This window comes from Pelodiscus sinensis, chromosome 9, assembly GCF_049634645.1.
Source record: "Pelodiscus sinensis isolate JC-2024 chromosome 9, ASM4963464v1, whole genome shotgun sequence".
Taxonomy (NCBI): Eukaryota; Metazoa; Chordata; order Testudines; family Trionychidae; genus Pelodiscus; species Pelodiscus sinensis.
The window spans coordinates 46759167-46899302 of NC_134719.1; the positions used below are offsets into that span (position 1 = coordinate 46759167).

Here is a 140136-nt window from a genome sequence, read left to right on the forward strand (position 1 = left end):
TAATGCACAAGGAAGTGGGGAGGGGGCTTGGGTTAAGACCCGCGGCACTGGCTGCTCAATCTCTTTCAGAATGCAGAGTGGCAGCACGGGGGAGGCCGGAAAGGTTGTCCTGAGCTCCTGCGGGGGACCAGAGAGTGAGCCAGCATCCTCTTTAAGAGCAAAGAGCAGCAGCCGGGAGTTGTGCTGAGTCCCAGCATGAGCTGGAAGCGAGTGCTTCAACTGCCTTTCCTCAATGATACTTGATTAGCAAATTAATCGGTACTTAATATCCCTATGCCTCAAGTGCCTTGGAGAACCCCATCTGTCCGAGTCGTACAAGATCTGCAGGGGCTTCAAGCCGTGTGCCAAATGGAAAAGGGAGTCCCATTTGAAGATCATCCTCAGGGAAGTGGCTCTTTGTCTGGCACCAGCGTCGGATCTGATTTTATTTTATTTTTTTTTTGGTGGGGCGGTGACCCCCGACCCAAAAAGAGTTCCCCTGCCATAAATAAAGAAAACATTGAAACCTTTTGTGTTGGACATAATATTTTACTTTATTTAAAATGAAATTTAATAACAGAACATGAGAGAGTTAAAATGCTTAATCTGTTTCATAATATAAATCAAATCGTTCTCGCTAGCTGCGGCTGGTTCAGAAAATAAGGTCAACATACCCAGCAGGGTAGTTTTCAATCCAACCCTTGCTGCCCAACGCCCTGCTCCTTCTCGGTCAGCCTGTGACCATTTCAAAATTATTGCCCACCCATGCTTTATATGCATGTCATTTTAGTAAGACCGGTAGGAAAAAACGACACTGACAGAAACCTGTGGAATCTGGCAACCCTGCGCATGGTCAACAGCAAACAAAACAACTCGTGGGCCACACATGGAACCCTGATGGGCGACAGGTTTTTCCAGCACTGTTGTCAGAGAATGTGCAGTAAGTTGGAATATGAATATGCCTTCAGCTGGAACTTGTAAGACCAAAGATGGGTTTGTCCTATCCGTTATTGTGGGGGAATTCATAAAACAGTCTGAATCCAGCAAAGATTTTTAGTGGGTACTTTTGTATAGCAGACAATGACAAGGGCAGTTTTCTCTTTGGACTTAGCAACTTGCAGTACAAATAAATGCAGCCAGTTACAGATGGAAACAGAAGAGAAAACCAGACAAGATTTCAATCAAAGTCAATAAAGCAATGACAACAAAATGGCCTTTAAACCACATGGCCTGAAAGTTCCTAGAATTTAAGACCATTAGTTTCTGGTTAATCTATTTTACAATTTGCCAACATTCATTATTTTATAGTGAAGGCATCTGCCATTGTTAGTATTTTTTTTCATTATGCCTCTCTATTAAGGAGCTTCTTAATTGAAATAGAGCTATTTGGGTATAGTGTTTTCCATTTAAAGATTAAAAATCAGTAAGTGAAATACGCGTGTGTTACAAAGCACGTTCCAAATACCTTTTGTAAATAATTAACTGATTTTTCAAAAGTGATATTGAGTTAACCACTAGTGTTCACAGAATGGTGAAATCTACTGTTAGGGACAGCACTAAATATGGGATTTAAAAGCTGGATTTTTCTCATGATGTTGGTTGATTCAGGAGAAACTTTTACAGAAGGTAAAAGTACTAAGGCATTCTTCTATTTATAAAAGAATATGATATTCTAGATCATATCATTTATACATCGCTCTCAGAAAAATGCTGCATGCAGTGACTTTAATTTGATAGTTTGATTCTTAATGGAGATACATTTTTGCTTGTGGTATTTGTATTTCTAATATTCTTGACTGAACACTTGTTATTGAAGAATTAACTGTTGCTATGTTGAACCTTGAAAAGGACACAGGTATAACAACCCTGGACAATGGTTCAGATACTGACAGATGATCATCCCATTTTGTTATTTCTGGAACCATGTCCTAGACAGGCTTTAGTTCCATTTTATTTGTAGACAAATCATGTGAATTGCATTGCTGAAGGTACACTGACTTAAGGTAAAATGGAAGTAGGGAATAAAATGCTAGTCTACAACTAATAACCTAAGATACAGCTCTGGGCCTCTTGTTTCTGGTCTACAGAATGGGATACTGCTCCCTTAATCCCTGTTCTCTAGAAACCAAGATTTTTTTAGAACTATTACCATCACTAGATACCATAGCAACTCACTGCTATCCTGTCTTTTACCTTTTTACTATTATTATATTTTATTTTTTATCATGTATTTATTTCAGGCTGGGTCACTTCTAACTAAATCCATCTGCTCTGTCTATATCTTTAGCTTTTCTGCTATGAAGAAATTACTGGCTATCGGTCTATAAATTCCTGCCATGTAGCTTCCAGAGTGCAGACCAGATTACAGACTGCTCTCTAGGTAGGACAGTCTTGAACTAAGATGCCTCCTTTCTCTTTTTACACTTGTTCAAAGGATCAGGAATGCAGGGATTTCAAGTTAGTTTAATAGAGCAATATGTTAATCCAGTAAGCCATGGATCACGCCTGATGATGTCAATAATGGTTACTAGGAAGAAGCAGCTACTTTCCTTTCTTCTAACAAAAAAAAAATGCAGGGGTGCCAATTCCCTTGAGGCAGAGAACCACATCCCATGTTAAGCCATAGCCCATGAGCAAAGATATAACTTACGACTGAGTTCTCCAGTCCCCAGCCATTTCCTGCTGATGTCACAGTTGGGTTTGCAACCAGAGCCTCGGCAGTATCTGGCCTAAAGAATAGTATCTAAATACTTAAGATTTATTTAAGGTTTTTTTTTCACTACCATGTGACATTCAACACTGTTCAGTGGGAAAACATGCTCTCTTTTACAGCCACAGCTGTTCCAGCCCTCTCTTTTCACTTTTTTCCCCCAGCCTCATTTTTCTCTTCCATTCTTCTCTGTGCATTCCTTCCCAGCCTTCCTTTCCCACATTGCTGTGGCCTCATTGCTCTATCTTCTGCATTTCATCTGCTAAAATGATCAGCAATCAAATAGCTAATGTTGACACCGAAATATGGAAATATTGTTCGATTTTAGCGCTAACACTTCAGGGGTCATTTTCCCAGTCATTTTTCAGGCTGACTGCAGATTTGAGGAGATGTCACTGGCTACATATAGACTACAAGCCTCTTTCGAACGAGAGCATCTAGACTGCAACCACTTCTTTTGAAAAAGCAAGCCGCTTTTTCGAAAGAGAGCACCCAGGCAGTCTGGGTGCTCTCTTTCGAAAAAGCTCTGTTTGCATTCAAGGGCACTTTCGAAAAAAGGCGTCATTCTTCATAAAATAAGGTTTACTGCGGTTGAAAAAACTGCTGCGTTCTTTCAATTTACTTTCGAAAGAACGCGGCAGCAGTCTAGACGCAGGGGAAGTTTTTTCAAAAAAACCCTGTAGTCTAGACACACCCACTGTATCAGTTATGCTCAGTGCATGTTTAGAAGCTTTTCTTTACACCCAAGAGGCCTAGAAACTCTTTTAGGGGAAAAAAGTTCTAGACCGTCTGAATATGTCTAGCAGGCAATTAACAGATCAAGTGGCCTGAAGCCATCCCTTAGGATGTAAGTTTGACATCACTTTTGTAAATATATTACCATTTAGTTTTACTGCATATGCCCATATCCTTGTAGTATGGGACAGTGGAAAAAAGTCTTGGTTTTTAGAACAGGTTGGAGCTCTCTGGTCCAACACCTGATACCTCCAGAATGAGGGAATTTGCTGGATCAGTGGAGGTCCCCTGCCACCGGCATCCCAGCTCGCTGCCCCTTCTTTGTGGCTGGCTCTGCTCCAGCCCCACTGCCACTGGGCGGCAGCTCCATTACTTCCTGGCTTCGTCTCAGGAACTGCGGTCTGGCTGGTGCTTCCCTAGAGCTCCCTAGCCGTCATGGCCCCGCTTCTGCCCCGCCCAGCCAGGGCACCCTGGGATGTGTCTCACCAATTGTCTATGGCCCCACTGTTGCTGCGCCCCACCCCCCCAAGGCTCCCCAAGGATGTGGCTTGTCAGCTCTGCTATTGCTCCACCTGGCCGGGGCTTTTCAGGGATGGGGCTTACCAGCTGCTGGCCCCCCCCTTGGGTACGAGGTCTCTGGCCCCCGCCACCAGACTCCCAGCTGACTCACATTTGAATATCGGGCTTTCTGGTCCAGAAACATCCGTGATCCTTCAGATGAGTCCTGGATTTATGAGGTTTAACCTGTGTAATTGCTAACTACTTGGTAAGTGAAGTATAAGTTCAAAGGGTAAGTGATTGCAGAATGGGGCCTTGTGTCTGAACCCTAGATATCTGTACAGAATTCAGCCAAGCCAGTTAGGTTTAAATTCATCCAGAAAGCAGTTACATGCATGGGGAAATTTATAATGAACAAAACATAATTTAAATCTTTTTTAGATAAGCCTTGTGATTTGCCACTCATAGAAAATGGGAAGATAGCCCAGTATTATTATAGTTTTAAAAGTTACTATTTTCCAATGAGTAAAGAAAAAAAGCTTTACTACAGCTGCCTGGCGGGCTATACAACTGAATCTGGAAGTCAAGATGGAAGAATAACATGCACAGAAGGAGGATGGTCACCAGCACCCAACTGTTACAGTAAGTCAATTTCAGTGGCATTTTTTATTTCTTGTGGAAATTTTAATTGATTTCACCCATAAATCAATGGGTGTAGTAATGAGTAGTAATGAGGGAGTAGTAATGAGACCATAAATTAGGGAAAAATTAGGAAGCAGAAGTGAAAATCAACACTTTTCATCTGTCTCTGAAAATCAGTACCAAAGGCTGTAATGTCATTTTGTAAAGTCAGATAAATAAAGGGAGGTTGGGTTCTTTGTGAACTGTTAGCCATGATGGGCAGAGATGTTGTTTACCAGAAGCTGGGAATGGGGAACAGGGTGGATCATTTGATGATTCCCTGTTCTGAATACCTTCTGAAGCACCTGGCATTAGCCATTGTTGGAAGTCAGAATACTGAGCTGGCTGAACCTTTGGTCTGACCTCACTGTACTTGTTCTTCTGATCAGAACATCTCTAATTATTTTATATTTTCAGCTTTTGTGTTTTCCTTACTGGTTTTATTCAGGTGGGACTAGACTGCCTTACCATCCTCCATAATGAGTAAATGACTAGTTTCAGACAGATTTTTACTTCCCCTTGCTTCTTCTCATCTCAAATAACTTTTCCTCTTGGAGCTGGAAGCGCCCCCCCCCCCCCCCATTCAGAATTGTTCTGGCTCATCAGCAAAGATTAAACAAAGTAAAAGCTACACTTTGGCAGGAGTTGCCAGCAGGTGACTGGTGGGCTGCTCCCTCAGACAGCGATAGCAGCCCAAATATTTTTTAGAGAATTAGCCAGGGTTTTTAAAACTCAGAGCTGTGGTAACAACTGTTTCCCTTCAGGTGGTGCCAGGAATAAATCAAGGGGGACAAAGTTCCTCTGTCTGAGAGTGATCAGTACAAACATGAGTGCTTTTACTTGAAGTTACATTTTCTTATTAGGTCTCAAGTGCGCGCGCACACACACAGTAGTACTAGATTCAGAGCTTATTAGCCATTTATATTTACCCAAAGTCTGAGAGAGTTTGGTAATCAACAACTAGACTACCAGAAACACTTGTTCCATTCAGCTGTTGGGGAGTTTAGGTGCCATCTCCTTGCCCAGAGAAAAGCTTCTTTGGAGTGTTCCAGATTGCATCCTCTTGCCTGATCTCTTATAGCTAACTTAAAAAAAAGCACATGACTTGTAGTGACTTGCGGGTCTCACCATGCTCCTAGTTATCAAACCATTCCTAATATCGCTAGTTATAACAACAATATTGTTTATATGCCAGGGTGCTTAAAACTAAAGTTAACTGTCCTTTGATTCTGATGGTATATTAACTTTCTGTCCTATCCTTCCATTTTGATTAGCAGAAACTGCAAAAAAATGCAGCTGTTTGGCCTTGCCCCTAAGATGATTTCTGGTATGTGGTATTTGGTTTTCAGAGGCCAGGCACATGCAATAGCTGACTGCAGTAACATCAGGTTCCAGCAATACATGCAGTAACATCAAGTTCTGGAGTTACAGGGGAATGAGGAGAACATCTGTGCCTCTTAAAATAAAATTAAAAAGAAATAGAGGGCACATTTGGCCAGGAGACAGTGAAGCCACCAAACTCCCTATTAATTCTGCTGCTTATGACCTGCTCATGGCCATCCGTTCTCTTGCCTGTGATCTTTAATTGTTGTGTGGGGAGAACTTTCACAGTGTATTTGCCAGTCCTCCTATTCTACCCACTGAGGGAGAGTCGTGCAGCCTGAAAGTTAGGTAATTTCTCCAGTGCTCAAGACTGGCTCCATCACTCCAGAACTCGTGGTGTGAACTGCAGCTTCAATAGTGATGTGGAAGGGAATAAGGCAAGTAGTTAAGTCTGGCAAGAACCCCACCACTGTCCATAGTGACCAAACTAGGTGACTTTCAATATCTTCCTGTTGTCAACAGTTAAAATACCTATTTGAGTTTGGGTTGTTATTACTATGTCAGGAAGGTAAGCAAATGGACCGATTTCTGAGTTTTTCAGCCCCTCACTGTAGGCAAAGGGATACAGGGACCAGGAAGCAGACAATACCCATGTAATATAAAGTTATAGAGAGAAGCATGATACTCTGTGGCCTCCTTCTAATCAAGCTACTTATTTCCATGTAGAAAAATGCAGCAAACCCCTGTTGGAAAATGGCATCTTCTTAGATACAAAAGTGTCCTACAAAATACAGGAACAATTGCAATACAGATGTGCTTCTGGTTATCAAACTCCAGGAGGTAATACTGAAGAATTAGTGTACTGCCTTCCAGAAGGATGGTCTTCTCATCCAAGCTGCGCTAAAAAGTTTGGTATGAATTTACATTCCTCTTTAACTGACTTTCTTTGTATTTTTGCTGCTTTGATACCCTTAGAGCTAGTTTCTGTCTGTCAGGGCAGCTTTAAACTCTCAGGGGCAAAATGTCAGCTGGCTGGAAGTGAATGGAGTTATGTCAATTTACACCCATTGGAGCTGCTCACTTCACATGCATAAAGTTAAGCCTGCATGTAAAGGTCATGAATATAGACTCATGGGCCAGTCAGGTAGATCATTGCTTAAATGACTGAAACCTTACAGGATAAATACTGTTTTACGTTGAATGCTGCTGTGTCATTCCACTGTTGGGATATTAACGTCAGAAAGGGAGCTATTGTACAAATACCATAGCACTGAATGACAATAAGTGATGAGGTCACATTGCCACACGTTTACATTATAAGTTAGGTGCCAGCTCCTTGCTTTCTTCCTAATGGTGAATTTGTGAGGTATATCTATGGAGTGGTATTTATAGTTCAGAATATTTTTTCTGGTCCATGGCTGGCTGCCCTCCGCTATAGTAACAGAAGATGTGCCTGAAGAGAACTCTTTGGGCCTTGATTCTCTCTGATACAGGGAAGGTCCCACTTCTATTGCTATTTCCATTTTGAACAGTGCAACATTTTTATGACTACCCCTCTAGTGTAATCTAAATCTTGTTGTCACACATAATACACTTACTGCTGCATGTGAATGTTGGTATTATAGATCAAAGAACTTGAATAACTGGAGTTTATTGCTATTTACAAATTAATTGCAAAGCTTTGTGCCAAATTTGAATAGTCTACTAAAACAAAGAGAAAAGTCCTACAATGTCATGTAACTTTAAGTGAAACAAACTCCAAAATGTATGTACTTTTTTTTTTTTTTTTTTTTTTAAGAGAGCTGTTTAGTACCAGACTTGCATCATGGCCGCTACTCAACTACCCAGCGAATCCTCAAACTGAATGAAACACTGATATACGAATGTGACGAGGGATACCACACCACAGGAGGAAATACTTCTGAAGAGGCAGTCTGTCGGACATTTGGATGGTCCCTCACCCCGAACTGCAGTAGTATGTAGTCTTTAAATTGATTCAGCCCGCATCTTCAAAAGTCTGGTATTCTTTTAGTGCTTGCTCGTATCATTTCAAATTAGGTGTGTACGCACTGTGTGCACAGCCGTTAGAACATTGTACCCTAGTGACTACTTGTTAGGTCAGCTGTGGAGCCCCCTGGAATGGCATAGATGCAGCACTCTATCTGTGACCTTACTGGCCTAACTAGCCCTCAGTTCCTTCTTACCACCGATGACGGTTGTTGGAATTGTGGCTCTCTTGTCTTCCCGGTAATCCATGTGTCTCTCTAGCTTGTTGACTTCTTTCTGTTTTTCTTAGCTAGTTAGCTAATTAGTCTATTGTTTGTTGTAGTGGTTGTGGAGGGGATTCCCCTTCCTGCCCGTGTCCTTTCATGGACCTGAGGTCATGCCCACGTCACAAGGCTTCAAGCCCTGCAGTTTCTGTGTGAAGCCTATGCCTACGAGCATCCCCCATGTCTTGGGATTTCACTGACTGGGAGAGGCCTACCAGGTGGACTGGTGTAGATTTTGCAAGGCCTTCAAACAAGAAAGGAGCGGGACTTTCACCTAAAGCAGCTCCTCATGGAGTTCACCCGCAAAGGCATGGCACTGAGTGCGTTGGTGTGTAGCGCACTGCTGTCGGTCACGGAGATGGTGCAGAAGGCTGACTCAGCATGTCAACTCTGGCACTGTTGTTCATTAAAGCCATTGGCATCCCAGCGTTGGTCCCATTCCCCGGTGAAGCCTTCTAGGGTGAAATGAATAATGGCACTGATGCCCTTTTCAGCTCCAACTGCACCACCTGGCCCTCCAATGCTATGTACATCTTGGAAGCTGAGCCCCAACCTGCTGGAAAAACTGAGACTAGAGTCAGTGGAGATCAGACTCCTTCATGGTGGACACCTTTGAGCTGGCATGGGGCCTAATAGAAAGCACAACACCAAAGTCCCCTGTCATCCAGGACAGGCCACTGACCGTTCCCTATCAGCCATCTAAGGGGAAGCAGGCCATGATGGGTCTGCCTGCATCAGATGCTGGGCCCTGCTGCTCAGAGTCCCAGCATGCAGTGCCAGTCTGATTCATGGTGACGGTTCCGTGGTTGGCCTTATTGGAGCCGCTCCCATTCAAGGGTTTCTCCAGACAGCTGCTCCTGGGCAGGATCTGGATTCTCTGCAAGATCCCAGACCCCCGGCACCAATACCCACGTGGCACTGTGAGCCTCTGCACCATTTGGCGCTTCCAGTGCGGTGTAGGTTCCATGTCTGCTTCCATCCCTCGGGTGCTTGAATACTCATCTTCCTTTAAACAGCAAGGCCTAGTAACCTTGTCACTTAAGCTACATATGGTGGCCATATCGGTGTTCTATCCAGGCGACGCAGGTCGCTCAGTTTTCATGAGCTCCCTGATTCCTCAAGGTTATTAGACAGACTCCACTCACTGGCTAAGCATCCTGTCCAACTTAGGATTTCAACCTAGCCCTCTCCACACTTATGGAACCCCCTTTCAAGCTGTTAGCCACATGCTCCCTCCTGTACCTCTCATAAAAAGTGGCTTTTCTGGTAACCATCACTTCAGCCCGGCAAGTCTCTAAGCTTTGGGCTCTTAATGTCTGGTCTTCCATACACTGTTTTTTCTGACAGTGATCCCGGCCTTTCTTACCAGTCATGGTATTTTCCTGCCAGTTTTTAACTGAAGCTACACAAAGACTCAAGGGCACAAAGGCTATGTTCTCTTGATGTCAGAAGGGCCCTCGCCTTCTACACTGACCTTTCCAAACCCTGACCATAGGTCGCCATGACTGTTCGTGGTAGTGGCAGATCACATGACGGGGATGCCTGTATCAGTGCAGCGTATCTCTTCCTGGATCATGGCATGTATTTGGACTTATGACTTGGCCAAGATTCCCTCGCTACCTTTCATGGTGCACTCCCTGTGGGAGCAGGCATCTTTGGCTGCTTTCCTGGTTCATGTTCCTTTCCAGGAGATCTACACAGCTGTGACTTGGCCTTTTGTCCATACCTTCATGTCGTGCTACACCATTGTGCATCAATCCAGACAGGATGTGGAGTTTGGCACAGTGGTGCTTCAGCCGGCAACTTGTTGACTGTGCCCCCTCCTCCTGGGTAAGGCTTGTGAACCACCTAATTGGAGTACGTATGAACAAGTATTCAAAGAACAAAACAGTTACTCACCTTTTGTGAATGTTGTTCTTTAAGATGTGTTGCTCATATTTACCCACTCTCCTTCCCCGCTCTCAGAGTAGGCGGCAAGAAGGAACCGAGGGGTGGTCAGGTTGGCAAAGTCATATTTAAAGTGCTACACTGGCACCATTCCAAGAGGCTCCCTAGGGTAGTTGCTAGGATAAAACTTTCTGACAGTTGTGCATGTGGTGTGCACACAACTAATTGGAATAGATATGAACACCACATCTTGAAGAACAGCAGTTACAAAAGGTGAGTACAAATCTGTTTTACACCATGTGTGTGTTCTTTCTAGAAGTAACATGCTCCTTGTTAAGCAAGATAGAACATGGGAATTTCTATCCCATGAAGAAAAGCTATGAAGAAGGAGACGTGGTTCAGTTTTTGTGTCAGAAAAATTACTCTGTGAAAGGATCTGATTTAATTCAGTGTTATGACTTTGGATGGTATCCAGAGCCTCCAATATGTGAAGGTAACTCTCTCCATGTACCTCTTTTTACCCTGCACCACTCTTCTTATTACATTTTTTTAAATATGCATTAAAATAATATTAAGGAAAGTCAAATCCTCAATAGTTAGGAAATGTCAGACTTAACCCTACCTGTGCTGACTTAATTCAACCCCCTTGTGCATATGCATTGGTAGTCTTTAATTACATTACCACTTACTATTCTACCTTTGCCTCCCAGCCCCATCTCTGTATGTGCCTCCTTACCTTTGCCCCTTAGCTCCCCATCCTTGTTCTTTATCCCTCTGCATTTAAGTCAGACTACTTTTCTGCTTTCTTCACACTGCCTGGGTGCCAGGAGAAGGAGCCTGGACAGCTCAGAAAGACTCTCTTCCTCCTCTTAGTTTTTGAAAGCCTAAGTGTCATGCAGCAGCTGGGTGCAACAATTTCAAGGAAAGTCCTGCTCTGCCCCTCAATCCCAAGATGGTGCATGCTTAGTTCCTGTGTGGGAAAGTAACATGCATAAGATAACCGAGAAGATGGAGCCTGCTCAGTGCAGATATAATCTTCAGAAAATTTAGCTGCCTAATTCTAACTAACTTCTACTTACCGTGTATTAGGTGCAGGTTTCAGAGACTATGACACATATTCAGGGAGATGGCAGAAATTCCATTGCAGGTTGAACCTCTCTAACCTGGCACCCTCAGATATTGCCGAACCATGGGGCAGGAGGGTCAATATTGTCTAGCAGCACTACCAACACTTCCATTGCTTCCTGAGCTCTTAGAAGACATTTGTGGGTAAATTAGAGTTAAATAACAGAAAAATACACTGAGATACAGGACTGATGACTGTACACAAACTTTATGGGACTGTAGGAGACTTGGTCATACCTATAAGTAGACAGGTGGCTAACTAAAATCATGCCGGACCACAGGTGTTACCAGACCAGAAAATACAAGACTAGAGAGGTTCAACCTATACTTTACCTCCTTGTTTCCATAGCCAAATATTCAGTTCTTTTTCCAAAAAGTGGAGGCTCTGGAGCTTATTTATGCAAGAGTTATAAAAAATAAAATTTGATAATGGTCAAAACAACATATTTTCCCCTGGTCTTGTTTGGAAAGCATCTGCACTATTTACCTGAATCATTTAACAGCCACAACAAGAAAAGTTAGTCTCAGGTAGACAGCCGAAATGGGAAATTTCACCCTCAACAGTTAAAATTTGGCCATTTTTTTTGGCAATTAAAAACAGTGTGTTCCAACAGAAATTGTTAGGCAATCTTTATTATAAGAATTGTTACCTGTACCATCTGTAGTACAAATGTGAGAATTAATGTGTCAGTGCTTGGCCAATAGATAATAGTAGCAATGTGAACATAAGAACAGTGATATTGGGTCAGACCAAAGGTCCATCTAGCCCAATAACCTGTCTTCCAACAGAGCCCAATGCCAGATGCCCCAGAGGGAGTGAAGAGAACAGGTACTCATCCAGTGATCCCTCTACTGTCACCCATGCCCAGCCTCCGAGGCTAGGGACTTGTTCCTACCCATCTTGGCTAATAGCCATTCATGGACCTAACCTCCATGAATGTATCTAGTTCTTTCTTGAATCCCGTTAAAGTCCTGGTCTCCGTAGTCTCCTCTGGCAAGGAGTTCCACAGGTCAACCATGCACTGTGTAAAGAAAAAATTCCTTTTGTTTGTTTTAAATCTGTACCTATTAATTTCATTTGGTGACCCCTAGTTACTGGTTTCTTCACATTTGTTTCTCTGGCATGGGTGTGCCTGCATGTGTGAACCTGATGATCTAAAAAAGCCTCCACTACATGTCCAAATATGTGTTTTCTTTCTAGATAGAAGAAATAAATGCCCTCCTCCACCTCAGCCTCCCAATGTTAATATACTCACAGATTTAAGAACATACTATAGTGGAGACAAAGTACATTTGGCTTGTCAGCTTAATTTTGCAATGAGAGGATCAGACGAAATCCGGTGTGAGAATGGAAAATGGACTTCACCCCCAAGTTGCATTGGTTAGTAGTTACTCTACACATGCTTGGAGCTGAAGTAAAACTCCAGTTCAAAAAATGTCTTAATCTTTATGCCTGTGTTTCAGTTTACCCATCTTTAAAACTGGGGTGATGTTTACCTCCTTTGATACCTATGCATGCAAAGTGTTATGTAAGAAAGGTATTGTTCATTTTGGGACAGGGTGAGGAAGAACCAGGATCTGAAGATAGATATAAATCTGAATCCAAATTTTATGATCCCTACTGGTCCCAGCCGGTCCACAGATCCCTGATTTATTAGCCACTTGGGAACTCTATAAGGCCAATCCTTTTTTTCTTGGGCATTTGGATGTGACGTCAACTGGGGACGAAAGAGTTTGTAAATATGAGTATTATGAGAGTGGTGTTTCCAATTTCTTTTGCTGTGGTTTTAGAAGCCAAAGAAAAAAGACCATGTGATCAGCCACCTCCTATTGAAAAGGGTACAGCAATAACTGAGGACAAGGTATATTACACAGGAGACACTGTTAGATACAGATGTAATCATGGCTACAGTACAAATGGATCAAACGAAATAACTTGTATAATGGGAAAATGGACATCACTTCCTAAATGTATTGGTAAGTATTCTGTTTTCAGTGTTATAACTCCTCCTAGGGAACTGCTCCCATACTAGAGATTGTTGATGCTAGAACAACCTGACTGGCTAGATTAAGTCATTATTACTTATCATTAGTCACTATACTACTGCATTTGCAGTTATATTGCACTTAATTATCTGCGTTGGCACAGGAGATTGTATTCAAACATTTTATAACTGCTTTCTTGTCTTTGATGCTCCAACTCTGAGGCTTCATTAGTTGTTTTTGGGGGGGGTGTCTTTGTTTTGTTGCTGAATGGTTTATGATTTCATAAACTCATAGAAATGTAGGACTGGTAGGGACGTCAGTAGATCATCTAGTCCCATCCCCTGCACTAAGTGATATCTAAACCTCAAGTGCTGATGGAGATTCAACAATTTCAGTGGGAAATTTGTTCTATTGCTTGACTTCCCTTACAATTGGGAAGTTGTTTTTCCTAATGTCTAACCTAAATACCTTACTGCAATTTAAGACCGTTAGTACCTGAACTGTCCACAGTAGTTAAGGAGAACAGTTCATCATCCTCATCTTTATAACAATGTTTTACACACTTGAAGACTGTTATCAGGTGCCCGCTCAGTCTTCTCTTCTCTAAACATATGATGCAGATATGTTTTCCACAACGCTCCCTCCAGCCCCCCTCCATCGGCGTCTGTATCTCTGATCTTCAGCGCAAAGGAATTGAAGGGATCAGGCTCAGTTTCCTCTAATTTGTTCCATCCGTGTGCAGAATCCATTCTGTTATGCATACAGAAGCTTGTATGGACGTGCACCACCAGTAGAAACACCTGCTACTTGCCGTGGGCGCTCTGCTAATCAGCTGGATGGTATATGAATCTCTCCTGGGTGGCTGCCCAAGCACTCAACTTAAAGGGAACACTGATCAGGCTGGAGCTGCACGGGACAGAGCTAGGGCTGCCGGGCATGAACTCTGCCCCAGTGGGTGCTACTAGGAAAACATTTTTTGGCTCCAGTGTGCTGGGGGTGCATGTACCGAATTGAAAATATGGCTGTGCCACATCTTGAAAAATAACACTTGCAGCTGGGTATCTGTGTTTTATCTTTCCCTTTTGGACTATGGGCCTGCCTTATCCTTGGTCTTCCTCTTCGTTCTTACGTATTTGTGAATTGCTTTTTACTCTTTTGCTATTTGAATCTCACTTTGTGTCTTCACCTTTTTAATTTTGTCCCTACATCCTTGTCAGTTTTTTTTGTATCTATACTTCATAGATTGACCATAGTTTCCACTTCTTATGTTTCTTTTGAGTTTTAAGTCATTGGTTATCTCCTAGTTAAGCCAGGTTGGTTTCTTAGCATACTTCCTGCCTTTCTTTTGCTCTCGTGCCCTTAATAATGTCTATTAAAAACTGCCAGCTCTTCTGGACTGTTTTCCCTTATATTTGCTTCCCACATGATTTCATCTGCCAATTTTCTGGCTGCTAAAGTTTTGTCTTTATTTTGCTGTTTTCCCTGCTTATGCTTCTTAGCCTCATGTTTTCTCAAGCTGCCAGAAATATGCTAAGCACCTCAGAAAAAAAAAGACACCCCCATCCCAGGTAAACATACAAATCTACAGTCAGCATCCCCCAAGAAGAAAGAGTGATGGATAAAGGGATTTGGATGGGGCATGGATAGTACAGGAAGGATAAGTATGGTAATGAGTTTGCAGGGTGACTCAGTAAGGCATAGACCTGTCTTGGTACTTTCCTTCCTTTTTGTAACCTTTTGCTTTTTAAAAAGAGTCACTAAATTGTTGGAAGAGATTGCAATTTTGTTTAACACGATTTATATATAGTGTGTAGTTTTAACTTCCTTCTCAGAAAACTGCTTATGCTGATTCCCATCCTATCATTTGAGAGATTACAGATTTGTTTCCTTTCTTAGAAATAAGGGAAACATGCCCCTCTCCACCTGCAATTAAAAACGGTGCTACTTTTGGACCGTTATTGACAAGCTACCCAACAGGTTCCTCAGTGAAATACAAATGCCAACGGTACCACATATTGGAAGGTCCTGAAACCGTTCATTGTGTACAAGGAAAATGGACAACTCAGCCAACTTGTTTAGGTAAGTCTTGTAGCAAAACTAGATAGTCTCGCTCTCTCTCTCTCTATATATATATAAAGAAAACTTTTCCTATGGGACGTACAGAGTGATGTAATCATGTCACTCTGCGTCCCACAGCTCCTCCCCCCTCAGTCACCCTGCCTCCTTCCCCCTTCTAACCCGGCAGGGTAGGCAACTTATGGCTCACGAATGGCATCAGCACTAAAGGTAAGCTGCTGCTGGTGCCTTGAGGGGGGGTGGAAGGAAAAGTGTTCTGGTGTAGGGAGGGTTAGGGGCTGGTGGATAGGCCTGCTGCAAGGGGGGTGAAAAAGCTCCATTGGCGAGGTCCATGGCAGGAGGAGGGAAGGGGGAGCCATTGGAGAGGCCCACTGCAGGAGGGAGCCGGGACTGGGGGACACTTCCACCAGCATGGGCCTCGCCACCGGCCCAGTGGCAACGCAATTTAAAACTCCAGCAGTCATCCACCACGTGACAGGTTGTCGTCTTAAACCCTTATACTCCGAGTGGAGGTCATCTACAAGTGTCCTTCACTTCACTCTGTCTCGAGACAAAATTTCTAGCTGACTCCAGGAGTACCCCAGTTGTTGTCCTTCAATCTCAGTAGATCTTCTCCTCTTTGTCCGGAGTCTTCCTCTTCTGTGTTTTCCTTGCGGGTTCCATGTGAGAGTTTGATGGACTATGCTGGAGGATGGTTTTCTGAGAGTGTGGTCCAGCCATCCCCACTTTCTTCTCTTGATTTGAACATCAAGTGGTTCTTGTCCTGCTCTGTTCCAAAGCTCCTCATTTGTGACAAAGTCTTGCCATTTGACGTGAAGGATGTACCTCAGGCATCTGTTTATGAACCTCTGTAGCTTGTGATTGTGACGTGGCGGGTGGCTGCCAGAATTTTAAATTGTAGTCTTCTGTCCTGGGCCCTGCCCCTCTCCCTCTCAGCAGCGGGTGGGGCCCTGGGCCTGGGGAAGGTGGGGACCTGGGCCTGGGGAGAGCTCACCAGGGGGGGAAGAGTGCAGAGTTTGGTGTGGTTGGGAAGGAGAGGAGGGGCCGTGAGCCACAATGTCTCCCCCTTTGCGCGGGGGGGGGGGGGAGGCGGGGCACAGGGTGGAGCTACATGCTGCACACATACACCCTGTGCATCCTGAAGGAAAGGGCTGGGTCGGCCACACGCCCTCCCCCCTCGTGGCCAGAGGGAGAGAGCCGGCCCCACCACAGCCTTGGCCCCACCCAACCCCCTGTTGGCTGGAGGGAGAGAACAGCAGCTGCAGCACACCTCAGCTTGGCTTTCCCCGGCAGCCAGGGGGACAGCTAATGCTGCCTACCCCCAGAGAGGGGGGTTTGGCGAGAATAACAAACAGGGGGTGCAGCCCCCTGGTATTATGTTATTCATGATTTGTAAAACAACAACAACAACAACAACAAAAAGAACCAAACCAAACATATATTCACACACACACACACACACACACACAAACACACACACACACACACACACACACACACACACATATAGCTCTGGGAAATGCTGTGAGCTCAGTTACATACAATGTGGACAATGTCTCACACAAAGGGTATGTCTACACTACAGCGCTAATTTGAACTAACTTAGTTCGAATTAGTTAATTCGAACTAAGCTAATTTGAATTAGCGCATCTAGACTTAAAAACTAGTTCGAATTAGCATTTTGCTAATTCGAACTAGCGCATCCACACTGATTGGATGCTGGGGAGCACTTAAGGGCGGCTGAAACCGGTTCTGGCAGGGCATCAGGTCAGTGGTTGCTTTGTGTGGCTGCTGTCTGAGGCTATCTGAGGCTCGTGCTTAAAGGGACCCCCCTGGACAGCCTGTTCTCAGCTTTATCGCTTGCTTGCCAACCTCGCCGAGGGACAGCAAAGCGTTTTTGTCTGCACCCGTCTGTGTCGGTGCTTCTCTTCGGGGACGCCGCCGCAGGTGGCAACATGGAGCCAGAGCTCGCCCTGCACCTTCTGGACTTGCTGCTGCAAGCCTGCCAGCAATGGCTGGAGGCTGCCTGGCACCACCTGGTGCACGTCAGCCCCCTGCCTCTCCGCCTGGCCACCCTGGGGGCCATGGAGCAGCTGCGGCGGCGCCCGGGCACCGGCGTGCCCTGCCGCATCTAGCGTCTGGACACCAGCAGCAACTGGTGGGACTGCATTGTCCTGGAGCGCTGGGGAGACCAACAGTGAACCCAGAACTTCAGGATGAAGAGGGACACCTTCCTGGAGCTCTGCGAGTGGCTCGCCCCTGCTCTGCGCAGAGGGGACACTCGCATGAGGCCCACAATCCCCCTCCAGAAGCGTGTGGCCATCGCCCTCTGGAAGCTCTCCACGCCGGACAGCTACCGATCCGTCGGGAACCAGTTCGGCGTGGGGAGATCCACCGTCGGAGCGGTGCTCATGCAGGTACGGCACTTGCCGGCCACTGGGCTGGGGGTGAGGAGGGCTGCAAGGAGGGGATGGGCTGCCCCAGGGAAAATGGGAGGATGGGGGGGAGGAGGCGAAAGTGCCCCGCACCGGAGGAGCCGGTTTCTCCTGGCTGTACTACAGCCGCCCAGGGGGGTTTGCTTCTGGGAGTGGGCCATTGGGCAGTGCCAGGGCACGAACACTCCCAGCCACCCGGGCGCCCCACTGATTCGCACTTTGCTGTGTCTCTCCGCAGGTGGTCAAGGCCATCAACCGGGTGCTGCTCCGCAGGGTGGTCCACCTCGCCGTCCCGGACGCCGTCATCCGGGGGTTCGGCGCCCTCGGCTACCCCAACTTTGGGGGGCCATCGACAGGATGCACATCCCCATCCATGCCCCGGAACACCAGGCCTCCCAGTATGTGAACCACAAGGGGTACTTCTCCGTCCTCCTGCAGGCCGCGTGTGACCACCGGGGCCAGTTCACGGACATTAATGTGGGCTGGTCCGGCAAGGCACAAGACGCATGGGTGTACCGGAACTCCTCCGTGTGCCAGAGTCTGCAGGCCGGGACCTTCTTCCCTGACCACCACATCAGGGACGGGGACGTGGACATGCCCGTGTGCCTGGTGGGGGGATGTGGCCTACCCCCTACAGCCCTGGCTCATGAAGCCCTACACGGGGCACCTCAACCCCTCCCGCCAGGCCTTCAATGCGAGGCTGACCAGAGCCTGCATCATCATCGGTCAGTTCTCCCTGGGGACAAGGTGGGTGAAACCCAGCCCCCCTCTGCAAGGCCAAGGCCCCTGCATGACACCCAGCTGCTGCTCCATGGTGGGCAAGACTCAGGCGCACGGTCCCTGGGCTCCCTCTCTCCCCACCCCCCCTTACACATAAGGGGAGCATGATGGTAGTCACATGTGGAGCCCTCCCCGGCCTCGGACAACACAGGCGATGTGCTCTGTGGGGTTCCTTGTGGGTCCTGGGCAGGCTCCTGGCTCTCGGCATCCTCCGGCTCCTCCTCCTCGGTGTCCGGGACGGGTCCCTCTGCCCCAGGGTCGATGACCACCCGGGGGGCATGGATGGCGTGAGCCCCCAGGATGTGGTCCAGGGCCTGAAAGTGGGGGCAGGCCTCCGGGTCAGCCCCTGGCAGGCAGGCCCGGGAGTAGGACTGCCGCAGGTCCTTGATTTTACAGCGGACCTGCTCCCGGGTCCGCTGGTAGCCTCTGGCGGTCAGGCTGTCAGCCATGCGGCCGTACACGGCCGCGTTCCTGTGGCTAGTGCGGAGATCGTGGACGTTGGAGGCTTCCCCCCAAACCTCGATGAGGTCCACGATCTCCGCACCTGACCAAGCGGGCGCCCGTCTCTTGCGGCCCTGGGCAGGCTCCTGGGAGCCGCCAGGCTGGTCCCGGGAAGAGGGGGGGGGGCTGGGTGGCATCGGGTGACTGGCTCATGTTGTGCCAGGTGCATGGTCTGCTGGCTGGGTGCTGACAGGCTTGCAACTGGCACAAACTGTGTAGCCAGCCCGTGGCCCTTTAAGGGCTCTGGGGCCGGGAGGGGGGCAGACAAGTTTCCCTGGTGTTGGCCATAGTGGCCACCAGGGCAAGCTGGGAAGGGCTAGCCTCTTACTAGTTCGAATTAAGTGGCTACACAGCCCTTAATTCGAACTAGCTAATTCGAACTAGGTGTTAGTCCTCATAGAATGAGGTTTACCTAGTTCGAATTAAGTTCGAACTAACGGAGCGCTAGTGTAGCACCTATCAAAGTTAATTCGAACTAACGTCTGTTAGTTCGAATTAACTTTGTAGTGTAGACATACCCAAAGTGCTAACGCTATGACATCTTTCTTGGTAGACTTGCTGAGTCAAGTACTTGATGGATGAAAGAATTAATCGTTCTCTTGAATGAGTTTTGAGGCATAGTTTGCAGGATCATTTCCCAGGCAGTACGGCTACGTCTAGACTGGCATGATATTCTGGAAATGCTTTTAATGGAAAAGTTTTCCGTTAAAAGCATTTTTGGAACAGAGCGTCCGTGCCAATCTAGATGAGCTTTTCCGCAAAAAAGCCCCAATCGCCATTTTTGCGATCAGGGCTTTTTTGCGGAAAACAAATCTCAGCTGTCTACACTGGCCCTTTTGCACAAAACTTTTGCATAAAAGGGACTTTTGCCCGAACTGGAGCAGCATAGTATTTCCGCAAAAAGCACTGATTTCTTACAGTAGGAAGTCAGTGCTTTTGCAGAAATTCAAGCGGCCAGTGTAGACAGCTGGCGAGTTTTTCCGGAAAAGTGGCTGATTTTCTGGAAAAACTGGCCAGTCTAGACACAGCCTACCTGTTCTCTAGATAAGAGACACCTTCTTTTCCTGTGCTGTTGCTCAACACCCTTCATAAGAACTGTCATAAAAATAATATACATACTGAAAGGGTAATAATGGTAGAGCAGAACCTTACTAGTAACTAGTTTTTCTTTAAAATGTCAAATCTTACAGTAAAGCCCAAACAGACAGGGATGCTGCAACAATTTTTATGGAGGGCATGCTCTGAACTGTAAATCTTGTATATAATGGAAATCTCTTCAAGTCGCACCCCGAGTTCCTGGTTTCAATACCTATGCAAACGGAAGACCAATGTCATTATCTTTACTAGTTATTTGAATGTTATAAAATGGGCATATCTATGAATTGAAAAACAGCCAAAACAAAACAGACCTAAAGAAACAACAATTCAAAAGAAAACCAATAAAAAGCAAACACTTCAAACAATTAAAGAAGTACCACTCCCTTAAATCACTTCTTCAGTCAGGCATCTAAGTAACAAGTTAAACTTGCGATTTGTTGTCTAGCCTTGTCCTGGAATGGCTGACAAAATCTATCATCTGCAGTACTGCTGTCAGTTTGAGAGGTGATTCTTTTCTTCTTAAATATTTCCCCAGTCATGGTAACTAAGGAGAATCATTGTTCTTATCTCTGTCATCAGTAGAAGTGAGTTACTTACCATCCATAAACATAGCCTCAGATACTACATACACCAATGGTAGGAATTAGCCTGATTTCCTTTAAGCTTGTGTCAAAAGGAGTGTGTGCCCTGTGATGGGGGGCGTTTATCTTCCCCAGCTTACCTTTAATTTTACCTTTTTATAATTGTGATTTATGGTAAGTAAAGATCTAAAGGAGTTGTAGCATTTCATATACTGTTGAAATCTGTTTGTAGGATCATTGAGTCATAAGCCTCTTTTGGCTAAGAACTTTTAAAGTTTGAGAATTTGTATAAATGTAGATGTTTGTCTTTCAGAACCGTGCACTCTCAGTGTGGATGACATGAGCCATAACAACATAGAGATGAAATGGAGATTGGAAGGAGAGGTATTTTTCCTTCATGGTGACACCATAGATTTTGTATGTAAACAAGGATACTATTTGTCACCCTTCAGCATGCAGTCTCAGCTAACAGTACAGTGTACCCAGGGAAAACTGAGATATCCAACATGCATTATGAAAGGTAAAACAGTGGTTATTTTTGCAATCCTATTATAACTCATCCAATTCAGGCACGCTGCGATTGCTTTGCTTGAACATTAGAGATTTACGCTCTGCTATTAATAGCAATAGAAATCTAGGGTCAAATTGTCCTTTCCATAGCAAAGATATATGTTAAAATGATGTGAACACAGCAGAGCAATACATATTCTGGGGGTGACTGCAGAAGGAGGGTGAGACTTGTCCTTCTAAAAACTTGGAGACCAAGGATCTGCTTAGAATCCCAGCTCAAATATTTAAGTGAGAAGTTTATGTAGCAACATTAAAATGGGTGCCGGATTCTGCTCTTAGATTCATTGTATGTCTTTGTTGCAGTTTTTGACCTTATTTATTTAATGTAGATCCCAAAGAAAAATGTGGCTCCCCACCTGTTATTGAGAATGGAGATGTTGTTGACCCACGGCAGACCGAATATGAGAGTGATTCTTCAGTTGAATATAGTTGTTTTGAGCATTATTTCTTACAAGGAGCCAATCGAATCTATTGTTCCAAGGGACAATGGACTACCCCACCAGACTGCATAGGTAGGTGAAATGTGCTGTTGTTAAATGACAAGCTCAATAGAAGTTGATTGAACTTTGTTTAAGGTTTTTAATATTAATGTCCAGGTTTCAAATTAAATTCTCATTTTGAGCAATTTTGGAAGCCTCTCTGGGCAAACCTGCAGTTGTTTGGTTTGTTTTCCTGAGCCTATATGAAATAGAGTATGCATGCATCACCCTAAAGTACTGTCATTGAAGTCTAATACAGCAGAAGAGAGGAAGGTGTTTGTCTAATTTTAATATATTAGCTATTGCCAAATAATGCAGTCTCATAAATCAATATTAACCTGTTTAATAAGTATAAAGGAGATTAACTATGCATCTTTCTGTGTTTAAGAGCCATGCACTTTATCGAAGGATGTAATGGACAAAAATAACTTAATATTGAGATGGAGTTTTGATGATAAGTCTTATTTTTTCCACGGGGACTACATTGAATTTCTATGTAAAGAGAATAATTATGGAGCACCATCAAGTTCAGTGCTGGATTTCAGAGTACAGTGTAGCAGAGGACAGCTGACCTATCCAAGATGTGTTGAGAGAGGAAGGTAAGGCGAAGGCGGTATTTAATTTGAAATGTATATATGCATATGTATATATACATATCCTGTTTATGGGATACCACTCCCAAGATGACTAAGCAGCACTAACATTGACTCTCAACTAAATTGTGGCTCTGATGTATTTGCATGTAACCAATATATTTATGTGCATTTCACATATGGCTTCTAGGAATCACGTAGTTTTGTGGTTGGTCCTTTTTGCGGGGGGGTTGGAGAGGGATCAAAAGAAATAATTATTATAGAATTGCTGAAAAAAATTAAATGTCTTAATGTGTGAAGTGAGTTGAAACTGGTCAAGAGAGAACCAAAGTGACAGGAACCAAAAAAACATGTCTGTAGTTTTCTGATGGCTGATTCAAAAGTATTATATGATAGGAGTTCACATATTAGGGCCTGAAACCTCTAGAAAAGTTATATTAGTCTGGCTTGAAAGTTGTGGTGAGACTATAAGATGATAGTCACCATTGGGACCCACAGTGAGCAAACAGAGGAGAAAGTCTCTTTCTTTCCCCTCTACTTGCCTATGGCTTGGTTTGTTCCAAGAAACCTCTGCTTAAATATAGTTGGGAGACAGTTGCCTTGTTCCCAATTGCACGTAAGCAAGCAACAAGCTAATGATGCCTTTCTATAGCAGTAGGGAGGAATAGATTGATCCAATCCGAATTCAGTGGTTCCTGCTACCACATTCCGCAACCTAACACCTACTCCTGCTGCCAAAATCAGTTTCAGTTTCTTACCATGACTCAAAGGATTGTCCTATGTGGAGAAAAATTGAGAATGTCTGATCTTTAAGGAAGGGATACCGTCAAATGACTGTGGGTTTGCTAGTCTATTTTACAATATCTTGCTGATTCTGATCCCTAGTAAGCTGCTGACTGAGTCAGGCACATCACTTGGTGGTTGTCTTTGGGCATCAAAATGCTTACTTCCTCAAAGTCGCTGTGTTATGGAGACCTTCTGTCCAGCAAGAACAACAACAGATGCTGTCATCCTCTTTTCTCTAGGTGTGAGCATATCCAGGAGCAAAGTGAAGTATCTTTGGAGACCACTAAATTTTCAGTTTTTAGGACTGAATACAACTTTGGCAGCAATGCCAGCTTGAGCAATGATACTCCCAGTCTAGGGCTCATTTGTTGCAATATGTTGTGACACTAGACAATTGGGGAGGTCAAGAAGAACCTTTATGAAAACTGCATGTGGCATCTGATCTGAGCTATTCTGCTGGTTATAGATATTACATGCTATTAGGATAATTTCAGTGATGGGACTCCAATTACTGCTTCACTCCCTGCAACATTTTCCGTGCACTATGTAGCATTGTCTATAACTCCCTCAATTAGAATGGGGAAATAAAAAAATCACATAAGATTTGTGGTAAAGCCATTCCTAATAGAATACTAAAGTAATAAATAAAACCATGCATGATGTAGCATCAGTTTTATTTAAAATTAGATGCATAAGAACTGACATTCATGTTAGATGTCATTTTGATGGATCTTTGCCATTGTTGATACAATTCTCTCCACCTTGTACAAAACTGTGTTGGAAGATGTACAAACTGTGTATTGTAAAGACTAACAGCAATTGTGTTTGCTTTTGTAGGTAAGCAGTCTACAACATAAATGATGCTTCAAGGAATGTGAAGGAGGTCACATTTTCTTTAGACATCCATAAATGTTACTAAAGTTACAAGTTAGTTAAAGACAAAGTGTTTGACATTTGATCCCACTTAAAATTTATGAAATGTGTATTTGCATTGGATATTTTCTTGGTTTGTGAACCTTACATTAAAAAAGTCACAAAAAAGCTTTATTTTGTCTTTCAATCTTGTATTGGTAATTCAGCCCATTTTCAATTCCCTAAAATTGTCCATAGTCCATGTACTTTCTATGCACAACTTGTAACACATGAGCATTGGATTGTCCCCTGAACTTGTAGCCAGACAAGAACCGCCCCTGTAACATCCATTTTTGCTTGCCTGAAGCATGCAGGGCACACAGAGCAGAAAGCCTTGAACAGGAGGCTCAGTATATGGCAGGCTGTGTCACCGTGAATGGCTGTAAACAGAGATACGCCAATTGCTGACCAAGAGGCTGCCGAGGAGTGCCCTTGACTAAAACCCATATTGATATGAACACACAGCCATCCACGGGGGGAGGACTCTCTCGTCCAGTAAAAAAAAATGTACTCACAATTTAGCTATCTCTTGCAAGTGTAAAATAAGTTGAAACTTGCTTGTAAGAACTGGCGCCACAAAACGGACCAGTACAATTTGGCATCTTAGATAAGAAAGAGGATAAGGGTCCCTATGGGTATAAAGATGGGTCCAGCAGCACATTTACTCTGTGTCAATCTACCATCTATCTGCTGGTCGGGTTAGGTGTTTGACCTCCCGAGGTTCCACGGGGACGCCCACCTCGTATTCATCTTCCCTAGGAATTGAGGGACCAGCCCTGGCTTGACCTGCTGGAGTCGAGAGGCACAGAAGGGGGTAAAAATTGTACCTGGATATGGTCTTTTGTTTTAAGTGTACACATAGACTTAGAGCTCTTTAAAGATTAAGCTGTCACTTGGTACCATTATTTCTATTTTCTATCTTTATGTTCTTTGTAACCTTTTTTTTAAGATCTATATTTGCTAGCAGTTAAGAAATAGAGCAATAGCCATTGTAACCATATGATTTATAAGCTTGTTTAATAAACCTGTAACTGTTTAAGTTTTAACCTGACTCCTTCAGTTGCTGTAACAGAACCAAGCACAATTTAAAAGAACTTCAGCCGGTCATAAGGGACAGGTATAGGAAGAACTTGGGCGTTTTGTATCGTGTCACTCCCAGGTGACAGGTCCGTTGGGGCATCTCTCAGTCTTCCCTAGACTGCCCGCTGTGAAGGGATCCTGTATCCTAGCAGCTAAAATCTGAGATGTAATAAGTTCTCCCTATAAACTTCTGGGGCGTCTGTCAGCCTGTTGGCTGCCCTCTGCGACAGGACCCTGGTCCTAGCGGTAAAGGCACGGACGTTAAACCTTTTCTCAGTCTCTTTCTCTCTCTCTCTCTCTCTCTCTCTGGCTACGTCTACACTGGCCCCTTTTCCGGAAGGGGCATGTAAATTTCACCTATCGTCGTAGGGAAATCCGCGGGGGATTTAAATATCCCCCGCGGCATTTAAATAAAAATGTCCGCCGCTTTTTTCCGGCTTTTAAAAAAGCCGGAAAAGAGCGTCTACACTGGCCCCGATCCTCCGGAAGAAGTGCCCTTTTCCGGAGGGTCTTATTCCTACTTCAAAGTAGGCCAGTGTAGACGTAGCCTCTCTCTCTCTCTCTCTCTCCCCACACTCACACTCTCACACACACACACACACACACACACACACACACACACACACACACACACACACTGCCCTGACCGTTGGCTCACAGAACTGTGCATGGGCCCCATGTAGCTCAGGGGTGGGTAACCTTTTTTCTATAGGGGCCACTGTCCCCAGAAATAAAATCAGTCATGGACTACACACAGCCCTTTGGAGAGGGGGCACAGAGGCTTTGGGCCTCCTCTAGGCTCCTGTGTGGGACCAAATGAGGAGTTCAGGATGCAGGGAGGGACTCTAGGCTGGGACAGAGACTTGCACCATGGGAGGGGGTGTAGGCTACCAATGGGGAAGTGGGCTCTGGGGTGGGGCTGATAAGCGGTTTGGGTTATAGGAAGTGGCTCTGGGCTGGTGCCAAGGATTTTGGAGTGTAGGAGTGGACTTAGGGCAGGGACTTGGGATGGGGTGTGGTGCTCATTCTGGGAAGGAGTTAGGGTGCTGAAGTGGGCTGAAGGCTAGGGCAGAAGGTGTGGGGTCTGGGGGGAGCTCAGGGAGGAGGCAGAAGATTGGGGCATGGGAGCAGGTTTGGGCTCTGGGGTGTGGCTGGAGGTGAAGGATTTGAGGTGTGTGAAGTGACTGGGCTGGGAGTGCAGGCACTGGGAGGGAATTAGGGTGTGGGAAAGGGCTGGGGCAGGGGCTTGGGGTGTGGGATGCTTACCTCAGTCAGAGACACAGCAACAGTACATACTTTCCCTGGTTGCCCCTTCCAAGACAGACTATCTTGTTGCCACTGTGCCTGGTCTGGAATCACCTCAGACTTCTGAGTCCTCCGGAAAATGGGGAGGGGTTACTCGATTCCCTTCCTTGCCCTCCCACTCCCTCTGCTTGTTCCTCTTCAGGGACACTTCTCACAAGCAACTACTGATGCAGGAGGTACAGATGCTCCTCACCCTAAGGGAGGTAGAGGAGGTTCCTCAGGAATTCAGAGGCAGGAGTTTTTACTCCCGTTATTTCTTTGTTCCCAAGTCAAACAGGGGACTTCGGTCCCTCCTGGACCTGAGAGAGCTCAACACATTTTTGGCCAGACACAAGTTCCAGATGGTGTCCCTGAGCTATATCATTCCCACCTTGGATCTGGAAGATTGGTACACTGACCATCAGCACTGTCAGCCACCTTCAGCCAAAAATATTCAGTTTTCTAAAGAAAAACCCATTTTGGGGTAAGTAAATATTTTCTATGAATAAATTAATGTTAAAAAGTGGATAGAAAGTTTACATCCAGCCCTATTTTAGTAGATTTTTTTAGATGGGATGGAGCCATTGTTTTGTAACGTGAGAAATATTAATGAAAGAAATACAAGAGAGAGAATAATTTCACTTGCACATTTTATGAATGACACCAAGCTGGGAGGAGTTGTAAGTGCTTTAGAGGATAGGATTATAATTCAAAATGATTTAGACAAACTGGAGAATGGTCAGAGGTAAATAAAATGAAATTCAATAACTGCAAAAGCAGGGTATTCTACTTTAGAAGGGACAATCAGTTGTACACACATACAATGGAAAATGACTGCCTAGGAAGGAGTACTGTGGAATCTAGGGGCCATAGTGAACCACAAGCTAAATACAAGTCAATAGTGGCAGTAAGGGCAGGTTTTCTATACTTCTGGTGAAATGAGAATCTACCTCAAACAGAAGTGGGTAATGTTTGATAAAACTGGTGTGTAGGTCCATTTCAGAATGGCCATCACTATGCCTGAGAAACATGGAAGTTCATTGTTGGAAGCTAAGCAGGGTTGAGAAGGTACCAGTGAATGTATAAGAGGGCAGAGAGCATGTGCTTTAAAAATGACTCTTATGCACCCTTTTGTTCCTTTATATAGTAGCAAGAAGTCCTGAAAGGACTCTTTGTTACAAAGTTTTTTAATTGCTTTTTTTCTACCTTAGAAATATCAACTATATGGTCTTACCCAGTTTTGCCAGAGGATCATTGTGAGGAATCAGAGCATGTTTAGAGTATACTCTAACACATTTAATTGTAGAGGCTTCAGAAGCCCTTTATTCAAAATCTTGGTAATTGAAATATTAAACAATTAACAAAAACAAAACACAAAGTTTTAGAGTCTGACCAAAAATCCCATCCCATCTCATTTGTTAATTTTCACACAGTTCTAGTGATGTCACAGTTGCACTAATTCACCAGTTATCTTGGTCTTCCAGTCTAAACTAGGCCTCAATTTCTTGTGCAATATGCAGATAGGAAAAAAAACTCTCCCCCTTTTTAGGTTGCCGTTAGACATCATAAACAAGCAAGAAAAAGCACAAACCCCAGCTGTGTTTTCTTTGCAGATCATTTCAAAGGGCATTTGGAGTTTTACATTCTTTTGTTTGATCTATTTGAGGATTGCTTATGCTGGCTACCATCTTGTTTGTGTTTATTTATGGAGACATTGCTCCTAAAAAGCTGCACATCCAAAACGTCACTGTAGCATTAGTTAAAATGAATTAGTTGTTATACCATTCCTGAAGCAATCCATGTCTGGAGGTAATTTTTGTTGTCAGAGAGACCACTAATAAGCATAATAATAAAGTGTACTTTCAAGTCTCCTACATTGACCCATCTCTAAGTGCATTGGGGATAAGATATTTGACCAAAATTGCACTGCACTCTATAAATATTTGAAGAGTTTGGAGAGAAACTGGATCTACACTTAAACTCTACAAACTCTCCATGTGGTACGTAGAGTTTCTGATGTGAAGCCCACTTGAAATCTATGTTGTATGGTCTCAGAGCTTCTTGTGTGACAGTACACGGTGCTGCAACAACAACAGAAATATCATTAAAATGTTATATCAATCTAAATAGAAAAATTCTACAATGAAATTGAAGGAGGTCCCAGACTAAAAAAATCAAAGGCTGTTTTGTCCTGTGTGATTCCAGTATGGAACTTAGCACTAGGAGAAAGCAAATAGGTTGGGTTTTTTTCACTTTCTGAAAGTTACCACAGATGATTATCTGAAATTAATGGTTAATGTCACTGGTTTTAGACTATTTGTAAGAAGAGTGTAGCCATTGTAGTATTTCTTTTAGAGATGAAGCAGTAAGAAAATAAAAGCATGAAACTAAGGGAATATTTTCTATCTACAATTAATTTAGTACTTAGCATAAAATAGAAATTAGGAACAATTTCTTATAAAATGTATTTGAAGAAAGTATTAACTTCTCTAAACCAAGCTCTGAGGTAGGTAGGGTTTATTCAGAGGATGGTTGGTCTCCTGTGAGATGTCAAGCCCCTTAAACTGGGTTGTGGGAAGGCAGCTGCAAGTGCTGATCCCAGGTATTGGGTGATGCTGTGATGCCTAATTTGAGATCATTTCAGTGGCCTCTGTTGGACAGAGCCATGTGGAATTCCCATGGAGGCAGAGGTGGTAGTGACGGCAGTTAGGGAGGGGTAGAGGAGCAACAGTTTTGGGAAAGGGCAAAATGAGGGAAGCTACCAGTTTTACAAAAATGTAGGTAATTGCAATTTTTCTCTTGTTTCCTTCTGTGTATGGTGGTCTTGAGAAGGCAAGAGAAATGATCAAGGAATGACACTGTTCCCAGGTGAAGGGCTTGCTCTATTCCAGATGTTCCGCTATACCTGCAGCCACTCCTTTTCTGTCTCTTCCCCCAGCTCACACTGGTCTGCTTTTGCCCTCCCGCTATGCTGAGCTTGACTTCCCACCCCATCTCCACCACAAATCCCTCTTTTGAGCTCCCTTCCACAGTGTCCCCTCCCATATCCCATGCTGGCCCTTGACTCTCACCAATGCTCTTGTCTCTATTGGCTCTGATAGCATGCCCAGGCACCCCCATGCTCTCCTACTACTCAGCTTTGTGCCGAGTAAGTTCTTTCTTCCCCTATTCCTGATCCCATTGTGGGGGAAATCAACATTTTTTTTCTCACGAGTGAGAAGTGTCAAACATGGAGCTGCTGAAAACTTTGTATCTGTAGTTTATTCCATCTGGAGCACAGTGACTATACTATTGACACTGGATATAGAGGCAGCATGCAAACAGTAATAGCTCATTCCTTTATAATAGTCTGACCCTGCTAGTATCAATGTGGCCTCTTATAGGAACCTTTCCCCCAACATACTGGTCTGAAGGGTTGGTCTTATAATTTTAGCATAGGCACACGGTTGTAGCCCATTATGTAATTGGCTGCTTCTTGATACATCTTCCTTCCTTCCTTGCCCTTGGTAAATGTCCTTAACTCCTTCTATGTGTCCCACCCTTACTCACAAGGCTATGGCACATTCTTGCAAGTGTATTTTAACAATAAATGTTTACTTTCTTAAACTAGGTTCATTGTGCTGCTAGAACCATGACATTGACCACCAGAATCAAATTTATAGTCAGCTGTGACTGTTAAGATAGTTAGAGGCAGCCTGCCCCCTTGATGCTTGATACTTGACTACAGGGTATCTCCTGTAAGTTGCCACGGTATATATCATTGACACTTGTAGGGACTGATGCATTACTAGACCTCCCATTCCCTGCTCTTAAGTTGCACAACCCCACTCCCCCCCCCCCAAAAAAAAATCCCAAATTACAATTTGTGCAAATGGAAGTCATCCATGGGGAAAAAAATCTCCACTTTAAGTTGTTTCACTATAAGTCCAAGTTTTTTGGAATGTATCTTGGACTTATAGCGAGGATGGCCTGTACAGAATGTTTTGGCTCTTTGCAGTAGGGAAGAGCAAATATAGTCAATCTAGTTAGCATCACTCTATCCTTTCCTGTTTAGCTAGTTTGTTAGTCATAGTGCTGGTTTGAAAATTACCATCAAACATGTTAAATGAAAAATGGGGAGAGAAATTTGTAAACATTTTCACGGAAATATTTCCCCAAACTTTGATCAGCCCCCGTTAATTTTGTCACTAAATCTACATCAGTCACTTATAGTAAAACAAATTCAACGCAGGGACAACTTTGAAAATAAATCTCCTCTCCATTAAAAAGAAATGACAAATAGAGTAGCAAGAGACAATGGTTTATAAAATTAATTTAGATATAAACTAGCTGGAGTTACCCGGCGATGCTCAGGAAACCGTAGGAACAAAATGTAGAAAAACAGTAGTCCATTATCTTTTTTTGAATTGTAGAAAAGTTGCACTGATTTCTATAGTGATTAAAATATAGGTCCGCGTCATCCCCAGAGGGGGAGGAGGGTGCAACCTTGGGTGGAGGGAAGGTTACATGTGGGAGGCATGCCCCAGCTCTCACCTGGGACTGCAGGTGCCGCGGGGGGCAGGGAGAGTGCCTGAGATGTTGTGCGCATGGGGTCGGAGCACTATGTGCCAGCACGGGGACGGGAGGAAAGAGGGTCACTTATGTAACCTCGTGGGCTGGAGGGAGCGAGTCCTGGATGGTGCTGGGGCCCGCAGGCGGCGGGCATGGGACCTAGTGTGGGCAGGGCGTCCCCTGCAGTGCAGCGCTGTGGGTTACTTTTTGATTTTTACAGCTTGAGCTTGGACCGTATCAGGTCCAAAAGTACCTTAAAACCTTCTCCTTGGTGAAAGGTTATCCTATGCAAAGTTTGGTTGCGGTAGCTCTTATAGTGTCCAAATTATTAGCACACAAACTTACAAACATTCTCCTTTATATATTAGATTGAAAACTTTTTTTACAAGTGAATATTTTTCTTACCTAAACAAACTGGTGCTTTAGTCCAGTTTCCATTATGACAATATGAGTTTCGTTCTCCTTCTATTATATAATAATGCTGGCATCTGTATTCTACCGAAGAACCAAATGCGTACTCATTTAGGGATAAACTAGTTATGTCTCCGTTCTCAATTTTAGGTGGATGGCCACACTTTCCCTTTGTTCCTAAATGGAAATATTGGTAGTTAGGATTTTTTACAGATATAAATGTGTTTGGCTTTGCTATTTTTGTTTGTAGCATGGTGATGGCTCTAGTATTCACCTCTGAAAATTTTTGGTTCTGAAATTTATGGTTTTTCAGGCCTAATCCAGTTCTCATTGAAATCAATAGTTTAGCTGTGAGGCACGCTTGACACCAGTATACACTCAAGTAAGATTTTAAATGCTACGCTAACACACATTTATACACTGTATATGGTCAACATAAGGTCCTTCATTTTGGAAATCATGGAATACGCTGCATTGAATTTGTCAATAAACCTAATCTGCATGTTTCATCCTTTAATTGTTGTGTACATGATCTACATCAGTGGTGCACAACCTTTTTTCAACCACGATCTCCATATTTTATTGTACTCATGTAGCAACCCCCAAGGTAATTTGAGCAGCGCGGTGTTTAGATCTGGGTGGCCGGGACTTATGCCCACAGCTATGGTGACCCCCCAGGAAGACATCCACGGGTTGTGCACCACTGATCTACACAATCCAGGATGATAACAGACAATTTCGTCCTGCCTTGCAGTTTCTTCAACTGGCAATTTTACAAAAATGCATGTAATCACAAACAGTTTTTCTTCTTTCTCCTGTATATGATGACCTTGAGCAGGCAGGAGAAGTGGTTAAGGAATTTCACTGTTCCAAGGCACAGGGATTGCTATATTCAATCCTACACAAGTAGTTCACTGATCATTTAGGCTGAGCTTGCGGTATAATCCTATCTGAGCGCCTGTAGGGTGAATCACATCTTTGGAAACTCTGGGCAAAAAGATCAGGCTCTCATGGGAGGACAAGTATAGCATCTAAGCTAAAATTTTCATAGTAAATAATGTATGTTACAAATCATATTGCAGATGAGCCTAACCTCTGTCAGATAGGCTAAGATCTTCAGGTTCTTGGACACTAAATGTCTGGCTGCTTCAAAATCTGACAAGCCTCCATCACTCTTCAAATAAAAAGATTGCCAGGAAAGTCCAGATTGAAACTCTCCTTTACGCAGATTCCCCCGGTAGAAAAACTGGATCATTTTCTATGAGCTTTGGGCCAGGATTCTTTAATGAGTGTTGAAATGCCTTCACAACCTTTCAGAACCATCGCCCACCTTTACCACTTCTGTTGATTAGATAGACTATTTTCTCATTGTAAAAAGAAACATGAACGTTTTTAAAAGAAGTGGGCTCGCTGTCCAAATTTACCTTTTTTGATTTTTCTCTCTGCTAGCTTGGCTTGTGCTTGGATTTTTAAATTTATCTGATTGATTAAATAGAAAAATGAGGAGGGTAATTGTCTCAAAGTCCCGAATTACCGAGTCCTAAACTGATCTGAAAGGAAGACAAACTCTGGCAAGAACCAATTTTAACCTATTACATATATATATACACTCCACCCTTTTTCCTCAAATGTATGTGAGGAAAGAACTGATATAGAACTAAGTATGTTTACCAGATACACAAGTTGGTAAATCCACGTGCCCGTCAACACATTTGATGTGATTGGGAATTTTAAGGTCAGAATCATTACAAAAAAGTTGTATTGCTTGGTCACTTTGGATCAAGACTGTACGTCTTCGGCTGTTGGACAGAAGCAATTTCTTTGTTTCCAGTTGTTGCCTTGTAATAATACACGGTGCTTTAAATAAAAAAGAGCAACACACAGAAAATAGTTTAAAAGTTTAAATATCTTCCACATTGATACAGTACAATAGATTCAATACTTCTAGAGTCCATTTCCCTTTGTGTTTACTATATAGAGAATGAATGATGCATAACAAATAAAAATGGACCACTTTCAGATGTGATGTGGATTAGTTGTTAGATCAGGGATCTGAAAATCAGAACACCTCTCTTCTATTCCCACCTTTACCATTAACTTGCTGTATGGCCTTGGCAATTTTCTTAGTTTTGTTGCTTCAGTTTTTCCATTCGTGTAATGGGGGCAGTAATTTCCCATTGCTAAAGAATGTATGAAAGGTATTATAAAGTACAGTTAAGCATAACCAATAGGATATTGATTCTATCTACATTGTCCTTACCAGATAATTTGCCGTTTACTATCTATCAAGTAGACACTTTTGATGGCTATTTAGTTCTCCCTAAAATTAGACAATGTGTTAAGGTATGTCTACACTAGCCCCCTAGTTCAAACTAGGGAGGCTAATGAAGGCATTCGAAGTTGCAAATGAATCCCGGCATTTAAATATCCCGGGCTTTATTTGCATCTTCCCGTCCAGTCGCCATTTTGAAATTTCACTAGTCCGGACTAACTGCCTGCGGCTACACATTGCAGGGAGCCGATAGTTCGAATTAAAGCCCTAATTCGAACTACCTGTTATTCCTCCTGCAAGGAGGTTTAATGGTAGTTTGAATTAAGGACTTTAATTCAAACTACTGGCTCCCTGCCGCAGGTAGCCACAGGCAGTTAGACCGGACTAGTGAAATTTCAAAATGGTGACTGGACGGGAAGATGCAAATAAAGCCCAGGATATTTAAATCCCAGGCTTCATTTGCAACTTCAAATGCCTTCATTAGCCTCTTAGTTTGAACTAGGGGGCTAGTGTAGACATACCCTTATGCTCCAGCAAGGCTAATTTTGGACTTGATACCAGTGAAGTCAATGGGAATTTTGCCATTGTATTGTATGTGAGCCAGCTCATAAGCTCTGAGTGTGCTGGAAACATTAAATAGCAACCCATAAAATAGCAGCCATAATTAAATAATACTATGAGATGAGAAAAGAATGTTCTATCCCATCTATTTTAGTCCAGTGAGTGAAGAACTAAAACATTATCCTACCCAAGCACTTTGGTGGAGGTGTCCATTTTTCTTCACTGCATGTTATACTTTCAGGTCCTGCCAGAGTGTATCCAGGGTAGCACCTGTACCGTACAGCATCACCCTCCCAATATTCTGCTTTCTCCTTGCTGACAATTTCTGCCAAATCGATGTCAGGTGGATGTGGACACCCTTGAACTGCAACACACATGTGTGTTAATCTATAACTGGTGATAGTTAAAGGAGAGCACAATTGAAGAAGCAAGAGTGTTAATTTGTCGGTGTTAAGTTCTTTAAAGTAAAATCTGTCTTTTATATTGTGTTAGATTTCATAGAAACACAATGAGGTCCCAGTCTTGAGTGAGGTCTTCGGAGCTATAAACAAACCAAATAATTGGGGGATATTTCCATTATCAAAAATGATTACAATAAAGGTGGGACATGTGAAAGCGTCACAAATGTTTGATGGGACTCAAGGAAACAATGCTTCTCTCATTACCTGTTAGTGTATGAACATTATTTTAATAAACAGACATCATAAGAAGAAGCTTCAGTGAACTAACATTTTAAAAAAGTAATATTGTTTGTGGTTATTGTCTGGACCTTAAAGTTGATACAACATAGATGGATGAGAATAGATCTAAGGAGAACTAAATACCAGTATAAGCTAGGGGGGTGTGGTGATCTAATTTGCATTACTTTATACCACTATCTTGGAATATGGGTCATATTCCTTATAAACTTTTCCCATCATCACACTTCCTTATATTTTAGACATAATGCCAGTGAGTGAGAGCTTTGCACTGACTTCAGTGAGTATAAGATCAAGTGCTAAATGAATAGCAGTTATATTTTGAAGTAGGAAACGCACCTTTCTGCTTTTTATGTTTGGATAACTTCTCAGAGGGGTAAGTACCCCTCAGCAGAGCCTACAGCCACCATGGGATAGGGCAAAGCATGGACCTGACTCTGTGCCCCCTGGAAGGGGTGGAGCCTTGAGAAGGAGCAGGGCCCAGGGCAGACAGCTCTCAGTGTTGTCCAAACTGTGGCATGCCCACCTCCCCCAGTCCTCAGAGCTGCATGGAGTGCCTGGCTTGGCTTCAGAACTCTGTCAGTGATTCAAAGGGGCCCCTTAAATCACCAAGGTCTGAGACAACTGGCTCCTTTGTTCCACCTGTTGTCAGGCCTGGTCCTCCTGAGCACTAATGTTGATCCAGAACACCATTTTAGATCCTCCTCTTGGGGGAAGGTGGAGTGGAATAATATTTCAGTACTGCTGGTCATTGTAAAGTAAACCCATGATTATTCAGGCTAAAATATACTCTTCATGAGAGTGCTTTTTCACAAATGTGTATCACTTTCTTGCTAATTCCAGCTTCTTCCCATTCTAAGTTGATCAAAAAAAAATTATAAACCCATTAGTCCACTTGATAAGTATGTACTTGCCAATAAAAATGTGTCAAAGTATGTGATGGCATGACTTATCCATCTGTGAAGGAGTGGCCTGCAAAGCATTGATCAGCAGATGCTGCAATGTCACAGGAAAGGATAGCTGCAGAGGCAGCAAACTGATATAGTCATTTTTAGGTAGACAATCAAGAACATGGTGTGTATATATAGCATCTTTTAGGTGTGTAAAGAAAAGTGCATTACTATTATAATCTATTTTGCCTATTGACATGTTTAGGATTCAAGCTCTGGTCCGCCTTCATTTTAGGTACTGTGAGAAATTTTACCTCGGTTTGTATTAAAGTAGAGAGTTTGGTATCTGTTCTAGAATTGGTTGATTATTAAATCACGTAGTGGTTTTTTAAATAAACAGTGTGTTGGAGGGAGGAGAGAAAATTACCAGAAGTTAATCCGAAATATAAGCTTTCTTACCAATACATTTAGGTACTGGAGACCAGCCTTCAGAAGTACAGGTAGTTTCATTAATTCCACTTTCAGATTTATATCCATGATTGCATTGAAAGGTTGTTTTTTGTTCAACTTGATCCACTATTTTCCCATTTGCTATCCTTCCGCATTGTATTGCTGAAGAAAAACAGAACAACATAACCAAAAAAATATGACTGCAGATAATATACAGGAATCCATGGTGTTTATTTTGTGCTACCATAATAGGTAGCATCATTAGAAGGGATGGTAAATTTAGAAAAAAATAATTTTCTTGTTTTCTCAAAAAACATGGAAAATCTTCTGTGGGAAAAAAAAACCTTGCAATTTTATAAGAAGTTTATTTGACTTTTTGAAAATAATGCAATGTTTGCATCTAAAAATTCAATCTTTTTGACAACTTTAATCATTTTTTGACTGGGGTATTTTTTTAAAGCACTGAGGCTTTCTAAAGTGATGTAGGCACTAGAAGCCAGAGTCCCTTTGGTTTTCAGTGGTAATTAGGATCTGGAGTGTCAAAGTCAACTTGAAATTAGGACTTATGCTTTTACTCATGTAGAGTAAATGACAAGTAATGTTATCATGTTTTGATAACATTACCCGAGATATTCTGGATCTAATTAAGCCACTCACTGAATATCCAAGTTAATTATAGCTCACATAACTGTACTGGAAGCCTAAGCTGAATAAAACTTTGTTGACTCTTAAAATACACCTATTGCCAGGGTCTTTGATTAAAACGTGGTTGTCCCCTACAGTGAGTACAAAAAACTATTGCAATTTAGAGCATAAACTGGACATTATCTGTGTTTCATAACTTTGGCTTGACTAAGTGAAACCACTGTGAAAACTGTCATTTATGAGCAAATTCCCCTTCAAGACAGGAAGGGCATCCAAATATAACTGCCAGGCACATTTGATTATTAGAGCTAATGCTACGTTCCTGAAGACTATCTTTGTGTATGTATGTACAATGCCCAGCATATCATAGCCCAGATTGTTAATGGGACTGTTCAAATGCAAAGAATAAGCAGTAATATGGATAAGGAGCCCTCTGCTCTAAAATTGTTGCTTGAGTTAATCAAGATTTTTGACCAATTAGGATTGAATCTCTTAAAAATGCTAGATGAGGTATTACATTACATTACCTGAAGTATGTAAAGTTGAATACAATCACAACAGTGTTCTAATGTATTTTGTTGGGGGTTTTTTCCACTTAAAATCTATGGTTGAGATTTTTTTCAAGTCTAGACAGGGGTCTTAGCTACATAACTTGCCAAAAATTAATGGGAATAATGTGGCTAAATCCCCTAGCTGGCTTTGAAAATTTCAATTCATATTTTTTATTTTGTTTAATCCATTCTACAATATCTTGCTGCCAACCTAATCACTAAAATGTAGATGCCATATTAGTTTCATTTTTATCATAGCACTGTTGGGTCTAATTTTGTACATGTTTTTGACTAATTTTTATGTAGTATTAATTTTTCCTTTTAGGTTTTGTTTGTGATATTAGGGTATACATTCATTGCATTATCCCTAAAGCACCACAAAATCCGATATGAGACCTGTATGACACAAATATTCAAATACAAAATTCTACAAAAGGACCATGGTATTCAAACTCACAGATGTACCAAGTATAACTTTCTGCTATCATTACTGTTTCAGTTTTGGTGCTCTGTGTAGTAAGTATTGTGACAATTTGGAGAAGCAGGCTAGAAAATTTGAGTTCTGGTGGATTATGAAACTGTTGTATCAAGGAGGTGGATATAGAATTGACCATGTGGATGTGGAATCCATCATTTGCTGACAAGACTATAATCAGTCCTCTGTCATTGGGGGTATGTCTACACTACTCTCCAAGTTCGAACTAGGAGGGTAATGTAGGCATACCGCACTTGCAAATGAAGCCCGGGATTTGAATTTCCCAGGCTTCATTTGCATAAGCGGGGAGCCGCCATTTTTATGCAAATGAAGCCCGGGAAATTCAAATCCCGGGCTTCATTTGCAAGTGCGGTATGCCTACATTACCCCGCTAGTTCGAACTATGGGGGTAGTGTAGACATACCCTGGGGAAAGCAGATTGACTGGATCCTTCCAGGTGAAGTTGGCAGGTAATACATCCTTTTGGCAAAAGACATCAAATGGTTCCAGCAAACATAGTCTTACATGTTATTGCTTTTAGCCAGCCAGCAATGTGCAGTCTTTGCACTGGTGTTTTCCTGAGAGGTCTGAAAAAGGGAGCTGTTCTATGCCTCTTGATTGCTCTCTTCCAAGACTTGCGCATACAATGTAAATAAATAAGCAGAATACAGCCCATAGACAGTACACATTTCAGTGCATCTTAAGTACTATAAAAACTGCAATGTGTGTGTCTTTTTGAAGGATAGTAAAGAGGAAATTACCCTTATTTAAACTCACTTACGAATGCATCTGGGAACAGGAGACCATCCTGAAGCAGTACACTCAATTCTGTTGTTGTCATTTTCTGCTATATACCCAGTATTACATTCAAATGTTCTTTTTCTTCTCTGGAAGAAGGAGAATGGCTTTACCCACCCGTTTTCAATCTTACCACATGAAATAGCTGAAAGCAAAGTAAATACATAAATGGTGACATGATATATATGTAACCACAGATCTCTGGCTGTATATTTTGCTGCTCTTATATAGCACAGTATAATACATTTTAAAGAGAATGAAAAAAGATTAGAATTTAGAGTCATTTTGAAAAGTGGAGGAACATCTGGTTGGAATGAAATGAAAACTCTCATAGGCAATGCCATTGTAACTACTATTGGGGTTACTAAAAAGAGTTAATTAAAATGTAAAAATAGTCAAAGCAGTTTATATAACATGAAGTTTTTTTTAATGAGCTGTCACCATTGCTAATGAAATCCTGCTTACTGCCCTGATTTTCCCCAAATGCACTAATGCAAAGAAGCCTAGGCAGTATGGAATATATAGCTATCATAGCAAAAAAGTTCCTGTATGAACACTAAAGTTAGAGCAAATAATGGATTTTTTAATATTGCTAACACACAAAAATGGTGAAAAAATGTTCTGGATGGAGCCAAAATTTGTTTGGCTTTTTGTTTGTATTTTTCTTTGCTGCAAAGTTTGAAGAAAACATAGTTTGGGTTGAACAAAATGTTTCATTTTTATTTTCAGTATTTTGTAACACTTAATTTTTAAACTCTAAGAATTTTAAAATGAGATTTTCTTTTTTTAGAATTAAAAATTGTTAAAAAGGCAAAAGGAAATGTTTTGCTTGGGGAGGTGGGATTTTAAAAGTTTTTTTTTCTGAAATAATCTGGCAAAATCAACACATTTGTAGAGTGTTTGAGTTGCCAAATTTGTATTTTTCATTGACAATAGTTTTCGGAGAATAATTTCAGCCGGCTCTAATGAATAGAAGTCACCTGTGATGGGTGGAATTGGGTGAGATGAACATGCCAAGATCATGTCCACAACAACATGCTGGTATTCAAAATATTCTGCAAAGGGGACAGCAATGTTGAAAAGAAAATGTGCATTTTGGGCATATTCAGCTGGTATAAACTAGCTCTCAGCTAAATGTGAGGTGGAAGATAGTTGTGTCTATTACAAAATGACAGTTACTCCATTAGCATCTTCACAATAGGCCCTGTCCTTGAAGCAATGTGTCTGCTTTACCTTGCCCCTTAGTTGCACTACCAAGTCACCATCGGCTTTTCCTGACCCTGCAGACCTAGGTGGTGGTATGTACTCTAAATCTTTTCTTTCCAGTCCTCTCTGCACCTTTTTACATGGCCTTTTTACAAGTATATATTTTGCTTGTATCTTAATATCTTACCTAATGCTGTGGAGCACCCACATAGTATCAGAATGGCAATACATCCAAGCTGGGTCATCTCTGTCCCTCCAAAGCTTAGCCTGCAATTCAAAGTTGTGGTGCAGTGTAGTGCAGTGCCCTGAACTCTGTCCTTACCAATGTCTTTTAAAGGCTGACCTCTCATTCGTAATCCCCTCCCTGCTGGCCCCCCACACTCTGTCAATATTGCGACACAGAAATATGCAAATTTTAATTTAAAAGTCCAGTAGATAATTTTCTACCAGAAAATTTCCCTCCCACATGTTTCCACGAATCAGTGAGCCAGCTGACGCCATCCAGCTGTACGAGCTCCAGGTCAGTGATATTCTTAGGAATGAGGACTGGGTTTAAGATAAAATATGGCATCTGAACAAGACTGATCTCAACTAAGGTGAATACAATAGCAGATCCCCTTGCCCCCATCTAATGTCAGTTGAAGTCAATGGGAGGTTTCCTATTGATTTTAATGGGTTCTAGGTCATGCCCCCTAAGAAGAGAGAAACTCAAAGTGTAATGCAAGAGAAGTACTTAGAATAATTTGGACTTTATTCTTTGTAACATTCACTTAAATTCTCTCTCTACCATGAAATTTGGTGTCCTGTAAACCTCGTTTCATGAGGCATAAGAGATCGGTCGGCAAAGGCTTTCCTTGCCTACTGATCTACATCTTGACTACCGCATTGTGCCGATGATCAGCTGAGCCAGCACAACATGATGGCCATTTTTATTTTAATGAAGCGGGGGATATTTAAATCCCTGCTTCATTGACTATGTCGGTATGTCTAATTTACATGCCTCTGCCGGTAGAGGCATGTAGTCTAGATATACCCAAAGATTTTAGTAGAACCTGGATTTGCCATCTAAAGATACAGATCTATTTCTATTGAATATTCCAAAGCACAGAGGGTCATAATTCAAAATGATCTGGATAAATTGGAGAAATGGTCTGAGATAAACAGGATGTAGTTTAATAAGGACAAATGCAAAGTGCTCCACTTAGGAAGGAACAATCAGTTTCACACATACAGAATGGGAAGCACCAGTCTAGTAAGAAGTACGGGAGAAAGAAAGCTAGGGGTTATAACGACGAGGAGTCCTGTGGCACCTTAAAGACTAACTGAAGTGTAGGAGCATAAGCTTTCGTGGGCAAAGACCCACTTCGTCAGATGGTTATAGTAGATCACAAGCTAAATATGAGTCGAACAGTGTGACGCTTTTGCAAAAAACCAGACATGATTCTAGGATGCATTAACAGGTGTGTTGTGAGCAAGACATGAGAAGTCATTCTTCCGCTCTACTCTGTGCTGATTAGGCCTCAGTTGGAGTATTGTGTTCAGTTCTGGGCATCTCGTTTCAAGAAAGATGTGGAGAAATTGGAGAGGGTCCAGAGAAGAGCAACGAGAATGATTAAAGGTCTAGAGAACATGAGCTATGAAGGAAGGCTGAAAGAATTGGGCTTATTTAGTCTGGAAAAGAGAAGATTGAGAGGGGACATAATAGTGGTTTTCTGGTATCTAAAAGGGTGTCACAAGGAGGAAGGAGAAAAAATGTTCTTCTTGGCCTCTGAGGATAGGACAAGAAGCAATTGGCTTTAACTGCAACAAGGGATGTTTAAGCTGGGCATTAGGAAAAACTTCCTAACGGTCAGGGTGGTTAAACACTGGAATAAATTGCCTAGGGAGGTTGTGGAATCTCCATATCTGGAGATATTTAAGAGTAGGTTAGATAAAGAGTCTGAGGCGGGACCGTTTTGGCGCCCGTGGGCAGGCGAGTTTCGGGCAGCTGCCCCGCCTGCCGTGGGGGGATCGCTTTAAGACACCCGCCCCACTTAGGGCCTCAGGCTGGGACCCGGTGGTGAGGGTGGGCCCGGGTCTCCTACTCCCCACACCCCGACCTCAGCGCAGGTCTTCCAGGCTGTGATAGCCGAACACACTACCCAACCTCACCCCTCCCTGCCTAGAGGGTGCGAGAGGAAGGGATCAAGACTAGAGGGACGGATCAAGAGCCCTGGCCGAGCGGACTGGGAAGGCGCCGGACTGGGTCCGCCAAGCCCCCTCGTCCCCATACAGGGTGAGGGGTGATCGCACCCAGTCCCGGGCTCACTTATGGACCCCGGACATCGGGACTACGAGGCTCTCGGAGGCGGTGGGTTCGCGGAACCTCCCCCCCCGCCGGCCCCAATCCGGGGCGTGGGCAGGGGTAGCGGGGTGTGGCGCTCGCACCCTTAAAACCCGCCACAGTGTCTAATTGCAAAAACATCTTAGAATCCTGCAAGCCTTACAGATTGTAACATACATGATTATGAAGATGACTTGATATGTATCTTGCTAATTTTTGCTATTTGTTTCAAATGAACTTCCTTCTGGAATAACCAGCAAAAATAACATGGTTTCCCAAAAGAAATGGGGAGTAGTCATACACGTTTTGAGCAATAGTCCAGCTAGCATAACGTGTTCCTGACAGTGCTTAGTGCTGCCTGTAAAAGACAATTACAGAATAATTTGCCTATTGTGGAAATTTATTCCTAACCCCTGATAGTTGGACTTATGCCCTAAAGCATGTGTGTTTATGTGTGTTGTGTTATTCTAGCTAGTATAACTGCAGAGGCTGTCATTTTTATGGACTGCTGGTCACTGTCATGTAGCGGGTCCTTTTGACCACGGCCTCGCACGTATTGCCCATACTGCCACACAAAAGCCCCTCACAAGAAAAACACAGGCCGCTGAGGCAGATCCAGAGACAGAGCTTGAAGTCCCTCGGGTGCTCAGCACTGTTCTCAGTAAACGGAACTTACCTTGGCAAGCACTTGGGCCAAAAAGATAAGAGCAGGGACACAAGCTGTCCCATACACGCACTAAAAAAACACTAACAAGCACTAAAAAAACAGGACAAGATAGAAATAAGAGAAATGAGCTGTCATATACATGAGTTAACAAACACCTGGAGCAGGGAAGCAAAAACATAGCTAGCTTTCATGTGTGCCAGTCATGTCTGCATCAGGCACTGACCACAATGCCTTGAGACAGATGTCATGTCACAAGGAAGGAACCCTAATATGGTACTGGATATCAAATAACCCTAATATGGTACCGGATGTCAAAATTATAGTATAAAGCACCCTGAGCCCTAATCTCGGGGAGGTTCCATATAAAAAAATAGAAGGCACGTCTTGTCCAGCCTGGCTGAGGGGTTGATCACCCGAGGCCGCCTCCCACCCACCGAATCACGAAAGGGTGTATGAATCCGGAGCATGCTACATGTTATTTTGTGTCTGTGCATCATAATTGTTTCTGGGCTTGTGAGTATTGCTTACTATACTGTATTAACCATTTCATATTTAGAGGTTGTTAAGTATACGTAGATTAATGACTAACTCCACCAACTGTTCAAAGATAACCATAGAAGGATTGGCTGCAGGAGTTTTTATTATTGCTGTATTGATTTTATTTGTTATATTCTTTTTTTGCATGCTGCGCTGTCTAAGATGAATCAGAGACAGTGACTTAATATAATCAAATTGTAGTTAATAAAGTTTGTAATTGGTTAAGTGCATTTAAGTCTCGGGCCTTCCTCCTTCGCTGCCCCAGTCCCTTGCCACAAAAAAACACCCCTATACAATCCTCGAACCTCTGGTTCATAAGTCACGGCTCCATAATTAAGGTGGTTTTGTAATTTGTAATGAAACGGGACTAAACCCCTTTTTACATAGTTTAACTAGTTAGTTTGCCTTGAACTTGACTCACTTTGCCTTCACAGGCTAGTTGAAATTTCTACATAATGTCCTTGATTACAGGCCTTCTCAGGTTTATTTTAAAAAGGTTGATATCTAAAAATATTAGCAAGTTTTTTTCTTTTGAGGAATTGCATAATGTATCTGTGCAGATAGAAAGAAATTATTGAGTGTTGCAAGAGCCTTAGGGGAAGTGATTACTGAAGTCAGGGGGAAAAATCCTTTACAAGGTCTTTCCAGGAGGCATTTGTTAGTGAAAGTAGCTGAGAGCAACAGAAAATACCAGCTACTGTTGTAAATCAAATAGATAAATTCATGGAGGATAGGTCTATCAATGGCTGTTAGCCAGGATGGCGTCTCTAGCCTCTGCTTGTCAGAAGCTGGGAATGAGTGACAGGAAATGGATCCCTGTTCTGTTGGTTTCCTCTCAATGGATTTGCCACTAGCCGCTGTCGGCAGACAGGATACTGGGCTAGATGGACCTTTCGTCTGACACAGTATGGCCATTCTTAATGTTCTTAATGGTATCCAGACTGGTTCTGAGATGCTGAGATGTAGGGGAGTCAGCAACCTCTGCTAGGTCTGGGCAAGCTGTGTGTGTGGAGGCCTTTCTCTGTATGCCCAGAAAGGGCAGGGCCAGGATCAGCCAGCCCACATTGCTGCATGGAGCACGCAATATGGAGGTTTGGTGGCAATTTAAAGGGCTCTGGGCATGCCACTGCAACTGTGGCTGTGTGGTGGCCAGGAGCCCTGGGTGCCTTTGAATCACCAGGCCCTGGGGAAATTGTCTCCTTTGCACCCACCTCACCCCCTGTCAGAGATGATATGGCAGAGTTGCTGTTCTGCTCCTTCTGTGGACATGTATTGCACAAGAAGGCAGGTTGTTAAAATGAAAGACCTGCTATCCACCATTAGTGTCTTGTAAAACTTATTGCTGCAATGTTTGACTGCTCATGCTCATTACACACGAGGTGTGCATGCTCGTTGTGTGCACCAGTGCAGGAAGTTTTTTCCTTAGCAGTACCCATAGAGAAGAGCCTGTAGTGTCCTCTGGAGTGGAGCCTCCACGGTGTGTATAAGGGATACTGTGCTACCCCCCACCCTCAGTTCCTTCTTGCTGCCAGTCATGGCACATGGAACTGCTTTTGCTCCAGCTGCCTGCTGTAGCCCTTTGTTTGGATAATAGTGTTTCATGGGGTTTGTGTATATAGTACCCCAGTAGCATAGTGCCTGGCTAGTTAGTGATTTTGTTATTCCTTTCGGAACTTTGCCCAGATCAGAGCAAGCCCCAGATCTCAGGCTACAAATCCTGCAACAATTGCAAATGGCCCAGGTCAGCATGTGTCTCCTGCAAGAGTTGCTTGTGCAGCCTGGGCGAAGGTTACTTAAGTGACAAGTGCAAGATTTGCAAGTCCTTCAAGCCTAGGACTAAAAAGGGGTGGGACTTTGCACCCTTCTTTATGGAGTCAGCCCTAACTCTGGCACCAATGAGCTGATTTGACTCAGCGCTGAGCATTGTAACTTTGGTAGACAGCTCTTTAGCAGTACTGTACCAAGTACCCTCCAGCACCGCGCTCCATCAGCAGCTCCGGTGAAGCTGAAGATGATGATATGGGGCAGTTCACCATCCTCAGCAGTCAGTGGGATAAATCTGGGGGTGAGCAAAGACCCATGTCAGGCAGTTCTTGGTCCCCCTCAGGCTTCTACACCCCAGCTCAGGTGGAGCAGAGTAACCCAGCCCACTCCATGCTGGCTTTTCCGGACAGTCATGGGATCATTAGCAAGATCCACGGGCCCTTTAAGCTGCAGGCCCTGTGGGCGGCACAAGGGAGAGTGACTCTTTCAGTCTCCCACAGCTCCCTGAACACAGGGAAAACCTGTGTGATGCCAACAGGTAGAACCAAACCTGGGACCTCCAGAGATTAGTGAATGAGCCTCTGTCACTTGAGCTGAAAGCCAGCTGGCTGTGAGCAAAGGCTGTAGAGGAAACTCATTCGAACTCGCTGTAAGTGGTCTCAGTGCCACTACATGGGACAGTGACCCAACCCAGTAGGTGTGTGACTTACACCTGTACTCAGGCCTACTCAGTCCCTGTCCTGGCAGCACCGTCCCACACTAAGGGAAGAGTCCAGGCAGAGTTCTCTTGCATGCAGCTACCACAAATTGGGCCATGAGATCCATACCCTGTTGACCCCTCTCTGACTGTGGGGCTGGGAGTCCAGACAGAGGGAGAGATGGAATGACTCTCCAGCACAGGAGCACAGACCTTTGGTGGCATGCACACCCCAGCAGGACCAGGGACACCAGTACTTAAGATCCCCAAATCAACGGTACCACTCATGCAACCACTCATGAGAAAGGTGCAGCTCCCCGTGTGGATGCCTTCTCTACCCACTCCCCCTCATAGTCACAGTCTCCTTAGTGGCCCCATTCCTGCAGTGTGGGGAGTAGATTACTGCCCACGGGCTATCCCTCCACCACATGAGACCACATGTGAGGAAGCCTCCATGATTTTATCTGGGTGAAAATTCTTTAGTTGCTGTCTCTCAACTTATGAAAAATTCATCATAAAAATACTATCTACATAGCTAATTGAGAACCCCAGCGATGGTCCATTATGCAACATTTCTCCATTATCAAAATTAAAAGTGCATTCAAAGCTATGATGAGCCCAAGTGCTGGGAAGGTAGGCAACCCACTAATTCATTTGGAGCCTCTGGGAAACCCAAAAGCTGTACATTACATCACTATGTTTAGAAACAAAATTAAGAAAAGTGAGTGACATGATTCTTCTTCCATTAGAAAGTTACTGAACGTTTAGTGTAAATGTCAACATCCTCTGTTCAATAAAACAGTCACCAGTAAAACTGATTTCCATAGAAAAATATGAAAACAGTACGAGAAGGGTCAGCTCCTTCCTATTGGACTTTCCACGTCTCTAAATTTGACGTTGGGGTTGAAATGGATTATTTCGAGAAGGTTTTGACCTATAGAACATTCGTATGATCCCAAGTGTCACAGGGAGGGTTGGGTCCCCTTAGGAGGGAACTGGTCCAGCCCACACATGACCCGCACTCAATTTGTAATAAGTGCCATGCCAGGGCTCAAGCAATTGTTGTGCGATCATAACTGATGCAGTAAGTCCAGCAGTGCGTTGGCCCGGAGGTTCTGGGGCTCAGCCCTGGCAAGCCCTAGCACTGCCTGAGCCTCACTAACATCCCTTTGATGGGCCTGCCTGATTGCCGCTGGACCATTTCCAGGGCTGAAGGGGAGCAGGGCACTGGGAGAGGGAGCTGTGGCTGAGTGAACCTGCAGAGACTTAGCAGACTCCTGAATGCTGCAGGGAGCAGAAGACTCTGAAGAAAAGCCTGTGGCTTCAGGGACTGTGGTGGGCTGTCCCCACCTCACAGATGTGGAAGGGGCTAATGGAAGCCAGATGGGCCAATTAACCCTGAGGGCTGTAGTTGGAGGAACAGGCTCATCCTTGCTGGAAGAGGTGGGGCCTGCACAAGCCAGGTGGTTCCTGGTAGGGGGTTGCTGTGGCTAGGAAAGGCAGCTGGGAGTTGGCTGCTGTCACTCCCTCAAGGGAAGGGGCTGGAGGCTGACAAACCCCTGAGAGTGGGGGAGGCCATACACGTAGCAAGCTGTCCAGGGAAAGGGCAGCAAGAAGTAGGACTCTGCAAGGATAGTGGCTGCTTAGTACAAGGTCCCTGGGCTGGACACTGGTGTAAATGGTAGGCCGGGGTTGCCCTACCTGCCACAGGAAGTGGAAAAAGCCAAAGATCAGCCAGAGAGATAGAGGAGAGTGATTTCCCAGAGGAGGAATATTTTAGTGTCCTCTCTGGAAGGCCAAGCCATGTGGTGGGAGGCTGTAGATCTGTGTGTGGCTGAGGCAGTGAAGTGAGAGAAGCTTCAGATCAGCAATGACGTGCAAGCCATGGATGGGACAGAGAGAAGAGGTTGGCCTGGAGCTAATCCCCAGAGAGACCGGGAAGAAGCAGCAGTCCAGGAATGAGTGAATCACCCCATGAGAGGGACCAAAAGACTCCAGCCAAGTAAGGCTACAAATGGCCAGCTAAAAGATTGTGAAGAGCACAGTAGGCATCAATCTGTAAGAGCACATTCAGTAACCTTGCTACAGTTAATTAAACTGGCTTTTGCCAGGGCCTCCTAAATCAGGGGATAGTCTCATAAGCCAAGGAAAAGGGACTGTGCAGCAGGAAGAGCAACTCCATGTATGGCAATGTCATTTGATGGGAATTGTGACCTAGCCTGGCCACGAATGTACATTCCTGTTTGGAGGGAAAATCCCAAGCATCATGGACTTTCCCCATGCAGCTCCAGCTTATCTTGATCTTAAACTGATCTCTGTGATCCACGTGGACCTGCACAGGAATGGACTAATATCTTTGCTGTTAATGTTCTCATGTGTTCCACAAGCTGTTGTCATATGAGTCCCAGCAATGGCCCCGCACAATTTGGAAACCCTATTATCTCAAAGCCAGCAGTTACCTCAGGATTATCTTTCATTCCTGTCACCTTGAGGTAAACCATATGCCTGATAGCTTGAGAAACCTCTCGCACCACTTACCCGCTGTTAACTTCCCAACTTCAAATTGGTTGGCAACAGGCCTGTGGCAGTGTGGAGTAGCCAATTTTCAGACAATGTCGCAGTCGGTTACTGAATGTGCTCTTACTGAATGTGTTCTTTGTGTTGATTCAGTATTGGGAAATGCAGTAACATGCACCTCTCAATGTCCCTTGCAAACAGAGGCAGCTTTCCTTCACATGGAAGAACTTCTTTCAAAAAGAAACTTTCTATTTCCTTTTCCTTGTAGCTTTTGATTCAACTCATTTAAAAGAGAAGTTAAATCCACCATGGTTTAATGTTCCTGCAGGCCACCGAGGACCCGTTAATTATATATATTGAAGCCCCCTTTCCTTGAGGAACATCCTAATTTCCACAAGACATGATGCAAACTTCACCAGCAGCACTGCACCCCTGGAAAGCCATTTTACCATGTTATACACGAGAAGATAAGGCTATTGGCTGCTAACTTCTCAAAGAGGCTCCCAAAACTGTCAATTACAGAGGGTGCTTGTCACTATTTTTTGTTAACAATGTACATGGCCATTTATGTTAAAGATTTCCTCTAGAAAGATTTGTGCATGTGGTGACCTCTGGTGGGTTATGCAGTATAAAGAAATTACATTGCATTCCACATTTTTTTAAATAAATGAAACCTTTGTGTTCCCCTTCATGCTCAGTGCTCTACCTGTAGCAATGGAAACTATTCTGTTGATGTTAGTATCTTTTTGTTTCAGACATCCAGCAACAGCAGCTGCAATATATTAACACTGAGCTTGTCCGTAGAGTCATACAGAGGTAATAGAGTCTCCATCTCCCAGATGGCTGAGGTTTCTTCCAGTGATTTCTGTCTTTTCTGGACTCTCCTCGAGGGATGAGAGGCCATGGAAGGTGAAGTGGAATCTGACCCATCAAAGTAAGTAACTATAAATATTACTAATTGTCTTTAACATTTGGTGGAAAGTTCCCCGGAAACATGACTTACTGGAATAAGTTCTGCTTCACTGAATAATTCAAAGTGTCTCTGCAGCCAGTGAACTCCTGATCAATGCTTGGTAAATAGTCACGCTTGCTCAATCCATCTTGCCCAAGTAAAGTGCTATCTCCCAGAGCTGGGCACAATAAGGTGTTTTTAACCCAAAGTTGAGTGTCTGTCAATAGAGGTGGCTTACAGAAATGTAAAGTTTGGCATTTATGCTCTTTAAATATTTGTTCCAGTATCCAAATGTTTTGGTTTACCAAAGAGATCTCAGCGAGGGTAATACACAGATATTCTGGGGTTGTACAGAAAAGCCTTTTAAAACATTTCCATTGCAAGTGAGTTAACTGGCAATCAAAGAAAAGGCCTCAAGTGTCGACATTCTATCAGGTATATGTCCTCTGCACCTGCCAGTCCAGCTGCCACTGTCAGCTGATGCCTTTCAGGTGAGAAGTGGACTGGGGTCATGGAAATTCATCCTGAAGATCCTGCCACATTCACAGGCTGGGTGAACCACCTACTAGATGTTCCAATATCATGGTGTGTGCAAGGTTCAGTCCTGCAATACATTTGTCTGTACTAAGCAGAGTGTTAAATCTGTTTATATTAACCTCACTGATTGTTCCTGAAGTAGTTGCTACGCTGAATCTGTTGTAGACATCAGTTGCATGTTTTCCTTCTCTTCTTGTGCAATGTGAGAGTCAGTCATTATGTCTCTAGCCCTGTGTATATGTGTGTTTCTCATCAGGGATCTGTGCTGTGCACAACTGCATGTTATAAAGAGCCCAGAAATGCAATGAGGTGAGACCTTCTGTGTAATCAAAGAAGAGCATGGAAAAATCCAATGTGGGCTGTATTCCAGGGAAGCGTGCTCCTGTTATCTCTGTACTTTGATGTTGACTGATGGGGATGCGAAGCGCCAAGGGGGAGTGGAGGCTTAGAAGAGCCATCAAAAGGAGTTGTTGAGGGCAGGATCCAGAGATGATCAGAGCTCCACAGCCACTATTCTGAGTGCCGGGATGATATTGCTGAGCTGCCTCATCATTCAGCTATTCTGGGCTTTCTGTGTCAAGGGACAAGGTAAGAGGTAAATGAATCAAAAAGATTGAACAGCACTTTGCAAAACCATTCTCTGGTGTGCAGGGATAGATACTAAACCAGCCTGATAGTGCAAGGAGCCAAGGTGTGGTACAGGAACAGGTACCACATAACAGGTTATGAAGCCTCTTTTTTGTGTACGTCTAGAGAATATTTTCACCTGTCAGAGTTAGTGCCTGATACAACAGGGCTGGGTATATTCCTCCCGCCCCCCGATACATTGGAGTGCAAAAGTGCCTGAGTCATCCCAGCATTTTGAATGGGTTGCTTATGTAATCAGAACAGCCAATGAAATTCACTCTGTACATCAGTCCCTGATCCCAGTTCTACTCTGGAATTATCTATTCCACTATGTGAACTGTAATTATATTGATTGTGTGCATGTTTAAAAATTGTATCACTCCTGTATTCAGTTTATGTATTCCAGGAAACAGACATGGGTTTGATGTGTAGCTACTGTATGCAGTGCTGCTTGTCGCGTATGGATAGATAATACATATGAGGTCCTATAGGGCGAACAGGCCTTTTCATTCCTGACACCCATTCTGCTTTGTGCATTCCCAATAATCACATACGATAAATCTGCCATGCAGCAGTGTTCCCTGTAAGCGAAGTGCTTGAGCAGCTGCTCAGGAGAGATTCCAGTGCCACCCAGGTGATTAGCAGAGCACCCACAGCCCAGCAGCATGTGTTTCTACTGATGGTGCACACCTACACAAACCTTGGTGCACATAACAAAATTTATTCCACAGATGGATGGGAAAAATTAGGGAGCACTTTGCAATGTATGATTTTTCCAGGAGCTTGGGTATCTTCTTGGTAGATAAGGATTATTTGGGTTTGCTAGAGGCAAAGGAAGTTCCATTTGAAATTTATTAAAGAGGACCTGCTCTGAGGAAGAATCAGGACTGTAGAGAGAAGTAGTTTTATTTGTAGTATCCTTGCCTCATTTGCGCTCTAAGGACTATGGTTAGCATTTCTGTCCTAGGGGACATCTTTTAATGGTCCACTCAAAGTTTATCCAAATAATCCCATTGAAGCAAGGGGTAGAATTTGTCATGGACTATGCAGAGGGTTCTGTCCCACAACTCACATATTGGGTTTGTGGGAGGGGGGAGGTGTCTCCAGGGCATGACAACAAAGCCACTCACAGACCGGGTCCTAGCTATTTTGGAAGTCCAGCGTCATTTGGGACTTTGGGAAGCAGTTGATTGCTCTGGGCCTATGTGATCACCAAGCCTAGAAGAAAGCTGCATAGAAGCTATTATTGAAGAAAGGGATCCAGGTGTGGCTGTAGCTCATCAGCACCCAGCATCTTCACTAGCTATAGCACAGCTGCAGCGATGAGCTGCTGCGATGTAGCTCTAGTCGTGCACGTGGCTTTGGAAAGCTCCACTTCACGTCTTTACATCACGTTGGTGGTTGAGGTATTAGGGGATGTTTTATTCCCTCATTTCTTAAGGCGGAGTCTCAATGCTCCTCCACAGAGATGAAGGGGGTTGCATTTTTGAGTACCTAAAATGCTGGTTTTTTACTTCCCTTGAAATACTGCTTCTGGCAGGGCACTCCTGTTACATCTTGTTTCCATTCACTGAGACCATTTATTTTATGTGAACACACCTGATTGCAGACTATACACGAGCTGCTTTTCACTTTAAATTCAAATCTGAATTAATTTCCATGTGTAGATGAGCCCCTGCTTTCTGGATCTCTTCCGGAATAGTTTATTTCTAAATTGAGCGTCCACATGCAAAAAAGAGTATTGAAAAATTATTTTCAATTTCAAAATAGAGCACCCACACTGATTGGATGCTATCTTGCATTTAAGGCCACCTGGAACCACTTCAGGCAGGTCATTAGGTCAGCAGTGACTTCCTGGAGCTGCTGCTTGAGCCTATCTGAGACGCCAGCTTAAAGGGACCCCCCTGTACAGCTGTGTCTCAGCTGTTTATTCTCCTGCTTGCCAACCGCTCTGAGGGACAGCAAAGCATTTCCACTGCATGCTTTGGTTGCCCTGTGTTTGGACAGCACAAAGCTGCTTGCTATGGAGCCGGTGCTGCCCCTGGACATGCAACAGCCATAACTGTCATGCTGCAGCTTCTGCAGACTGCCCTCCAGGCCCTGCAGGAACGCAACCTCAAGCTGCTTGAGGAGACACTCAACATGTGTGTGGGAGCGCAGCTCTTTCAGATGTAACCCACTGTGGAGCACCGCTTCTGGGACCGGCTTGTCATGGAGCAGTGGGACAACTAGCAGTGGCTCCAGAACTTGAGGAAGAAGACATTTCTGGAGCAGTGTGCCTGGCTCACCCCTACCCTCATGTGATGGAACGCCCAGATAAGACCTGCCATCCCCCTGGAGAAGCGGGTCACCATCATGATTTGGAAGCTCGCCATGCCGGACAGTTACTGATCTGCCGGGAACCAGTTTGGCATGGGGAAGTTGACCATCGGGGCCCTCATCATGCAGGTATGGTGCTCTCAGGCTGCAGTCTCAGAGGTGGGGGTGACGTGCTGGAAAGGGGAACCCTAGGGAAAGGAGGGGTGGGAGTGAGGGGGATAGAAGGTGGGAGGAAGCCACTGTCCTTGGGCAGTTCTCCAGTCCAAACCTAACACAGCTGTGCTGACGGGGATAGACTATATAGGGGGTGGCTCCTGTTGTGTTTGGGTGGGGGGGGGGGGAAGGATGAGGATGGCTTGGCCATCCTCCCAAGGGCTCTGGCACCCCTGTGAGTCTGTTTGGTTTGTTTCTCTCCTTCTGCAGCTGGTGAGGGCAGTCAACACAGTCCTTCTGTGTGGAGTCATCCACCTCAGTGACGTGGATCCCATAGTCGCTGGTTTGTCACCATGAGCTTCCACAACTGCGGGGGAGGAGGGAGGCTATTGATGGCATCCACATCCCCATCTGGGCCCCCAATTACTAAGCATCTCTGTATATTGACTGCAAGAGCTATTTTTCCATAATCCTGCAAGCTCTGGTCAACCACCGTGGCCAGTTTTTGGACATCTTCATCGGCTGGTTGGGGAAGGCACATGACACCCGCGTCGTCAGGAACTCCAGCCTCTTCCAGAAGCTGGAGGCTGGCACTTTCTTCCCTGACCACAGCATCAGGGTCGGGGACGTGGACATGCCCCTGTGCATCATGGGGGACAAGGTCTACCCTCTTGTCCTGTGGCTCATGAAGCCCTACACCGGATACCTTGACCCCAGCAAGGACCACTTTAATGTCTGGCTGGGAGGGGCCTGCATGCAGGCTGAATGCACCTTTGGGCTTCTCAAGGTGCAGTTCAGATGCCTCCTGACTGGCCTGGATGTAGGGGAGCAGAACATCCTCCAGGTGGTGTCTACATGTTGTGTGCTGCACAACATCATGGAGAGGAAGGGAGAGGCTTTCCTTCCAGGGTGGGGGGCAGAGGCTGGATGGGAGTGCAGGGCCTTTGAGCAGCCGAACTCAACTGCCATCTGTCGGGCCCATCAGGTGGGGGTGCAGATCCGGGAGGCTCTGAGGGAGAACTTCTCACAAGGACCCAGTGACATTCTCCCTTGGGCCTCCCCATTGGGGCCTGTGTATCAACTTTCTCTGCCTTTCCTCCAGCAAGCCCCTCTTTTCCTCCAACCTTCTCCCCTGCAGAGACAATAAAAAATGGTTTGGTTTTGAAAAAAAGAGCTGGTTATTTATTTGGGATAGAAGTTACTGGGAAGGGACCGGGGAAAGAACCTAGAAATGGGTGGGAGGAGGGAGGAAGGGGAATGAGAACCTTGGAGTGGGGAGGGAGCTTACAGGGGAAGGAGGGAGGAGGAGAGGCTCAGGGGCTAGGACTAGTGTGTGGCTTGGGTACTTCCTTTGCTTCATGTGTGATGACCTGGGCAACCACGAGGGCCGGGGGGAACGGGGAGGCTAGGGGGAGAAGCAGGAGGGTGGGCCTGAGCAGCATCTGGCATGGAGGGGGAACAGGGTCAGGCATGGGAGGGGGGATGGACTGGCATGAGAGGTGGTCAGGACCAAGGACTGGGGCAGGAGCGGCAGCAGGGGCAGGAGCTGGCTCCGGATGAGTGAGGAGAGCCTGCATTGTCGCGCACATGTTGTGTCCCCACTGCAGCAACTCCATCCATGTCTCTCTCTGCCACTGCGTTTCCTACCGGACCTTCTGGACTAGTGTCTCATGGAGGGCCCAGAGTATGGAGACATGCTCCCGCATCACGTCTTCCTGGTGTTGGGCAGCTGCCTCAGGTGGCATTGCCTGCCCCCCTCTTGTAGCTGGTCTGGCTGGGGAGAATAAAGAGAGACGGCCAATCATCCCTGGAGACACTGTCCCTGAAGCTGTATATAAAACCATGGTAGATCCACATCTTGAATACTGTGTACAGATATGGTTGCCTCGTCTCAAAAAAGATAGATTGACAAAGCCCTGGCTGGGTTGATTTAGTTGGGATTGGTCCTGCTTTGGGCAGGGGACTGGACCTGATGACCTTGTGAGGTCTCTTCCAGCTCTATGATTCTATTAGAAAAGGTTCAGAAAGGGGCAACAAAAATGATTAGGGGTTTGGAACGGGTCTCGTATGAAAAGAGATTAAAAACACTGGGACTTTTCAACTTAGAAAAGAGGAGACTAAGGGGGGGATATGATAGAGGTCTATAAAATCATGGAAAAAGTGAATAAGAAAAAGTTATTTACTTATTCCTACAATATAAAAACTAAAGGTCACCAAATGAAATTAATAGGCAGCAGGTTTAAAACAAACAAAAGGAAGTTTTCCTTCACTCAGCGCACAGTCGAACTGTCGAACTCCTTGCCAGAGGATGTGGTGAAGGCTAATACTTTAACGGGGCACAAAAAAGAGCTAGCTAGATTCATGGAGGCAGGTCCATCAATGGCTATTAGCCAGGTTGTGTAGGAATGGTGTCTCTAGCCTCTATTTGTCTAGAAATGGGTGACAGGAGAGGGATCACATGAGGCTTACCTGTTGTGATCCCTTCCTCTGGGTCATGTGGTACAGCTTCTAATGCTAAAGGTTTCTTTTTCACTTCTCCTGAAATACTGCTTAAGACAGAGCACTCCTATCATATTTTATTTTTAGGTTCTGGTGTCCCCCTATTTCTTTTAATTCAAAAGTGGAAGACTGGTATTAAATATGTTGGTTGTTTAAAGCTGATGGTGAAGTGATGCTCCTTTCCTGATACTGACTTGTCTTTGCCTTCTGTTTATTTAACCCAAACAAATCTTCCAGATCCGAAGAAAGATTCAAGATATCTATCCCGTTGTCTAGATAGGCCTTTATATTTCTATAGAGACTAATTATTTAAATTCTGTGCTGAAACACAGATTTATTATTTCCTGATTAATATAATTCTAAAATAACCATATCAAAATAAATTCTTTTGGATGTTCTCTTAGGCATCACAAATGGTTATGGATTTTGTTTCTTTCATCTTTAGAGGTAATCTGCCAGTCACCAACAATTAACAATGGAAAAGTAATTACTCTAAAGAGAGTTTTCAAGGAGCATGATCAGTTGCAGTTTACTTGTAATAAAGTATATAAATTCGGTGAAAGATCTGATGCAGAATGTACCGAAAATGGATGGCATCCAAATCCATCTTGCAAAAGTCAGGTTTTGTTCATTTTATACTGCTTGTTCTGTTACTTTTATTTTGCTAGCCAACGATGGTCCTGATCCTCAAATAGTACTCACAAATAATATGTACTGTACCTTCAAAAGCAGTGACTCCGAAAAGATTATAGAGATCATAGTGGAAAACAACTAAACCGTGATGCTAAGGCAAAAAGTCTAATGCAATTATTGTATAAAGTGAGGTAGAGTAAGTAGAAGTAGGGGGGTGGGGTTTTTTTACTTATACGTAAAGCATTTGTGACACCAATACTGGAAAATCATACCCAGTTCTGATGTCCACATTTTAGAAAATATGTTGAAAAAATGGAAAGGAAACAGAAAGGAGACACAACTAGTTATCTGGACCAATACCTTACAATGAGATACTCAGACTAAACTAAACGAGCTTCTTTTCAAAAGGAATAGTAAGGCATACATTGATCTTCATGGGGAGAAAATATCAGATACTGAAGTGTGCTTTAACGTAAAGAAAGGCATAGGGAGAACCAATGGCTGGAGACAACTCAGACAAATCCCAATTAGAAATGAGGCATAACTTTTGTAACCATTGGAACAAAGTACCAAGAGAACTGATAGATTCTTCATGTCTAGATGTCTTCAACTCAAGTCCTGTATGTCTTTCTGGAAGATATGCTCTAATCAAACTAAAAATAGAAGTGGCTGGTCAAATTCGATCCTTTGTGTTATACTGGAGGCCGAACTAGAAGATCCTTTCCGGTCTGAAAATCCATGAATCTATGATGTTAGAAATAAGAATGGGGAAGAGCAATAGTCATATTTTAACCCCTGCCTATCCTGGCAAGGCTTTGTAATCATGAATTTTGAGAGGTGAGGACTGCATGGTTATAAAATAGATTCAAGCAACTACTAAGAAATATTCAGTATTTGAAAAGTCATGGAAATGCGAGTCTGGTCCTGCCATCCCTATTCATGCGACCAGGCAAGTAATACTCAGCATAAGATTAGTACATTTTTCCCCATATGAGCATAATTTAGTTGAAAAGGCAATGTTGGCATTTTCATCAATGCACTTATGCGTAGAAATTGGACAAAATAGAAAGAAAACTCATTTCTAAAAGCTCCCTATACAGAACACTAAAGTGAACCAATGCAGTATCTAGAAAAGGTTGTATTGCATTTTCTGAGTTACTCTGGAGTGCAAAGAGAACTGAAAAGCATGAGGAACTTTCTTTTCCTCACAGGAACTTCAGCTAGCTTGATTCATTACTCCTATCGGTAAATGAAGATTTGTGGAAGGCAATACATAATTGTACCACTGTGGAATTCTTGTCACATGTTGCTAAATGTTTGGCTGCATGTGTGTGTTCCCTCTGTGTGCCTCCTCAACTCCGCACAGACAGACAGCAAAGCAGACCTCCAGCAAACCACCCAAATATCACAAAATGGATAAGGGATGAAGGTACCTGGTTAGGTTTATTGTCAATGAAGCATGGTTCTAGTATCCAGCAAACTCTTATCAGATCACTAATACATGCATTCCCCTTGCAACACAGCACTCAGTCAGTGATGGGACTTTCCATTGCCCTCTTGGTTGGACAAAGACTGTCCCTCTGAGCTATGTCTGGAGTGATGTATAACTCGTTTCTATCAGTGCATAAAGATGTATCAGGGCGCCAACCTTTGATGTTTCCAGGGGCCTCCTGTTATCTTGTACATGTTGCTTTGATCAAAACATCTCTGTTCAACATGTTGTCTTCTTGACCTCATCTTTAGGATGGGTCAGTGTATTCCTGTTATCTCTGAGGAATGTGCTATTGTCAAGGTGTTCTGGTACCATCTTTCTGGAATATGCTTGTGTGAGTGCTCTGTGCCTGGCAATATCAGCCTCATGTTTGCCACATTCTGTGAGCAGGGCATGCCTTGTACTTACAGCTTAACTTTGCTTTATTATCAGCATAGTTCTGCCTTCTTAAGCCTGGGCCTCCTATCAGGCTTCTGATACATAGGCTTATGTTTCAGACCCCCTTCTTCAATTGTTATTATGTGAACAAGAATTCACTCCATAACAGAAGAGATATCTAGTCTAGATATTGAATGAAATCACTGTAATTGTGCAAAATAATCTGTACTTCTTTACTTGAAACATTTGTTTCTTCAAAATGCTTCTAATGGTTTATGATTTAATTCTGTTTTGGACAGTTTCTTCCCTTAAACATATATAGGAAAACAGCCACAATCAAATCCAGTTAACAATGTTTCTTTTCTTTTTTTCCCAATTTGAGCAATGTTTGTTTTGTTTTATGTGTCTTTTAGATATTATCTTGTGGAACATCCCTACAAATGTAGGATCTAACACTCATTACAAATCTCAAAATATACTGTTTCTGGTTCCACTATTAGCAAATATGACTTCTGGGGGGAGATTGAAAGAACTGGGTTTGTTTAGTCTGGAAAAGAGAAGACAAAGGGGACATAATAAAAGCTTTCTAGTACCTAAAAGGTAGTTACAAGGAGCAGTGAGAATTCATTTAGCTGCCAACCTTGTCCCCCACCCTCCTGCCCCCATTTCCTCTCCCCTGCCCCCAACCACAGAACTGTCCCCCTGTTCTCCCACTACAGAAACCTGCTCCCACCCGCCGCTACAGAAACCTGCCCCCCGGCACCCTGCCTCCCGCTGTAGAAACTTGTCCCCTGCTGGCTTCATGCCCCCTGCTGCATAAACCTGTCCCCTGTTCCCCTTGGCACACTGTTCCCTCTCCTCATTCCACGAGGAGTACAGCTAGTTCGGATTAGAAGCCTAATCCTAACTAGCTACTCCGTGCCGTGTGTAGCCGCGCGGCACAGGGTTCGAACTAGCCGGCATTTAAAAATGGCGCCGGCCGGCTTCATGCAAATGAAACCCGGGAAATTCAAATCCCGGGCTTCATTTGCAATTGTGGATGACTACATTACCCCCGCTAGTTCGAACTAGCGGGGTAGTGTAGACATACCCCTAGTGTACCCCAAAGGCCTCTGTAAAGACAATGGAGAAATGTTCCATGCAAAGCCAAATGTTTGCTTTAAAGTGGGCACTGTGCAGCAGTTGCCCAGAAGTCTCAGCAGAGCATCGGGACACACTTGGTCTGGAGGCAAGTAGGCATGGTAAGGGAATAGCCAGGTCAGGGACCTGTATGTGGGAGGGGTGTGTAGAAGAGGGCAGCTTCCCACTGAGTCCAGCACACACCAGATCTGGCCAGTAGCAGGGAACACACATGGTTTGCTGGACAGAGTACTACTTTGCCAGCCTGCAGGAGGTGTATGTGTGTGTGTGACACACATGTGGCCTCCTGGACAGTGTGCTAATAAGTTCCCCTCTTTCTCCTTCCTGCAGGTTGCTATGCGAGATATCAGTCTTTTCTAAATCACAGCGAGTGATCGGGAGTGAATGCTGAGTGAATGTGTCCATAAGCCTGGGCTTTATGCACAATGCTGTGTGTGGGAAGATGTCCTGTCATCAAGGATGGAATAAGGCAGAGCTCCCCAAAAACCTTGTGGCTACGTCTACACTGCATGCTTTTTGCGCAAGAACAAGTGTTCTTGTGCAAAAACTTGCAGAGCGTCTACACTGCATGTGAGTTCTTGTGCAAGTAAATTTACAGTAAAACGTCAAAAAACATGGCTTCCTGTGCAAGAGTTATTCCTCTTCCCACAAGGAATAAGCCCTCTTGCACAAGAGCTCTTCCACAAGGAGGCAGCGTGGACAGGCAACAGGGGTTTCTTGTACAAGAAAGCCCTGTGGCTAAAACAGCCATCAGAGCTTTCTTGCACAAGAGAGCATTCACACTGCCACGGGTGCTCTTGCACAACAGCACATTGCAGTGTGGACACGCTCTTGTGTTAAGACCTTTTGTACAAGAACTCTTGTGCAAAACAGTTCTTGTGCAAAAAGCCTTCAGTATAGACGTCGCCTGTGAGAATGATCAAAGAGTTCCTGTGTGAGAGCTTCATGGGGCTGAGCAGTCCGAATTAGCAACAATGAAGCTGTGCAACTGTTCTGTTTACAGAGACAAAAGCTGAATGATTCTCAACTATGTGGTGTTTTCACTTCCAGTGAAGTGTGTCTGAGCTCACAAAATGATATATTAAGTCCAGTTCTCTTGCAACAATAAGGCCTGTGTTATGCAGGAGATCATACGTGGTCCATTGATCACAGTAGTTCCTTCTGGCCTCATAATCTGTACACAGCATTGGTACAGGCTTTCATGCCATCCATGTGCCTCAAGCCTGTCCTGCCAAGACACCTCTACAGATGAAAGCACCATGTCAGTCTCTATACCTACTCAGTCATTGGCATTTCTGCTTCAGTGCTAATGAGGGAGCTCACTAATGTCAATTGTGCTGCTGTTTTATAGGACATAGATACCTCTCCACTAGAGTCGAGACAAAACTGAACTTGTTTTGCTGGCCATCAATTGGCCATGATATAAATATTACTTTGGGGAAACTACTTAACTGGGTCACCCTCAAACCAGAAGTGAAATGATCTATATTTATTTACAAATCACCCAATCCTCTATGAGAAGCTTTTAAAAATCCTTGCTATTATCTACAAACTAGTGCTCTTAATTTCTGACTCATTCAGCTTCAACAAGTGATACACAACTCATCAGGATCCGATTTAATTCGAGAATGATCTGACAGTATCAGTAAAAAAACAAAAAAAACCCCCACCCTTCTCTTACAGCTATCTAAGACACCTTCCTTCACATGAGCGTTCTCCAGATTTCATCACTGTAATTTGGTGAATATGAGCCAAAGTAGAATGTGTCTGTCGTCTTTGTCATAAGCATAAGATAAACATAGAAGCCAGGAGTAGTGTCAGCCGATGGTCAGGGCAGTGTGTGGTGTGTGCGTGTGTTATACACCCGAGTCTTCAACTGCTAGGACCGGGGTCACTTCGCAGCAGGCAGCCAAAAGGCTGACGGGCGCCCTAAAGTTTTACACCCAAGTCTTTAGCTGCTAGGACCGGGGTCCCTTCACAGTGGGCAGCCTGTCAAAGGATGACGGCTGCCCCAAGAGTTTTCAGGGAGAGCTTTTTACATCCGAGTCTTTGACTGTTAAGACACAAGGTCCCTCCACAGCAGGCAGCCTAGAGAAGGCTGACGGATGCCCCAAGGATCTGCCCCGTGGAGGCGACAGAACCCAAACGCTGTGTCTGCTCCTATGACTGGCTGGAGTTCTTTTAATTGTGTCTGGTTCTGTTACAGCAACAGGAGGAGTCAGGTTAAAGCTTAAACAGTTACAGGTTTATTAGAGTGTCTTATAAAGCATGTGATTACAATGGCTATTGTTCTATTTCTTAACTGCTAGCAAATACAGATCTTAACATGCTTAAAAAGGAAAAGGAAGAGAGAAAAATATAAGGGTACCAAGTGACAGCTTAATCTTTAAAGAGATCTATTCTATGCGTGCACTAAAACAAAAAGACACATACGGGTACAATTTTTACCCCCTTCTGCGTCCCTTGATTCCAGCATGTCAGGCCAGGATCAGTCCCTCAATTCCTTGGAAAGACGAATACGAGGTGGGCGTCCCCGTGGACCTCGGGAGGCAATCACCTAACCCGACCAGCAGGTAGATGGTAGATTGACGCTCAGAGTGAGTGTGCTTCTGGGTCCATCTTTATACCCATGGGGTCACATATTCTCTTTCTTATCTACGATGCCAAATTGTGCTGGTTCGCCTTTGTGATGCCAGTTCTCACAAGGGAGTTTCGACGTAATTTACACTTGTAAGAGAGAGAGAACTAAATTGGGAGAACTGGACATTCTTTGCTCAGAGGGAGATTCCTCTCCGGGATGCCTGTGTGTGATCGTATCAACATAGGTGCCAGTCAAGGGCAGTTTCTCGCAGACTCTTGGTCAGTGATAAGAGGGTGGTCAAGCTAATCTATGTTTACAGTTGTCCAGGGTCATGGTGAGCCAGCACATCTGGTCCTTCTGTCAAGGCTTCAAAGACTATGCTGATTTTATTGCTCTCTATGCCCTGTGTGCTCTGAGGCACCTTATAGGAGCAAGCAAAATGGAGGTTGTGGGGAGTGGGGAGGGTTCTGTCTGGCTACAGGTAGGGAACTTTTTTCTGGGACAGGGGCTGCTGACTCTCAGAAACATTAGTTGGGGGGGCATATACAAGTGAAAAGCAAACCAAAAACAATAACAAAACCCCCTCAATGAACCCTCATGGATGTGACCCCTGACTGAGAAGGAGAGAGACACTCCCACCAGTCCCCTCACATGCCAGAGCCCATGGGGGCTCAGGCTAGTAGATTTTGTGTGCTTCAGCACCATGAGCTCCCCAAAGCTTGGGGAGCCCTGAGCCTCAGGGGCCAGATCCAGGCAATTTGCGGGGGCCTCATCCATCCCCTGGGACTGAGGTTGCCCACCCCTGATATAAACTCATACATTGGTCCTTTCAAATATTTGCCAAAATATTTCCAAAGTCAGTTCAAGGAGCTGATCATGCACACAAATCCATTAGTAAATCAACTCCCAGTCACATTAGATGTTGCATCTCCATTTATGACTGGCCAAGAAAGTCTCTGAAGAGGTGCAGGTGAGCCAGAAATAAGGTATTTTTGCTGAAAAAAAAAGTGTTGTAATAAGTGAACTCAAGCTCACTTACTACAATTGTAAGCTCAGATCTTTAGTAAAAACCTGGCTTAGGTGGCCAGGATGGTATATTTTGAAACACTGCTCTGAGTGTGAGATCAAACAAGCAGCTAAAAGCAATGCCCTGAACAGCCCAATGCTGATACAAGTTTGTCAGAGCTTTAAGTGCCTGGGGGAGGAGGAGTGTTTGCCGTAGTTCTGTTTTTCCAGCAGGGAAATTTCCACTAAGAGTCAGCACCAGAAATAGAAGCTGCGTTCTGTATTTGTGCTAAATGCAGGACAATGTAGCACTTTAAAGACTAACAAGATGGTTTATTAGATGATGAGCTTTCGTGGGCCAGACCCACTTCCTCAGATCAAATAGTGGAAGAAAGTAGTCACAACCATATATACCAAAGGATACAATTTAAAAAAAATGAACAAATATGAAAAGGACAAATCACATTGCAGAACAGAAGGGGGATGCGGGGGGGTGGGAAGGGGGAGGAAGGAAGGTAAGTGTCTGTGAATTGCTGATATTAAAGGTAGGGAGAGTGGGATGTTTGTGAGTTAATGGTATTACAGGTGATAATTTGTATTTGTATTTGTATTTGTATTTGTATTTGTATTTGTATTTGTATTTGTGCTAGTCTTCTTCTCCCTTTTGTGTATAAAAAAGAAAAAGAAAAGAAAAAAAGAATGGACCTGGAGCACCTTAGAGACTACGATAATAGCATGAGCTTTTGTGGGCACTACCTACTTTTTCAGATGAATGAAGCAAGGGGTCCAGAGTACAAATAAATAGCAGAAAAAGAAGGGAGATTCGGCGGGGTCAGGGCAGGGAGCCTCATCAATTAAAGTGTCTGTGCTAAATGAGGCTGGATACTGCTTTTAACAAGCCTCTGTCTGCAGCACCGGGGCAAGCTTACCCCATAGTGGAGTACCCATGGAAACACCATCTCGAAGAGCGACAGTTACTGCACCGAGGTGAGTAACTTCGCTTTTCCAGCCTGTCTCAAGTAACTTCCCTTTTCCCTTAGGCTGTGTCGAGACTCAGGGGTTTTTTCGGGAAAAGTAGCCTTTTTCCGAAAAAACTTCCCCTGCGTCCAGACACAAGCCGCGTTCTTTCGAAATTAAATCGAAAGAACGCGGCTTTTCTTTCGATGGCGGTAAACCTCATTTCACGAGGAAGAACGCCTTCTTTCGAAAGTTCCTTTCGAAAGAAGGCGTTCTTCAATGTAAATAGGGCTTCTTCGAAAGAGAGCATCCAGACTCACTGGATGCTTTCTTTCGAAAAAGCAAGCCGCTTTTTCGAAAGTTCAACGTGCAGTCTAGACGCTCTCTTTCGAAAGAGGCTTGCAGTCTAGACATAGCCTTAGAGAAGTTAGCACCATCTTTAATAGTATCTAAAAACTGTCAGACAGAGGGTGTTCTTCATAAAACCTCTAGAGCTAAAGTGAAAGGGATATTGTTAAAATAAAGTCTGTATTTGATTCTTTACATTTCAAATGCTTTAACTGTTTTCCTTTCTTTTCTGTCTTTAAAAAATTAACATGATTCCAATAACTTGTTTTCCATGGCACCAAGCAGTCTCAGAATTCTGTACTTAAACCCCTGAGCATGTTTGTGCCATACTATGGCAGGACCATGTTAATACTTTAGACTCTGGGCTTAATTATTCCATCCAACCAGACACAACAGGGGTGAAGTGTGGAATGAACTGCCAAAGAGACTCGACAGATCCCGTCTGACCACCTTTAGGTCTCATGGCAAGACTTCATTTTTTGGGTAATGTTTTTCAGTAAGACACATAACAAGAATTTCCTCCCTTTTTCTCCCCAGCTAACCTTAGTAAATACTCTGAGAGATTGGAGAAGTACAACAGACTTCACCAAATCCATGTAAACCTCACTGTGCCAATTTTATGCAAAAGATATTCAGATGAGACAATGTTAGTAAAGCTAGTAAAAAAAAAAAAAGGCAAATGCTAATAACCTTAATTAAGGGGGATTTATAGCTTCATGTCCTGTTTCTAGATGTTAAACTTGTTTGTGTATTTCGGTTTAGAAATTAGATGTGATCCTCCATTAGTGACTAATGGAACCTACCACCCTCAAAGGAGAATGTTTAGAGAAAAGGATGTAATCAGAGTGAGCTGTAATGCAGGATTTCACTTTGATGCATATAATAGACACAACATTGCCGAATGCACAGAGAATGGCTGGTTACCTATTCCAAGATGTATCTGTAAGTTGCTTTTACTTTAGAATGTCAAAACTCAAACGATTATACAGTTTCTGCAATCGATAATGTAAAAGACATATTTCCAGGGTTTTTCCTTTTACAAAGTTTATTTTGATGGACTTGGATAAAGCAACTATGTCAATAACATGATATGATGTAAGTCAGGGCTACTCAACACGCGGCGCATGGACCATTTGTTTGCAGCCCACGGTGCGATTAGAATTTATGTGGGGCTCAACACATGGCTTGCGGGTAGGAGCCAAAACAAAAAAGTAGTCAATAGAATGGTTTTCGGTTGCTATGCGTTTTAGTAGTTAAATTCCAGGACTGTTATTGCTCATTAAAAGTGCTGTCATATGGGTAGAAATTGGGTAAATATTGCATTTTATTAATATCAGCAGAACTGATTTAAATGGGACCTGTGTGTTTTGTAGTCTTGCCTTCATCTTTTTATTCACGCCCGTCAGTGTGAAAGATGCTATTTTTGCATATATATTTGCATGTATATGCAACCACACTTAAGATGCAGCCCTCTGCATGTGCTGTGAGTATCATTGTGGCCCTCGGGGCTTCCAAAGTTGAGTAGCCCTGGCGTAAGTTAACAAAGCTGTAAATAACTATAAAACATCACAATATGCTATGATTGATCTGACAAAATGTGTGAGATTCAGTCCTTCTATAGGGAAGATTAATAGTTGTATATTTTATCCATCCAACCGGTAGCATGCCAGGCACTCTATTTGTATTGTATGTATGGTAAAAAGAAAATAAACACTCACATACACCAAAGTCCTAGTTTTATACCATCTTCCAAAGCAAAATCAACAAGTTCTTTCTCAGACGTATATTCAGGCTTTCTTTGGGTAAAATCCCACTGTCTGCAAAGATAATTGAGTAGGGCCTGAATAAAAATTGAACAAAGGATTTCAGAATCTGGGGTTGGGTTTCTATTCACATTATATAAGTAAAACTAGCTACTTCCTTTAACTTCACTAAACACAACACATTATTCAATATCCCAAGGTAACAAAATTAGATAAAAAGGAAGGTGAAAGAGAAGGCGGGGTGGGGGGTGGAGAGCACGGGAGGAGATTTAGAGCCTTACAGTGTTGTTATAAATTAACTGTCTGCTAATGGAACTCTGGATTTTCTGGGAAAACTGTAGGAAGTGCCTCCTAGATCTGCACATGGAGGAAACTGTTTCTATGAGGCTCAATCCTGTCTTGTGTGGAGGGAATTCAGTCACCTCCTTGACACTATCTTGCCCACTTGTGGCTATCCCTGTATAATGAGAAGATCTCCCCGCCCTCAATATGTGGGTTCTGGGGACAGGACCCTCTGTTAAACAGTAGAACAATTCAGGTAAACTGTGAGTGGAATCTTACAGAGTTTTCCTTTCCTCCCACCTCTTCCAAAAAGTGTCCAAAGAAGGGGGCAGTGCTTCTTGGAGTCTGTGAATAGAAAGCTGCTATGCAACTATCAGATCCTGCTAGGTAGGAAAAGATTACCAGTGAGAAGAGAACTAGCATGTGAATATTCAACACTTTACAAACTGGGTTTTTCTTGCATGCGCTTTGTAATAATAATATATATATTTATCTCTTTTTCAAAGTACCCTGTGCCTATCCACATATAGAAAATGGAGCATTAACTAGGGCTTATAAATATTACAGAGAACAAATGTTTCCAGCAACGTTAGGTAGGACAATTCACTACCAATGTGATCAAGGTTACACACCTAAAACCGACGAAAGATACGCCACATGTACTAAAGAGGGCTGGGATCCCAAGCCACAGTGCCTTAGTAAGTACATATACATTTGTTTTTTCTTTAGAATTCCATTGCACTATACCAGCATTTCCCAAAGTGTGGTCTGCGGCCCAGTGCCAGTCCTCGGAAAAAAAATACTGGTCCTCAGAAAATATACGAATTATCACGCACAATCCTATTAATTTGGTACATTTAGTATTTTACTGCATGATGTGCGCATGCTTTCATGTGGCTGAGCCTGTGTCAACGGTTTTTGTGTCACGTGACACATCAGTCTTAGTTTGTTTCTGTGTGGTGCGACAATGTGTACGTCTTCTTAAGTTAACTGCTTAAGTTTTCTTTGTTTATTTTCAATTAAATACTCTCTCGTTTTCATCTTCAATGTGAATAAATGGCTGAAGAATATGATGGGAAATACAACTAATAAACATTCTAACAATGTGTTACCTAACACAAGTGAGAATAAGAAGATTAAAACTCCTTGGACCTGCAATTTTCCAATGAGCATTTGAAATTTGGTTTTATAAGTGTTGGTAGTGACAATCGCTTGCCAATCTGTCATGCAGAACTATCCAATAAGTGCATGAAACCATCAAAACTGAAACGCCATTTGGAATGCAAACATCCAGAATACACAAGTAAGCCCACAGATTTTTTCATAAATAAGAAAAATGAATTATTTTCTACTAAAAAAAAACATGAAAAGTGCACTTTCTATGTGCTCTTCAAATGAAAACTTTGTGTTGGCTTCATATGAAATTTCAAAACTAATAGTCGAGACAGGTTATCCACATTCTGTTGGTGAATACTTCCTGCATTGCATATTATTACATCCCGTACTTTATGGAGGAAGAAAGGAAATCAGTTGGGTTCGCTGTCTTTATCCAACAATACAGTGAAATATAGAATTGAAGATATGGTGAAAAATATTGAGGAAACTCTTGTATGTCGAATACAAAATAGTCAGTTTTTTGCATCACAAATGGATGAAAGCACTGATATTGCCGATGATGCCAATTTGATGTGTTTTGTTAAATATGATTACGAAAGCTGCATTCAAGAAGATCTCTTATTTTGTAAAGCACTTCCAACAAGAACAACGGCTGTCAAAATTGTTAAGCTAATCGACAATTTTATTATTCAAAGTGATATTGACTGGAAAAAATGTGTTGGACTGAGCAGTGATGAGGCTCAAGCAATGGCAGGATCTCACACTGGGCTTGTCCTACGCATTCTAGCTGTAGCATCAGACTGTGCATAGGTGCATTATAGTATTCACAGAGAGGCACTAGCTGTGAAAACCATCACTTCTGAGTTCCACTCTTCAAGAATGTGTGAAGATTATAAATTATATAAAATCTCATCCTTTGAATTCCAGAATCTTTACTGCTTTGTGCAACGAATTAGGAAGTGAGTATGAGCATCTCTTACTACACTGTGAGGTTTGATAGCTATCAAAAGGAAACATTTTGAAACGATTCTTTGAAATGAAGGATGAAGTTTTATTGTTCTTGGAGTGACACCCTCCATCGGCAAAATATGTTATATTTAATTTTAAAGACAGGTTTCATGAATTTGATTGGTTAACAATGGTGGCTTGCTTATGTGGCATATTTTGTCTTTTAAATGAGTTAAGTCTGAATTTACAAGGCACTAAAATTAATATTTTCAAAGCTCACAAAATAGAGGCAACAATTTAAAAACTTCATTTATGGGCACAGCAAGTTAACAAGAGAAACTTTAAATCTTTCTGTATTTTAACTGAATTACAAGAAAAATATGCTGAAACTAATATCTCTGCAGCAATCAAAGAATATCTCTTGTGGCTAACATCAAGCTTAAATGAATATTTTCCTCCAACTGACTCCAGTAAAATGTGGATGAAGAACCCGTTTACTGTTGAAATCGAAAATGAAGAAATATTAAAATTGAATGCATCCAAAGTGGATTCATTAATTGAACTTTCCTGTGACTCTGCCTTAAAAGAGAACTTTGATAAACTTTCCATGATTGATTTTTGGGTGAGCTATATAAATGAATATTCATGTTTATCTGAGAAAGCAGTCAAATTCTTAATGCCTTTTGTCATGACATATAAATGTGAAACTAGTATCAAAAAGACTGGGAACCACTGCACTATACTAAGCATTATATAGCAGAATGGCATCATTGGATAGAATCAGGATGGAGCAGGGTAAGTGTTACTACTTCATTGCTCCAGTCTGGCTCCTGCATTCCCCTAGCCAAGATTGTCATCCAAGGATACACCTTTGCATCTCACTGCAAGACTTCATTTTTTTTGTGCATAAAGTTTTCCGATAATAGTTAGAATGACACATAACAAGAATTCCCCCCCCCTTCACTCCCCAAATAAAATAAAAGTTTACTTTGATGGACATGGATAAAGCAACTGTGTCAATTACATGATATGGTGTAAGTTAACAAAGCTGAACGTATAAACTATCACAATATGCTATGATTTATTTGACAAAATGTCTTAAACTCAGTCCTTCTACAGGGAAGATTAATAGTTGTGTATTTTATCCATCCAAATGGTAACATGCCAGGCACTCTGTTTGTCCCGTATGAATGGTAAAAAGAAAACAAATAAATAATGATGGGTCATAGTTAGATTCTGAGTCACTCATCCTAGTTTTATACCATCTACTTGTTCCCTCATTTTTTTTCTGAACTGTCCTGAAGAAGAGCACTGCATAAGCTGAAAACCTTGTTTCTCCTGTTTCCTGCAGATAACCCAGGGAACACTCATATACCCTCCGAGGGCTCAAGGCATGACCTGGTTAATTTAGCCCCCTCCATTTCTTTCTGAGGGCTCAGGGTGTAGGTTATCTTTCCTTATCTATGGGGCTCAAAGGGAAAAAAACTGGTCAATTTAAGTACCCACTCTTTCTCACAGGGCTCTGAGCAATATGGGCCTGTGTGATCCAGTGAAAGAACTTTATATTGCTGTTCTAAACATCTAATTATTAGCAACACATCGAGAATATGTATGCCAAGCAAATCTCGTATGCTCACCGCTCCCAAGTATAGAGGCATTTCACTAATGGGCTAGTTAGGTGTCACTCATCTGGAGGTTCCTGGCAATGCCTCTGAATTTCATGGTCACACTGAGCAGTCAGAGTACTGGCTGCTCAAGGCTGATGTCCAGAAATGATTCCCAAAGAGACAGTGTTATAGCTCTTTAAAGATTAAGCTGTCACTTGGTACCATTATTTCTATTTTCTATCTTTACCTTTTTTTCCTGTAACCATTTTTAAGACCTATATATATTTGCTAGTATTTAAGAAATAGAGCAATAGCCATTGTAACCATATGATTTATAAGCTTCTTTAATAAACCTGTAACTGTTTAAGCTTTAACCTGACTCCTTCAGTTGCTGTAATAGAACCAAGCACAATTTAAAAGAACTTCAGCCGGTCATAAAGGGACAGTCATAGGAAGAGCTTGGGTGTTTGGATCTGTGTCACTCCCAGGTGACAGATCCGTTGGGGCACTTTTCAGCCTTCTCTAGGCTGCCCGCTGTGAAGGAACTTTGTATTCTAGCAACTAAAATCTAAGGTGTAATAAGCTTTTCCTATATAAAGGGGCGTCTGTTGGCCTGCTGGCCACCCTCTGCAATGGGACCCCGGTCCTAGCAGTAAAGACACGGACATTAAACCTTTTCTCGGAAACACACACACACACACACACACACACTGCCCTGACCGTCGGCTGACAGAATTGGCGTAGTCGGCAGGATTGTGCTATTGGTTCAGATACAGCAGCATGAAGCCAGTCACGATTGACATGGATCTTAGCTGTATCTGACGGACCGAGTGCTGTCCCCGGAGTGCTGGGGAGAAGCGGCTTGTTCTGCCACGGGTGGGGCCGAGTGCGAGCCCACACGAGCGGCGTCCAGCTGCGCCGCCGCGGTCCTGGCCGGGCCGGGAGGACAGGACTCCAATTCGGCCCCGCCGTGCCGGACAGCGCAAGCGCCCGGCAGGATGACACCACCCGGCGGAGGAGGTGGCCCCGCCCCGCGGCAGGAGACGTCATTGGGGAGGGATGCTCAAAAGGAGTGCCGCTGCTGGAGTAGAGGAGGAGTTGCTGCCGGACGGAGGGCGGCCAGGCGGAGGCATCTCGGGCCCCGGCTACGGACACTCGAGAGACCCAGCTGCCATGGCGATGCGACGAGGGAGGTAGGAAGTGACCCAGGGCAGGGTACTGGAACCCAGGGGGTTGGTGTGTTAAGGGGACCCTCTCCCCCACCAACCAGGACTGGGGGTAGCACCCCCCAGACCTTAGGGCCCTGGGTCGGGGCTCGGAGTGAGGGCAGGCCCAAGCCCCCCTATCCTCCCCCACCAGCGCAGACACCAGTGAGTCAACCCAATTGTGGACCGGTCCTGCAGGGCACCAGGGGCAGGGTACCAGAGTGTAGGGAGCACCAAAGACGGAGACCTTGGGTGAGGGACGACGGAGGGGCAGGACAGCAGCCCTGTGCGGCCCGGAGGGGGTCGCCCCGGCACCACGCCTCTCCACATGTGGTAGAGAATGTGGGTACTGTTGGTGGGGTATTGACGGTGGGTTTCTCCTGGGGAGAACACAGGGGAACCAGACCGGGATGCCACGGACCAGACATGGAGACCCCCAAATTGTTGGAATGGATGGTGGAAACCCAACACCAAAACCACCACCAACAGACGCAGTTAATCCAGCAACTGATGACGCAAGCCCAGGAGCAGCAGAGACAACTGATCCGGGAGCTTTGTGACCGACCTCTGCCCCTGATGGGGGGAGGGGAGACAACGGGGGGCGAACCCCCCAGGCCCCGATCCGCTTCACCAAGATGAGCCACTCAGACGACCCGGAGGCGTACCTCGTGATGTTTGAGCGGGTGGCGGTAGTGGCCCGGTGGCCCGAAGAACAATGGGTGACCATCCTGGCGCCCTACCTTACAGGTCCAGCCCAGCTTGCATACAGGGGCCTCTCGGCGAGAGAAGCCCTCCATTATCACCGGGTCAAGGAGGCTATCCTGGACCAGCTGGGCATTACCCTGGAGACCCAACGACAGAAGTTCTGGGACATGAGATACGCCGACGGGGCACGGTCCCGGGCGGTGGCGCAGAGGATCCGAGAGGCGAGGAGCCGCTGGCTCGACCCAGAGGGGAAGACCGGCCTGCAAGTGGCTGAGATGGTCTATTTGGAGCAGTTCACTCACATACTCCCACCGGAGGGACAGAGGTGGGTCCGCCGACATTGGCCCGGAGCAGTGGGCCTTATGGAAGACTTTCTCACCACCGAGGGGATTGGCGAACCCGGGCGGCCTTGGATGGGGACCCCACGTGCCACGCCATCCAGCACGGGGCTCCGGAGGGCGAAGGAGGGGTCTGCGAGGGAGGGCGCAACGCAAAAGGGGTGGACAAGAAGAGGCGACTAGCCCCGGTCTGGTCATGGCTGGCCCCGAAGGACACCGCGAGTCAGGGAGGGGGGCCACCTCCGGATGTACCGCGTCACCCGGACCCCGAGCCCAAGGAAAACCTCTGTTTCGAGTGTGGACAGGAGGGGCACTTCCAACGCGATTGCCCTTTTATGGACTGCTCTTTCGGACAGGCGCTCACCCTGTACCAGGGCAGACCGGAGGAGAGGCCCCGACTGATGGTACAGGTCCACCTCAGCCCCTATGTATAGACGCCCTCGTTGATACCGGGAGTAGCCAGACCCTGGTCAGAGAGGACCTCGTGGACCCCGCGACTCCGAGGGGACCCCCGGTGAGGATGCAGTGCATCCACGGAGACGTCCGGGAGTACCCCACGGCCCGGGTAACTCTGACCAACGAGGGAGGAGAGACTCAGTGCCAGGTGGCCTTAGCGCCGCAGCTACCCTACCCTCTGATACTGGGACACGACTGGAGGGGGTTTCACCGCCTATGGGCAGTGTGGCGCAGGCCAACAGAAGATGGGCAAGCCTGTGCGGCTGAACCCGCTATCCCAGAGGCCCCCTCCACGGCGGACGCAGAGGGGCACAGAGGGACGGTGGCAACTCATGATGGAGGAGGTCCTCGAGGGGAGAGACTTCGTCGAGGCCCAACAGGCCGACGCCTCCCTCCGCCGAGCATGGGAATACGCGACCAACGGGGCAGTGGACGATCCCGACGACGGACAAAACAAGACAAGGTTCGAGGTACATGCGGACCGGCTGTATCGCGCTTTTAGGGACCTGGTAGGCGGGGGTGACCGGAGACAATTACTTGTCCCGCTCACCCATAGGAAAGCAGTCCTGGAGCTGGCCCATGATAACCCGTGGGCCAGGCACCTGGAGGTGGAAAGACCCTCCAGAGAATACTGCAAAGGTTCTATTGGCCCAGGGTGTACCGGGAGGTGCGCAACTTCTGCCAGTCCTGTGAGGCGTGCCAAACGACAGCGTTGGGAAGGGTCCTTAAGGCCCCTTTAGTGCCCATGCTGCTGGTGAATGAGCCCTTCAAGCGGATTGCCCTCAACCTAGTGGGACCCCTTGAACAATCTAAGACGGGGAATAAGTACATCATGGTGGTCATAGACTATACCATGCGGTACCCCGAGGCGGTCCCGCTAAAGAACACCACCACCCCTACCCTCGCCACCGAACTGGTGCGGATATTCGCGAGGGTGGGGATCCCCAAGGAGATCCTGATAGACCAGGGCACCAATGTAACCTCCCGCTTAATGGCCGAACTGGGTAAACTGATGGAGATCAAGCTCCTCAGAACGTCGGCCTACCACCTCCAGGCAGATGGCTTGGTAGAACATTTTAATCGAACACTGAAGGCAATGCTTCGCCGATTTGTGGACGAGGACCCTAGCGGCTGGGACACCCTACTCCCCGCTTTGCTGTTTGCAATCAGGGAGGTCCCGCAGGCGTCCACGGGGTACTCCCCCTTTGAACTCCTATACGGGCGAAGACCCCGCGGGATATTGGACGTCCTGAGGGAGGCCTGGGAAGAACACGGCCCGAGGGGAATGAGTACGGTCCGGTATATTATACCACTCAGGGAGCGGTTGCAAAGGCTGGCCGAGTTCACCAAGGTCAATCTCACCCAGGCTCAGGAAAAGCGGGCCCGCAATTACAACTGGGGCACCGAACGGCGGAGCTTCGAGCCCGGGGACCAGGTATTGGTACTCCTCCCCTCCCAGGAGTCCAAGTTGCTGGCCAAGTGGCAGGGCCCGTTCAAGATTCTCCGAAGTTTCGGGGAAGTGGATTACGAGGTACGGCAGGAGGGGAAGAGGCGAACCATCCAAATTTACCATGTGAACTTATTGAAAAGGTGGCAGGTTCGCGAGCAACTGCTGGTTGTCCCAGAGGAACGCGAGGTAGACCTAGGTCCGTGGGTTGGAAACTTAGCCCCCTCACTGCCGGTGCGAATGCAGGCAGCCCTGACACCGAATCAACAAGACGACCTCCGCCTCCTACTCCAGCAGTACCCGACAGTACTGTCAACTACGCCGGGAAGGACGGCCATGACAAGCCATCACATCATGACCACGCCCGGTACGAAGGTGTGCGACGCCATCCGCCCCCGCCCCCGAAAGATGTGGGACACGGTATGGGGAGAGGTCCAGGCGATGCCGGAACTAGGGGTCATGGAAGAATCCCATAGCGAGTGGAGGAGCCCCATTGTCCTCGTGCCCAAACCTGATGGACCCTCAGGTTTTACATAGATTTTAGAAAAGTGAACGCCCTCTCTCGGTTTGACGCGTACCCCATGCTGGCCCGAGGAACTGCTGGCCCGATTGGGGGGGCTAAATACATCTCGACCCTCGATTTATCCAAGGGCTATTGGCAGATTCCCCTTACCCCCGCATCGAAAAAGAAAACCGCGTTTTACACTCTGTTAGGACTATTTCAGTTTGTAACAATGCCCTTTGGCCTGCACGGCGTGGCGGCCATCTTCCAAAGGCTTATGGATAAGCTGCTACACGACCACCGGCAATACGCCACGGCCTACATCGACGATATTGCCGTCTTTAGTAGGTCGTGGGCTGACCAACCCCAACAAGTGCCGGTTCGGGAGGCAAGAAGTCACCTACCTCGGGTACACGGTCGGGGGTGGGATGCTGAAGCGGCTCATAGATAAGATCGAAGCACTGAGAGACTACTCGGCCCCAAAAACAAAGAAACAGGTCCGCCAGCTACTGGGGCTGGCCGGGTATTACCACCGCTTTGTGCCGGACTTCGCAGCCATAGCAGGCCCCTTGACAGACCTGACCAAAAAAGATCAGCCGACGAAGGTTTTTTTTGTAATGTTGTGTTGAATTTTGGTTGTATACTCTTCAGGGCAAAAACTGGGGCCTTATTTGTTTTGTAAGGAATATAACACAGATTTAGGAACTTAGCAATAACGCACAAACTTGTAGATGGAATATAGAAAGGATGGGCCCATTTCTCTTTCTTGTTGCACAGATTTGGAAAAGTCCACTTCACATCTTTCCACCTCCCATGGGTGCTGAAATATCAGGGCATGCTAAGTTCTTTCATTTCTTAATTTGGTGGGTCGAAGTCCCTCCACAGAAATACAGGAAGTGGCATTCTTCAGTACCTAAAATGCTAAGTGTTTCTTTTTCACTTCTCCTGAAAAAGGCTATGTCTACACTAGCCCCCTAGTCCGAACTAGGGAGGCTAATGTAGGCATTTGAAGTTTCAAATTAAGCCCAGGATTTAAACATCCTGGGCTTTATTTGCATCTTCCCGTGCAAAAAATTGTGCCTGCACGGGAAGATGAAAATAAAGCCCAGGATATTTAAATCCCAGGCTTCATTTGCAACTTCAAATGCCTACCTTAGCCTCCCTAGTTTGAACTAGGGGGTGAGTGTAGTCATACCCATACTGCTTAAGACAGAGCACTCCTATCATATTTTATTTCTAGGTTATGTCCATGCATGAACTTGGAGTAAATGGCTAGGTTTGGAAATTAAATTAATCAGCTAGTGTTTTGGGAAATTATACAGGTTTAGCAATTAAGGAAATTAATCTTTCCCCTGTGAAGAGAACAACACATATAGGATTAGTTTATATGTAATAAGCTTTTTTAATTACTATTTTGTCACATTTCCATTTCATTGCTACCTAGCCTTTAAACATTTACAGACTAACCTGCAAACAGAGTTTGAATCTATATGGGTATGTCTACACTAGCTCATATCCCAGGCTTTATTAGCATGTTCCCATCCGGCCGCCATTTTTAAATCCCCCTAAGTTCAAATGAACTGCCGGCTGCTACACGCGGCAGTTTAAAGTTAATCTGAACTAAGTCCTTAGGTCGGATTAACTCTTACACCTCATTCCACAAGGAGTTACAGTTAATCCGAACTAAGGACCTTAGTTCGGATTAACTTTAAACTGCTGCATGTAGCCACAGGCAATTCGTTCGAACTAAGGGGGATTTAAAAATGGCGGCCGGACGGGAACATTCAAATAAAGCCTGGGATATTTAAATCCCGGGCTTCATTTGCAACTCCGATTGCCGGATTTGCCTACCTAGCTCGAATTAACGAGCTAGTGTAGACATACCCTATGACATTTGATGTTTAATATGAAAACCAATGTATTCTTCCACTTAAGGTATTTAAAACAGAAACAATCCTAGTAGATCATGCTTTATTCAGACTGACATGGCCAGATACATCACTTATTAGATTCTTAATTTGTTTTACAAATGGAGATGATAGTATGGGATTGAATTGCTACTATCCTGGCACCAGGCATACTTGCTTCTGAGAGGATTTCTTAACATTGCCATTTAATATTGAACTCATGAGTTTTCAGAGTCCTGAAATTGTTTATATGTTAACTGAATATGAAGATGTTTATCTAGGAGATGTGTGACAGGTGATAGGTACATTAACTGTTTGTTCTCACAGTTGGACTAACTAACATTTGCAGCTCTGGTCTCCCCCTATTTCTTTTAATTCAAAAGCAGAAGGCTGGTATTAAATATATTTGTTGTTTAAAGATGATGGTGAAGTGATGCTCCTTTCATGACATTGACCTGTCTTTGCCTTCTGTTTATTTAACCCAAACAAATCTTCCAGAGCCAAAGAAAGATTCAAGAAATCTATCCCATTGTCTAGATAGGCCTTTATATTTCTGTAGAGACTACTTATTTAAATTCTGTTCTGAAACACAGATTTAATATTTCCTGATTAATATAATTCTAAAATAACCATATCAAAATAAATTCTTTTGGGTGTTCTTTTAGGCATCACAACTGGTTATGGATTTTGTTTCTTTCGTCCTTAGAGGTAATCTGCCAGCCACCAACAATTAACAATGGGACATTAATTACTCTAAAGAGAGTTTTCAAGGAGCATGATCAGTTGCAGTTTACTTGTAATAAAGGATATAAATTCGGTGAAAGATCTGATGCAGAATGTACCGAAAATGGATGGCATCCAAATCCATCTTGCAAAGGTCAGCTTTTGTTCATTTTATACTGCTTGTTCTGTTACTTTTATTTTGCTAGCCAATGATGGTCTTGATCCTCAAATAGTACTCACAAATAATATACGTTCAAAAGCAATGACTCTGAAAAGATTATAGTGATCATAGCAGAAAACAACTAAACCGTGATGCTAAGGCAAAAAGTCTAATGCAATTATTGTGTAAAGTATATTGTGTAAAGTATAAAGTGGGGTAGAGTAAATAGAAGTAGGGAGGTGGGTTTTTTTTACTTATACATAAAGCATTTGTGACACCAATACTGGAAATATTGTATCCAGTTCTGATGTCCACATTTTAGGAAGTATGTTGAAAAAATGGAAAGGAAGCAGAAAGGAGGCACAATTAGTTATCTGGACAAATATCTTACAATGAGATACTTAAACTAAACTAAATGAGCTTCTTATCAAAAGGAATAGTAAGGCATAAATTGATTACATTGTATTATCTTCATGGAGAGAAAATAGCAGATACGGCAGGGTGCTCTAATGTAACAGAAAGTTATAGGGAGAGCCAATGGCTGGAATCAACTCAGACAAATTTCAATTAGAAATAAGTCATGACTTTTGTAACCAATTTGAACAAAGTATCAAGAGAACTGATAGATTCTTCATGTCTTGATGTCTTCAATTCAAGACCTTTATGCCTTTCTGGAATATATGCTCTAATCAAATGAAAAATATAAGTGGCTGGCCAAATTCAATCCTTTGTGTTATACTGGAGGCTGAACTGGAAGATCCTTTCAGTTCTGAAAATCCATGAATCTATGATGTCAGAAATTAGAAATAAGAATAGGGAGGAGTAAAAGTCATATTTTAACCCCTGCCTATCCTGGCAAGGCTTTGTAGTCATGAATTTTGAAAAGTGAGGCCTACATGGTTATAAAATAGATGCAAGCAACTACTAAGAAATATTCAGTATTTGAAATGTCATGGAAATGTGAGTCTGGTCTTGCCATCCCGACTTATGTGACTACTTACCAGGCAAGTAATACTCAGCATAAGATTAGTACAATTTTCTCCATATGAGCATACTTAAATTGAAAAAGAAATGTTGGCATTTTCATCAATGCATTTATGTGTAGAAATTGGACAAAATAGAAAGAGAACTCATTTCAAAAAGCTCCCTGATACAGAACACTAAATTGAACCAAAGCAGTATCTAGAAAAGTTTGTATTGAATTTTCTGAGTTTATTTTGGAGTGCAACGAGAACTGAAAAGCATGATGAACTTTCTTTTTTTCATGGAAACTTCAGCTAGCTTGATTCATTATTCCTATCAATAAATGAAGATTTGTGGAGGTAATACATAATTGCACCACTGCAATTTTGTTGGAAAAATTGCTGTTTTTCCAACAAAACTTGAGGAATGTCTACATTGCAATTGTGTTCTTCCACAAGAAAGAACAGAAGGGTTTCTCATTCTATGAGGAAGAAGGCTTTTTGAGAAAGAGCTCTTTCATGAAAAAGCATGTGTAGACGGGGAAGAGGGAGGTTTATAGGAATAAGAGCTTTGTTGGTGGCCATTCCATCCATTGCAATCACAGCTTACATGCAAGAGAGCATCCATTCAGTCTGGATGCTCTCTTTTGAAAAAGCAGATCGCTTTTTTGATGCACTTTTGCAGTGTGGATGCTGTTTCGGAAGAAGTTTTTCAGAAGCTCTCATCTGAAAAAGCTTCTTCTGAAAGAAGACCTGTAGTCTAGACAAAGCTTAATAAATTGCTTATGGAGGTTATGGAATCTGCCTCACTGGAGATTTTTATGAGCAGGTTAGACAAACACTTGTCAAGGATGGTCTAGATCAGAGTTTCTGAAAGTGTTCCATGGAATCACTTTGAGAAACATGTTAACTGACCACCCCGGTTTATTTATTTACCAGTGCCATGGCCACACAGACTCGTGGCTGCTGTTGGCTCCGTTTCACTCTTTGCAGCCAAGCAGAGCAGAAGAAAGTGGTGGCCCAGCCCACACCACTTCCCGCAGTTCCCGTGGGCTGCAAAGGACAAAACTGAACCAACGGGAGGCTCCATCGCCATGGCACCAGTAAATAAATAATCCAGGGTGGACGGTTAATGTTTTTCTCAAAGTGATTCCACTTTGGGGACAGGACTTGATGACCTCTTGTGAATCCTTCCAGTTCTAGGGTACGTCGAGACTACAGGCTTTTGTCAACAGAAGTTTTGTCGACAGATACTGTCGACAAAGCTTCTGTCGACAAAGAGCGTCTAGACTACATTCAGTTCTGTCGACAAAGCAAGCTGCTTTGTCGACATAACAGTGTGGACGCAAAGGACAGTTTAGATGCAATAATGCCTTCTGTCAACAGAACTCTGTCAACAGAAGGCGTTATTCCTCGTAAAATGAGGTTTACCAGCGTCAACAAAACTGCTGAGTTCTGTCGACATTATGTTGACAGAACTCAGCGGTAGTGTAGACGCAGGTTTAGTTTTGTCGACAAAAGTCCACTTTTGTCAACAAAACCCTGTAGTCTAGACACACCCCTAGTGTTCTTTGACTCTATGATTCTTTGAATTATCTGCTAAACAAGTGCTGTCATTTCTATTTTATTAAGCGTCTACAAGTTAATTGAGCTATGAAGTGGTGGTGCCCATGGGCCGATTTAACTTATCAGAGAATCTAGGCGATCTGACAGCCTCAATGACAAAATAAAATAAAATACAATCTTCCATTACAGCTTTTAAAAGGCCATTCCTATTATGGTGGGAACTGTTGTCACTGGGGGCAGAGGTTGAGCTAAATATATAATTAATTCAGTAAGGAGAAGAGATGTAATTGGCAGGAAGAGGAACTAATGGGGAAGCACAGAGAGTGAGCTGGATGTGGTAGAGAAGGCTAAGTGGAAGGAACTTTCTTAACATGTGCCCAGGGAGTCAACAGCCTCCATGGGCCCCTGAGCAAGAGCTCCAGGTTCTCAGAAAGGGCGGATCTTCAGGCAGACGGGATGGGCAAGGACAGCCAGTCCTTTATGCTGCCCAGAGCATACCACACTGCTCCTCCAGAGCCGATAGAGCCACACAAAGCATGTGGCACAGCATTCCACCATGAATTTAAAGCAGCAGGGCCTCCGTCCACCAACACTGTTACAGTAGCACTGGTGGCCAGAGGCTCGAGCCCTTTAAATCACATGCCTATACTATGGTTTGCAGCACTTGGAATCTAAAGATTAAAGATCTTATGGGGGAAAGAAACTGTGTGTATGATATAAATAAGAGAGCACACAAATGAAAGAGATAGTGCAGAACATTAGGTAGCTGAATGAGCATCCTCTGACAAATCCTTAAAAAACCCTTCAAGGAGAGTTAGATGGCTGGATGGGAGATGAGCAGTCTGGAAGCAGTGGGATTTTGTCATCAAGGCTGCATCCTTAATCTCATGGGTTACGATCACACCATTGGGCATTCATCTTGATCCTGAAAGATGTTTTGACAAAACTGGAACACAGTAATGGACCGACAAGACATTGTCACCTTCACTGTCTCCAGCTAAATCTTGAATACCTCCCGTTGGCTCCGTTTTGCCCTTTGCAGCCCACGGGAACGGCGGGAAGTGGTGTGGGCTGGGCCACCACTTCCTCCTGCTCTGCTTGGCTGCAAAGAGTGAAATGGAGCCAACAGCAGCCAGGAGTCTGTGTGGCCATGGCACTGGTAAATAAACAAACTGGAGTGGTCAGTTAACGTGTTTCTTGTTGTCCTTCGTTCTGTCATGTCATTTTCCACCCGTGCCATATCTTTACTAGCTATCTCTCAGTTTGCCTTTGGTTAGTACAGTGTTTCTCAAAGTTGCTCCCCTTGACTAAAACACTGAACCACAGCCAAAAGGACCCTCAGGCTCTGTGGCTGCAGAGCTAGTAAGTAGCCAAACTGGGGATGTGGGCAAGGGGTGAGGGCACTCACCTGAGGGGTGCAAGGTGGTGGGCCAGCTAGCTTCCCCCATTAGAAAGGCAGGATAAGGCACCCACTGAAGACACAGTGGTGGGGATGGTTGCGGCATAGCATAAGGGTGAGGACACTCACCTGGGATGGTGGGTTTGATTCACATAGCAGTTTTCTGAGAGTGGCTTCATTGACCAATTTGAGAAATGCTGGCTCAGTAAAAGCCTGGTCTAGCCAGCCAGGATTGTACAGTTTGCAACACTGCTATGATCCCATAACCAAAAAAAATTAGCTAAAGGCAATCCCTAAATAGGTACACATTTGCCAGGTGCCAGATAAAGGGATTTGCTTTGTTTATGTTTCTCCAGCATTGAAGTTGCAAGTATGAATCGGCACCAGAGACAAAAGCTGAGTTGTCTGTTTTTGGTATTCCTTTATTTCCCATTTTGTTTTATTTTGTCTTGAAGCAGGATCCAAATTTAACAATAGCAGCTCCAACCCATCTGAACTAACATCTCTTTTCCTCGTTAAAGAACAGTTGCCAACATCTTTAATACCGTCTAAAAATAGTCATAGAGTTATTCTTATAATACTCTCCACTGCTAGAGGAGTAGGACATAAGGGATGCTGTTTAAAATAAAAAGTCTTATTTTATACCTTACATTTCAAATGCGTTATCTGCATTTTCTTCTTTTTTTCCATGTCTTTAAAATGTTAACATGACTTAAATGATTTATTTGCCATGGGCTCTCTTATTCTATCCAGCCAAATACACCAAGGATGCAGTGTGGAAGAGATTAGACAAATCCAGTACAGTCACATTTAGGTCTCTGGGAGACTTCATTTCTTGGATAATGTTTTTCCACAGTAGTCAGAATGATGCTTAAAACAACAGCTGCTCCATTCTGAAACCCAAAATAAAATAAACTACCTCAAGCAAATATTCACATCAAAAGAGCTATAGAATTTTAGTCCATAGGAATTTTACTGTGCCAATTTTATGAAGATGATGTTCAGATATGAAAAGCTACAGATTGGACCTCCCTGGTCTGACACCCTTAGAATCTGACTGATCCCGAATGACCAAGGAAGGTCATTTCTGGGATCCCCCTGCCACTGCCCTCCCATCAGCCATAGCCCTGTTGCCTTTCTCTGAGCCAGATTCCCCCTGCGGCAAGCCCCTTGGCTCAGGGCTCTTGGCCCCACCATGGCAGCCCTGCCACTGGAAGCACAGCCCCACTATCAGCCTCCCAACCCCTCAGAGCAGTCCTCTTGCTGGGATTCAGCTGGGTGGCAGCCCTGCTTGGGATTCAGCTTCATGGGGCAGCCCTGTTGCCTCCCAGCCTCACCAGCACCTCCACTGGATGGCAGCAAGGCTACTGAGTTCTTTGCTGCACCATCAGTCCCACTCCTGGGTTCTTAGCCCTGTCATCAGGCAATTCCATGGTTGGGCTCCTGGCCCCATGTACAACCTGCTGTCATCTAGTCCTGCCAGACAGTTGGGCTTCTGGGAAGCAGCAGGGATGCTGGGCTCCCGACCCTCATTGCCAGATAACTCTATTGCCTCCCAGAGTTGCCAGCCTGGGTGGCAGCCAGTTGCACTGCCACAGGGCAGATCTTCCACTGAGCTCCAGCCCTGCTGTAGGGCTCCAGCTACCAGCCCTCCATGGGACTCTTTGGTCCTGGAATATACCTGGTCCTTTTGGACTATGGAAGTTGCTGGACCAGAGAGTCCCAGTTAAGAGAAGTTCAACCTGTAGTAAAGCTAGTAAACAAGTTAAGGTACATCTACTCTGCAGCATTATTTAAAATAAGCTATTTGGGTACATCTACACTAGCCCACTATTCGAACTAGGGAGGCTAATGAGGGCGACCGAAATTGCTAATGAAGCACGGGATTTAAATATCCCACGCTTGATTAGCATAATCCTGGCCGGTCACCATTTTGGAAACTGACTAGCCCGAAGTAACTGCCAGCGTTTACATGTGGCAGAGAAGCGGGATTCCGAGATAAACCCTTTAGTTCAAATTAACTGCTACTCCTCATGGAATGAGGTTTAAGAGTTAATTCAAACTAAAGGGTTTATCTTGGAATCCTGCTTCTCTGCCGCATGTAGATGAGGGCAGTTACTTCGAGCTAGTCAGTTTCCAAAATGGTGACCGGCCGGGAATATGCTAATCAAGCGCGGGATATTTAAATTCCATGCTTCATTAGAAATTTTGGTCGCCCTCATTATCCTCCTTAGTTCGAACTAGGGGGCTAGTGTAGACGTACCCTTTCAGAATAATAACTCCCAAAATAGTTATTTAGATATAGGCTTTATTCCTCATGAAATGAGGATTTATTATTCTGGAATGAGAACCCATTATTTTGAAATTATTTTGAAATAACAGGCTTACTGTGTAGATGTTTACCTTGTTAATTTGAAATAACTCTTGTTATTTCAAAATAACATTGTAATGTAGACATTCCCTAAGATACAAATGATCTTAACTGAAGGGGAGACTTACAGCATAATATCCTGTTTCCAGTTGTTAAACTTATTTGTGTATTTCTGTTTAGAAATTACATGTGATCCTCCATCAGTGGCTAATGGAACCTACCACCCTCCAAGGAAAGTGTTCAAAGAAGAGGATATAATCAGAGTGAGCTGTAAAGCAGGATTTCACTTTGATACAAATAATAGGAACAATATTGCCGAATGCACAAAGACTGGGTGGATGCCTTTTCCAAGATGTACCTGTAAGTTGGTTTTAATTTATATTTAAAACTGTTACTGCCCAGTTATACAAGTATTTATATAATTTCTGCAACTGACAATGTAAAAAGAAATGAAACAGACATAACTACAAGTTTTACCTTAATGGACTTAGATAAACATCTGTGAAAATCAGATGATATGGTATAAGTTAGTAGAGTTGTAAATTACTATACGTATGTGCTATGATTTGTTTGAGAAATGTGCTAGATTCAACTTTCAACAGGGAAGATTTGTAACTGTGTGTATCCAAATGGTAGAATGTCAAAAATAAGACTGATGTACTGAATGAATGGTAAAACAAAAACCTATAGGTCATAATTGGATTCTGAGTCAATCACTGAGGCTATGTCTACACAGCAGGGCTACATCGAAATTAAGCTGCGCAATTCAGCTACGTTGATTGCATAGCTGAAGGTGAAATAGCTTAACAGCTGTGGTGCTGCCTACATAACAGAAAGTCGAAGGAAGAACACTCTTCCTTCAACTTCCCTTACTCCTCATGAACTGAGGGTTACAGGAGTCAGAGTAAGAAGTCCTCCACCAGCTGAAATCTACTCGCGAGTATATAAGTGGATTTGTTGAGCCCTGATAATGACAGTTATTCTGAAATAATGCTGATGTATAGACAAAGCCATACATAATAGCCCTAGGTTTGTACCATATTTTTCTTCCCTCATTATCAATTTTCTAAAACAGTCAGATCCTATTACAGTAAAACTCCAATAGTCTGGCATCCAATAGTCCCACACTCCTGATAGTCCGTCATTAAAATGGCAAGAGCCTAGTGAGTGAGCCTCATCAAAAAATGAGTCACAAGGTAACAGCGGCAGCAGCTGAACTGAGCAAAAAGGGTAAAAAAGGCTTAAAAAATCTAAAACATTACAGTATACTGTATACAGTATGTACAATAAAAGGGTTAAGAACACTTTATATACAATTTATAATGTATACAGTATATATATATAACCTGCTTATAGTACCTCCTGATAGTCCGGCATATCTGATAATCCAGCACCACCTAAATCCCATAGGTTCTGGATTATTGGAAGTCTCCTGTAGTAGGACAATATTACCAATATGAGAGAGAAGATAACCCTGATCATTAGAGTGTACATGTTCTGAACTCCTCACTCCAGTTAATGTAACATTCAAGTAATAAAGTACAAACGCTGAGAAGAGAACTAGAATGCGAATATTCAGAACTTAGCAAACTGGATTTTTCTTGCATATAGTTTGTAATAATATTTATTTTAAACTTTTTTCAAAGTGAGACCCTGTGAGTACCCACATATAGAAAACGGAGCATTAACTAGGACTTATGAATATTACAGAGAACAAATGTTTCCAGCAACGTTAGGTAGGACAATTCACTACCAATGTGATCAAGGTTACACACCTAAAACCAACGAAAGATACTCCATATGCACTAAAGAGGGCTGGAATCCCAAGCCACAGTGTCTTAGTAAGTACATATACATTTGTATTTTCTCTAAAAAATTTACTGTACTATAAATACTAATATTTATACAGTGCAGTGCATCATTGGATGGACCAGGACTGGGAACTGGGTGAGTGTTACTACTTCATTGCTCCGTTCCGGCTCCTGCATTCTCCTAGCCAAGATTGTCATCCAAGGATACAAGTCTCTCTTTAAAAGGATTCTTCTTCACACCAGATAGTAGCAACAGCATTAGAAGGCACCAGAAGTGGGAACAGGCTTTCAGTAAATTGGCTGTAGGATTTGGAGAGGTGCTTTTCTCTTTTGTCGCTTTTCCTCCCTCCTTGTTGCTGATCCTTCCACTAGCATTTCTCTCTCTCTTGAAAGGGAATAGTTTAAAGACTTAGTATCTCCCAGAGAGAGAGAGAAAGAGAAAGAAGATGCTGGGGTCTAGCAGTCTTAGAAAGTGTGAGCAAAGATCAATAGAAACCTACGTTGGGAGTGACCTATGAAGAGGGATATATTGTGTTGTGAAAGAAAAGCTAATGTGGTTCTTTTGTCTTGAGGATTTTCAATTGTCAGGAAATAGCCTGTGAGGGTGACAGACTTACAAGGATTATATACCCTTATGTGCTATTGTCCATGTCCCAGGTGTGTATGTACATACACACACTCACACGTACATGCGTGCATGTACATACTTTCTGTCTGCTGTGTGGATAATTCATTGTTTCTTAGAGCATGTCTAAATTACAAAGTTCAGTTCATTTAATGTAAGTTGACATGTAACTGATGTGTAACAATGCCAGTGGTGTGTGTCCTTGCTAGCGGTGCTTGCATGGATGCAGAGAGCAGTAAACTATGGCAAACCATCCCAGAGTGAAGCTAACTGCAGAGGAGACTGGGAAAGGTTGCAGTGCCTTACAGTACCAAACATTGTTGCTGTGTGGAATGGGAACCAGACTTCACATTCACAGGTGAAGTTTCCTCCCTTCCCCCAACTCTACTTGGTGTCAATCGCAAACAACCCACATTCTTGTACCTGTTTTCAAAAACCTGGCTTAGCGTGGTATATTTCATAGGCCGAGAAACATGGACCTCACTCAGCTGTGCACGCTTGCTGTGAAAGTTACAAATACCTTTCCTGAGACAGGAGTCACTGTGCAGAGCATTATGATGTCCTTCAAGCAGCCCCCTGAAGTCAGTTGTTGCTTGCAGTACGTGGATATGGTGGAACACTGTTTCTGAGTCTGAAAAACAAGCTCTGGCTGGTGGGGTAACATCATTATGCAACTCTGGGACAGTGAGCAGTGTTTACAGAATTTTTGAATGTAGAAGGGCACTTTCCAGGCGCTTTGTATAGAGCTTTCCCCAGAAGTGACACACAGCATTGCTAAAATGAGATGTGCTCTGATAGTGGACAAGTGAGTGGCAATCATTCTGTGGAAGCTTGTAAAGCCAAACCACTGCCATTCAGCAGGGACTCAATTTGGAGCCGGTAAATCCACATGAAAGCTGTGTGATCCCAACTTTCAGGTCCATTAATTGACTTCTGCTCAGCATGGTAGTGACTCTAGGAGATGTGTAGAACATAGAGGATGGTTTTGCTGAAATGGGATTTTCTAAGGTACATTTACACTGCACACTTATTTCAAAATAAGCTCTTTCAGAATAGAAACTCCGAAATAGCTGATTTAAAAATAGCATGTCTACGCTGCACATGCCCATCAATGAGCTATTTCAAAATAGAGCAAACAAACTGATTGGAGTCTCAGTCACGTTTAAAGCTCCCAGAAGCACTTCAGGCAGGGCATCACGACAGCTGTCACTTCTTTGAGCTGTTTCCTGAACCTATCTAAGGATTAAAGGGACCCCTGTCTACAGTCATTTCTCAGGCTCTTCTCCTTTGCCTACTTCCTTGAGGGACAGCAAAGCCTTACCACTGCCTGCTCTGGTTTCCCTTGCGGAAACCACAGCACTCCTGCCATGGAGCCAGGTCTGCCTCCAAGCAGTCAACGGCTCTTAGACCCCATGCCGCACCTCCTGCTGCAGTTACTGCAGGCTGCCCTTGTGGCCCTGCCAGAGCAAGACCCCCAGCTCATTGTGGGGCACCTTCTCTCCTCTCTCCACATGCTGCTCATACATCATAACACCTCCCTCTCTTCCCTGTGCACCATGCGCTGCCTCCTCTGGAGACTGGGCACCAATTCCGACTGGTGGGACAGGATTGTCATGGAGAAGTAGGGTGACCAGCAGTGGCTCCAGAACTTTTGCAAGTGCAAGGACACCTTTCTGGAGCTGTGTGAGTGGCTTGCTTCTGCCCTCAGGCAACAGGACACCCACATGAGACCCACCATCCCCTTCCAAAAGCAGGTTGCCATCACACTGTGATGATGGTGGAGGCTCCCTCTCTGAATGATTTTTCATTCCCGCCTTCACAAAGCCCTACCAGGGGATGGGGTAAGTAGCGGGTTGTTCCTGGTGTGTTTGGGGTGAAAGGTTGAGTTTGGGGACCTCCTGAGGGTGCTGGCAACCCTGTTATTTTCTGTTTATCTCCTTCTACTGGTGGTGAGGACCCTCAACGCCATCCTGCTGTGCCGGCTCAACATCTTGGGCAATGTGGACCCCATTGTTGCCAGCTTTGCCATCATGGGCTTCCCTAACTGCAGGGTGTGTATGTATGTGTGTGGCTATTGGCAGTACATATATCCCCATTCAGGCCCCCAAGCATGAGGCCTCCGAATACATCAACCAGAAAGAGCACTCTTTCATGGTCCTGCAGTCCCTCATGGACCACCCCCACGGTCGGTCCACCAACATTAATGTTGGGTGGTCAAGGAAGGCAGTACTGCAACTCCAGCATCACCCAGAAGCTGCACATAGGCACTTTTTTCCTAGACTACACCAACAGAGTTAAGGAAGTAGACATGCCGATACACATCATGGGGGATGCTGCCTACCCTCTGGTCCCCTGACTGATGGAGTCCTACAAGGGAAATCTCAAACAAAACAAGGAATGTTTCAATGCCAGGCTCAGAAAGGCCTGCATGCTTATGGAGGGCGCCTTCAGCCATTTGAAAGTGAGGTTCTTCTTTGAGTGATTATTCACATCGATTCCAATTTAGGTTTACATGCTCCACGTACACAAATGTCAGAAACTTTTCCCCTATCAGCTCTTGTAGGGTTGGTGGTGGAGAACCCTTGAGTGGTGCCACTATATCAGAGCATATATACCACTGTCGACACTCCCCTCCTTCGGTTCCTTCTTACCGTCCATGTTGATATTGTAACTGTAGCTATCTCTTGCTTAGCGAGTGCTTAGTCCCTAGTGTTAGCTTTTGTTCTTTGGTCTTCACTTTGTTTTTCTCTATGATGAAAAATACAAGATTTGCCAAAGATTTAAGCCTTGTACTAGAATGGACAGAGAGCGTAGGCTCCAACAGCTCCTGATGGAATCCATGTTAAAATACCCTTAGGGTGAAAAATCAGCCCCAGGAGCCAGCTTAGTGTGGAGAACCCTAACCTTGATAAGAGATGCAATGCCATTAATAGGCAGGAGCTCAGTGCCATGCTGGAGGACGGCTGCACAATAGCTAGAACTTCTCTCTGGGCAGCCATAGATTCTGCAGACTCAGTGGCATGAATTCTCTTGACAGAGGTGGTTTTGCACCGGTCTGCATGGCTTCAAGCCTCAGGACTCCTCCCGGAGGTCCAGACTACATTACAAGATATTGCATTCAAGGGCAACAGACTATTCTCAGAGCAGAGTGACAGTAAGCTACACCCCCTCAAAGACTTGCAGGCAACCATGAGATGCCTGGGGATGCATACACTGGCCTCTCAAAGGTGATCTTTCACCCTCAGCCTCCCCAGGACATTTCTCAGGCAGTTTTCCTGCCTGCCCCACCCCCACACAGGCTGCAGGAGCCATGGGTATATCTAGACTACATGGCTCCGTCAATGGAGCCATATGAACAAGTTTACCCAGCATAGGAAAAGAAGCGGGGATTTAAATAAGGCATAAGGGATCGGTCGGCAAAGGCTTCCCCAGCTGACAGATCCGCGTCTAGACTGCCACACTGTGCCGGATCAGCTGATCATCGGCACAGTGCGGCAGCCATGTTTATTTTAATGAAGCAGGTATTATTTAAATCCTCGCTTCTTTGCCTATGCCAGGTAAACTAGTTTACATGGCTCCGTCAACAGAGCTAGACATACCCCATGTGTGTTGGTGAATAAGAGCCTGAGGAGAGGGGGGATTGTTCTGTGGGCTTGCTGTTCTTCAAATTGTGCTGGGGGCAGGCACAGCGAGTGAAGCACCACTCCTCCCTCTCTCAGGCTCACAGCTCAGAAAGAATAACGTTTTTCTGAGCGAGGTGGGCGAGGGGGCGTAGGGAAGCAGGGGAATATGTCTTTGGCTTCCTGCTGCATCTGCAAGACAGATCCAGTGGCTGGGTGGGCCATATTTTTCCGAGACCTGATCTAAACTCTTCTTGACAAGTGCTTGTCTAGCCCGCTCTTATAAATCTCCAATAACAGAAATTTCACAGCCTCCCTAATTAATTCATTCCAGTGCTGAACTATCCTGACAGTTAAGAAGTTTTTCCTAATGTCCAACCTAAACTTGCTGCAATTTAAGCCCATTGCTTCTTGTTCTATCTTCACAAGTTAAAAGGAATTTTTCTCCCCGTTCCGTTTGACAACCTTTTATGTACTTGAAAATGGTTACCATGTCGCCTCTCAATCTTCTGTTTTGCACTCTAACGAAACCCAGTGTTTTCAATCTTCTCTTTTTAGCTTATGTATTCTAGATCTTTAATCATTTTTGTTGCTCTTCTCTGGACTTTCTCCAATCTGTCCACATCTTTCCTGAAATGTGGTCCCCAGAGGTGGACACAATACCCCAAATGAGCCCTAATCAGCATAGAGAAGAGCATAAGAATTACTTCTTGTGTCTTGCTTATAATACCCGTGCTAATACATCTGAGAATGATATTTACCTTTTTTGCAACCGTGTTACAATGTAAAGTCATATTGAGCTTGCAGGACACTGTGACCCCTAGATTATTTTCCACAGAACTACCTCCTATGCACAAAATTCCCATTTTCTGTGTTTGCATCTAATTATTCTAAATGGAGTACTTTGCATTTGTCCTTATTACAATTTCATTCTATTTAATTCAGACCAATTTTCCATTTTGTATAGATTATTTATAATTTTAATCCTATCCTCCAAAGCAATTGATTTGGTATAATCTGCAAACTTTATAAGTGTACTCTCTATGCCATTACCTAAATAATAGACTAAGTTATTGATCAGAACCTGACCAAGCAATACAAAACACCACTTGTTATGCCCTTCCAACAAGGCTGTGAACCATTGATAACTACTGTCTGGGAATGGTTATCCAACAAGTTTTGTAGCCATCGATAGTAGCTCTATCTAGTTGCATTTTTCTAGTTTGTTTATGAGAGGGACGTGAAAGGCTATGAAAAACTTTACTGAAGTCCCAGTGTACCACATCTACTGTTTCCTCCAACCACAAGGCATGTTACTGCCATCAAAAAAGCTATTAGGTTTGTATTAAGATGTTCATAATAAACCCATCAAATCCATGCTGATTATTACTTGTCAACTTACTATCTTCTAGATGTTATTAGCTTTCTGGGTACAGGAGTTACACTGACTGACCTGTAATTCCCCAGGCTGTCTTTCTTTCCATTTTTATAGGCAGATGCTACATTTGCCCTTTCTAGTCTTCTGGAATCTCTCGCATCTTCCAATGACTTTTCAAAGATAATGGCTCAGATATCACCTCAGTCATTACCTTCAGTATTCTACAAAGCATTTCCTCAGACTCTGGTGATTTAAAGACATGTAACTTGCCTAAGTAATTTTTAACTTGTTCTTTTCCTATCTGATCCTACTCCATTTTCACTGGCATTCACTATGTTAGGTATTCAGTCACCAGCAATCTTAATGAAAACCAAAACATATTCATTAGGCACATGTCAGGGCTGTTCCCCATTCTGGCTCTCCCAGTTCAGAAGCTAGGGGCCTGCAAGAGACCTTAAATACCTTGCTTCTTTAGGTTATTCTTACAAAAACTCCCCTGTGTCACAAACTCGCTAAATTTGTGGGGGGATGGGGAGAGAGGGGTAGCCGCTATCACCAAGCAAAATTAAAAAAAACACCTTTCTTCTTGAACCCAAGAAGAAAGCAACTGGACTTTTCCCAGAGGGGGACCCCCAAGCTCCTTTACAACAAGGGAGTTTGAAAACAAAGAGAAAATAACATCAGTCTCTGGTAGCTGACCTCTTCGTCTAAGGCATGCAGACACACCCACACACACAGAGACCTCCTGTTCCTTTCCAGGATACAAGACTCAAATCATTGCCTTAAAAAAAGATGATTTTATTACCAAAACAAAAAGATATACTTGAAAAAGCATACTTAGTTTCTAGCTGTTACAGAGAAACTGAGTAAAACAAGTTAAAACACATAGAACATTTTGAAGTATACTCTTGGGCTGTGTCTAGACTGGCAAGTTTTTCCAGTTCCAAAAACTTGCCAGCTGTCTACACTGGCCACCTGAATTTCCGGAAAAGCACTGACGATCTCCTGTAAAATCATCAGTGCTTTTCCGGAAATACTATGCTGCTCCCGTTTGGACAAAAGTCTTTTTCCGAAAGACTTTTGCGCGAAAGGGCCAGTGTAGACAGCATAGTATTGTTTTCCGCAAAAAAGCCCTGATCGTGAAAATGTCGATCAGGGTTTTTTTGCGGAAAACCACGTCTAGATTGGCCACGGACGCTTTTCCGCAAAAAGTGCTTTTGTGGAAAAGCATCCTGCCAATCTAGACATTCTTTTCCGAAAATGCTTTTAACTGAAAACTTTTCCGTTAATATCATAGAATCATAGAATCATAGGACTGGAAGGACCAACAGTTAGGACTGGAAGGGACCTCAAGAGGTCATCGAGTCCAGCCCCCCGCCCTCAAGGCAGGACCAAGCTCCGTCTACACCATCCCTGACAGATGTCTATCTAACCCGTTCTTAAATATCTCCAGAGAGGGAGATTCCACCACCTCCCTTGGCAATTTATTCCAATATTTGACCACCCTGACAGTTAGGAATTTTTTCCTAATGTCCAATCTAAACCTCCCCTGCTGCACTTTAAGCCCATTATTCCTTGTCCTGTCCTCAGAAACCAAGAGGAACAAATTTTCTCCTTCCTCCTTGTGACACCCTTTTAGATATTTGAAAACCGCTATCATGTCCCCCCTTAATCTTCTTTTTTCCAAAGTAAACAAGCCCAGTTCATGAAGCCTGGCTTCATAGGTCATGTTCTCTAGACCTTTAATCATTCTTGTCGCTCTTCTCTGTACCCTTTCCAATTTCTCCACATCTTTCTTGAAATGTGGCGCCCAGAACTGGACACAGTACTCCAGCTGAGGCCTAACTAGTGCAGAGTAGAGCGGCAGAATGACTTCACTAGTTTTGCTTACAACACACCTGTTGATACAACCTAGAATCATATTTGCTTTTTTTGCAACAGCATCACACTGTTGACTCATATTCAACTTGTGGTCCACTATGACCCCTAGATTCCTTTCTGCCATGCTCCTTCCTAGACAGTCGCTTCCCATCTTGTATGTATGGAACTGATTGTTCCTTCCTAAGTGGAGCACTTTGCATTTCTCTTTATTAAACCTCATCCTGTTTACCTCTGACCATTTCCCTAACTTGCTAAGGTCATTTTGAATGATGTTCCTATCCTCCAAAGAAGTTGCAACCCCACCCAGTTTGGTATCATCTGCAAACTTAATAAGCGTACTCTCTATCCCAATATCTAAGTCATTGATGAAGATATTGAACAGTACAGGTCCCAAAACAGACCCTTGAGGAACTCCACTTGTTATCCCTTTCCAGCAGGATTTAGAACCATTAACAACAACTCTCTGACTACGGTTATCCAGCCAATTATGCACCCACCTTATCGCGGCCCTATCTAAGTTATATTTGCCTAGTTTATCAATAAGAATATCATGCGAGACCGTATCAAATGCCTTACTAAAGTCTAGGTATATGACATCCACCGCTTCTCCCTTATCCACAAGGCTCGTTATCTTATCAAAGAAAGCTATCAGGCTAGTTTGGCATGACTTGTTCTTCACAAACCCATGTTGGCTATTCCCTATCACTTTATTACCTTCCAAGTGTTTGCATAGGATTTCCTTAATTACCTGCTTGTGACGGGGCGGCCCTGCCCCGCACTCAAGCCCAGGGAAACCACCTGGGGCCGGGGGCAGAGGGGGCCCCACCCACACAGCCCTACTGGGCATGCTCCAAAGGGAGCAAAGGTATAAAAGGCTGCGGGCCTGCTCAGAAGGGGCAGACTGCGACCCGAGCAGGAGCTAGCAACCACTGGCCAGAGAGGGAGTCGCCGAAGGAGCTGAGCGTGCTGCTGCCGGGCCTCTGCCGGGCTTGGCCCCAACGCCGGAGCCGCCGACCGACCACCCGCGACCCGAGCGCCGGACCGGACTCCGCCAACTCTGCGGCTGCCAGGGGGAGGATCACTATAGCCCGTCAACCGACGCAGACAGGTGGGACCGCGGCAGGCCGAGAGCAAGGGGTAGGAAGCGACCCAGGGCAGGGAGCTGTAGAAGCCCCTGAGGGCTCGGGGCGTTGCGGGGAGGAGCCCCCGCCGAGCCAGTGGTGGGAACCGCCCGAAACTACTAGGGCCCTGGGTCGGGGTCCGGTGGAGAGGGAGGGCCCAGACCCCCCTACCCCTGCTGCCCGAGACCCTGGCGAGTGGGGAGCAGGGTAACAAACCCTGAACTGAGGACTAGGCCTCTGGGCCTGCAAACTGAGGACTAGGCCGGGTGGCCGTATTTCCCCTAGCACAGGGGCATTGTACTTTGGAACTAGGCCAGTGGGCCGTATTTCCCCTAAGAGAGGGGCGGTGCTCTTTGAGGGCTAGACCCCGACGGGCCAAATTAAGCCCCGAATGGGGGTGGCAACCCCCAGACAGGGGCGAGCCCCCCGACACTGCTCCATTATCTTCCCTGGGACAGATGTTAAACTGACCGGTCTATAGTTTCCTGGGTTGTTCTTATTCCCCTTTTTATAGATGGGCACAATATTTGCCCTTTTCCAGTCTTCTGGAATCTCCCCTGTCCGCCATGATTTTTCAAAGATCATAGCTAAAGGCTCAGATACCTCCTCTATCAGCTCCTTGAGTATCCTGGGATGCATTTCATCAGGACCTGGTGACTTGCTGACATCTAACTTTCCTAAGTGACTTTTAACTTGTTCTTTGTGTATCCTATCTTCTAAACTTACCCTCTCTCTGCTTGTATTCACTACGTTAGGCACACCTCCAGACTTCTCGGTGAAGACCGAAACAAAGAAGTCATTGAGCATCTCCGCCATTTCCAAGTTTCCTGTTACTGCTTCTCCCTCCTCACTAAGCAGTGGGCCTACCCTGTCCTTGGTCTTCCTCTTGCTTTTAATGTATTTATAAAAAGTCTTCTTGTTTCCCTTTATGCCTGTAGCTAGTTTGATCTCATTTTGTGCCTTTGCCTTTCTAATCTTGCCCCTGCATTCCCGTGTTGCTTGCCTATATTCATCCTTTGTTAGTTGTCCTAGTTTCCATTTTTTATATGACTCCTTTTTTATTTTGAGATCGTGCAAGATCTCCTTGTTAAGCCAAGCTGGTCTTTTGCCATATTTTCTATCTTTCCTACACAGCGGAATTGTTTGCTTTTGGGCCCTTAACAACGTCCCTTTGAAATACTTCCAACTCTCCTCAGTTGTTTTTCCCTTCAGTCTTGCTTCCCATGGGACCTTACCTACAAGTTCTCTGAGCTTATCAAAATCTGCCTTCCTGAAATCCATTACCTCAATTGTGCTGGTCTCCCTTCTACCTTTCCTTAAGATCATGAACTCTATTATTTCGTGATCACTGTCCCCTATACTGTCTTCCACTTTCAAGTTCTCAACTAGTTCCTCCGTATTTGTTAAAACCAAATCCAGAACAGCTTCTCCTCTGGTAGCTTTTTCAACCTTCTGAAACAGAAAGTTGTCTCCAATGCAGTCCAGAAACTTATTGGATAGCCTGTGCCTCGCTGTGTTAGTTTCCCAACATATGTCTGGATAGTTGAAGTCCCCCATCACCACCAAATCTTGGGCTTTGGATAGTTTTGTTAATTGTTTAAAAAAGGCCTCATCCACCTCTGCCACCTGGCTAGGTGGCCTGTAGTAGACTCCTAGCATGATATCACCCTCGTTTTTTACCCCTTTTAGCTTAACCCAGAGACTCTCTACACAGCTATCTCCTACATTCATCTCCACTTCAGTCCAAGTGTGTACATTTTTAATATACAAGGCAACCCCTCCTCCCTTTTTTCCCTGTCTGTCCTTCCTGAGCAAGCCGTACCCTTCCATACCAACATTCCAATCATGCGTCCCATCCCACCAGGTTTCTGTAATACAATGATATCATAGTTGTATTTATTGGTTAGCAATTCCAGTTCTTCCTGCTTATTACCCATACTTCTTGCATTTGTATATAGGCATCTAAGATACTGATTTGATCTTGCCTCCCTGTTGTGCCCTGACCCTCCTTTCTCCTTGCCATTATAGGCCGTAGTCCCCCCCATTTCCAACCCATCTCCCAGTCCCGCACATGCAGCACTTACCTGTGGGCTTTGCTCATCTGCCCCCAACAAACCTAGTTTAAAGCCCTCCTCACAAGGTTAGCCAGTCTGTGTCCAAACAAGGCCTTCCCGCTCCTGGAAAGGTGAACTCCATCTCCGCCAAGCAGTCCTTCCTAGAAGAGCACCCCGTGATCAAGGAAGCCGAATCCCTCCTGGCGACACCATCGTCACAGCCAGGCATTCACCTCCAGGATGCACCTCTCTCTGCTCAGGCCCCTACCTTTGACAGGAAGGATAGAAGAGAATACCACCTGCGCTCCAAACTCCTTCACCCGTACTCCCAAAGCCCTGTAGTCACACTTGATCCGCTCAGTGTCACATCTGGCAGTATCATTTGTGCCCACGTGGATGAGTAGCATGGGGTAGTAGTCAGAGGGCCGGATAATCCTCGACAATGCCTCCGTAACATCTCCGATACGGGCCCCTGGCAGACAGCATACCTCTCGAGATGAGCTGTCAGGGCGACAGATGGGTGCCTCCGTTCCCCTGAGAAGAGAGTCTCCAACCACCACTACCCTACGTTTCCTCCTCGCAGTGGTGGCAGGAGACTGCTCAACCTTGGTGGTGCAAGGCCTGGTCTCCTCCACTGTGGGGGGTGACTCCTTGTCTCCTGCTGAAAGTAAAGTGTAACGGTTATGTAACAACACAGTGGGAGGGTTAGGAGCAGGGGTGGAACACTGCCTGCTGCTGGAAGTAACCAGCTGCCAGTTCTCACCCTGCACCACTGCCTCCTCCATAAGTGGCTGGTCAACAGTCCCACATCCTAGGACAGTGACCTCCGTGGACTCCACAGGAATACTGTCCAGGAATTCCTCATGGCTTTGAATGCTCCTCAGCCTGGCCACCTCCTCCTGTAGCTCTCCCACCTGCTGCCTGAAAGATTCCACCAGCAGGCACCTTTCACAACGGTTGTCTCCCCCAGCCTGGAGATCACTCAGTGGGAATTGCAAGCCACAAATACAGCAAGACCACACCAGGACCTGGGTAGAGGCATCCATGCTCAGGTTCTCTGTCTGGATACAGGCACAGGTGGAGGAGACAGGAGAAGTACTGGCACAAGCGCTACGGGTCTTCATCACCATCAGTCACTCCGTCTGCTCAACTCCCTCTTCATCTCCCCTGTCTGCAGTCCCCTGGTCGCACTGGTCTGGCTTTTTAAAGCCTGCTTGCCTAGGTCAGGCCTGCCCCCTTCTGAGTCACACAGGGGAAGGCTGAGCCTGAGGCTAATCAGAGGCAATCAAGGGAACAATGGCAGGCTCTCAGTCCCAACTGCCACAGAAGCTGAAAGGTGTGGAGGTTGAGGAGGGTGTGGAGGGAGAAGCGGGAGGGGGAGAAGGAGTGGAAGGAGGAGCGGTAGCTCAGGAGGCGGAAGGCACTGGAGTGGCAGAAGGCAGCATGCTCTGCACCAGGGCCTGCAGGTGTTGGCAGATGGCACAGCCCTGGATAAACTGCTCCCACCGGATCTGGAGGTCTTCTTGCACCCAGTTCTGGAGGGTGAGCTGCAGGGCTTGCAGTGCCCCCAGATGCTGCTCTTGGTACCCCTGCACTGTTCAGGTGGACCTGCTGAGCCCTCGGGTGCGGGAGCACGTCCCAGGCAGGGTGGCTTGCACTGCACGCACATCTGGTGCGGCTGTGGAGAAACAAGTCAAGTGGTCAGTTCTCCCAGGGGACACAGTGGGTGAAGCCAAGCACCCCTCTGTGAGGTGAGGGTGACCATGCCCTGAACCATTAGAGCTGATATGCTTGCACAGAGGCCGTGGTCAGAATGTCCGGCTATCCCCAGGAGTGGGAGCTGCCCCGAGACCGCACCCATGCCCCTCTACTGTGTAGAGGGAGCTTGTGAAGGGAGGGCATCGTGCTGTGTCCCACCCTGGGGTCAGGAGCATGTCATGTCTCTTCACACACACGTGTCATGTCTCTTCACACCCACCCCGGACAGTGTGGCTATCAGGCCAAGGCCCCTGTGTTGCACACAGCTGGAACCACCTGTCCAGGGGTGGTACAGCATGTGCTCGCACGTGCACAGGTTGCTCCGTGATCCATGGTAAGCAAGGCCCACATGCGCAGTCCCTGGTCTCCCTCCCCGACCCCCAAGGAAGGGGACAGTGATGGCACTCACATGTTGTGGTGTCCCCAGACAACCCTGGTGACTCAGCTGCTGGGACAGCTCAGGGATCCTGGCAGTGTGGCACCCTCCATGGTGGCTCCTGAGGCTCCTCCTCCATGCCCTGGTCAGGGCTCTCTGCTCCTGGTCATTGCCCCCTGGGGTGGCACGGACCATCCCGCCCACCATTATGTGGTCCAGGGCATCAAAATGGGGAAAGGTGTCTGCCCCTGTGGGGGAGCTGTTCTGTATGGCCCTTGCGTATGCCTGCTAGAACTCTTTAATTTTCATGTGCACCTGCTCCTGGGTGTGCATGTGGCCTTTGGTGGCAGCTATGCAGCCGTACATGGCTGCGTTCCTCCATCTAGTGCGGAGATCATGGACATTAGAGGCCTCCCCACAAACCTCTGTGAGGTCCGTGATCTCCGCATTAGTCCAGGAGGGCACTCACCATCTCCAGCCCCAGGCTGGCTCCTGGTAGCTGAGGGACTGGGCGGTGGATGGCTGGCTGGCTGGCTGGCACTGGCTTCCTGGCTCATTCTGCGGGCACTGGATCAGGGGCAGCGACTGCTGGCTCTGTGCTGGCAGGCCTGGATCTGGCACATGCAGTGTGGCCAGAGTCTACCCCTTTAAGGGCTCCAGGGCTGGGAGAGATGAGAGGAGTTTTCCTGGTTTGGCCCAGAGTGGACACCAGGGCTGTGTCTACACTGGGCCACTTATTCCGGAAAATCAGCCGCTTTTCCGGAATAAGCTGCGAGCTGTCTACACTGGCCCTTGAATTTCCGGAAAAGCAACGATGCTCTACTGTACAAAATCAGCCGCTATTCCGGAAAAACTATTCTGCTCCCGCTCGGGCATAAGTCCTTATTCCGGAACACTGTTCTGGAAAAGGGCCAGTGTAGACAGCCCAGTAGTCTTTTCTGGAAAAAAGCCCCGATCGTGAAAATGGCGATCGGGGCTCTTTTCTGGAAAAGCGCGTCTACATTGGCCACAGACGATTTCCGGAAAAGGGCTTTTCCGGAAAAGCAGCCTGCCAATGTAGACGCTCCTTTTCCGGAAAAACTGAAAACGGAATAGTATTCCATTTTAAGCATTTCCAGAAATTCATGCCAGTGTAGACACAGCCCAGGTGAAACTAGGAAGGGCTGGAGGCCCCCTATTTCAAAATAAGCATCTATACAGCACTTATTTCAAATTAGCTATTTCAAATCTGGCATTATTGCTCGTGGAATGAGGTTTAACAAATTCGAAATAAGCGTTCCACTATTTCGAATTAATTTCAAAATAGCGTTTTGCCTGTGTAGATGCCATTAAAGTTAATTCAAAATAATGGCTGTTATTTTAAATTAACTTTGATGTATAGACATACCCGGCGAGAATTGGCATGACCATATATACCAAAGGAATACAATGAAAAAAGTAAACACATTATTAAACTGACAAATCAGATTTAGTACATAAGGTGAGGTGAAGGGGGGGAGGGAGGTAAGGAGTAGCTAATCAATGAATGGCTAATTGGGGTGATAAGTGGGAAGCTATCTTTGTAATGGTTAACGTGATTAGCATCTTTGTTAAGGCCCATTTGTAAAGTGTCAAATTTTAGCATAAAAGAAAATTCTGAAGTTTCCCTCTGTAATCTGGTGTGAAAGTCTCTTTGAAGTAAGATCCATATCTTAAGGTCATTAAGGCTATGTCCAGGTAGGTTGAAATGAAAAGCAACTGGTTTTTCCTTGTGAAGATGTCTGATTTGTAGACATTAATTCTTTGGCGAAGTGTCTGAGACGTTTGTCCAATATACATAGCAGAAGGACACTGTTGGCACATGATGGCTTAAATTATATTTCTGGATGAACAGGAATATGTGTTCTTGATCCTATAACTGACATGGTTAGGTCCAGTGATGGTGTCACCAGAGTTAATATGTGGACAAAGTTGGCAATGGGGTGGGTTGCAAGGGAAAGTTCCAGGACTGGTATTAATGTGGTATGTCCTGTGATTGCCACCAAATGTGAGTTTTTGATGATTTTGTTAGGTGTTTAAATAAAAGCTCATCCACTACTTCTTTCTGGTTAGGTGGTTTGGAGTAGGCCCCTACTATGACATCTCTTATTTTTTCTCTTTAATTCTTACCTAGAGATTTTCATCAAGCCTATCTCCTATTTCCATCTCAACCTCAGTGCAAGTATATACATTTTTAATACAAGCCAATATATTCTCCCTGTTCCCCTACCTGTCCCTCCTCAGCAATTTGTACTCTTTGCCAATATTCCAGTCATAAGTATCAACCCATTAAGTCTCAGTGATGCCAACTATGTCATAGTTGTGTTTACAGCCTCTCCCCAACTTACGAACCAGTTACAGACCAAGCAATTGGTCGTAACTTGGTTTTTTCGTAAGTCGGACCCCATAGAGTTACACACGACCGTGCTGTTCGTAAGCGCGGATCGTGTTCATAACCCAGGATCTGCCATTTACGACAGCTTCAGTTGTAAATGCAAATGGCCATAAGTCAACCGTTCACCACTCGGGGACCGGCTGTATTTATGAGCATTTCAAGTTCTTCCTGCTTATTCCTTGTACTTAAATCAGAATACAGACATGAAAGATACTGATTTGATCCCCTTAGTTTTGTCTTATCTCTCCTTTGTGCCTTCTAAAACAGAATGTTCCCCCTTGCTTTGAACTGTTTTCCCAGGTCTCTATTTTTTTTTATTTACCTTTGGGCTTTGGTCACCTGCCCCTTTGAAACTCAGTTAAAAGACCTCCTCACTAGATTAGCCAATCTGTATCCAAATATGCTCTTCCCCTTCCTTGATAGGGGCGCCCATCTCTACTTTTTACTCATTCTTCCTGGATAAATATCCTGTGGTCAAGGAAGCCAAAACTCTCCTTTCAGTACCGACTTTACAGCCAGGCATTTACCTCCAAGATGCAGTCTTTTCTTCCACTCCTACCATTGAATGAAAAAATGGAAGAGAACATGACTGGTTCTACAAACTCCTTCAATCTTTCTCACAATAGCTTTAGTGCCCACAATGGTGAGTAGCATGGGGGTGGTAATCAGAGATTCAGATGATCCTCAACAATTCCTCATTAATGTCTCAGATAGCACTTGGAATGACATATTAGGATGACAGATGGGTACCTCTGCCCCCCTCAAAAGAAAGTCCCAAGTCGCCACTACCCTGTGTTTCCTCCTTGGAGTGGTAGCTGCAGACATCCCAGTTTTGGGGGCACAAGGCTTCTCCTCTTCTACCTTAGCAGATTATTCCTCAACTGTGATTTGTTTGTTTTTGTTTTCTTTTTTCTGTTAAATGCTTGACTTCCATTTGCTACCTGAACTCAAGCCTTTTCTTCCCTTTTTTTTAGAAATATGTTCTCTTGATTCTTTCGAACATGGTTATTTTCTGAAAAGTTATTGGACAACCTATACAGAAGGTGTTGAAATTTCATATGCATGTTTGTATGATTATGTACCTGAAAATCCAGAAGCCAAAGCTGTATGTACAAAGAATAACTGGATGCCTCCTCCAAGATGTATCTATAAAAGTAAGCAATATTTATCTTCTATTGAGGGGCTGGTTAAAAAACCATCAACATGCCTAAGAGAAATGCAGAAATACCAGTTCTACCAGGTGACTTGTCATGTCAATGCAATGATTCACTAAGTAACTGTGTTGTTGTATTTCTGTGACTCTCAAACTTCTTCGCCCATCAGTTTTCTGCTATTTGCCACCCCATTTGCTGTGTTATTTCTAAATGTTAGATTGTAAACTCCTTGGGAAAGGTACCAGGTATGTCTTTGTCTTCTGTGACAAGATGAGCATATTTTGTGGAGTGTTAGAGAATAATATCCTGGAGGTCAGCAAATCCAAGCATAGAAGGAACTCCAAAATGTGACGAGAAGTCTGGTGGCACCTTATAGACTAACTGAAGTGTTGGAGCGTAAGCTTTCGTGGGCAAAGACCCACTTCGTCAGATGCATCTGGCGAAGTGGGTCTTTGCCCACGAAAGCTTGTGCTCCAACACTTCAGTTAGTCTATAAGGTGCCACAGGACTCCTCGCCGTTTTTGCAGATTCAGAGTAACACGGCTACCCCTCTGCTCCAAAATGTGAGTTTGTCTCATGGATAATATCCTGTTGGTTACACCCTTTCATTCAAACTGAGGGAATCCAGCATGCTTGTTGATCATAACTGTGGAAATACTGCAGTGGGAAAGGCTGTCCCTGAAGAAGGCATGTTAAGTGATAATGTCTATGTGATATTTCATCACTGTCTCTCTCAGGCTACATTTAGACCTCAGGTTTCTTTCGGAACAAGCTTTTTTCGGATGAGATCTTCTGAAAAAACTTCGTCCAAAAGAGAGCGTCTACACTACAAAGGTGCATCAAAAAAGCAATGCACTTTTTTTGAAAGAGAGCATCCAGACTGAATGGATGCTATCCCCCATGTAAGCTGTGATTGCTATGGATGGAATGGCCACCATGGCACCTGTGCTTTTTCCTCTTTCCTCTTCTTCCAAAAGAACTCCCTCTTCCCCATCCACACACACCTTTTTGTATAAGAGCTCTTTTGCAAAAGGCGTTCTTCCTCATAGAATGAGGAGTACAAATGCTGGGAAAACCCCTCTGTTCTTTCAATTTATTTACAAGAGAACATGATTGTAGTGTGGATGTTCCTCAAGTTTTGTAGGAAAAACGTCCGTTTTTCTGACAAAACTCTGTAGTGTAGACAACTGATTAGCCCCTATGAAGCTGCTTCCCATTATCAGCACACAATAAAAAAGCAGAACTTCTCACAGAGTAAGAGCCAGCAGTGTTGGAACCAAACTTACCATTTTCAGTCCAACCATTCGTGACATTGGTTTTGGCAAGTCAGTATCAGGAATGATCATGAGAGATGAGAAACACTGGCATGCACGCTGATGATTTCTTGTTTTCTTCTCCCACTTTCCAAAAGTCTGGAGGAATGTGTTCCAAAACTTTTTAGTGTTCCTCCATTTCATTTTAGATGTATTTCTTCTATGGTCACCTTATTCTTACAAACAAACTTATGAATTAACAGTATTTATCTTTAGGTAATGTCATTTTCTATTTTAGAATCATGTGAAAAAGCTCAGATGAGCAATGGTTATTACACCCAAAATAAGGACAAATTTGAATTAAATGAAGAAGCAACATACAGGTGTCTGGCTGGTTACACGACTCCTGAAGGAAATGAGGAGGGGACTGTACAATGTCTTAAAGAAGGATGGACTTCACTCCCCAAGTGCATTAGTGAGTAAAGAGCCAGAGCATAAAATCTTACGAACTTTCTGGCAATTATTCTTGCTTTAGGTTTCTTAGTAATCATCCTCTGATTTTAAGGATCTATCACACTGACGTATTTCACAACAGAATAATCTACAAAATTAGCACAATAAATAAACGAGCCTTCCTTTGGATGAGTGCCTTTTAATTAAGTGATATCCCATATTTCTAGAGTACTGTGCACATTTCTATAGGATGTGGATTCCTTGCATCTCATTTCCCATTTAGCAATCAGTAAGGAGATGTGTATGGGTTGTGTGGTGTTCATGAATGTCATGATTTGAAAAGTCTCTGTGGGTAGCCATTTTATTCTGTATCAGTGAGGAATCTTGTGGTACCTTAAAGGCTTATAGATTTATATGGCAAAGACGCACCTGACAAAGTCATTTTTACCCACAAAAACGTATTCCCAAAAAAATCTGTTACTCTTTAAGGTGCCACAAGACTCCTTGTTGTGCTTGAAAATAAAGGCAGGGAGCATGCCAGTGCCACAGCATGGATTACTGTGGCTTGTAAACAAGAAGCAGATCCTCAAATAGGATAAAAAGGGTTCAGTGTTACAATCCACATTAGTCAGTATGGCTGTGACTAGACTGGCAAGTTTTGCTGCAAAATCATTTGATTTTGCGGAAAAACTTGCCAGCTGTCTACGCTGGCCACTTGAATTTCCAGAAAAGCACTGACAATCTCCTGTAAAATCATCAGTGCTTTTCCGGAAATACTATGCTGCTCCCGTTCGGGCAAAAGCCTTTCTCCAAAAGACTTTTGTGCAAAAAGGCCAGTGTAGACAGCATAGTACTGTTTTCCTCAAAAAAGCCCTGATCGCGAAAATGGTGATTGGGGCTTTTTGGGGAAAACCGCGTCTAGATTGGCCACGGACGCTTTTCCGCAAAAAGTGCTTTTGTGGAAAAGCATCTTGCCAATCTAGACATGCTTTTCCAAAAATGCTTTTAACGGAAAACTTTTCTGTTAAAAGCATTTTTGGAAAATCATGCCAGTGTAGACGTAGCCTACATGTATAGCCCCATGGCACAACACAGCAGAAAACAGTTGGCTGGTTAAAATATCCTCTACCACGTATGTCTGAAGGGGTTGTTAGGGTAAAGATAGCATGGATGTCTTGGCCCTTCAGGTGCTAAAATGACCCATTGGAGCATACATAACTGCCAAAGAAAGGCTGAAGAAGGAGGAGTAACCTCAAGATCTGGAAGGCCCAATGGGGGGGTTAAAATCACCTTTGTTTGATCTCTTGCTCTGGTTCCATGCTGAGCACAGCTGGACCAGACCTTACAATCTGTATTCTGGATTCTCTAGAGTGGAGCAGAATCCACCCCTTACAGATACTCAGGTGAGCAAAACTACATGCTAACTGTGACAGCCATAGTAAAACTATATAGTACACCAAGGAAAGAAGGAAATTTATCACAGTCTCAAATGTCAGGGAAAAGAACGAATCCAAGGAAGACAAACATTTGTGCTAGATATTAGGGAGATATTTTCCATTTTAAGAGCGTAAGAGTTCACTCTGAAGAGAAAGGTTTGAGTCATCATCACTGTAGAAATATTCAAGGACAAACAGTTCTGGTAAACATGAGTGGGAATGATGTAAGAAGCAAGGATGCAAAATGCAGATACATACTGTGATAGACCCAGACTAGCCATCTGCCACTCACTGGTGGAGAGGAGACATGCTGGGACTTGGGTGAACAGCTTTCTTTCCTGAGTTAAAAAAAATGAAGCCTAAAACCACCATAATCAGGCAGGCACCTTGGGTTCAATTAGAACTTGCTAGAAGCCACAAAGGGTATGTCTATACTAGCTTGTTAGTTCGAGATAGGTAGGCAAATGAGGGCAACTGGAGTTGCAAATGAAGCCCGGGATTTAAATATCCCGGGCTTCATTTGCATCTTCCCAGGTGCCGCCATTTTTAAATCCCCCTTAGTCCGAACTCCGTGCCCACAGCTACACGCGGCACAGAGTAGCTAGTTTGAATTAGGATCTCTAATTCAAACTACCAGTACACCTTGTTCTACGAGAAGGTGGGGGGGATAATTTGGGGAAGTGGCCCGGAGTAAAGCTGCCAGATTGCAAGTGCCAGTAAACCTGTCTGTTGCCGCTGCCTCAGGGTCCCTGAGCTGGGCGATGCATTAGTGGGTGGGCCCAGATTCCCTCTAACTGCCCCACAACATCTCAGTGTGCCTCAAGAAAGGAGATTAGGGGATTTTACCCCAAACGTATGAACTAGGCTGTGATGAGAATGGCTCAGCAGGCTGTGGCTCCTGCCTCTGGTAAAGAGAAAAATGCAGTGTGGAGGACTACAGCAAGCCTTTGAGGCTAACAGTAACCACCAGTAGTGCAAGACCCACAGGGACTAGCTGGAGCTTTGCCACAATAGCTATTGCCAAACTGTCTTTCTCTTGTGCTGTTTTCTCTACCTATGAAACTTTCCTTCCATCACCACTTAGCCCTAAAGAAAGATGAAGGAGAGTGTGTGGGATTTTGTGGAATTTTCCATTTTGATGTTGCACTGTACAGTTTCCATTTTCCATACACAGTCAGTGAGGTCTAATTTCACAAAGGTACATATGGAATGAGGATGCTTTCAAATACCTGAGTTTCTAGTGAAGAACAAGAGGCGACATTTCTCTAATTCTACAGAGACGTGTGGAAAGCCTCTCTTTGAGAATATTCGTTTCCACACAAATAAACCGGTGTTTCTGCCTCATGAAATGCTGGAATATGAATGTGCAGATGGATACCAAACACCAAATAAGACCACAACAGGTTACACCGCTTGTGGCAGAAAGGGATGGATGCCTCAGCCCCAGTAAGCTGTTTTAATTAAATGTCTGCTATGCGGAATGAATTTCTTCAACTGGTTTTAATAGCTGTTATAATTGTTAATTTAAATAGCTGTGATTTAGGTGCAGGTTACATTGTGGCAAATTACTGGAGGGGAAGTTTTGATGTTTGCTGGGACAGATGAGAACCAGACACTGCTTATCAGCCAGCAACCCTCAGAAAACAGTAGTCATCACAGTCTAAAATGACATTTTCAATAACATTTTCTGATTTATAATTTTCTTTGAAATCTTGGAACAAACTTCATTGGTGACATTATTGACATGCAAAGCATGACGGCTATGCATTGTATCCTTCCATCTCCACTGCATACACTGTTTTTACAGACTAGAGAACCAACGTAGGTTGAGAAATGGCAGCTGAGAAGTATAGGACTGCAGCAAGAGAAAATTCTGTTTGGACTATTGGAAGCAGTTAGTTTCCTTGTTCAGGAAACTTAATGATGTTGATCTATTACCTTTCTGGGGATATGTCTAGACTACAGGGTTTTGTCAACAAACGTGAACTTTTGTCAACAAAATTGTACCTGCGTCTACACTACCGCCGTGTTCTATTGACAGTAAGTCGACAGAATGCGGCAGTTTTGTCGATGGCGGTAAACCTCGTTTTATGAGGAATAATGCCGTTTTGACAGAGTTCTGTCGACAAAAGGTAAATGTGGATGCGGGGAAGAATTTATGTCGAAAATAAAGACCTCCAGGTAGAAGCCCTGGTGGACACTCCTGCCACAGCTTTCAACTCTATAAAAAGCTCTATTCCCCCGTAGGGCGTTGAGCTCTGGGAGGTGAGTCCCCCACTCTGGGCTCCTTTCTATTGTCCCTGGGTGTTGTTCCAGCCTTGGGGCCTGGCTTGGCAAGTTGGGGCCTTGTAGACGTCCTCTCGAGCTGGCACGATTGCTGTGGCTGCGGTGGTGGCTGCTGCAGAGTCTGCTGCTGCAGCAGCTGCAGCGGTAGCTGATCAGGAGCTCCTAACTGACCTCCTTCTCCTCTGGCAGCCTGCCCCAACTGCCCTGTGTGGCCCCCATTTATCCTAGAGCATGCTCAGAAAGCTACAGGGGCTGTGGTCTCCTTTACCCTCTGAATTGAGTTAAACCCTTCCTGTCTAGTGTGGGGGAGACTCACCACATCACAATGGGGCAAAGTTGGGGGGTTCATACACAGAAATTGGTAGGACTGAAGTATTTTACTGGGCTCTTCTTCTTGTCCTTGGAAAATTCCTTAATCCAAACACAATCATAATATCTGTGTATGTATAGAAGCTCCACCATGCGAAGAAGAGCCGCCTGTCATTGACTTTGGAGGGATTGTTAGCAGTGACAAATGGGAGTACAGGCAGGATGGCAAAGTGCAGTACAAGTGCAATCCTGGATACACCCTGACAGGGCCTGAGTGGATCACATGCAATGGCAAAGCCTGGACACCTGCACCACAGTGTTTGGGTAAGAGGAACTGCTGCTTTGCTCTTTCCTACAGGTTTGCTCTTTAGTAGAGAGGACCCAAATCCAACCTAGGAATTCAGATGCTCCTCGGCTCGAGGATAGTGGAGAAGTAGTTTCAGAATTCAGCGCAGATTCACGTGTCCGATGGGCTAGACTTGATCCTTGGATCCAAATATGACTCAAGCCATATCTAGTCCCTAGCAATCACTGTTACTGAGATCTTTGTAGCTCACCAGACCCATTTCAAATATGAAATTGGAATTGGGAGGGTCTCTTTTATGACAAGACCATAGAGCAAGAGTATCTGCATTTTTTTACTTTACAGAAGAGACATACCTGCAAAGATTCAGCCCACTCTTGCTGACTTTTTATATATACATTACTGTGCCTGGAAGTAATTAAAATGACTAAATTTTATTAGAAAATCCATGATTCTATATTACAGGTTGAACCTTTCCCTGGTGTGGCAACATGCATGATCTGGCATGATTTTAATTAGCCAGATATCCACTTATCATGAGTGTAGCCAAGTTTCCCACGGTCCCATAAACTTTGTTTACAGCCACCAGTCCTGGCTCTCAGGGTTCTGTTCTGTTATTTAGTTCTAATTTACCCCTACATGTCTTCTAAAAGCCCAGAAAGCAGTGGAAGGGTTGATAATGCTGCTAGACAATATAGACCTCCGATAGTTTGTCAAATTTTCTGGTTTGGCACCGGTCAGGTCTCAAGGGTGCTGGACTACAGAGATTCAACTTGTAATTGTTCTTCGATATGGGTTTTGAGTGTCTTTTTAAATGTAGTTTTCTAAAGAAATTAGCTAATACTCTTCTAGTTTAATTCTGTGATATTCATGGAGCTGAATACATTGTATATATGTGATATTTTTACTGACGTTGTGTAACAAAGAGTCTTCTTAAAAGTCAAGTGTCCTAGAAGTACTTTGTATTGTGCAGGAACCTCTCGTCTTTTCAGGGGATACTTTTGGATTATATTGCTTGTTAGGACCTCAGATAATTGAAGTCCTGCCTATCTGAGTTAGATAAAATCATATACAAATTAGGTGAATGTGTATATATATGTGTTACTGCATAACTCTGCCTATAAAATATATTGCTTAGTGACCCTTGCAAGCTTTGGCAGCACATGCATTTGACTGCCTAAAGGCAGTACACAGCATAATATAGCTTTATCTCCTGACTATAAAAGACAGTGTTCTGTGCTTCTTCTCCTAAAACTGTTGCGTCTCTTGACACTATTAACAACCTAAAATAGAACAGAGAGATGCATTCCCTATTAGGATTCCCAGCTGCCTGTTTTTTTATCAGAAAATCCAGTCAAAAAGCAGACCTGGAGTGTCTGGTTGTTACTGGAAGATTTGTTTTTTTAATTAAAAACCTTTATTCTTTAATTTGTCTATTCTGGTAATTAAGTTTGTGGCCTACTCTAAAGGTATTTTCAGGAAAAGCTGCAGTTAGGGACACAGATACAGCCCGCTAGTTAAGAGTAGACAATCAAGCAGTAAATCAAAGACAAAAGCAATATTTATCTAGAAGTGAATGATTACAGCAAATGAGTAGACAGATAAAATAGAGTTAATATTAAAAAGGAAATGAAGTGGCATGTCAAATAAAACCACAACACTACAATTTAACTTTATGGTATATTCAGTTACTTAACATGCTATGCCTTCTAACAATTATATCAAATACACGCTTAACACTAAATACTTAACACGGCCTCCAACAAGTGCTGATCAGGCCATTATTAGTTGGGAGGGAGGAGGCTCTCATTTAGGCCAGATCTATACCCAGGGGCAGTATCAATCCACGGTACGCTCTCTCAACATGACTAACATAGCTGGAGCACCTTGAATTGAGTTATTGTGGCATCTCTACTGTGGGGGATCAACAGGAGAAACTCTCCCTTTGATTCCCCTTACACTTCTCCATCTGGTGGAGTACCAGAGTTGACAAGAGCACGATCAACAGTCTGTTCAGTATGTCTTTACTAGACCTCACATGATTCCTCTCTTGTCACCCATTTCCAGCCTCTGAGAAACAAAGGCTAGGGATGCCATCTACTTATCCTGGCTAATAGCCATTGATGGACTTAACCCCCATGAATTTATCTAGTTCTGTTTTTAATCCTGTTGAAGTCCTGGTTTTCATAATATTCTCTGGCAGGGAATTCTACAGGTTGACTACACTGCATGAAGAAAAACTTCCTTTTGTTTGTTTTAAATCTGCTACCTATTGATTTCATGTGGTGACCCCTAGTTCTTATGTTATGGGAACAAGTAAATAACTTTTCCTTATTTACCTTTTTCCATACCAGTCCCGATTTAATAGAACTCTATTATATCCTCCCTTAGTCTCCTCTTTTCTAAGATGAAAAGTCCAAGTATTTTAATCTCTCTTTATATTGGACATATTCCAAACCTTTAATCATTTTTGTTGCCCTTTTCTGAATCTTTTCCAATGTCACTCTATCTTTTTTAAATGAGATGACCAAATATGAATGCAGTATTCAAGATGTGGACATACCATGGTTATATATAGAGCAGTGTTTCTTAAACTTTTTAAGACCGAGGAACACCAAACAATACTTTTTTTTTTATTAGGAACATGAAGGATTTTTGTTGTTGAGCAAAACAAAACAAAAATGTAGATGGGCCAAATACCAGAAAAGCCTCTTCTGGAAAAAAATGTGCTATTTGCATACCTCTTTCTGAAAAAAAAAAAAGCAGTGTAGCCCTATCCATAGTGTTTTATACATTGCAGAGAGAGTACCCAGCAGAAGGGTTATGTTTTGCAGTCACTTTGCACAGGGCAGGTAAATGGTTGCACAAGGTGCAGGACACTGAAGAATCAGGCCCTAACGTTTTCATATGTTTTTTCTCTAGCACCGTGTATCATCACAAAACAGCAGCTGGATGCCAAAAATCTGCTTCTGTCCAATGGCCAAAGATATGCCCAGCTGATTCAGAGTGAGCACACAGTGGAATTTATGTGCAGTAAAGGATACACCCTCATAACCCCTTCAGTCAGGGTGTGTGTTAATGGGCACCTGGATTTGCCTTCATGCATCTCTGGTAAATCTGCACTGTATTGTGTTAATTCAGTTTTCTTAGTTGTATTTTCTGTCTTGTGTATAGTCATTTGTGTCCTTGTATTGAGGAGAGTATTCTGCACTGAGAGACTTGCCCCTTCCATTAGAGGTAATCCCTCATGAGGCATTGCATCACCCTTTATAGGCACAATGTAGTGGGCATATTGTGCAGAACAGAGCAGTCACGTGTAGTGTGGACAGCAGTTCCATATGATGGAATTCCTTTGTATGAACCTGGTGGGCAATGTCATAGAATTGCTTTAAAGTTAGAGTTGCAAAGTGTAGCACTCAAAGGACTGGAAATGTTTAGTTATTTTTACTCCTATAACTTCTTGCTTCATTTGAGGTGAATTCATTGCTGTTCAGAAGGCTTGCACAAAGTTGGGGATAAGTGGTGCACAATGCTTGTGCTGCTCCTCTGTGCATGGATACATTTCTCTCTCACTGAACAACTTAGATAGTGGCTAAGAAAAGTTTATATAGTACATGGGAAAACATAAACATTAAACAGTTGCCTCAATCATTGTTCCACTCTCTCTGAGTGAAAGCAGGGCTGTGCTAGAAAAGTATACTATGATTATTCAGTTAAATGCTGGCCATAATGTATACCCACTTACCCAATTATTTTTAAATGAGATAGTTTTGGCCTTCACAATATCCTCTGGCAAAGAGTTCCATGAGCTGGTTATGAAGAAATACATCATTTTGTTTGTGTTAAATCTGCTGCTTATTAATTTCATTGGGTTATTAATTCCCTTGTTCTTTGTGTTCTGTGAAGAAGTAAATAACATTTTCTTTGTCAATTTTCTATATAATTAATGATTTCTGTCATATCCCCCTTTAATCATTTATTTTCCAAGATGAAAAGCCCCAGTGGATTTAATCTCTCTTTTTATGGAAACTGTTCCATACCCATAATCATTTTTGTTGCTCTTTTCTGTACTTTTCCAAATCCAATATACCTTGACTGTCCAGATCTGCATACACTTTTCAAGATGTGGGTGCACCATAGATTTATATAGAGGCCATATGACATTCACTGTCTTATCATACATCCCTTTCCTAACAATGCCCAATATTCTCTTAGGTTTTTTGACTGCTGATGAATAGATGTTTTCAGAGAACTATCCTCAATAAATGCAAGATCTCTTCCTTGGTAACAGATAATTAGAACCCCATCATCATCATCATCATATATAGTAGCCCAGTGTCTGTGAGTCTGTAATGCTGACGTACATGGCCACGCCCCCTGGCCGTGTATGTCAGTGGCCCACCCTCCTTCCCCTCCCTCCGTGGTGGCTTGGCTGAGTGCTGTGCTGCTCAGCTGGGCCCCAGGCGGCAAACAGCCATTTGGGGAGCGCGGACCCCAAACAGCTGCTTGCTGCTGCTTGCACCCCCGCTGGGGCCCAGCCGAGTGGCGCAGCACTTGGCTGAGCTACCACAGAGGGAGGGGAAGGGGGGCGGGGCGCTGACGCACATGGCCAGGGGGTGTGGCAGTGTACATCAGCGTTACAGACTCTCAGGCACTGGGCTACTATATATATGATGGCAAACCCTTTGATATCTGAATCACCCTGCCTGAGTTGAAAAACAAACTCCCTAGCCCAGGGAGGAACCTCAGAGGAGCATGGAACAATTTATCATATTCTACACACAAGCTGTGCTGCTGGGGCTACGGTGTGCTCTGAGAGCAGGCCTTGGGTCTAAAACTTAGGGGAGGGGGATAGGAGACTCTCACTGACCCCTCCCCTCCCTTATCTGTAATATCTGAGGATAAGGCTCCTAATGTTATGGTCACTGTGCATGGCTTAGAGCCACATGCACACGTCCATTATAACATTTGAAGGGTCTAAACGTGGTAGGCTCAGCATTGGACAAGGAGCCATTTTCCCCATAGAGTAACATGACCAGAAAAAATTACATAGGCATTTGTGCTGAACATTATCAACATTGCCATTTTTTTCCTTTTAGAAACAGGGAAAAATTGTAGTCGTCCACCAACTCTTGAGAATGGAGACATAACTACTTTCTTGGAAAAAGAATACACATCTGGCTCCTTTGTGGAATTCAAATGTCAAAAATTTTATGCAATGGAAGGACAGAATAGATCTTTTTGTGACAATGGAAATTGGACAAAGACACCAGTTTGTTTAGGTAAAAATACAAAACAAAACACCTCTTTTAGGCTTTGAGGGTTTTTTAGAGTTTCACAGAACAAAGCTAATGGCTTGTGTAAACACATTACTTCAGTGTGCTAAACTGGGAGATTACAAAGACAACTGCTTGTCACCCTGTAGGATTCTGGGAGGGGCTGCTCACCTTCAGGGTCTGTGGGTGGCCACTCCACCCCATTATACACTGCTCTGTTCTTGTGAGGGATCAGCTGTGGCTGCCAGCCCTAGGGTAGTCTCCAGCCCAGCAAGCAGTCTGTAACAATAGTCTTTAAACACAGGTCCTGGTGCAGGGCAGGGCAATAATAACCCACAAACTGTCAACAGGTCCATCCCTTGTTCCAGACCGGGTGACAGGTTACCAAATAAATAGTTCCAAGGCCCGTCGCTGGTTCAGGGCAGGGTAGCAGGAAAAGAGTTTTGAGCCCGGGACCTGTATTAGGTCAGGGCAGCAGGCAAACAAACAAATAGTTCAAGGCCCATTCACAAGAACCCCAGCTTGGTCCCCTTCCTTAGGCAGAGGTCTGGCAGATGCAGGCTCCTGATCGGGAACAGCTGAGGGAGGAGACTGCCATCCAAGAGTGAGGTGGCATGGGGGACGAAGGCCCACCCAATACACTCTGTTCCAGCCCTGGGCCCAAGCAGCAGCAGGGTGGTCTGCTGCTGAGTCAGTGGGGATCCGTTCCACAACATCCTTTCTCCCCCTCGGGCTGTACCCGGGTCCAGTGCAAGTCCTTGGGGCACCATCATTCTGGAACCTCAAGCCAGGTAAGCTGACTATCCAGGCAGTCGTCCAGTAGTGGTCCTGGTGGCCCAGGCCAGTCCTTGACATTCCCAAGGTCTAGCTCCTTGCTTGGGTGCGTGGGGGAGGCTTCTGGCTTCTCTGATCACTGGGGCTTGACTGGCCTTTCTGGGGGGCCTTTTATATCCCTGACCCCGCCTCCTGGCTTCAGTCACGTGGGTTGCTAGGGCCATGTGCTACCCACCAATGCTCAGAGAGGGGCCCCTCACCCTTGGGGCCATTCCACCCCACTATATTGCTCCTTTATTCTTATTTTAGAGCCATGTGCTATCTCAATGGAAGAAATGGGAAACCATATGGTAGAGGTGAATGAGAGCACCAACGAGAACATACTGCAATGGGTGTATCTAAACCGTGGTGATTTTCTTGAGCTTCGCTGCCAATCAGGATATTCACTTGCAACTAATTCATCTGAATCTACTTTTATGGTGCAGTGCAATGAAAATCCGATTGTCTATCCAGAATGCAGAGGTAGGTAGAGTTAGATTCTAATGGGTATCTGAGATATCCCACTTTCTGTACAGGGGGGTACTCTATTGTGAGAGGAATAAGTGAATGTAAAGGAGCTGCTTCTTTGCTCTGGTTACTACAATGCTAGTACAATGCTTTCAGAGAAAATTAGCATTACACCAGGCATGTCCAAAGTCCGGCCCGCGGGCCAATTGCGGCCCGTGTTCCGGTTTAATACAGCCCCCCAGGTAATTTGGCAATATCTATCTTTTATGGCCCCCAACGAATCCATATGTATTGAGATGAATACATTGTAAAATCTCAGTTAATGTCAGTTGGTCTAAATCAGTTATAAATATATTTGGACCCAACATGTATACTTGGTGTTATGTTCCTGTTCATATTTTTTGAACTTAAAAGTTGACAGACAACCTTTATTACCAATAATATGTAATGTACTTTACAATGTTCCTGACATATATTTCAGCTTTCTGGATTTTTTTTTTCATCTGGCCTTCAGATATGAAAGGCAGAGTGATTTAACACCTGTTTAGATTTGTCATCCATGTGACGAAATGAAAAGTATGCCGTTTGCAATAAACTTTGCATAAAATAGTTAATTTGCATTTAATTTTAATGGTTCAAAGAATGTCAGGCAAAATGGTCGGCCCTCACGCATGTTCACTTCATCAAATCTGGCCCTCTTTGAAAAAAGTTTGGACACCCCTGCATTACACTAATTAAACTTTAGGTTCCAAGAGACACTATGAGGCATAAGCTTTCATGGGCAAAGAACCACTTCGTCAGATGCATCTGATGAAGTGGTTCTTTGCCCATGAAAGCTTATGCTCCAACACTTCTTTTAGTCTATAAGGTGCCACAGGACTCCTCACTACTTTTGCAGATTCAGACTAACACAGCTACCCCTCTGATACTTGACACTATGAGGCAGATTCTCTCTGCTCTATTATAACCCCCTGAGATAATTTAATACCCACATGACATTTATTTGTCAGACAACAATTTTTAAAATGTAAATGAGTTGCTATCTGTAACTAGGCATATCTAATGCTATTTCAGATGTTACTGAATATTTACAGAATGCATTCACAGAATATGTAATGGCAGTACTCAGAGGTCATCTCAGAAACACACAGTTCAGAGCAGCTCAGCCCTCTCTTGAGAGCACAAATTGGATCCATAAAGGAAAAACTGAGTTTGTATTTGGTGCTTGGTTTGTCACTATTGGGTATGCTAGTAGGTATGCCATACAGTCAACTGCAGTGTGTAACAATTTGTCACTACAGAATAACACAAAGTCCTTTAAATTTCTATTGTATCATTCCTGACAGAGCAAATATATTAGAAATGGTTGAAAAATGGAGAAGCGTTTTTTATATTTGATGGTTTTTCCATTTTGGAGTGTATTTTCATTTTTTCCCCACAAAATATATAAAACATTTCCCCCTTTTTATTACTAAATACAATAGAATAAATGATATCAAAGACATTTTCCATCTCCTTTTCCCTTTTTCATCTTTGGCTCTTCTATAATGTAAATATTCCAAACTTAGAAAAATTTTCAAAATTTAGAAAGTGGAAAAAAAGGAAAAATTGAGAGGAAAAGATAGACATTCTTTTTTTGTCTCTTTCATTAAGATGAAAACAAAAACAAAAACAAAAAACCAGGAAAAAGTATTGTGTTGGCAGATATGAAAAAATAACATTCAGTATTTTGCGTATATTGTTTATCCTTTCCACTCTCAAAATTTTAAATATCCAATTTTTATGAAATGTAGAAATATTCAAAACAAAAGTCCTATATCAAACAACCAAATGGTTTTTTAGAAGTATTTGGTTCAGATAAAAAAGTATTTGATTTAGACAAAAAAGTACTTTCATAAGCAACAATTTTGAATGATTTTTTTCACCAGCTTTGGTATATATATTGCTTAATTAAAAATCAGCTCATCCACATTCTATCTGGCAACTTCTTAAATAGACATTACAGGAAACAGAATAGGTTCCCTCCTATACAATTCTGTATGTTTTATTCTAAATAACTTACAATAATTGTTGATGCATTGTACAGCCTACTGGCCTATTTTCATTTGTAAAATGTTTGTCTCATTCTCGTTAGAAATTGTATGTAACCTCCCCGGAGTGGTTAATGGTAGATTCAGACCTGAAAGGAATATATATAAGGATGGTGATGTCATTATAATCATTTGTAATCGTGGATTTCACAATCATAATGGACAAAATACAGCTGAATGCACAGAGAATGGCTGGTTTCCTCCTCCAAGATGTGAGTGTATTTGTCCTATCTTGCTTAACAAATGTCAAAATGCCAACTCAGTGTACTAAATATATCAGACTGGAAATGTCCTTGCTAACCATTACTTTCAGTTTTGCATTGGTAAGGTTAGTTAATCTCTTAGGGTAGTTATCATCAAAGATTTTCTCTTTTTAGCTTTTCTCCTTAAAAAATTAGAAACACTTTCCATACTTTTCTTTCCTTTGGGACTCTTCCCACAACTGGGCATGTCTAGTTTACTGGGCTTCAAGAAGTGCCTCTTTTGCAAAGAGGTGATCCCTGTAGCTTGATAAGCATTCCCAGTGCATTTGCTGCCTGCACAAAGGCCACATTCCACAAAAGCTTGATCCCTGCCAGAAGCTCAGACCCTGGTCTTATAAGGACTGAAAGCTCAGAGAGGAGATGATCTTTGTAGAGGCAGTTTTCTGACTCTCTCTAGACCAGCCCCAAGAGTCACATGGCATATGTGAGTCACCTGGCATATCTGGCTCTCAACATCTAAAGGCCGTGGGTCAAAGACACAAGCCCTCTCACCCAAGAGATCAGGAAGTCACCACAGTGAGCGCACAGATAGCCATAACTGATCTCCCTCCCCTTCTTCAAGAATGTCCCTATCTCCGATATCTGTAGGGTAATGTCATAGGTGGCAATTCAAATGTTCTTCACAGAACATCATGTGGTCACTGAAAACTGGAAAGGGGAGGGGGGAGAAAGCTGTTAGCACCTTCAATGGTAGAGTCCCCACCAGTTTAAATCCCGATTGAGTCCATTAGCATGTGAATTGAATTTGTGTATATAATGTAATTCCAGGCCCAACCATAATCTGATAGATCTGCAGGTGGCGGTCTATTCGCAGGCCTACTCCTCAAGCCAAATACACAGAGAAAGTTTGGAATTACAATACATACACAAATTCAATTCACATGCTAATGGACTCAATCGGGATTTAAACTGGTGGGGACTCTACCATTGAAGGTGCTAACAGCTTTCTGAGCTGTATCCTTCCTGTTTTAGCAAACTATCTATTGCCTTTGATCGTTATCTGCTTAGGTTTAGTACCCATTATCCAGATACTTAAAGAAAAAACAGGAAGGGGGGTGGGAGACAGAGCATCATTCTTTTCCCTCCACTTTCCCTTCTCCTGTTTATTTCGAGTTTTCATATACCCTACTCATAACTCCAGTCATCTGAAGAAGTGGGCTGTGCCCATGAAAGCTCATGATACCTTCTACATGTTTTGTTTTGTTTTTTTTTCTGTAAGGGTACGTCTAAACTACATGGCTCCGTCGACGGAGCCATGTAGATTTGTTGTTTTGGCAAAGTCAAATGAAGCCGCGATTTAAATGATTGCGGCTTCATTTAAATTTACATGGCTGCCGCGCTGAGCTGACAAACAGCTGATCAGCTGTTTGTCCGCTCAGCGCGCTAGTCTGAATGCTCCCCTGCCGACATCAAAGCCCTTTGTCAGCAGCCCTGGTAAACTTCATCCCACGAGGAATAACGGGGCTGCCGACAAAGGGCTTTGATGTCGGCAGGGGAGCGTCCAGACTAGCGCGCTGAGCGGACAAACAGCTGATCAGCTGTTTGTCGGCTCAGCGCGGCAGCCATGTAAATTTAAATGAAGCTGCGATCATTTAAATCGCGGCTTCATTTGACTTTGCCTACGTGTCTAATCTACATGCCTCTGACGACAGAGGCATGTAGTCTAGACACAGCCTGAGGCTATGTCTAGACTGCAGGCTTCTTTCGAAAGAGGCTCTTTCAAAAGATCGCGTCTAGACTTCAGGCGGATCTTTCGAAAGAGAAATCCGCTTTTTCGAAAGAGAGCACCCAGCGAGTCTGGATGCTCTCTTTCGAAGACGGCCTCTTTACATTGAAGAACGCCTTCTTTCGAAAGAGGAACTTTCGAAAGAACGCGGCTTGAGTCTGGACACAGGGGAAGTTTTTTCGGGAAAAGGCTACTTTTCCCAAAAAAACCCCTGAGTCTGGACACGGCCTGACAGACCAACTCGGCTACCCCCTGAAGCTTCTATTCTCCTTGTCTTCCATCTGGCACCTCCTCCCCTTTCTGCCCAACTGCAGCTCTCCTTCTCACTGTCCACCCATCCATCTGACTCTTCACCCCCTCCTACCTGCCCAACTGCTGCTCACCTCCCCATTCACTTCCTCACCCTGCTTGCTCGCCTGCCTCAGCTCCCCACCTGCCTCCTCACCTGAATATTGGGACTGGTGGCTGGCAGCCTGGCCGGACCAGCGGCAGTGGGTCCAGCAGTGCGGCTGGGAGCCCAGCAGTCACTCCCTGCCCAGGCTGCACATGGTAACTGGTGCCAGAGAGGGGAAGTCCAGGAGGTAAATTGGTGAGTCAGTGGTGGCTTCTGCATTGAGCTTTCTGACATTCAGGCAGATTGCTGCTACAAGGGATTTGTTCTCCCCTCATCTGGCAAACTTCTTCATTTGGAACCCATCAGGTTCCAAGGGTGCCAAACCAGTGAAATCTGAAGTGTATTCCCTTCTGTAACCCATGGCCATCCCTCTGGGCTCCATGCAGGTTGCTACGTTAACTATGTCTCTGTGTGTAAAGTTAGCAAATTCTGATTTATAGGATCTGTATTACATGAACAGAAATATGATAACCTGGATCATCAGTCTGTTGTGTCTATTGCTGGATTAAATTATATACTTTGCATGATTTTTTAAAAAATTTTCTGTTATTCTCTTTATCTGATAGGTACTCAAGATAAATGAAAATAAGAAGCCTCAAACAGATATTTTAAAGTAGCATCTGGAGACCATTAAGACTATTTCTAATATATACACATTATCTCCTATTCTTTGTCATAATGTGTGCTTGGATTAATATTTAAAAGTTCACATTCTTGTTTATCAAGATATACACTACAAAAACAAATTTGAAGCAACATCAAAGAGAAAAAAAATTGTTGTAATTTTAAGGGCCTAAATCTTTACCTAAAGCTCAAACCCAACCAGTGCCTCTTCTTTAGTTTAAAGTGAAACCATATTCCTCTGTGCTGTCTGGTTTTCTCTCTTGACTGACAGAAACAGCAACATTTCCCACTTGGTCAAAACCAGAAACCATCAGACATTTGATCTTGTGACATTTGCAGATCAGGAAGTTTAGTTCAGGAAAATATTTGGCGTTTCAGCTGTGTCATCCATTGCTATTGACCACTGACTGCTGTGTAAAGAAAATGCATCATTCTCTGTGTTAAATAAAGTGAAAAGCAATCTTAACATCTTACAAAAGAGTTGCACAAAAATGAACCAAAATCTGCAGAGAATTTCAGCAACTGTGAACTGAAAGTGCTTTGTGAAGTTCTCTATTCTTTGCTCCCCTTTTGAAAGTCAATTAGATAATAAATCAATGCTTTTGGCGCTGTTTATAGAGCTAGAAGTCCAAGTTAGAATACTCTTCCTCTGACTTCCCTTACTTCTCATAAAATAAGGGTTACAGAAGTTGGAATACGAAGTCCTCTGGCATGACATTATATTGAAATAACTTCTTCTGATATGGATAAGGACAGTTTTATTTTGGAATAACATGAGTTATTCCAAAATAACGCTGCTCTGTACACATAATCCAAGAAATTAAATCAGTGCTGTCACTGAGGTGAATTTCCTAGAACCACCAGGTGGGAACAGACAATGAGCGAGCACTGATAGGATTCTTTGGTCAAAGTGCAGGCAAATCAAGGATATGTCCCCAAAAGGCCACAGAACATGGAAAAATGCATTCTGAAAAATGAGAATAGATGTATGCTTTATTCCAGTCATTAAAATTCCCATGTACATATACTTCCCATACTCTCTCAGAGATAATCCTCCTGCCAGGAATCACCCTGTTCCCATTGTTGCAGATGCTCTCATCCTTCTACATCTTTATATTCTCAGTGCATACATGTGAAAGTATTCACTAGAGAAACTTCTGTATCTTCTAAATTATGTGTTATTGAAATCTCACCCTTGATATTGTATTCGTTTAATTTTTTCACCTATTTGTTTTCTGTTGATGAAATAAATATGTATTTTGAACCAATAGCTTTAGATTCTTTGCAAAAATTCTTCACATAAATAGTCATCAAACTGTTTTGCTAAAGACCAGTGACACTAGGGCAGACCTTGGCTGAGATTTCTGATGGATTCCTGTGTACAATGAGGACAGGAGTAAAATTCATAGATGGTAGTTGGTTGGCCCTAATTGTTTCCTCTATTTTTTCCATATATGTGTGGAACACATTTTAATGTGTACCAAAGCATAGGTGGATGTACACCACTAGTGAAAATATGCTTCTTATAGCATAGTCCGCATCTACACTACAACACTGCTGTGTAGACATAGCCCCACTGTAAGGATTCCACCACAGCTCAACTTAACGTAAACCCACTCCAGCTATGCATTTTGTGTAGCTGGATTTGTATACCTTAAACCGACCTGCTTGGTCTACTTTAGATCATAGATTCATAGAGCTGGAAGAATCTCAGGAGGTCATCTAGTCCAGCCCAACTAAATCAACCCAGCCAGGGCTTTGTCAAGCCGAGACCTAAAAATCTCTAGGGATGGAGATTCCACCACCTCAGTCAAATGGTACAACCCCTAGGTGCATCTAGACTGGCAAGATTTTGCGCAGAAGCAGCCGCTTTTGCGCAAAAACTTGCCAGCTGTCTACCCTGTCCGCTTGATTTTGCACAAGAGCACTGACGATCTACTGTCTGAAATCAGTGCTTCTTGTGCAAATGCTTTGACACTCCCATTCAGGAAAAAGCCCTCTTGTGGAGATATTTTTGGGCAAACGGGCCAGTGTAGACAGGCAGCGAAGACGTTTTGCACAAAAGCAGGCTAAACAGAAAAAAGCCCTAGCGGACGCTTGGAGGCTCCATAGCCACAATCAGCTCCCAGACTTCCTGGTAACCCGAGTCCCCTTAACGCAGGCTGCTGAGGTCACAAGACAGGAGCCCTTCTCCCGACCTCTGGCCAGAGTCTGCCACATGGCCCCTGCCATCCAGCAGACACCCCCCCCAAGCACAATGGCAGCTCCAGGTGGGGATCAGCCACCTGCACCCCCAGCACAGGAGGCCCCCAGGGCCAGAAAAAGAAGGGCCCCATCCTGGTCCTCGGGGGAGCTGGAAGCCCTCCTGGACCTCTGGCAGGAGGAGGAGGCCCTGCACGAGACCCGTTCCCGGCGCCAGAATGCGGAGATCTTTGCCTGCATGGCCCAGGCGCTAGCCAGCAGGGCCATCCAGCCCGGACCCTGGAGCAAGTCCGGGCTAAAGTAAAGGAGCTCTGCCAGGGCTATGTCCAGGCCAGTGAGGGCCAGGGGGCAGGAGCCGACACCTGCCCCCATTACCAAAGGCTCCATGCCATTCTGGGCCAGCCAGCAGGCTCCGGACGTCCCCGTGGACAGCAGCATGCACCCCCCTGTCACCAGGACCACCGAGGCGGGGGAAGGAGACATTGGCAGTGTGTCAGAGGACAAGGCCAGCACTGCCACCCTGCAGGCCCCCTCCTGCAGCCCAGATGTCTCCCGTGCATCCTCGGAGGCCGGGGAAGGATCCACCAGTGAGTGTTGCACTTTGCACTCACAAGGGCGGGGTGAGGGTGGGGGATCCAGGCACCCTTGAGGGAGGAGGGGGAGAGCATGTCACTCAGGCCACGTGAGCTGCACGCTGTGTAGCATTAGGCAGGAAGCAGCACATGCCACTACGTGCAGCCTGGTGACTGAGCGGGATGTGGCTGCGGCAGGCAGCTGCAGGACGCACCTGGGACCATGCTGCTCTCACACATCCGGCGGGACCAGGGGGGAAGGGTGGATTCGGGCTGGAACAAGCCAGGGCCCCAGGGACTCAGGCCAGAGCCTGCACCTCGGCAATGGTGCAGCACACAGAACGGCACACTGTCCCATGCCTGGCTGTGAGGCACAGCCAGCTGCTCCTGGGAAAACCGCAGCATCACAGCCCTGTGAGCGTGGCCCCCACTGAGCCCTTCGCCTGCTCCCGGTGCCTTGGCTGGCTCCCTGAGGGAAGTCCCCACTGTGGCCACATATGTCCCTGGGCTACGTGTGTGAGGGCTAATGGGAGGGAGGGGGGAAGCACTCGGGCCAGCCCTAGGACCACCTGAGTTTTGCTGCAAGGATGGTACACTCCCTGGTCACCCCTGGTTCCGTCCAGGAGACATCCCACGCAATCGGGATCTGAGAGCCCAGACCACGTCTGCCAGATGTGCTCCCAGGCACTGTGTGGGGATTCATCTTGCTCCCTGTCAAACACCATTGATTAGTCCAAAGCTTGACAGCCTCCAGCGGCAGGGAGTTCCACAGGTGAACACAACACAAGCGCCCTCCCGCCCTCCATGGGGCCAGGACACAGACCGGTGGTTACAATAGGGATGAGAACCCTACTCCAGGGATGGTCCTGTATGCAAACATGCAACACGGTAGGGAGGGGGGTAACCGAGTGGGCCAAGCTACACTACTGTGGTGTCACCTGGGCTCAGGGGTGGAGGGCATGAGGTGTGGGGACAGTGGCTGGGCTGCCTGACTGACCCATCCTTTCTTCTCTTCCCTGCAGTGGGACCAAGTACAAGCTGGGGACCCTCTAGCCCTGCAGCAGCAGCGGCAGCAGCAGCACCCCCAGCCACCCAACCACCGAGGCAGCGGCTCCGCCACCGGGACCAGCTCCTTCGGCGCCACATGCAGGCCGTCGAGTGAGTCAAGGCAGCCATCACTTGGTGCATGGAGGCGGACCTGCAGTGGCACCAGGAGACCTGGGGCACCTTCCAGGTCCAGTGCATCCACATGGCGGATTCGATCGCCACCCTCACTGTCCACATTGGCCGTTCCATCCATTATGGCATGGCCTTGCGCCACGCCCCTGCCATCCCTCCCCTAGCACTGCCCCGCCCCCTCTTGCAATGGCCCCTCCTGCTTCTGCCACTCCTGCAATAGCCCCTCCTGTTCCTGCAATGGCTTCTTCTGCCACTCCTGCTCCTGCCCCTCCTGCCCACCTCCCCGTGCAGCCTGCCCCGATGTGGCCTGCCCCCCATGTGCAGGTCCGCCCCCGCAGGAGTAGCTCCTCCCCTTCCCACTTCAAGATCTCCTCCCTCTCTCCTTCTTGTAAATAAAAAAATGCAAGTTTTTTCTGTTCAAAACAAAACTGTGTTTGGTGTTTATTGGGAGAGGAGGGGGAAGGGTAGTGGATGGGAAGGAGTTGTAAAGGGAGACCGAGGCAACTCTACTATGGGGCCTGAGCGAACATGTCTGTTAGGGCCTCCCGGGTGCGCACCCCATCCTGGTGCGCCTGGCGGATGGCAGCTGTGTGGGGCTGTTCATAGGCCTGGGCCTCGGCTGCCATCCATGCGGGGAGGAAGCCTCCCCACTCCGCTCCACAAGACTGTGGAGCACGCAGCCACTACCTCCGTGGCGTTCCGCTCACCCATCTCGAGACGGGTGAACAAAGAACGGAAGCGGGCTTTCAAGAGGCCAAAGGCGCACTCCACGTGATTGCGGGCCCGGTTGAGGCGGTCGTTGAACCGGGCCCGGTTCTTGTCCTGATGCCCTGTATTGGGCTGCATTAACCAGGCCAGCAGGGGGTAGGCCGCATCCCCAACGATACATACGGGCATAGGCACATTCCCGACAGTACACTCCCGCCGGGGAAGTAGGTGCCTGCCTCCAGCCTGTGAAACAGGCTAGAGTTGTGTAGTATGCGGGAGTCGAGTGCCCTGCCGGATTAGCCCACATCAACTTCTAGGAAGTGGCCATGGTGGTCCATGAGGGCCTGGAATACGATCGAGCAGGACCCCTTCCTGTTCATAAAATGGGCCGCTCGATGCTCCAGGGCCCAGACGGGGATGTGGGTTGCATCCAGGGCTCCCCCGCAGTTGGGGAACCCAAGGACAGCGAAGCCGGCCATGGTAGTGTCCACGTTGCGCAGGCGGATGACTCTTGGGAGCAGGATGTCGTGGAGGGCGTGGACGACCTGCAGAAGAGTGCAGAGAAACACAGGGGAACACATCACATAAGGCAGGGTGAGTGTGCGCTCCTTTGGGCCCCCGCATGCCCTCTGTGCTTACACACACACACACACACACACACACACACACACACACACACACCAGGGCCCCTTCTCTCCCCACCAGCAGTCCTGTGCAAGGGAGGGACGGCCCAAACCCCTGGGTGACCCAGCCTGGAGTCTTGGCTACCTCTGGGCATGGAGTGCAACACCCTCCCTCCACCTCACTCCCCCTGGGACTTACCTCCATGATGATGACACCAACGATGGATCTGCCCACCCCGAACTGGTGTGCCACTGATTGGTAGCTGTCCAGGGTGGCCAGCTTCCATAGTGCGATAACGACCCTCTTGTCGACGGGGATGGATGCCCGCAGCCGAGTGGTGGCTCTCTGGAGCGCAGGGGTGAGCCAGGCACACAGCTCTAGGAACATCCGCTTTCGCATGCAAAAGTTCCGGAGCCATTGCTGGTTGCGCCAGGACCAGCCGGTCCCACCAGTCTGTACTGGTGTCCAGTTACACAGTGGCCTCTCCACGCTGGGGTGAGGATGCCACAGGGACGCCATGGCCTCCCTGGTGAGGGAGTCCAAAGCAATCTGCACCTGCAGGTCTTGGAACAGGAGGGCAGCAGCCTGGAGCACCAGCTGGCACTCCAAAATGGCCAGCAGGGGCCAGAGCAAGCATATGGCCACCCCTGGCTCCATGGCAGAAAAAACAAGGGAGATGAAAAAAAAAACCAAGCAAAGGCACTAAGTGACAAAAGGCAGTGGTGTCCAAAAAGGCAGAGGGCAACCACCAAAACTGTTACAGCTGTCAGTCCCTCCAAGAGGTCCCAAAGCGCGCAGCAGGAGAGAAATGGCTGTCCAGGAAGATCCCTTTAAGCACGTGTCTCAAAGGAGCTTCAGCCCCCACCCCCGGAAAGGGCGGGTGCCCTTTTGCCCTCTTCAAAATGGTTCTGGGCTTCTGCTTTTGTGAAAAAGCGTCCCACCAATGTAGACGCACTTTTGCGGAAAAGCGCATTGTTATAACGTTAACTCCGGGACCAATCTAGACGCGCTTTTACGGAAATACTTTTAATAGAAAAACTTTTCCATTAAAAGTATTTCCACAAAATCATGCCAGTCTAGACATAGCCCCTGAGTTTAGAGATTCATTAAAAATTTTTGCTTAATGGACTTGCAATTTCACATGCCAGTTCCTTTAACAGTCTTGGATGAAGATTATCTGGGCCTCCCGATTTACTCCCATTAAGCTGTTCGAGTTTGGCTTTTACCTCGGATATGGTAATATCTACCTCCATATCCTTATTCCCATTTGTTCTGTTGCCATTATCCCTAAGCTCTTCATTATCCTCATTAAAGACTGAAGCAAAGTATATATTTAGATATTGGGCCATGCCTAGATTATCCTTAACCTCCATGCCATCCTCAGTGATTAGCAGTCCCACTTCTTCATTTTTTGTTTTTTTTCCTATTTATATGGCAATAAAACCTTTTACTATTGGTTTTAGTTCCCTTTGCAAGGTCCAACTCTACATGACTTTTAGCCTTTCTCACTTTGTCCCTACATGCTCTAACCTCAATAAGGTAGCTTTCTTTGCTGGTCCCTCCCATCTTCCACTTCTTATATGCTTTCTGCTTTTTCTTAATCACTTCTCTGAGATGCTTGCTCATCCAGCTTGGTCTAAAACACCTACCTATAAATATCTTCCTCTTTCTTGGGATACAGGCTTCTGATAGCTTCTGCAACTTTAACTTAAAATAGTCCCTAGCCTCCTCTACCTTTAGATCCATAAATTCTTTAGTCCAATTCATTTCCCTAACTAATTTCCTTAATTTATTAAAGTTAGCCCTTTTGAAATAAAACCCCCTAGTCTCAGATTTATTTTTGTTTATCCTTCCATTCAGTTTGAACTGAATTAGCTCATGATTGCTCGAGCCAAGGTTGTCCCGTACAACCATTTCTTCTGAGTTCCTCACTACTCACCAAAACCAAATCTAACATGGCATCCCCCCTGGTTGGTTCAGTAACTACTTGATGAAGGAAATCATCAGCTATCACATCTAGGAAAATCTGAGTCCTATTATTATTACTAGCACTTGTTCTCCAATCTGTATCTGGAAAGTTGAAGCCTCCCATGATTACACAATTTCCATTAGTATTTACTTTATTGAAAACATTAAAGAGGTCTCTATCTATATCCAAATTAGATCCCGGTGGTCTATAGCTGGAGGAACCCCTGGACTTCCTGTTCAGTGTACTCTGCAGCCACGGTGGCCCTACCACTATATGAAGGGATGGCAAAGATTATGAATTCCCTGTGGCAAAAAGCATCTTCCCTGCCCCTATCTCCATGAGTATCTGAATATCCACTCTACCCCCAACTGTTGGGTAACAGATGCCTTGACTGTCTCATACAACTTGTCTGTACCATACATTATTATGAAATGTAATATTGGCAATATATAAATTAGATGAGACCGCAGTTGAGGAAGATGGCATGATTTTATCTGGGTGACAATTCTTTAGATGTTATGTCTCAACTTTTGGAAATTTTATCATAAAAATACATTATACATAGCTAATTGAGAGAGAATGCGCAGAGATAATCTGTTATGCAACATTATTCCATTAGCAAAATTAAAACTACGTTCAGAGTTATTATTGGCCCAAGTGGTAGGGAGGAAGGCAACCTACCAATTCACCTGGAGCCTCTGGGAAACCCAAAAGCTGTTTAGAAACAAAATTCACAAAAGTGAGTGACATATTTTTTCTTCCATTAGTTATTGAATGGTTAGTTTAAATGTCAACATCCTTTGCTCATTAAAATGATCATTTTTAATGTTGTGGCAAAATTGTGAGTGTGCATATGGTGGTGTCATTTAACTTTTATTTGCAGAAAAAATACTATGAAAATGTAATCTGAAGTTGGAAGTAGTTATGCAATTAAAGAAGTTGGATGCTTTTCATAATCTTTCTGTGGTTTTAGAAGTAATGTAGTCTTGAAAACAGTTCCCATGTTCTTAAATATGCATACATGTATATGAGCTGTCATTACATTAGAACTGTTTATTTTTAATAGGAGTGAGTTTATTTATATACATTAAAGTCAAAATAATACTTAAAATGTTATATATTTAAAGGATAATTTTGACTTTAAAGTAATTATTACTTTTATAAAATAAATAAAAATTTAAATGGTTGAAATATAAAAATAATTAGATCATCTTTTTTTTTTAAAAAAAAGCGGATTTCTAAATTCAGGAAAGATACGGTTTCTTTGAGTTAAAGATTGCTCCAATGATTAAAGAACAATGGACTGCATTTGATTTTAGGAAACTAGAGCTACCCAAACCCCTGAATTGTTCCATAAACCAATCACCATGCTCTTGGATGACACAGAAAGAAGCAATCCAATTTTGCGTAATTCTGCTTATTGGGACAGGAATAGGCATATATTCCCAGAGTCCAGAAGGATCCCCTGTGATAATTTAGTGTGACCTGCTCTATAACCCAGAACTCCCCCAAAACAGTCTTATTAGGGCCCAATTGCATGCAGCAGCGTAGACACATATATGAAGAGACTACCCCTGCCTCGATGAGATTACAAATCTTCCTTTACTAATAACTAGAACAGACAGAAACATTTCCAAATAATTTTGTTCAGCAAAAAAGATCCTTTTCTCAACACACAATTTTTTTCATGAATATGTAACTGAATTTTCCAATACCAATGATACATTTAAAATTAGGACATTTCTGTTATTAATTTTCTGTGTGTATGTGTGAGACTCATAAATTGTGCATTTACAATCCTTGCTATAATGACAGCCGAAATTCTCACATAATAACATGACTCTAGGAGCTGGAGTCTTAAAAATTGCATAAAATACCATGCAGCTCATGACAAAATCATGAGAGTTGGCAACACTGACCCCTCCCTCTTTAAGAGTGGTGCAGCATGCACCCCCCCCCCCCTTGCCTTGCACTACTGTGTTTCAGAAGGCATTGGCCCTCTTTATGGCAAGGTGATTTCCATAATTCTCCTTAGGGTGAAAAGACTTCACATGACTTCAAATGTGAGCCAGCACCTTCAAGCCCTGGGGTCAATACCTCAGCTGTGTTGAGTGTAATCTAAGCAAAGCTGATGACTGGTGGGGGAAAAGTGATTGAGCTTGGTTATGTGGCCAATGATGGCTGAAAAAAGCACAAGGGACAACTCCACAGCAAAGAATTGGCTAGGGCTACATGTGGTAGGTTTTCTCTTCCCCAACACAATACATCCAGACACCACATTTGTCAGCTGATGACTTCCCTATATGGAAACAATCCTTAGCAGCCTCTCTAGCTACAATAGACATAATCAAATCTACATCATCTGATATTTCCTGAGAATAACTATCAAACAATGAAAAAAAAGCTTAAAAACCAAGTGGTCCTGTAGCATTTTAGAGACTGGCAAAAATATAGACAGTACAGGAGCTTTCATGGGCACAATCCACTTCTTCAGATAACAACTATGGAGCAAGAGGCACAGAGAGGCAAGTAAACGGCAGGAAAAAAAGGGGAGAGCAGAGGAAAAAAAAAAACCCTATCAATTGAAGTGTCTGTTCTAAAGGATTGGTGCTTGTTTTTCCTATATTTTTATAATCTATTATTAATCATGTCTGTCACACTGAGTTTTCCAGAGAGCAAAGTATTAACTCGGTCCAGGATTACATTACTTCTTATTGACATGAATATTTTTTTCTCTTTGGCATCTTTCCATTTCTTCTTTTTCTCTTCTTTTTTCTGTTTTGTTCAATTTCTTTTTTGTACACTCATTGCTCACTTTCTTCTCTAGGTGGTGTTATAGTTCTCTCTCTCTCTCTTTCTCTCTCTCTCTTTTTCTCATTCCATTTTTAACCTGTTTTCTCCAATCCTAGACTTTATCCTCCATCTTTTATTTCTCTTAAGTCTCGTTCCTCTTCCTTCTCTCAGTACTCCATCATTACAGGAAGAGCATGGTATGTAATACTCTAATGTACCCAAACTGTCTGAAGTACGCCTGTGGTTAATATGTTCATGGAGAAATGAGGTCATGAACAGAACAGTGATTACTTGAGCAACAAGAAGTGGGACAACTGGGATACTTAATTAGCTTTGGCACAAGATGAATTTTATCAAAGCCTTCATCACTTTGTGAATTAAGTTTTAAGTCAGGATGATGGGATTAGTATGGCATAAATTGATTTAAGTCTGTAATGATGAATTAGCATGGCAAGCCAAAGGATTTCAAAACAGGATACAGGTCTGCTTCAACATCTACCCAGAGCCAACTCATGAAGAGCTAGAGCAGGGCTACTCAACACGCTGCCCGCGGTGTGGTTTGGGTTTGCGCGGGGCTCAACATGCGGCCCGTGAGTGGGATCCTTTGAACATGTCTTCCCCTGGGAACATGCCTCACAATGGCAAGTCTGTTGCTATGCATTTTAGTAATTACATTCCTGGACTGTCATTACTCATTAAAAGTGCTGTCGTATGGGTGGAAATTGGGTAACTATTGCATTTTATTAATAACAGCAGAACTAACTTAAATAGGGCCTGTGTGTTGTGTAGTCTTGTTTTAATCTTTGTATTCATGCCTGTCAGTGTGAAAGAAGCTATTTGCATATATGTTTGCATGTACATGCAACCACACTTAAGTTGAGGCCCTCAGTATGTGCTGTCATTGTGATATCACAAGATATCATTGTGGCCTCCGGGGCTTCCAAAGTTGAGTTGCCCTGAGCTAGAGTATCATGTTACCCTTCCAAAGTTGAGTTGCCCTGAGCTAGAGTATCATTAGTTTCATACAGTGGTGCTGCAGCTTCAATGCCAGTATGACTTTGAATATTTTGGTTCCAATATCAGAGATTGTTTTTTTTTCCCTTCGATTTTTTTTCCTGCTGTACAAATCATAGTGAATCAATAGTGCAGTATTATCATATAGCAGCATTTATGATAACTAAATACTGTCTAGTAGTTTTATTCCCTATGTCTATATTTCATTTAAGAGGCTGGTGGAAAGTGTGGGCTTCCACCAAGAATTGATCATGGAGACACTGTTTCATTGCCATTAAAGCAATATGTATCAAATTCAAAAGTGGAATGCAAATGCCAAAGTTTGCCTATATTGGAGCATCTCAAAGTGTTACATGTTACTCTGGACAATGGACAGATCACCAGTTTGCCAAATCTATTATATGAAAAAGAACAGTGGTGAGTTATACACATGTGTTTTTCAAGTTAAACAAGTTTGCCTGCTTACACAACAGTATGTGTAGCCAGGATATATGGGTAGTAGCAGAGATGAAGCACATAGGTAGTAGAAAATAACCTAAAAGTATTCCCTAGCACCAATAAATACATTATGCCCCACTGTAGTTTACACATGGAGAATATGGAATTGTTGCCCCTTTTCTTGGAGTCTCGTAGAATTCAATAAGTTAGTAATTAGGGATGATAGAATGTGGTAAGGTGGAAAGAGGAAAACTGTAATTATATTCTGTATTGGGGCACCGGTGTTTGTAGACAATGCAGAAACGCTTATCCACATTGTAGAGCAGGTTCTGTTTCTGTCTTTAATTTCTGGGTCTTTTGTTACATTTCTTTATACAAGAGTTTTCTTCATGAGCATCTTTACATTCTTATGGGAAAAGGTTCAACTGAAAGTGGGAAGGCGAGCGATCCCATATTTCAATGGAATTATCAGCACCTGCTCATTGTTTGTAAGGCCTGGTCTGTGCGATAGGAGTGCTGCTTCTGCTTCTGGAGCTCGCTGCAGAATTCTAGCTCTGAGTCTCTGGGTCTTATTTATGTTAAGATTTCACAATAGCACCCAGGACACAGATTCTGGCCTCTGCTAGAGTGACTGTGAAACACTGGAAAAGCAAAAAAGCAAAAGCATTGTTTGTTTACTATCTATTTGTATTGCCAGCGCAGATTCTTTTATGGGACAGCTGGGAAGTCTCTCAGCTCTGGGCGGATCCTGGGATGGCATGAAGCTAGAACCATGTGGGGGCATGTCAAGGGCCAAAGGGGGCAGGAGAAGAGTCAGGTACATGCATGGAACCAATTTCTGGCTCGCAGAGCAGTCCCTAGGGGGCCATTCTAACCCTTGTAAATTGTCATACCCCTGTGCCTGCTTTAATTCTCCTACAGGAGATCAACTGGGGCCACAACTGTACAGTTTGTGAAACACAGTTGATATTGTGAATTTGTACTATGGAAAACTGCCATTATCATAAGTGTTGGATCCACCATTGCTGAAAATTCTTGTAGCAGGTACACACTGGAGTGGAATAATGAGATATCATTATGGTTAATGATTCAAAGAATCAAGTGCTATTGAGTCAAATGTCCAGGTCAGATCTATATGCAAATAGCTAAATTGCCTTTTTTTTGGGGCGGAGCCTTGTACAGAAACCCCATAGGACTTGTAGAGGACTAAGATACAGCTGAGATGGACTTATGAAAAAATAGTATGTGTTATCAGGTGCTGTCAGGGCTGTTCCCCACTTTGGCACTCTGAGTGCAGGAGATGGGGGCCCACAAGAGAATTTAAATACTTTGCCCCCATAGACTCTGCATATAAAAACCTCCCCAGAATCACACATGCACTGGCTTTGAGAAAAAAACAAAAGCTGCCACCATCAAGTAATTTAACCTTGAAAAAAAACAGTAGGGAACACTTGAATTCCTTCCCCAGAGGTACCCCAAGCTCTTTTACCCAAGAAAGCTTGAAAAAAGAAAAGAGAAAAACAAGCTACAGTCTCTGGTATGTGACAGCTCAGTCTTTGCAGGCAGACACACACACAGACACACTGTTACTTTCCAGGACACAAGAATCAAATCATCACCTTAAAAGTACTTTTATTAACAAAACAAAAGATATACTTGATAAAGCATACTTGGTTGCTAGGTTTTATAGAGCAACTAAATACAACAAATTAAAACACAGAGAAAATCTCTAGGAACAACTTTTAGACAGTGAATGGGGGAGGGAAGACATGGATTCACAAAGAAGTTTAACCAAACCACCAAAATAAAGAAAAATACCCTGATCGTGACTAGATACGCTGAATACCCAGAATGTAAACACAGGCATGAATAATCTTTAGTTTAACTACAATACCGATAACATGACCAGAAAGCCAAGTATTTATTTATTTATTTTTATTGACGACATGGTAAAGGTGTATAAAATATAATTAGTACATGACATGGTCACTGAACAGACTTTAATGTAATTCTCTGGCATTCTAATATATAAAGTGACATTTCTTCCTTCTTTGCAAAATCAAAGCTGCTGTTTAATATTACAGAGTGTTGAATATTCCAGTAGAAGTGTGAAAGTTAAGAAACTAAAACACCGGGCCAGATCTTCTTTAATCCAAAAGTAAGTGTTGAGTGCCCTATTATGACATTAAGAGATTTCCCCTGACACTCAACCCTATGCTGAGAATTATCCTCAAGACATGCTCCTCAGGCTTCATCCTGGCTCTTAAATCACAAAGATCAAGGGATTTAGAAATTTTTGTCCTAGAGAGATTCCCCCCCCCCCCCCATCTTATTAGAAGTTCTTGTTTGATTGAAGCCCTATCAAGGCTTTTTCCCCACACTGGCATGATAAATGCAGAAGTGGGGGCCTGCAAAAGTACCCCTAAACCTTATCTTTCTAGGCTTTGGTATAAAACTTTCCCCCAAAATCTTAAAAACACCTAGATTTTGGGGATAAAAATCCACTGCCACCACGTAAGTACTGATAAGGAAACCAGGGAAAGACCACTTGGAAAATCTCAGCCCTAAAGTAAAAACCAAGACACAAAAAATAACCAATACCAGGTTAATAAAAAAGAAAGAGAAAACTTTTATTATCACCACAATACTCCTGTTACAAGCATAATGACTAGATGGAAAAGTCACCAATTAATATACTCATGGGGGGATTCCATCATGGGCCAAAACTTAGTTGCAAAAGAGAGAAAAAACCCATTTTTAAATGCATAGAAATCAGATTCCTATTCCCAAACCATAAAACAATAAAACGTAACAGATTTATCTAAACTTTACCCTACTTACAGATAGTGAAAAGTCTTTTCTTGGAGAGAGACATTTTGTCTGTCCCCCTCAGTAGCTGGAGAGAAACTGCCCAAGGACAAAGGAGGGAAAAATAAAAATTCCTTTGTCCCAGTTTGAAATTCCTACCTACATTCCTATAGGCAGGGCTTGACAAACAATGTAATCTATTTGCCTGTGGTGAGTAGATTACACCCTGGAAGAGCCGGCGCAGAGCGATCTGCGCATGTGCAGAGCGCAGAACTGCGTGGCTGGCGAGCGGGGCTCGCCGCTGCTCGGTGAGCCCTGCCTATAGGTATAGTTAACCCCTTAGTCCCCATCCTTCTGGCCATCTCTCATGATCATGATAAGCCCTAAGAGAATTTCTTTGCAAATTTTGCATATAGCAGGCAAAACTGTATAGAATCCTACAATTCCAGATGTAACAGTTCATAGTAGGTTATACTACAACTGGTTGAGCATCAGAATTTCTCTTCTGTGGAACATTCTTGGACTTTGATAAATAATAATTGTTTCAGAACAAAGGAAAATATTCCCATGGAAGGGATATTCCAAAAACATTTCATTAATAAATAATTGGAGTGTTTGTTTTAAACAATTCAAAATGAAATTCCATGCCAGAGAGCCAAAGCTCTGAGGCTCCTGGTTCAACCACATCTCCCAGAGCCCTGACACAGAACTGCCACTCTGCTAGCTCAGTCCCCGAGAAGACCTGGGATGCCCTGCTGCAGAGAGAGGATCCTGGGAAATTCTCAGGGCTAGTATTACCTTCAGAAATTATTTTTACAAGTAACTTTTTAATTTTCCATTATCTATCTGATTTCTTAGGATAAATGAAAATAAGCCTCTCACGGTATCTTTAACCAGAATTTTATGTTTCATTAATCTGTTATGGCGATAATCTCTGGTTACAATTTTTTGGTATATTTGCCCGGATTACAATTTACATATTGGTTACACACTTATTTATTCATGTCTTTGATCAAATGTACATTTCTACAACTAATTTCAATTAAAACAGGATGGGCAAATAGATTTGGAAAAATAAGATCTGAGCCAATTCTTTGTTTTACTCAAACTTTTTTTTTATGTTTAAAAGGAAATCACACATTCTTCTGCTTCCTAGTAGACACAGCAGTATTTCCTGACTGGCCAATCAGATGACATGTTGGAAATATCACTAGAAACCTTGATCTTGTGCCATGATTTTGTTTTTTTTCAGGAAAATATCCAGACATTTTTACGATCACCTATCACTGGTAAAACTGATTTCTGGGAGACGGAAAAAAAGGAAAAGAAAATGGTAAGACAAAGACCAGCTCTTTTCTACCGGACTTTCCACATCTCTAACTACGACGTTGGGGTCGAAATGGATTTTTTCAAGAAGGTTTTGACCTACAGAATATTTGTATGATCCCAAGTGTCACAGGGAGGATTGGATCCTCTTGGGAGGGAACTGATCCAGCTCACCCATGACCAGTGCTCAATTTATAATAAGTGTGATGCCTGGGCTCAAGCAATTTTTGTGCATTCATAATGGATACTGCAAACCCAGTGGCACCGTGGTGCTGAACTGCCAAGCCCTAGCACAACTAAGCCTCACTAACAGCCCCTTGATGGGCCTGCCTGAGTGCTTCTGGACCGTTCCCAGGGCCGGAGGGGAGCAGGGCACTGCTAAAAGACTGTGAAGAACACAGTAATGCAGGCAGTACAGATGACCCTGGTGTCCAACTGGGTCTGTAGGCATCAATCTGTAAGAGCACATTCAGCAACCTTGCTACAATTAAACTGTCTTTTGCCAGGGCCTCATAAACCAGGCCATAGTGTCATAAGCCAAGGCAAAAGGGATATGTAGTGTGAAGAGTGACTCTATTTATGGCAATGTTATTGGATGGGAATAGTGACCGAGCGTGGCCAGGAACATACACTTCTGTTTGGGGGGAAAATCCCGAGCATCGTGGACTTTTCCAATGCAGCTCGAGCGCATGTTGATCTTCTGAAACTGTCCTCTGTGGTCCACCTTTGCTGTTAATGTTCTCATGTGTTTCACAAGATGTGGTCATATGAGTCCCAGGAATGGCTCCGCAGAGTTTGGAAACCCCATTTTTTCAAAGCCAGCAATTATCTCAGAATTATCTTTTAGAAACTTCTCATACCACTTACCCACTGTTACACCAAACTGGTTGGCAACAGACCTGCAGCAGTGTGGAGAAGCCAACTTTCAGACAATATCACAGTCATTTCTTTGTGTTGATTCAGTGTTGGGAAATGCAGTAACATGCACCTCTCAATGTCCATTGCAAACAGAAACAGCTTTCCCATAATTGGAAGAACTTTTCTAAAAAAGAAATGTAGAGTATTTCCTTTTCCCTGTAGCTTTTGATTTAACTTATTTAAAATAAGTTAAATCCACCATGAAATAAAGTTTATGCGGGCCAGAGAGGATCCATTAGCTCCATATATTAAAGCTCCCTTTCTTTGAGGAACATCCTAATTACCTCAACATAATGCAAACCTCACCAGCAGCACTGCACCTCTGGAAAGCCATTTTACCTTTTTATACACAAGAAGATAAGAATATTGGCAGTTAACTTCTCAAAGAAGCTCACAAAACTGCCAGTCTTTGTTTTTGTCACTATTTAGTTAACAATGTACATGATCATTTCTGTTAAAGATTCCCTTTGGAAAGTTTTGTGCATGCAGATCCCTGTGGTGGGTTATGCAGTATAAAGAAATAACATTGGGATCCATATTTTTTAAATAAATGAAACCTTTGTGTTTCCCCTTCGTGCTCAGTCTTCCACCTGTAGCAATGGAAACTATTCTGTTGATGTTAATATCTTTTTGTTTCAGGCATTCAGGAACAGCAGCTGAAATCAACTCTTTTTGAGGACCTTGACCATTAATGTCTCTGCCAAGCAAGGTAACATGAGCAGAGTCATCCACATCACATGTTAATAATAAAACCTAGTCCTCGTCTAATGCCACTAATGTGCTGGCTGGTTCCATCTGTGGCCATCTTGCTCGTTCTTTCCTTTACAGTCTTCACAAATAAAAGCATTTCTCTAATTTTCTTAACTGTTTCTTAAAAGTTAAAATGGTCAAAGATGTGCTCAGATATCTAAATGAAACATGTTTCACATATTCTCCATCTCTGAACAGATTCCCCCTTTTACTGAGTTCTTCAGATGCCATGCAACCAGCAGTACTGTTTCTGCTGGATGCCTTCATCCATTAAGGTCACACATGTTTTGTTTGCACTGCTTTGCGCTGGAGCATGGCTGCTGCTTTTGCCTCACATCACCAAGTGGGTAGGTTCAGCAGATGTCCAATGTTCCTTTTCACAATGTTTTTCTAGGTTTGATTTCTTATTGTGAGAGAGTTTTTCATTGGGAATGAGGCATAGCAGGGGTACGTCTAGACTGCATGCCTTTTTCAACAGAAGCTTTGTCAACAGATACTGTTGACAAAGCCTCTGTCGAAAAAGAGTGTCTAGACTACAACCAGTTGTGTCAAAAAAGCAAGCTGATTTTTCAAAAGAGAATATAGACGCTCACTTTTGAAAAAGCACAGTATGGATGCAATAGTGCCTTTTTTTGACAGAACTCTGTTGAAAAAAGGTGTTATTCCTCATAAAATGAGATTTACCGCCGTTGACAAAGCTGCCGTGTTCTGTCGACTTACTGTTGACAGAACACGGCGATAGTGTAGACGCAGGAATGGTGTTGTTGACAAAAGTCCACTTTTGTAGACACAACCCTATAGTCTAGACACACTCCAGGAGTCTGGCTGAACTCACTATAAAAATGTAAGCCTCAGTCCTACCATTTTGAAAGTGTCAATGTTCATCTTCCGCCTTTATCTTGTAAATTATTTTATTTTGACCGAGGGTGTTTATCTGGTCTATTTCAGGTAGAGGAAGGGCTATGGGGTGCTGCCTCTGCAGGGGCCTAGTGCTTGGGATGCAACCTCCCATCAGACAGCACTTACCACAGGCAGCTCCCTGCTTGGCAGCACAGTGGGGCTAAGGCAGCCTTACCAATGTTCCTCCATAGACCCTGGTGCGGATTGGGAGACACATGGCTCCACACACTGCTCTTGTCTGCTGGTACTGCCCCCTCAGTTCCCATTGCCCACAGTTCTCCATTCTTGGCCAATGGGAGATGTGGGGTTGGTGCTTGACAGGAGCCATGATAAAGGCCCCTTCTCCCATGGGCCATGCTGGTCATTTCTGGGAGTGGCATGGGCCTGGGACAGGCAGGAAGCCAGCGTGAGCAGCAGAATCACTCCAGTGCTGGAGTTCACAAGTGACTGGGTGAGGGGGAAGCCAAACAATGGTATGCAGGAGGCCACAGGTTGCTTACCCTGAAGTTAAGATGTTAGAGTCCCAGATTCAAGCCCATGGTAGAAAAGACTTAACAGAGGGTTATGAATCAGTGAAGATATTCAATCCCTAGGTTCTGTAAACTAGGGTCAGTTGACTCAAGGCCCACTAACCCTGGACCTATATTGAAATAGAACCATGCCCTATAACAGGGCTACTTAACTTTGGAAGCCCCGGGGCACAATGATACTCACAGTACATGCCAAAGACTACAACTTAAGTGTGGTTGCATATACATGAAAATATATATGCAAATAGTTTATTTCACACTGATGGGCAAGAACACAAAGATTAAGCCTTAAACCATGGCACCGAACCCAAACGTGGCGAGTGTGAGCCAGTCAGCAACTCTCAGGCTCTGCCCACAACGCTAAGCAGCCAGCACTTCCCACAATGCCCTGGCGCTCCCAGCATCTCCTCCGTGGGGGCTAGAAATGCCAACACCCTGTACTCATCTGTTCCAGCCAGCCCATTAGCTTTCATCTTTCAATGTTCACCGTGCCTGGGAGACGTCTCACTGTTGTAAAGTGTGTTCCCAGTGGAGGCCATGTTCAAAGGATCCCATCTGTGGGCCATGTGCTGAGCCCTTCGTAAAACTCAAACCAAACCGCAGGCCACAAACAAACTGGCCACATGTTGAGTTGCCCTGCCCTAAAACATACCTTGTGTGCTTATTCTGCATGCTGGGGTGTTCTTTAACTCTGAGTGTAGAATCTTCAGTCTGGAACCTCCATTGCAAAAAGGGAGATCAGAACATCACTCTGTGGGCATTTGGTAGAGAGGTAATAGAGTCTCCATCTCCCAAATTGCTGGGGTTTCATATCCCATAATGTGTACTATAATGCACCGATGATGATGATTATTTTGTAAGTGATAGTGATTTCTGTGATTTTGGGCCTCTTCTCGAGGGATGCAACACCATGGAAGATGAGGAGGAGTCTGACAAATCAAAGTAAATAACTATTAATGTTACTAATCTTCTTTAGCATTTGTTGGAAAGTTCCCATAACCCATTATTTACTGGAATACATCTGCTTTATGGCAAAATTCAAAGTGTTTCTGCAGCCAGTGAACTCCTGATCAATGCTTGGTAAATATTCACACTTGCTCAATCCACCTTCCCCAAGCAAACTGCTGTCTTTCAGGGCTGGGTACAACAAGGTGTTTTTAACTGAAAGTTGAGTGTTTGCCAGTTGAGGTGGTTTATACATATGCTCCTTAAATGTTTGTTCCAGTATCCAAATGTCTTGGTTTTCCAAAGAGATCTCAAGGTAAACCACAGCTATTTCAGGGTTGTACAGAAAAGACTTTATAAATGTTTCCATTGCAAGTGAGTTAATGGGCAATCAAAGAAAAGATTCAATCAACATTCACATTCAATCAACATTCAACATTCAATCAAGTATATGTCCGCTGCACCTACCAGTCCAGCTGCTACTGTCAGCTGATGTCTTTCAGGTGGGAGGTGGACTGGGGTGATGGAAATTCATCCTGTAGATCTTGCCATGTTCACAGGCTGGGTGAACCAGAATTAGAATTTCCAATACCCTGGTGCGTGCAAGAGAAGGGGTCAGTCCTGAAATAGATTTGTTTGTACTGAGCAGAGTGTAAAATCCATTAATATTTATCAAGTGAAAGTTTATATTAACTCTTACTCATAGGCTACATCTAGACTGCAGCTCTTTACTGGGATATCGCTGTATCCCGGGAAAGCTATGCTGCATCTAAGGAATGTGTCTGATTTTTTTGACAAATTTTCAAAAAAGAGGATGCATTCTTTCACCATCCTTGTAAATCTCATTTCATGAGGAAGAAGGGATGACTCGAAAGGAAAGGTTTTTCCTAAATTTGGTGCTGAGTAGATGCACCAATTTTTGGAAAAGCCTTTTTCGAAAGAAAAGCGGAAAAAGAAATGCAAATTGCTGTTCGCAGTTTGTGTATCTTTTTGTGACTTTTCTTTGTAGTGTAGACGTAGCCATATTTTAAGTAGTTGCTTATGTAGAATCTGTTGCAGACAGCCATCGCATGTTTTCCTTCTCTTCTTGTGCAATATGAGTCAGTCATCATGG

At 44.1% G+C, this 140136-nt stretch overlaps 3 protein-coding genes across 7 annotated transcripts; 2 read left to right on the forward strand and 1 right to left on the reverse strand.

Moving 5' to 3' along the window:
* The first annotated feature begins 1455 nt into the window (after positions 1–1455).
* On the forward strand, positions 1456–27513 carry F13B (coagulation factor XIII B chain). The gene is made up of 12 exons (XM_006130665.4): positions 1456–1605; positions 4364–4564; positions 6653–6838; positions 7725–7901; positions 10400–10576; positions 12410–12589; positions 13000–13185; positions 15091–15273; positions 20979–21185; positions 21565–21747; positions 22103–22313; positions 23931–27513. The coding sequence occupies exons 1-12, from the start codon at positions 1542–1544 to the stop codon at positions 23932–23934; spliced, it is 1959 nt and encodes a 652-aa protein (XP_006130727.2). The 5' UTR covers positions 1456–1541; the 3' UTR covers positions 23935–27513.
* Positions 27514–27664: 151 nt separating this feature from the next.
* On the reverse strand, positions 27665–40220 carry LOC102460940 (complement factor H-related protein 2-like). The gene is made up of 7 exons (XM_006130664.4): positions 40065–40220; positions 38655–38816; positions 36212–36364; positions 34352–34528; positions 33003–33188; positions 31326–31508; positions 27665–28450 (listed from the first exon to the last, which is right to left on the reverse strand). Exons 1-7 carry the CDS (start codon positions 40120–40122, stop codon positions 28257–28259), a joined length of 1113 nt encoding a protein of 370 aa, XP_006130726.2. The 5' UTR covers positions 40123–40220; the 3' UTR covers positions 27665–28256.
* Positions 40221–50300: 10080 nt separating this feature from the next.
* LOC102456902 (complement factor H-related protein 3-like) lies at positions 50301–120616 on the forward strand. Of its 5 annotated transcripts, none has more exons than XM_075936710.1 (13): positions 50301–50459; positions 55915–56085; positions 76986–77156; positions 83641–83820; positions 85107–85301; positions 101472–101651; positions 103203–103379; positions 107530–107712; positions 110615–110803; positions 112792–112974; positions 114052–114264; positions 116384–116551; positions 119289–120616. In XM_075936710.1, the coding sequence occupies exons 1-13, from the start codon at positions 50399–50401 to the stop codon at positions 119303–119305; spliced, it is 2088 nt and encodes a 695-aa protein (XP_075792825.1). In that variant the 5' UTR covers positions 50301–50398; the 3' UTR covers positions 119306–120616. The 5 variants fall into 5 exon arrangements, with proteins under 5 accessions (XP_075792825.1, XP_075792829.1, XP_075792828.1 ...); XM_075936711.1 differs by lacking the exon at positions 55915–56085 and adding an exon at positions 66616–66746 and having other exon boundaries at positions 50355–50466; XM_075936714.1 differs by lacking the exon at positions 103203–103379.
* The last annotated feature ends 19520 nt before the right edge of the window (positions 120617–140136 follow it).

Coding starts and splice junctions, on each gene's coding strand:
- LOC102456902 (XM_075936710.1), top strand. CDS start 50,399: ATGATATTGCTGAGCTGCCTCATCATTCAGCTATTCTGGGCTTTCTGT. Junction 101,652..103,202: donor TCCAAGATGTATCTATAAAA/GTAAGCAATATT, acceptor TTTCTATTTTAG/AATCATGTGAAAAAGCTCAG. Junction 107,713..110,614: donor ACCTGCACCACAGTGTTTGG/GTAAGAGGAACT, acceptor TTTTTTCTCTAG/CACCGTGTATCATCACAAAA.
- F13B (XM_006130665.4), top strand. CDS start 1,542: ATGGGATTTAAAAGCTGGATTTTTCTCATGATGTTGGTTGATTCAGGA. Junction 13,186..15,090: donor ATCACTTCCTAAATGTATTG/GTAAGTATTCTG, acceptor TTCCTTTCTTAG/AAATAAGGGAAACATGCCCC. Junction 15,274..20,978: donor AACTCAGCCAACTTGTTTAG/GTAAGTCTTGTA, acceptor TTTGTCTTTCAG/AACCGTGCACTCTCAGTGTG.
- LOC102460940 (XM_006130664.4), bottom strand. CDS start 40,122: ATGACCCAGCTTGGATGTATTGCCATTCTGATACTATGTGGGTGCTCC. Junction 33,189..34,351: donor ACCTCCACCAAAGTGCTTGG/GTAGGATAATGT, acceptor TTTTATTTAAAG/CACCGTGTATTATTACAAGG. Junction 28,451..31,325: donor TAAAGCACCAGTTTGTTTAG/GTAAGAAAAATA, acceptor TTGTTGTTGCAG/CACCGTGTACTGTCACACAA.